Source organism: Tubulanus polymorphus, chromosome 11, assembly GCF_964204645.1.
Source record: "Tubulanus polymorphus chromosome 11, tnTubPoly1.2, whole genome shotgun sequence".
NCBI classification, from domain to species: Eukaryota; Metazoa; Nemertea; class Palaeonemertea; order Tubulaniformes; family Tubulanidae; genus Tubulanus; species Tubulanus polymorphus.
The window spans coordinates 9,220,757-9,352,068 of record NC_134035.1 but is presented as its reverse complement, the minus strand read 5'-3'; the positions used below and the strand labels follow the sequence as shown (position 1 = coordinate 9,352,068).

The 131,312-nt window shown below is 37.9% G+C and overlaps 7 protein-coding genes and 2 long non-coding RNA genes across 10 annotated transcripts; 7 read left to right on the top strand and 2 right to left on the bottom strand.

Moving 5' to 3' along the window:
• Window positions 1-1,630: 1,630 nt before the first annotated feature.
• Window positions 1,631-14,591, bottom strand: LOC141913038 (eukaryotic translation initiation factor 4 gamma 2-like). Its single transcript, XM_074804477.1, has 15 exons — window positions 14,425-14,591; window positions 13,563-13,776; window positions 13,234-13,300; window positions 13,061-13,153; window positions 12,570-12,739; window positions 11,831-12,158; window positions 11,086-11,190; window positions 10,225-10,613; window positions 9,477-9,655; window positions 8,872-9,004; window positions 8,236-8,494; window positions 7,351-7,555; window positions 6,459-6,570; window positions 5,917-6,135; window positions 1,631-5,398 (listed from the first exon to the last, which is right to left on the bottom strand). The coding sequence occupies exons 1-15, from the start codon at window positions 14,589-14,591 to the stop codon at window positions 5,321-5,323; spliced, it is 2,718 nt and encodes a 905-aa protein (XP_074660578.1). The 3' UTR covers window positions 1,631-5,320.
• A 2,939-nt stretch (window positions 14,592-17,530) lies between these two features.
• On the top strand, window positions 17,531-33,293 carry LOC141912643 (gelsolin-like protein 2). Its single transcript, XM_074803959.1, has 14 exons — window positions 17,531-17,618; window positions 18,771-18,992; window positions 19,787-19,852; window positions 24,981-25,061; window positions 26,216-26,301; window positions 26,773-26,847; window positions 26,942-27,016; window positions 27,543-27,670; window positions 28,281-28,389; window positions 28,752-28,958; window positions 29,164-29,276; window positions 29,516-29,594; window positions 29,688-29,783; window positions 30,605-33,293. Exons 3-14 carry the CDS (start codon window positions 19,846-19,848, stop codon window positions 30,695-30,697), a joined length of 1,149 nt encoding a protein of 382 aa, XP_074660060.1. The 5' UTR covers window positions 17,531-17,618; window positions 18,771-18,992; window positions 19,787-19,845; the 3' UTR covers window positions 30,698-33,293.
• Window positions 33,294-34,779: 1,486 nt separating this feature from the next.
• On the top strand, window positions 34,780-37,571 carry LOC141913037 (uncharacterized). Its single transcript, XM_074804476.1, has 5 exons — window positions 34,780-34,808; window positions 34,898-35,034; window positions 35,592-35,663; window positions 37,006-37,151; window positions 37,508-37,571. The coding sequence occupies exons 1-5, from the start codon at window positions 34,805-34,807 to the stop codon at window positions 37,569-37,571; spliced, it is 423 nt and encodes a 140-aa protein (XP_074660577.1). The 5' UTR covers window positions 34,780-34,804.
• A 505-nt stretch (window positions 37,572-38,076) lies between these two features.
• Window positions 38,077-40,656, top strand: LOC141913240 (uncharacterized). Its single transcript, XM_074804709.1, has 6 exons — window positions 38,077-38,146; window positions 38,273-38,321; window positions 38,537-38,685; window positions 39,151-39,443; window positions 39,947-40,033; window positions 40,444-40,656. Exons 1-6 carry the CDS (start codon window positions 38,131-38,133, stop codon window positions 40,636-40,638), a joined length of 789 nt encoding a protein of 262 aa, XP_074660810.1. The 5' UTR covers window positions 38,077-38,130; the 3' UTR covers window positions 40,639-40,656.
• Window positions 40,657-43,398: 2,742 nt separating this feature from the next.
• On the bottom strand, window positions 43,399-46,435 carry LOC141912772 (protein Hikeshi-like). The gene is made up of 4 exons (XM_074804159.1): window positions 46,334-46,435; window positions 45,056-45,185; window positions 44,866-44,970; window positions 43,399-44,423 (listed from the first exon to the last, which is right to left on the bottom strand). Exons 1-4 carry the CDS (start codon window positions 46,361-46,363, stop codon window positions 44,095-44,097), a joined length of 594 nt encoding a protein of 197 aa, XP_074660260.1. The 5' UTR covers window positions 46,364-46,435; the 3' UTR covers window positions 43,399-44,094.
• Window positions 46,436-58,164: 11,729 nt separating this feature from the next.
• On the top strand, window positions 58,165-59,809 carry LOC141913204 (uncharacterized). The gene is made up of 5 exons (XR_012620241.1): window positions 58,165-58,237; window positions 58,323-58,473; window positions 58,901-59,047; window positions 59,133-59,282; window positions 59,674-59,809. It is a non-coding gene; the product is annotated as an uncharacterized LOC141913204 (long non-coding RNA).
• A 7,900-nt stretch (window positions 59,810-67,709) lies between these two features.
• Window positions 67,710-69,557, top strand: LOC141912632 (nuclear protein 1-like). Its single transcript, XM_074803946.1, has 2 exons — window positions 67,710-68,055; window positions 68,664-69,557. Exon 1 carries the CDS (start codon window positions 67,773-67,775, stop codon window positions 68,052-68,054), a length of 282 nt encoding a protein of 93 aa, XP_074660047.1. The 5' UTR covers window positions 67,710-67,772; the 3' UTR covers window position 68,055; window positions 68,664-69,557.
• Window positions 69,558-70,619: 1,062 nt separating this feature from the next.
• LOC141912468 (uncharacterized) lies at window positions 70,620-108,720 on the top strand. Its single transcript, XM_074803687.1, has 25 exons — window positions 70,620-70,733; window positions 72,481-72,647; window positions 79,160-79,345; window positions 79,955-80,026; window positions 82,188-82,363; window positions 91,106-91,141; window positions 91,673-91,838; window positions 92,918-93,171; window positions 94,248-94,643; window positions 95,185-95,405; window positions 95,986-96,312; window positions 96,742-96,877; window positions 97,544-97,664; window positions 97,755-97,871; window positions 98,464-98,612; window positions 99,303-99,538; window positions 99,950-100,043; window positions 100,181-100,355; window positions 100,837-100,987; window positions 101,465-101,597; window positions 102,101-102,292; window positions 102,769-102,905; window positions 103,422-103,807; window positions 104,398-104,520; window positions 104,926-108,720. Exons 3-25 carry the CDS (start codon window positions 79,181-79,183, stop codon window positions 105,049-105,051), a joined length of 4,089 nt encoding a protein of 1,362 aa, XP_074659788.1. The 5' UTR covers window positions 70,620-70,733; window positions 72,481-72,647; window positions 79,160-79,180; the 3' UTR covers window positions 105,052-108,720.
• A 4,447-nt stretch (window positions 108,721-113,167) lies between these two features.
• Window positions 113,168-122,632, top strand: LOC141913096 (uncharacterized). 2 transcript variants are annotated; one of them, XR_012620221.1, is made up of 12 exons: window positions 113,168-113,604; window positions 114,795-115,195; window positions 115,281-115,422; window positions 115,506-115,660; window positions 116,076-116,237; window positions 116,858-117,131; window positions 117,216-117,472; window positions 117,578-117,756; window positions 117,843-117,987; window positions 118,093-118,232; window positions 118,319-118,471; window positions 118,577-122,632. It is a non-coding gene; the product is annotated as an uncharacterized LOC141913096 (long non-coding RNA). The 2 variants fall into 2 exon arrangements; XR_012620220.1 differs by having other exon boundaries at window positions 116,835-117,131.
• The last annotated feature ends 8,680 nt before the right edge of the window (window positions 122,633-131,312 follow it).

The window sequence follows — 131,312 nt, the reverse complement described above, 5'->3', positions numbered from 1 at the left end:
GTTTGTCATTGATACTGGTTTTATTCATTCACTATCAATTGTGACAAGTCCCTGTGAATTGAGCGTGACAATTAAGGATCCCGAGGCATGTCACCAGGGCCCGCTTTCAAAGAACAGAGTATCAAATTTACCCCTAGAGGTACATCCTTAACATGGATGACAACCACCACCAACGTAACGGCAAGAAACTGCGGACTGAGATTTCAAAACTTTACCAAGGATTATTTTGCTTTCACATGAAACTCAGCCCAGGGTTTTCATCAATTTTCATTTGGATCCATCACCACAGTCTCCAGCGGATATCGACAAATCCACTCTTAAAAAGACTAGGGGTCCAGGGACACCATGCCCACTTGGGAAGTGGTTCCAAATGCTCAACAATCTAACAATTTCAATATTCAACGCCCCCTGGTGACCATATACAAAAACCAATGACTTTGAAACTCACCACAATCATAGAAAATTGTCAGCAGCTACGATTTTGTAATTGATTGTGATAACAAAATATGCCTCGTTACCAATTTAATATGGAAATACTAAGTTATTCTACTATTCAACGCCCCCTGGTGACCATATTCAAAACCCAATGATCTCGAAACTCACCACAATCATAGAACATGTCACGAACTACAACTTTGCAATTGATCATGGTAACAAAATATGCCTAGGTACCAATATAATAAGGAAATACTAAGTTATTCTACTATTCAACGCCCCCTGGTGACCATAAAGAAAAACTAATGTCCTTAAAACTCACAACAATCATAGATGATGTCATGAGCTACAACTTTCCAATTGATTGTGGTTAAAAAATATGCATATGTACGAATATAATAAAGAAATGCGAAGATATTGTATTATTCAAAGCCCCCTGGTGGCCATATACGAAATCCAATTACCTTGAAACTCACCACAATCATAGAACACATTATGAGCTACAACTTTCTAATTGATTGTGGTAGCAAAATACGCTTAAGTATCAATATAATGTGGAAAAACTTTTTCCCACTTACGAATGAGTACTGGTGACACCAAGATGGCCGTCAATTGCGTCATAATTGGCTGATGAAAAATACCTGTCTCAGGTAAAAACATACCTTTCCAAAGAATACCCATCACAAATTGCAATGAGAAATGGCAAACCAGTAGGAAGCTACAGGACTCGGGATTCGGGCCAAAATTAACATTTTTGGGCACTGAAAAAGGTCATAGGACGGCCATCTTGAGTCTGCTCGACCTAATTTTTGTTATGCTGATGGGCCCTGGGGGGATTCACATATATCCGAAAGATCAAGCTAATTGATCAAAGTGTCTTCAAAATTTCCCTCAAAAAGTTCAAAAATGTGTAAAAAGTGCTGATTTTGGCGAACAACAATGGCTGCCAATCGGCCATCTTGATTCTGACACGGCTAGTTTTTGGGCTGAAGATAGGTCTAGGGTAGATACATGTGTAACCGAAAATATCAAGACGTTACCTTGAAGCGTCTTCAAAACTTCCCAAAATAACTGGATTCCGTCTACGGACGGACGACGGACGAAAAGTGAACGCAATAGCCCGCTGGGACTAAAGTCCCAAGTGGGCTAAAAAAAAAACAACCACTGCTCGTCATTTTTTTATTATTTACACCGTGAATAAATATTTATTTTATTTCTTTACCAGACAAATCTACACATGTACACGAAAAATGGACAAAACACAGACGTAAAAGAGACTCACAAAATAAAACATAGCCTTGTTGTACAAAAACCTTTCATAATTGTGGTTATGTTAAAAAACAATTTTTAATCAGCTTTATATTTTCATTTTTACGATTTTCGCGTCGCATTAATTAGGAAAACTACCACAAACCATTCACAAAAGGCAATGCGGAGTATGTTATCTTTATACAGGGTCCCTACAGATCAGTTATTCCTGGATATAATTTCATATTTGAAAAGGAAGTGTGTCGACTATCAATAACTGTAGACTCCTCCTAAATCAATATTGTTTATCTTAGTAAACCGGTGGTTTTGTGAGCAATTATTATCTTATTACTGGGTTTCTAATTCGGTAACCACCAGTTTGGATAAAGAATTGATACCGATTTAGGCATACTCTACTATACGTTACAAACATTTCTAATTGCCTATTTCTCAAAATTGAAGGAGTTTTAATGGAATTTCAGGCGTTTTGCTCTAATCAAAGGAGTTTCAAAGCACCTTTAAAAGCATTTTCGTTTAGAAGGAGTTTTTAAGGAATCAAGTTGAAGGGACCGTTGCGTAAGAATTGCGTTCTTCTTCGTAAGTCGAACCTGTCATAAGAGTTGCGTTACAATCTTGATTTTCATCGAAAATGCATGCATACAAAATATCATTAGAGGGAAACTGCTAGCCAAACAAGAATTATTCTAAATCTATATGTATATATTAATATATCATCACACCGTGAAAATGTAGTATACAAGATTGAAAAATTCTATGACTATCCCTACGTAAAAACTTCAAATATACCAGCGGAAAAAATGTTCATCTAGCAAAACCTACGATGAGTGTGTATATGATAATACGACATGCTATGTTTTCGAAGATAATATTCAACTTGCAATATGTTTATATTTTCAATGATTCAAAACGACGCGCACACGACACACGCAAAATACATAATATTCAAATTGTTACACAAGTGCATTATCATCATCATTCCATTCGATGTCGCGCGAGACTTGAAACCACGCCGCGCGTAAACATCCGACAAAATCAAAGGAGAGGTCTCGTTCGCATTTGATCCGCGTCGAATCATTCGAAGTTCCAAGCCACGCGACAAAATCGATGGTATTCAAACAGTCATACATACAAATGCGAATTATATCATACAGACCATGACAACAATATCTATAATACAACAGTGTTTTTCTGAATTACCGACATCTTTTCACCGCACATCATTTCTTACGAAGTTCATCTACCGTGAATTCACACAACTTGCATCTATTTTGTATATGCTTGAATTAAATATACACGGTTTCGGTAAGAAACGTCCAGGCCCAGTTATCCATACTCGCAGTTGAAAACTTAAAAAGAGTTACCTCATGTAAACAGCAGGACCGCCCCGCTGATGATTAAGTCTAGCAATAGCGCACTAAAATTGTTCTTACCAAAAACCTGACCTACGCGACCATTGCACAAGACATAGACTTTCGAAGTCGCCTCAGCTGTTCTTACTAGTAACGAAGATCTCCCCCGTTGAAAATTTCTACATGATTAGCGAATTATACAAATGCTTATTCATTCCGGCGACGGAAACTATAATTAAAACGTTAATTAAAATCTGTGTATTAGTTATTCGTAAGTTGTACATGTGCGACAACGTAAGCATGCATAGAGTTCGATGATTAACAAGCCGTGTATATAGGTTTCTTTTTTTCAGTTTTGCGAATCTGTACGAATATTTAAACAATTCTAACCGATAAATACACACAGCCTATCGATCGAACTTGCTCTTACGTAGTCTTCGACGAGAATAAAAAACTCATAAATCATTGAAGATCGATAGGAAATTTAAAATCAATAAGAGATTTCGCGATATTTTCAAAGCGCGTACCCTATAGAAAATATTCGCCGACAGAAAATACGGTCCTGAGAGATATGTTTCAGAGTAAAATAATTCAGAACGTTTCGTTCCTAGATTAAAAAGCCTTTCTCAATCATAGATAGATAGGTAGGTAGGTAGGTTTATGAAGCGAATTCTAATTTTCGATGCGATTGTTATAGCTACGTACAAAGAATGCGAATGACGTAAAAATACATCAAAATCTAGGCGTTTTACAAAACAACTATAAATTGAATAGAAGATTGAAATTATTTTTCTACCACCTAAAAAATCGCGCTTACCACGCCTAGATAAATGATTATGATACCTGGGGTATTTGTTATGTAACTCAGGGTTCATAGTAGAAAGGACGAGGCAAAATTAAGCACTTTAAGATAGCAAAATTAATGCACTTTGTAAGGCAAAAGTGACTTTTCTTATCATCTTAGACCGTAGCCCTTGGTGAAAAACAATTTGTGATACCAGGAGTAAGCACTTTGTAAGCACTTTTTGAAATTTTTGTGAAAGCTAAGCACTTTCTAAGGGCTTTATTATTTCTTTGTTTTTCTCCAAAAATAAGCGCTTATAAGCACTTCAGAGACCCCCCGTGAACCCTGTGTAATCCATCCACCTTGCGTTTTGATTGAGAAGCGGAATATTATACACGCCGGTCGTCGGGTCTGTTAATAACGACACCAGGAGTACGCGAGATCTTTGAACGATGATTGAAATGATGATATCTCAGTTTCTAAACCAAGCCTTTGAAAAAAACAAACACTTGAAGAGCACAGTACGCTCCTCACAATATGTCGCGCTGAACTCCGCTGTCATCCTGAACGAGCTTACGTGTTTTACTTTCCATAAATATAGCGAAGAAACGTTTTCGAGTTCATAAAATGCGAGTTATATTTATCTGTAACGCGCGATCTTGCGTGTAAACCAATCCGCGACGCGCGCGAAGCGAACAGCTTTTCGATCTTAAAGCGAATAACCGCGTCACAACACCATTTTCAACTCCTATTATCCCTCTTCCTTTTAAACGCAGGAATAAAGCTGAAACCGTACGCATCCGTCCTCCTCCGACAAAAAAATCCAAACTATATTTCCGCATTGTCTGCTTTAAACTCGCTTAACGTATTGCGCAATATGAGGAGAGACGTTCATTCAATTAAAAACACAACGCTACTACTCCTAAGATCTGCACGCGACGAGGAACTGAAATAAATATCCATCAATAGTTTTTGTTATCAATTTCGGCCGAGGATTTCTAATCCGTTTTCGGACGTTTTTCTTGTTGCTTTTTTTTTCTTTAATGTTTTTTAAACAGTCACAGTTTGTAAACAGGCGACCCGCGAAGCGCGAAGATCCGTACGACATTAAGATTAAGACGGCATAAACGTCAAATAATAACCCCGTTATCCGCATATCAACGGACCATCGCGAACCATCTTCGCGCAAAAGGCAAAAAAGTTTCTCGGGTGAATGTTTTCTTTTGAAAATGTACAAATCTCTTGTCGCGAGACGTCGACATTTTCGTTGCTTATTCTGTTTTTTTTTTCTCTGCTTTTTAAAGGTTGTATCAATAATCAGTAGTAGTTCACACTATCTATAACAAGTCCGGCGTTGATAAAACGAACACGAGTAAAAGTTACAATTGTTATCGCGCAATAGTTAGATATCTCTCACTGTCACAGAGTCAGTAAAAATGTAAAGTTGTTGATATTTTGTGGATTTTCATATCTTCGCGAAGTTTCACTCCTCTTCTTCCTCGTCATCAGAGTCTTCATCTTCCTCTTCAGCCTGTTCTAACCACATAAGCCACTGATTAACCTATAGAAGAAACAAATTGAAACCGTTACTTTTAAATACTGGAATCAATCTCCAGCCAGGAGCCATTCTTCCAATTTCCAATAGACAAGGCTTCGCCGGTGGTTTGGACACATTTATCATCAGCATCGGTAAAGTTTATCTTTTAAAGTGGTTTTGTGAGCTAATTCTTATCCTCATCACTCCTTAAGTCAGTTAAACCGTTAGTCTGCTGTACAACTACAAACTAGACGAACATTTCTAATGGCCTACGTTTGAAAATTGAAGGGGTTCTACAGTTTCTGACATTTTGCTCAAATCAAAGAAGTGTCAAGCACCTCTGTAATCTGTCTAGAAGGAGTTTTTAATGAATCAGGGAGTCGTAGGGACCCTGAAAACATTCAATCGTCATTTTTTAAGTCAAGTCCTTATATCAAGGAAACGTAGGGATGCACAAAACATTCTAAAACACACTTTCAAATCATTCAATCGTCATAAAGACTTCGCATGGATTTTTTCGAACGAATGTTGCTGCTGCCTACCTGGAATAACGCCTTTCCTTTCCCGGGGTAAACGTTGTTCACCTCTTCTTTCCACTTGAGGAACGCGTCTTCCTCGAGTACTTCCATATCGTACAGGTTCATGAACATACGCAGCAACAGGCCTTTAGGGAAACTATGATTGTAGGCGAGCACCTGAAGAGCGTAGAGCACCTCGATCTGCAGTCGAAGCTTATCGTGTACGAACTTCTGTACGACGACCTATTTGAAACAAATACTATATTTACTAAGACATCAACATTTTCAACTATGTGCCCACTCACAGGCAGCCATTTTGTGCCCATCTACAAATCCCCCGACTCTTCCCTGATTTTGTGATTACACCAAAAATTCCCTGAGTGAATCAGAGAAATTATTTTGTTTAAAATGTAACAATTCATTCGTTTCTTATTGAATCCCGTAATGATGAAGAAACATGCGGTCAATAACGTCATCCAAATTCCTCAGAGTTTTCAAGGCTTTTGGGTAAAATACGTCAAATTCCTTCCAGCGAGCTAGATGTCGACAATCCCGATTAAACTTACTTTGAATTTCGAAAGTAATTCTTTTTCTTGTTCTTGTATCAATTTCTCAGGAAGTACAGTTACATCGACTCCATCAGCCAACGTCGTCTCTTTAGTTATATACTTCAGTATTCTGAAAAACATTGAAACGTAATGACAATTTCACTCAAAAATATTTCTACTTCATCATAAAAGTCACAATTTGAGAGCTGATATATAGATCGGGGTAGAGATAGTTTGGGAATTGAAAGGAATTCATTAGAAATTTACTACAACACCAGTTTCATCTGATTCTTGGCTTAATAACAGTCATGAAAAGTGATTAAGACTGGTCTTATTTTGTTAGATTCACTTTTAGAACTAAGATAGTTTTAGGCTAGTTTTAAATATAAGCCATGACTACACAACTGGCCTAAAAATTATCGACTGAAAAAGAACTGAGAGGTCTAAGACTGGTTTTGAAAGCTAAGCCATACTTAATATATAACCTGGTCCATATTGGGTTATATTAAATTAGGCAGCCAAAAAAATCTAACCCCAATCAGTCGCTTGCCAGTTCGGGCTGAACCGGAACCGAAATTTCCAATAACCTACTTCGATTTAAACCAAAAATTCTGTAAATATGACCGACGATCGCACAACTATATCTGTACGTCAATGTCCGACATCAAAATCAAGCCCCCCTGTTTTTCGCTCCCAGCAGGTGCGGTGGGTTTGTAAGGGACACCACATCAAAACAAATCAAACGAAATCTACTATTCAAATAAATAACTGGGTCGAACCCTATTTTAAGATCAAACAGAATCCTACAAATGATTCCAGTAATCTCAACAGTTCTTGGTTGAAATTCTAAGTGATTCGAATGACAAAATCATTGGTTAAGAACTGATATTATTTAGTTTGCGTAACTTACGTAGTAGTGAGTACGTTAATGAACTCGGCTGATGTGTGCAGTTTAGCGTCGACGTTTTCTTTAATCCATTTGTAAAGATTCGTAGCGTTCGGATCTTTAACGATCTGTTTCCACAGGTCGTTCTTCACGCGTAACATCGGAAACATGAAACTGAGTTTACGATCCTCCAATATTTCCATCATGCGTTCATTGTTACGGTCGACCTCTGCAATAAAACGTAATCATTCTTTAACGATTCGACGAAAATATCTTCTAGCGTTAATCACTAAGTTGGAGGACTCGGATTAAAGATTAACTTGACATTTTTTCACATAACTTTTCCAAAATTTTTCGAAAAAGCAACATGTTTTCTTTACTGATTCTTCAAGCCTTTTTCATTTTTTCATAGATTCTTTTAAGCAGACATCCATTTTTTACAAATTCAGGTGCACATTTTTGAAATTTTCAAAGGAAATTGGTAATACGATTCTATAAGTCATTTTCATGTTTCATATAATGTTGGCATGTATGATCATCATAAGGTGAATTGAGTCAATCAGGCACAAGAAGGCGCAAGAATGAACCTGACCCCTGAATGATTTCATCGGCATATAATGTTTCACTCGACAAAATTGATTGCAATGAAACGAAATGCAAACCAAGTAATCATGTCTAGTTAAATTCATTAATGCAAGCCAAAGACTCGGGCACGGTTGAAAGATAGTGAAAGACGTTCAAGCTCTAGTGAGTTTCTAGTTAGGAAATAATGGTCTTCGCAATTGAAAACAGCAACTAAACTAACCAAAAACCATTAATGTTATGAAGGACAAGCAAGTTTTCCTCAAACTTTGGCCCCCAAGTCTACGGCGTAGAAATTCAAAAACCGAATGAAAATCTTTCACTTACCGGGAAGCATACTCTGCAAGTTGATCTTACTTTCAATGAACACATTATACAACCAATCTTTATCCTTCAGTTTGTGTATCTGCTGCAGACACAACATGAACAGCGGATAGTAGGCACCGTTCGACATCGGCTCGGCGAGATCGGCCAACTGTACGATGTCATCGGTGACGGCCAACGCCGCGAACTTAGCCACGAACGAACGCACGAGCGGCACGTCGATTTCCAGATCGGACATCTGATCCATCAAAGACGAGAACGCCTGGAACATAATGCAAATATTTCATGTTAATCAGATTTGAAACGAGGTGGTCACTTTTTATTTGACTCGCTTTTTCCCTGACTATTCCCTGACCTGTAGGCTATATTGTTTTCCCTGACTCGATCTGCTAAAGATCCGATCACTTAACACTATCAAATTCAAAGATATTGATGGAAATTGTTTGATTTTAAGATCTCGCAATCTAAATAAATTTCCCTGACTTCCCCCGATTGTTAGCCTTTTTTTCAAAATTCCTCGACTTTTTCAAAGTAAAGACAATCCCTGGTTTCCAGGTAAGTGAAATCAATCTTTTTTGAGACAGCAAGATATATATCCACTTACATAACGTACTTCATCCAACAACCGGTTTATCTTACCTCCATAAAATGCTCACAAGTGATCACGTTATCAGTTTTCATACCAGTAATCAGTTTGCTAACTGCCGATCGGTTCTCTTCAGTTTTATCCACTGATTTGATCATCAATAAAGCGACCATATCCGGATAAAATCTACAACAAACATTGAAAAGCGCATTTTGTAAAGCTGTGCATATAAATGACTAAAATAAAACATGAGAAATTAACTAATTGCAGTGTCCTAAACTTCCACAATTTCTTCTCTCAGTATTTTTGGACTTCATAAATACCGAGCCCAGTCTGAAGCTATTAGATTGGCTAAGTACTTAATACATACTAGTCTTAAACGTAAGCCTAGACTGTGTAGCTGGCTGCTGAAGATCAAGCAGAGCCAGTCTATCAAAAGTATGGCCGCTTTCTGCCCAATTACAAATTCTTTCGCATTACCCCGAGTTTCCCAGGTCAATGGCCACCCTACTCTGATCTCCCAGCAATTTTTAACTTCAGAAATACCGGGCCCAGTCTTAAGATGTCGGCATGGCTATAGGACTTGAAGACCCGTCTTAAATCAAAGCCTCGACTGCTTATGAACTATCTTATTTCTCAATTTCTAAATAACGCTTACTTCTTTGGAGCTTTCATATTTCTCATCGTAACGCAGGCGTCTTCGATACATTCCGTCTGCAAATATTCCGACAACAACTCGTCCATTTTAGCCAAACATTCCGCTTTCGTCAACGTCGGTTTCTTTTTGTCTTTGTTTTTCTCTGGTTGCGCCGGCTGATGTTTGATCGTGATTTGTGGCTAGAAAATATAAACGCGACTAACGTTTCACGCACAATATTCTCGAAAGCGACGAGTACCACATGAATCCTGATCATAATCGGGACTCAAGAGATCTTACACACAGATCAAGGAATCTATAATTCTCTGATATTTCCAGGATTTTTTTTCCGCTTGACCAAAATTTTCCCGATTAGGTTACGATATGCTCAGCAGGGTGCTTCTTCTCGAAAGGTTCCTTGAGCCACTTGTTACGCGCAAGAGCACCGCAAATTCCCTTAACTTTGGATATAGTTGAGACTAGTTCTATTCTTGATAAATATCATTGAGACAAACCCGCAATATCAAAATTAAAACAACTGTTATTGGTTGTTCTTTTCTTACATTCCCGGCGGGATCCTTCAACCCATCTGCGGAATTAACTCGATGTAAATATCTAATCCTCATTGATATCCCTAGTCTTTCCCTGATTTCAGAAAAAGTCGCAACTCCCTCATTTTCCAAGCATGCAAGTTAGAATACTGTCCAATGAAGACACTTTCCTACTAAAATGAAGAATTAATCAGAATTACATCTCTGAACAAAATTACCTTCTGCATCAGTGGCGTAGGCACGGGCATGTCGCTGTTAGCTTGAGATGGTAACGGCGCGCTTTGTAAATTATGCATCGGCGTCTTCGCCGACATCGGTAACATGCTCGGCGTGCCCGGTTTGAACATCGTGAAATTCTTCGCCGGTCGCAGGCTGATCTCTTCGTTGCTGTCGGTTTTCTGTTTCATGAATCGCGGCGGTAAACTGCGATTCTTCTGCTGTTGATTCTGTTGCTGTCCTCCCGCGCCGCCTCCTCCCCCGATCATGCCGCCTCCTCCGCCGTTTTGTCGCGAGTCGCTCTGTTGTTGCGATTGCGGACGACGGCTCTGATCGTTTCCGCCGTAGCCGTTCATTTCCGGTGAACGCTTGTTGTAGTTATTGTAAAATCCTATACGAATGTTGAACAACGAGATTAGAACGATATAAACATCATCAATCAGGGTCCCTACTGATCAGTCATTCCTGTATAGAAGCTTTCAAGGAGTTTAACTGGAGAAAATTTCAAAGGAATTATCTGCATCACTTTCATATTCCAATTATAGCCGACTCCTATATCCGTGGTATTGTAAGCAAATCTTTATCCATACACTACCTGACCTCGCTTTCTAATTTTGTAACCGCCTAATCGGATAAAAAAAATCCCGGTCCCAATTTCTAGGCAAAGTCTATTGTACAACTACAAACTACTAGACTAAAAATTCTCTAATTGCCAATGATATTCTCAAAATTGTACGAATTTCAGGCATTTCGCTCAAATGAAAAGCATTTTCCATTTTCTAAAAGGAGTATTTATTCTAAGAAATCAAGGAGTCGTAGGGATCCTATCGATGTACGGGTAAAAAATACGGTCAAAATCCTACCTTGGTTGTTCTGTTGGTTTCTCTGTCTGCCCATGTTTGATGAATACTGCGGCATGAAGCCATCCATGTGTATTACACCGGGTCCCGTTCCCATTCCAACTGTGCCTATAACACAAATCATCATTTTACATTTAACAACAGATATATTACAATCATATACGTAACACAGATCAAGATCTAAAAGACTTGTCAGTAATCTTCTAATCTTCAATGCCTTCATAATGTCTTTTTTCCTCATTAACTTAGGTTCCTTCCACACAACTAAACTTTTCCTGTAGTTCATTGACTCACTGGTCAGCATGGTTCCCACATATCCATGAATTAAAAATTCCCAAGTTTTTCCCAAGTATTTCATGGGTGATTTTTCAATTTTCCCAAATGTACATGAACAGATACCATCCTACTACAGTCAACATTTTACGGTGACTGGTGTGTACATTTGATTTTAAGGGAAATCGCTGAAGAAAGTTTCCTTAGGCAAATGCAATACGAGAAATGTAAATGAATTTCCCAAGTATTTCCCTGATTTGAGGAAAATTTTTCAAATTCCAAACATTTCCAAACTGGGAATTATCATTTTAAATTCCCAAGTTTTTCCCTATTTCCCTGTTCTGTGGGAACTATGTCAGTCCTACGAAGTTATGTGCCGTCAGTTTAGAACACTCATATTTCACATATAAACTTCTAACCCTTCGCACGCGCAAAACGTGATCATCACAAAGTCGGTAAAATACGAGACACTTACTCATCATCGAGGGTGTAACTCCTAACATATCGGAGATCATCGCCGATCTCGGCTGACTCAAATGCATCGATCCGCTACCGAACAAGTTCATGTTGTTATTCCTGATGGCGCCGGACGAACCCGCCGGGATGTAAACGCCGAAGTCTTTCACGGCGTCCTGGCGTATTTGGTGAATGGTCTTCGGTCCGTTGTCTGTCATCACTTTACGCGGCACCCAGCCGTTCTCGCGGAGATCGATCACGTCTTGCAACATGAAGTTTATACGCGACGGCAAATCTTTATTCTGCACGTATTGTTGTATACGCTTAAAGTACTGATTCATCCAAGACTGAAAAATAACAGCAGACAACAAACTGAATAATGAGAACAAACAGGGTCTCTAGATCTGTTATTCCTGAATACAATAAGTTTTCAAGGAGAAAATTTCAAATTTCTCCTAAGACTCCTGCTAAATTGGTTTTGCAGTGGTTTTGTAAAAAAATCTTTATCCTCGAAACTACCAAAACTCGGGTTCTAATCCCTGACTTTAGTAAAGAAAAGAAAATTCACCGACTTTTTCAGGTAGTGGCCATCCTGATAAGTTAACCTAATGGATTAAACGGCTCGATTTTTTAAGATCCATCAGTTACGGTTTTACGAAGCACCTTACCGAAATGATCCGGTCTAGGTCAATATTAATATTAAGATAACCAATAATTCAGGGACTTCGATTCATGCTGAAGATATTCCAGATATCTACCTTCGCCTTGTTGGTATCAAGGCGTCGCCCGACGGTTCGCATTATCTGACAGAGGCATTCCAAATCCTCGGCCATGTCACTGAGGGGGATGTTCTTTTTCTTCTCCAAAAGCTGTTTAATGCATTTATGTAAAATGCCTTCATGGAGCATTTCAAGTTTGCCAAGCTCGCCTGAACAACGACAGAAAAAACATATATAAAACTGTTCCTTAGTAATAATTGAATATCTAAGATTGTAATTAGTATAGTTAAGACTATTTCCAGTCTTATATCATAATGAATATATCACCCACAACATCAATTAAAACAACTTGTTTTTTCCTGTGTTTTAGGTGGAATCATTCCACTTATTTTCGAAAAAAAAAACTATGGAGATAGGTGGAAGGATTCCACCCGAGAAATGTGAGAAAAAACAATAAAAGTTGTTTAAATTGATAATGTGGTTTTCGCTCAATGGTTTTTGAAAGGTTATTGTTGAATAATAATAATTACCGATGAACTTGATGTTTCCAAGCATTTTACGCTTGGCAATGCTGTAAGTCTCCATTTGCTCAACGGTAAGAGGTCCATCTTGCTTGTCATACACTAAAATACGACAACACAATTAATATTCACACGGTTTACAGAACTGAATCGCGATCGCTTTCGGTATTGATATTTTTTACCTTCAGTGGCACGGGAGCGATTTTCAAACTCATCTTGACATTTGTTTAAAAGCAAACGCCGAAACGACTGTAAAAAAAAATAATGGAAATTCATGTCAATTAAGTCTTTAAGGACAAAATTACAAATGTCTGCATCACTTTCATATCCTAATTACAAAAGACTCTTCCTTAATCGGTTCTGATACTGTCTCGGTAAACCATAAATTTGGCGGTTAAGCAAAATTTCAAAAATTGAAGGAGTTTCAGGCACCTTTAAAAGGATTTCCATAGAATCAAGGATTGGTTGGGAAACTGTTCAACCATTAAACAGAAAATTCACAATTCATTACCGTTATTTTAGAATCGTCGGGTTCGAAGTTCGGAGCGTCGTCACATAGTCGTTGACACAGAGCTGCGTACAGGGAACTATATTTCGGTTCGTCGAGCGCCTTCTCAAAAATCAATAAAATAATCCCACGAAGGACGATCTCCGATTCGATGCCTACATTGAGCAGTTCAAGACTTAGCTTGTCAAACTTTTCCGGAGTGATCTTATTGAGGATGCTACGAGAAGAGAATTAAACGAAAATTAGATCGAAAAAGCATTGATTTATAATAAACATTATAAGAACCCGGTGTACGGCCGGGTTACAGAAACTGACCAAGGGGAAAGGCTCAAAAATTGATACCCAACCTAGAAAACTTGAACCCAGAGGGTCGCCCATTGACTATATTCAAATCATGATCAAGCTTACAATAACAAGAGCGATAGAAATGAACTATTACACATTTTGTTGCAATTTACCAAATGATCCGACCGAAACAAGGTATCATTTTCTAAGCCTAAATGCAAAAACAAGAGGGTCTATCTAATGATATTTAGTGCAGGCTCTACTGATTTGTGGAATATTTTAATTGAAATCTTATGAATATTTTAATCTACGTATTTTTAAAGGGCAAAAAGATCTAGAAGACCAAATTGCCCAAAAGGGCGGCGACTTAAACTGAATTTTGACATCCTGTATTTAAGGTTCCATCAAGTGCTTAAACTACTAGCTCGAGGAAACATTTTCGGACTTAAAATTATTTTTTTCGTTATCATTGTGGAATTTTTTACAGATTATCACCAAAACACGGATATAACGTTTTTATCAAAGGATAACAAAATGACGATGTTTAATCAAGAACGAAGACCAACTGACGCGTACTTACCCGCGAACTCTCCTAAATACAGAATCATGGCGTTCGTGATCATTATTAAAATACGAATCTTTTTTCACACTGCACGGTGGAATCCATCTTCGATTGTTTGAATCCGGCGGATTTGAGCTGGGAGCGCTGTAAAATCGGGGTGGTCTTTCTTCCCTGGAATATACCATATCGATAACTACCGGTTAACCAGGTGGCGACTACAACGTTCAGTCTCTATCTCTATCTCGAGTCGGTATCACACACAGACTGTAGCGGTTTGTTTGAAATGTCAGAAGTCGTGTTTAAACAGTGTTTGGTTGTCTGCACTAGCGACTCATAGTAATTATGCCAAACACTAATTAGCAGCAGAGCAGTTTAACTATCAACGCCTAGGCGAGATAGATGACAAACTACTCAACAAACTAATTTCTGACTCAGTAAGCCTGACCAATTAACCTAAGACACACCGGGAATCGGGTTACCTATGTAACAAGTAGCAGATGATTTCATTACAATGGATATAATAATTCCGACAGCCATAGGAAAATTGAACTGCTAGACATGAAACCTTAGATATTTGTCTATTTGGACGATATAGCCTAGAACTTCTAGGCCTACAGTGGCTGGTTTGACTTCACTCTTTTGACTTCACATCTAATTGAGTTATAGCGTATATTATATATATACTTACTACATCGCGTTCGATATTCTATGATTTAAAACTAAGAACTGTAAAACTGGGTACTTTGACTCAAAAACCCCGTGAAATTTGTCTATGAATTATGCCATTTCGCGATATTTGTCCAAATCCAATCAATTAACACAGTGAAATTACGTATGTAAAACATTGACGAAAACTGTTTGATATCTAACTACCACAACAAACTTCCCCGATTCTTAGTTTCTTCTAACAAAACCCCCTACTATTCCCTGATTTATTCAAACAAAAGAAAATCCCTCGACCTTCTGCCCTTATTTCCAGGTTTAGTAGCCACCCTGCTTGTCCATAGGCCTATATAGTTCCAAAACTCAACATTATCATCAACAACATGTTTGAAATCTTATCGACAATATCACAGTCGACGTTGATTAAGGCTGATGTAGAGATATATTTATAATACGCACCTTCCTCCCACACGTCGAGAAGTACCACCCTGTCCTCTCGTCCTGTCCAGTATTACGATCTACGTGGCAACCAGGCAAAGAAAAATGGAAAAAAGAAGAAACACCTGAAAATAATAAGATTTTTGATCATTTATAGCAGATGAAAACTATAAGTTGTCATGAACCAAGTATCCAACGCATCCACTTACTAAGGCCAATCAAATTGCTTAAAATCAATCTTTCAGTTAATTTAACCCCCCCCCCCCCAACCTCAAGATGCTTAAACCAACAGTTGGATGATTAAATAGCAGTTCTTCATATGCTGTAATTCTAAAGGGGCTACTTGCATAGTTAGGCCTGTGGCAGCTGAAGTAGCACTTTCCAATCCCTCTCAAAATACACAGATACTTTAACTGAATTTTGGTTTAATGTTTAATTTCTAGGCAGTTAATATTCTGGTGGCTGATTTTCAGGACATGGATGTTAAAATGGAAGGGGTTGCTGCCCGTCTAAAACCTGCTGGGGAGAACAATGAATACACATTTTTCGACATTCTGTACAAAGGGGACGGAGGATTTTCGTTAGGCCCTAAGAGGAAATAGTAAAAGACTCGTGTAGCTAGGTTGAACAGGTTGGTTGTATCTTTCACTGTTTTTACCTTGAGGAAAATATTCAACCACTTCTTTTTTTAATTCAACAATGCTCTCAATGCTGTTTGAGAGATACCATCCACAACCTGAAAACGCACAGAGAAAATATCCGGTCACATTTTCCAGGAATATCTAATGGGTCAGCCCAAATGATAAATAAATGGTCATTTTCAGCCCAGGCCTGTAGCTTATTTGATTTTGGGCAGTTCGTTTGCCTCAAAATGCGGACCTTTCTTTTAAATGTGCTCACAAAAAAGGTAATACCATTGTGTTGTGATTTTAATCTACATTTCTAAGTTTCTACTCTTGGATTCCAATGCCAGTCCTAAGTGCCTGTTCCCTTACTGGGTGGGAGTACATTGGACAAGCCTTAAATTTCTTTTCAGAATATCTGAAAATTCATTGGGATTTCTTCAATTTTGAAATGCAGACCATTTTCAGATTTTACGTTCATTGTAAGCTCCTTTTGATAGCCCTACAAAATAGAGGGCTGCTTCTTGAAAGATCAATAAATTACACAATCAATATGGACTGTCAGTGTCAGTACACTGCGTGACAAGAGAAGAACCAAATTTTCCCTGAATGAATTCACTTTCTCTTTAATCCGGCCCTTTAATCTTTTCACGATTCACTGTACAAACTCCCTGGAAGTGGAATTATTGTGAGCCTTTAAGAAGCATTTATTAAATTTACCAACATAGCTACTGTAAAAATAAAATGAAAATGGTATTTCTACAAACGTAGTAGTTATAAATTCCCCGAAAGCTGTTTAGCTAGAAATAATGAGTAGTGTTTATTGTTACGGAGTCATCGCCGCCTTGCCTGCCCTATGTCGTCATGAGATGAAACAAAACAACCAGATTTCGGCAGTCCATTTCGCCCGTTAAAATACCCTCAATTGTGCCAGTGTCACGTTTCAATCATTTGTATTCAACGGCCGAGTTGTTTAACTATCATTTTCCGATGGGAAAATTAGCGTCGACTGAGAAAATAAACGAAATTTGGACGTCAAAATCTCACAGTTCCTACCTGAATTTCTCTCTCTTCTCTGAATACCCACAAACCTCTTTCTATCTATCCCACAATCCTAGGCGAACAAAACATCACGCATGCGTATTCCATACTTTCCGGGTATGAATCCAATTCTTTAATAAGCGATTAGCAGCGGATTTAATACAATAAATCAAGGATGTTCGTATATACAGGATGGACAGTAATAAAACAATGAACAAATAAATTAATTAAGTTTTAAAATACGCGGCAACATCCTTAGACTGGTTACCGGTGCGACGGGCAACCAGTCTACAACATCCTGCTAATGGACTGGTTGCCTGTAAACTGGTTGCCTGTGCATAGACAATTCCCGAATGCAGGTGGCGCCATGGCGCAAAATTTGGACAGGCATGCAAGTAATTCGGAATGACAAACGGCCCATAGCCGCATGGGTCTCGTATCAGAATTGTAAGTTTACCACTCTGATACGAGCCCCAGTGGCATAGCCGGCCGCTTGTCCATGAATGCCGCAATTGTGATTGACATGAGTGGTGTTTCACCTGGCTCTGCTGTCTCCTCGCTCTCTCCTCAGTCTCAAAAACCCCGTCGATCCACTCTCCACGACTCTTCCAGCGCCCTGACTTGACTTAAAGAGTTAGTAGGCCTACTATTAGTGCCTACCCGACTAATTACGTACCCGGCCCTGCCTCTGCTGGTTCTATCTATCCGCGGGCAACGGTTGAAAATTTTGCATAAATGTGTATTACAATTAACAGACTTAAATTAGAATAGTAAGAAATGGTAGCTTTTTCAGCATGTTCAGTTTTAGATAGAGGCCTACGTATAATGTAAGATTCAAGAATAGGGGACCAGTGGTTAGGTTTAGGGTGAGGTTTAGTTCCCTAATCTTCATTTATTACTATATATATTACTATCATTGGACCCTATCATGATATATCATCATTATCAATTACTATTATTATTACTTATTTGATAACTATCATGATAGTTATCAAATAAGGGTATATCACTACATATATACTACTATTGCTATACTAATTACTACAGTCCCCTATTCTTGAATCGCACTGAATAAATAGGTCTGAGACAAAAGAAAGTGAATAACCTTTAGGCCTAGACCTTGGAACTAGCAATTGATGAAAATGTAAAAAGAAATTGATGAAGTTAGTACAATTCTGACGTCTGAGTGGCGGGCCCCTGACTTGGAAAACTCAAGGAATCAGAAAAATCTAGAAAAAAATCAGGGAGGGAATTTAACAAATTTTGCCAAAAAAAATCTGGGAAACTCAGGGAATTTGGATACCCAGCAACACGCCTAATATTTACTGTTTCTTTATCAATACGTGTTCCATGAAAAAAAAAAATTGTAACTTTTTTTAAACCATGAAATTTCGGCCCCGAAATTTCTCTGATTCACTCAGGAAATTTAGTGTTAAATCAGGGAAAACTGATCGAGGGTTTGGAGAAACTGTAGAAAAGTGGCCACCTTGAATTTCATGTCTACCAGCAGGCCTGAATCTAAAAACCTAATGGATGTGTTCAATACATATTAACCGCGTGTCGATGTAGGCTTGTATACATTAGGTCTATTGTTTGCAGTTATAGCTGAATATTGCCGACACTAGGCGTACGCGACAGACCTCTGTCTCTCACACAACTGTTGCCAATCGCACAACTCAATAGCGTTTACGGTCGTTCGCAGTGGTAGTGGATAGAACGTCAGTCAGTCGGGGTGTGATCAATAGAGACGTTGAGCTGTCGTCGCAATAAAGGACTTATCTACTGTTTAATACTGTCTCTGTGTGCTGGTGTCGTGAGCGGGTAAGTTAGTATTACAGACTAAGCTTCTTTTTTCTCTAATATGGACTGAGCTTCTACAATTTCCGATCTTACATACATTCGTACGCCAGACATACCGCTGCATCCAGACTTCTATATTCTACTTTGAGTGAGGTTCAATATACAGCCATACTGACTTAGCTACTCTATTGGACTACGGGCTGAGTGTCCCTATTCCACGTATTGCTACGTACACAAGGGCAGATTTAAGGGGTGGGTAGGATTGGTCCACCCCTTCAAAATTCGAGAATCTGCTCTTCAAAGTATCTGGAATTTTTTTTGCAATGAAAATTTTATAAAGACAAATGATAAATCTTAAAATTTGCTTCGCTTAATCAAGGACTCTAAAACGAATGGGTCCATGGTTTAATGGCCGGAAAAGTCATTTTTGTTCATCCATTTCCGCCAAAACCCCAGACAAACTGACTTAGCTTCTACATACAGATTTAGCAGACTTAGCTTCCTATTCTTCAAACAGACTTACAAACATAGCTACTTTACATACAGACTTCTACTGATCTAGCTTAGTACAGTAGACCTGGCCTAACTCTTGACAAACCGGGAGAGGTAAAAGCAGTCCGAGGTAAGCAAAGTCCGAGTTGAGGATAGGACAATACGTTAGAATAATGATTTCGTTTTTGTTTGAGTAGGCAAAGGTCTGAGTTATTGAAATTTGTGAATTATCACATGTACTATTGAATACACCCCACTGGAGGTGGTCATTCGCTACAAACTGTCGAAAGCATCTTCAAATGCGTCTCATTATTTATTTTCAGATAATTTAATATCGAAGACAATTTGAAAAACGATATCTCAAGACTCAAGTTGGATCATCATGTCCGGTAGGTTGCGTTTAAAGCTTGAAATTCTAAACCCCGAGGGGTGGGTGGGGGGTTTGGTCAGACTTTAAGTATATAGGCATATGAATATCCCAAGCATGTATACTTGTAACTTCAAACTTAACCAGGTCACTACGTATTGGGCTCGTCGAAGGTTTTCTGAGTGAATATATACATGAGAAGACCTGTCTGTATTGGTATAACCTGTTTCAATTCAATTGAACCGCTGGTTTAGTGTTCTTCAGTTTCCTCGCGGAACAATCGCAGAATATGCGCAATACTTGTATTTATACTTTCGAATCAGTCGGTAGTCCCAGGAATCTTATTTTCGATATTGTACGCGAGCATACGTCGGGGGTGTTTTCATATTAAATAAAGTAACTAGTCATATTTGTAGATCATATCGTTATCCGACCAAAAACTGAGTTCAAAAACTTTTAATCAGAACTTGCATTTCCAGTTTTTTTTTGTCTTCGCAATAATGCTGCCTTAAATAGCCTTCCTTTTATCGAATTCCCGCAATTTCACCGGGATGATTCCTTTGAATAGATTTAGAACGTATTTTGCAAATATGATTCGCAGAATCTTTTCAAGTTCTAAATGTGTGATTATATGCACAGTGTAAACAATAGCGTACATTGTTTAATTTGGCTTATAGTTTCCAGAAGAAACAACTAAGGCATTTTTCTGATGAAACAGGACGTCATAGGCTATTAGGGATCACTCATTTATTACGTACGCATTAGGGGAGGTGGAGGGGTCAGTGCAATAGCGTACTGTAATGCTTAATGTATATGAAAAAATGGCCGATTTTGCTTACAGAGGGGGAGGGGGGGTTGAAAAATTCAAATTTCATGCGTATGTAATAAATGAATGATTCCTTAGCGAGGTTCCATCCTCGGTGTTGGATAAAACATCCTAAAATATCTACTTTCCCACTGGATGAGCGTCAAATTGCGGGTTTTAAGTATCTATTTCTTGACGAAAAGGGCCGCTGTGGAAATGCAGAGGTCTGCTGGATCCCTGAGACCAACACCGAAATCCGCCCCTAGTTTAATGGTTTTTCAATGCAACAAACGATGACCCACAAATTAACTATAAAAATGAGTGTGTATCGGATTAATGAGTGTTTTGAATAATTAATAGTGAATATGAATCCAGTGATTGATGGATACATGGTTTACATTCTACCGTGTTTATCAGAGTTAGTGTATGAGTATGGAGAGGGACAGCTGTTTCATATGAACTGCGCCGCGTGCACGTCACATTCGACGATCGATTTCTGATACACGGCTCTGATTAAGCCATATGGAAAAAAAATTTCAAAAACCCTCATCCGTATTTATTTGGCTCGACTCAATTTGGACAATTCCGCAATATGCTTTGCCAATAATAATTCAGGCAATGAAATGAACTTGTACGAACAGCAGACGCAGAATTTGAAGTCGCGGACATTGACCACTCAATAGTAATAATAATGATAATATTGATAATTTATCTTTTCATTCCGTACTTATTAGAATTGATCAAGCGCTTTACACAAAAAATAAAAGCACAGAAATTACTTAGAATTGATTAAGATTTAAAAAATTGAGGTATTAATTTGATTAAAAACAAAAATACACCTTGAATATGAGTTTTACAATTCTATTTTTAAAAGCACCTGATATCTGGTTATTCCTAATACTTTTAGGGATAGAATTCCATAGATAAAGAGATGTGATTTCAAAAGCTTTACTTCCACCTAATTAGGGGTAACAGCTAGTATTCCTGACATAGTGTTTTCTGTAAGAATTCAGCGGGATACAGGGGTATCACCGTGAGGATACCCTTGGAGCTATCACAGTGAGGATACTCTTTGAGCTATCACAGTGAGGATACCCTTTGAGCTATCACAGTATGGATACCCTTTGAGCTATCACAGTATGGATAACCTTTGAGCTATCGCAGTGAGGATACCCTTTGAGCTATCACAGTGAGGATACTCTGAACTATCACAGTGAGGATACCCTTTAAGCTATCACAGAGAGGGTACCCTTTGAGCTATCACAGTGAGGATACTCTTTGAGCTATCACAGTGAGGATACCCTTTGAGCTATCACAGTGAGGATACCCTTTGAGCTATCACAGTATGGATACCCTTTGAGCTATCACAGTGAGGATACTCTTTGAGCTATCACAGTGAGGATACCCTTTGAGCTATCACAGTGAGGATACTCTTTGAGCTATCACAGTGAGGATACCCTTTGAGCTATCACAGTGAGGATACCCTTTGAGCTATCACAGTGAGGATACCCTTTGAGCTATCACAGTGAGGATACTCTTTGAGCTATCACAGTGAGGATACCCTTTGAGCTATCGCAGTGAGGATACCCTTTGAGCTATCACAGTGAGGATACTCTTTGAGCTATCGCAGTAAGGATACCCTTTGAGCTATCACAGTGAGGATACTCTTTGAGCTATCACAGTGAGGATACCCTTTGAGCTATCGCAGTGAGAATCGAATCCCTTGAGCTATTAAATAATTCTAAATGACGTGAAATCAACCCACCGATAAAAAGTAATGTACTCTTGCACGTTAGAAACGAAACTCGGGACCCATTAGCGAACGCGACGCTGTGATTGAAAAAGTACCGCGCGGCGAAAAACAAATTGTTGTCAGTTGCCATTAGTTACAGCTGCAGACGCTTCCTGTCGCGGTGGTATAAACAGTGGTAACACGTGGTAATGAAAGGAAGTCGCGCTAAGAGGGTGTGTTCTACACGTCGGGATTTGTAACGCCTTTAATCCCATCCATTTCGGTTCGATTTGCGCCGAGCTTCTATAGGATTTTCACTCTTCGCTATGTTTTAGTTGTTAACAACGAGGCGTTGACTTTTGTTACTCATACCCGTATTCAATATTCAGCCCACTTATCGGAATTTGCTATTGTCGCTGCTAGGTGTTAGGAAGCATATAGGCCTACACCCTACTACATACTAATGAGTTCAAAGAAGAAACCCACAGTTATAAACAGGGCGGCCACTTACTTGTAAATCGAGGAAAAGTCGAGGAATTTTCTTTTCTTTAAAACGTCGTGGAATTTTGTAAAAAAAAGCTTAGAAGCCAGGAAAACATGTCGAGATCACTAGATCAAGCGTAAAATCAGATGTTTCCATGTTTTTAGTATTTGACTGTGTTAATTGATCGATCGGATCCTTAGCAGAAAAAGTCAGGGAAAAGAACGTGCAATGAAAACATTGTCAGTGTAAAACCACGTCAAATCGGAAGTGCTTACCCTGATAATGAAAAACGTAAAGAGAGTACCGAGACATTTCGATTGTATGAGCCAGTTTCGAAATGGTTTTGAAAACTGCTCATGAAAATGAGTCGAACTCATAATTTTTCCTTAATGATTGTGCTTTCTCCAATTGAATTACCAGTTATAATTAGTCACTCGTTAATGAAAACCAAAAAAAAAAGTGAGTTTGCGTCGACATCTCTGAATCTGATTCATCCGCTGAAGTCTCTTTATTTTTTCAGAGCAATCAAAATTATTCAGTTATGTAATATCAGACCCGCCGGAGGGTCGGGGATCGGGTTATTTACCCGCCGGGAATTCGAAGTTCATCGCTAATGTTAAACTTCGATTTCGCGATACGCGTCGCTCGCCGAGATTAAACCCTCCACGGCGACGCCGATTAATAACGTTTATTGTTTTACAATTAGTGAACCTTATCGCCAGTGATACATCCCCCGGGGAGAATATTCATACGCAGCTATAACTGGGTAGCTATGCGGACTTCATCAAATATTAATACATTTATACGACATCTGATTAATCATATATTATATGTATGAGCTATGTTGTGTGGATCTATCTATTTGCCTTGTGTCAATACGATATTAGCGCTTGTATGTACGTACGCCTAACGATATATGAGGTTTTTCTGCGTTTTTTTTTCGAGGACTTCTTTTTTTACCCTTTTCGACGTTCCCATTGTTAAGAGTTTTGTTTCTTTTTCTCATTGAACGGCATCGAGCTATTCCCGGCGTCCCAGCGCCGCCGTCTTTGATCGGCGGCCTGACCCTCTCAGGATTATTACAAACCAAATACACTCGACGTACGCACGGTACGTAAGATCTGATCTGGATATCAAACAATTTTGACTCTGCCTTATTCAGGACTGCAAACAATAAAGCTTAGTTATGTGTGTACAGGACTGAACTCAGCGAGAAGTTTTCGCGAAATTCACATAGATTTTTTTAGGATTTCCCTGATTTTCAAACAGGGTCCTATGACTAAAACTTCTTTAAAAACTCCTTCTAAATGGAAAATGCGTTTAAATGTGTTAGAAACAAAATGCTCAAAACTCCTTTGAAACTGAAATTTTTGTCAAGTTTGTACTTTTTAAGTTTGACTACGCCCAAATTGGTTCAGCTGGGATTGGTTTTTACCATATTAGGCGCTTACCGAATAAGAAACCAAGTTTAGGTAGTTGTAAGGATGAAAATTTGCTCACAAAACCACTGAATTACTGGATTACCGAGATAAACAGTGCTGATTAAGGAGGAGTGTTTAGTCATTGAAAAATAGAAGTGATGCAGACGCTTGCTCGAAATTTGAAATTTTCTCTTTTAAAACTCATTGAAAATTCCTTATATCTAGGAATAACTGATTTTTTGGGACTGAATAATACGCTGTTCAAACGCTACCAAATTAAGGCGGTTCCTATATACGTAGGCCCATGTTGTTCACATCTGTGCGTTGACTGCGAAGTCAATTACCGGGGTAATTACCGGTACGTGAGCCTCCCCCTCCCTCACTCTATACCGGTATCATGATCAGAAAATTGGGCTAGGTTGTACTCGTCTCTCCTCCGAGACAGACCGGTTGCTATAGCGATAACAACTACACGGCAGGCAGCCGATAGACTCAATGACGAATTTTCATATTCAGAAAATAATACGAACGTGTATTCGTTTTTTGTTTGTCACAAAGGGTGGCCTCATTGAAAACACCACGTAACCGATAGCAATTAACCCGAAAATTTTGAGTTGAACTCTTCCCGTGAAGCCAGGCCCCAAGAGGCCAGGCGGAGAGGTGTACGCGATTATTGATTCATAATGTGTTCATCTTCTATCATTGCAGGATTAGTGAAAGCGAAGAAATATGACTGGAAAGATTCGAATATGGCATTGTTCGGATCGGACATCGATAAAGGCGTCAAAAGTAAGCCATTTCGTACCCATTACCCGTACATTAGAACCCATGCGCTGTGATTCAGTCGCGATCGATGAAATGATTAATGAGAAATCCCGGTTAAAACGTCGGTAGATTTTACGTACATTGATCCGATGGAACGTAGATACTATTCGGATTACATCGAATTATGGATTGATTTGATTCGAATTAAGCCGGGTTTCACTCTATAATCACCATTGATAAAATGCTATAGGCCTATCCGTGTTGAGAGAATCCCACAATAATGACGATAATATAAAGCATATATCAGTATTCCAAAAAAATACATTGAGAGGATGTATTTTTGGAATTCCTGAAGACGACTAGGGAGTCATTCATTTATTACGTACGCATTAGGGGAGGAAGGGGTTTAGTATATGAAGGGCAATTGGTTACTGTAACTAAAGAATGGTCGTTATTGCGTACAAGGGGGATGGAAAAAGATTTTATATGTACATGATGACTGAATGATCCTCTATTAGAATATAGTCGAAATGTTGGATAAACTATATGTATTACTAGCTCGAGAGCAAACATTTTCGGACCTTGATTTTTGTTATTATCGTCGAATTCTTTTAATATTCACTGTGTAATCAACTTCCCAAATCGGGTGAATTCTTTACTCCACTTTGCAATCAAACCTGAGTTATTTCCTATATCGCTACAAACATTTTGAAATGATGTTTGCCCCACCATCGGGGTCGCATTAAACCCGGCTAATCTATATGTACGGCATAGTTGTTATTATGTATTTCGTGGTGAAATTTCGCTTCAGGAATATTTGAAAATAGTTTGATTTTTTGTCTCGGCGTGTACGAGTTCCGGCATCATTAGCAGGGTACAGCTCGTTGTTTGTGACGGTTGTATAGTAGTGGCAGCTATTGTGAGAGTGTGTCACAAGAGAGACTTGAAAAACTCAATATTATAATCGATGTTCTCGCTCCCCTCTCCCGCCCGGTGTTGGATATATGATTCATATTCATACATATTTAACTAAAACTTTTACGACGATGTATTCCTGACTGATATATGATACGTATTATGTATGGTGATTATGCGTTTAAATTGCCGGTAATAGAAAGAAAAGTATTTTTTTAATGTATTCGTTTTTCACATATGTTTTCGACTTCTGAATTTTGTAGAGGAATCGGCGTTGACCGAAAAAGCATGGATTTCGGTAACCAATCTGTCAAAAGGTCAACAAGCCTTATTCGTCTGGAGAATTGAAGTAAGCTTTGTATATTCTAGTTATTCAGGGCCTTGTTCTTCTATTAAATTCGGTTCCATAGTTCCTGGCCCAATTCCGCAGTTGTTACATTGGTATACCAGGGGCCAATCCAAAAATTCCAAGGCCTGTAGTTGTAGGCCTTAACATGTATTTGGTATATTCTTCAATCCTTTAACCCTTTCAGTGCTGACTAATTAATACCCTATAGTGCTGAAGATAATCTAATAGTGTGTTGAATAACGGGAATACCACTATAGTGTGTCTACACCGTGGCGCGGTGTATCGTTAGTTACTAGTATTTCACTATGTTTGACAGGTGCTGCCATTTTTCAAGAGAGACAATTACTAATTACTAATTACTTCAATACACGGCAGTGCGGTGTACTAGCAAAATCCATCACTGATTTATACACCGCACTGCGGTGAAGATGCACTGAAAGGGTTAACAGGTGATTTCAATTCAATTTACAGAAATTCAAAGTTGTCCCTTGGACACTGGAAGATTACGGCTCATTCTTTAGCGGTGATTCGTACATCGTGTTTAGTGTAAGTACGAGGCAGATGGCGCTTGTCTTCTCACCGGTGTCGGTGTCATTTCGATATTAAATCTTAATGTTACGTGTGTCATTTTCATTCATAGCAAAGAAAAAACCCCGAAAACCCTGATGATATGCTGCAAGATGTTCATTTCTGGATAGGTCAGAAAAGTTCACAGGTAAATAACGTCTTGGAAAGTTTTGGAAAATGGGAATTTTTTTTCCAGGCCCCGGACAACCAATGGTCGTTTAGTTTTTTTCTCTATGGCTATGGAAAAGCTATGGAAAAGCTATGGAAAATCTGAAAATTATTTCAAAATAAAATTTTTCTTCTATTTTTAATTTTAGGCTATATGCCTAAATGCCTTGCTACACATTTGATAACAAATTTTGTGAAAACGTGTTGTCGATGGTATTGATAATTGGCGCTCATTTTCTTTGAATGGACCTACATTGCCTGGTCCGGGTTGGCAATTTGTAACTTGGGTTATGAGATGAACGTAACTTTTATTTCTCGCTTGATATATTCAACCAAATACATGGGGTCGGGGTCGGGGTCGAGCTCAAGCTCACCGCTGACACATGAACATTCTCACTAACCTCGGTTTGGCAAAAACAAGATTTAAACTTAAGACATCGAAACCAGATTGGGTTGTTAGTAGGATGAGTTAATATGGTAACCAACAATGAACTTAATTTAAACAGGATGAATACGGTACAGCTGCCTATAAAACAGTGGAATTAGACACATTACTGGACGATAAACCCGTTCAACACCGTGAAGTTCAAGGATATGAATCGAATCTATTCAAATCATACTTTGATTCAATCACGTGAGTAAGATTCCGCTCCCTCGATAGCTAGCTAGTAGTTTTAGTTCACAACTGTGGCACTGGTTTCAAACCTGTGGCACTTTTCTCACAACTGTGGCTCTGGCTACAAAATTATGGTACTGATCTCACAACTGTGGCACTAGCTTGAAACCTGTGGCACTGGTCTCACAACTGTGGCACTAGCTTGAAACCTGTGGCACTGATCTCACAACTGTGGCACTAGCTTGAAACCTGTGGCACTGGTCTCACAACTGTGGCACTAGCTTGAAACCTGTGTTACTGGTCTCACAACTGTGGCACTAGCTTGAAACCTGTGGCACTGGTCTCATTACTGTGGCACTAGCTTGAAACCTGTGGCACTGGTCTCACAACTGTGGCACTGGCTTAACAACTGTGATGCTCGCTCCACGACTGTGGTACTGGCTTATAAACTGATGCTGGCTACACAACTGTCTGTGACACTGGCTTCAAAACTGTGATGCTGGCTACACAACTGAGATGCTGGCTCCACGTGGCACTGGCCTCAAAACTGTGGCACTGGCTTAACAACTGGGCTGCTTGTTCATTTTTCATTGGTTATAAAAATTTTGTTTGATTTGATTGTTTGTAGGATAATGAAAGGTGGATGCGACAGCGGATTCCGTCATGTAACGCCAGAAAAATACAAAACGCGTTTGTTCCATTTCTCCGGTACCGGAAAAAAGATCACTGTGAAAGAGGTGAGAAACTACAGGGAACATTTCAAACACTGTTTAAAACGAAACGATCTGCAGCCAGAACCCACCCCTTCAGATTTTGGACATCGTGTCACCATTCGTCTAATTTTGGATGTTGTCTTAGTGGTCTTAAATCTTAAGACTGGTCTTAAGTTGTTAGATTGGCTATAGAACTAAGTTGGTCTTGGACTGGTCTTTAATCTTAAGATCGGTCTTTAGTTGTTAGATAAGCCTTAGAATTAAGATCTAAGATTGGTCTTGCATCTTAATCATGACTGTGCAACTGGCCCCAGGCTTTCCCCTGATTTCACTCAAATCTGTTCAACTTTACTCAATTCAACTGTATACTTGCGTCATTGTTTTAGGTTTCCCTGGATCAGAAGTCGTTAACGCCAAACGATGTATTCCTGTTGGATCAAGGTCTCACGATCATCCAATGGAACGGCAAAGCGTGCAACAAAGATGAAAAGTTCAAGGCCGTCCAGTATTTGCAAAAGCTGAAAAGCGGACGACACGGAAAGTGTTCATCCGAATGTCTGGATGACGGAGATGATGATGATTCTGATGAAGCTGTAAGTTTGAAGGGTCTTCTATAGATTTTACATTGATAATCCCTTCATCAGGTTCGCAGATTACGCTATTTGGGAATAGGTAGAGCGTATTGTGGCCAAAGCGATCACGCCAGAAGAGAACTCCAGAATCGGGAGAAACCAATTGAAACCTGCCTAAATCCATGTCGTACACACGAATGCATATTTCTCTTTTTGTCGTTTTCAGAAATCTTTCTATTCAGCGTTGAATGGTACTGGCGGGAATGATGACGACGATGATGATGACGACGATCAAACGGATCAAGTCGATGGCAGCAATGCCGAGAAAAAATTATTCAGGTCAGTTCATGTCTCGAAGATTTGTGGTGAAAAGAAAAATGTGAAAACCTCTCGGGATTTTTGAAAATGTGAAAAAAAGAAAAACTCAAAAATTGAAAATTACGCCATTCACTAACATTACATATGGCCCTGCTGTTGTCTTCATGTTCAGTGGTCTGATTACGGTGTATGAATGGTTTCGATAGCTTAGTAGTTACGTTTTTGAATATGCTTGTATTTCTGAAGATGCTTCGTTTCAGATTAAGTGATAAGAATGGACAAATGGAATTCGAGCACGTAACAAGCGGATCGGTCACTAAACGAGACTTCAAAAGTAATGTAAGTAAAAACCCACTACTCGCAATACAAATATGTTTGATATTCATCTACAAACATATAATACGTTGAGGAGGAATTTTTTCTTGATTCTAGGATGTGTTTATCTTCGACACTGGGTCCGAAGTTTTTGTTTGGGTCGGCAAAGGTGCATCTCCGGCTGAGAAGAAAAATGGATTGAGCTATGCTCATGTGAGTTTGATTTGTCTTTTTAGTCAGAGCTCATTGAGCTTAAGTTCATTAATAGGTCTCATTGCCCTGTAAAATTGTGCTGATTTACAACTATGGTGGAACACTTGTTATAACGACCTCGGATATGACGATTTATCAGTCGAGGCTTAAGTCCAAAAGTGGTCTTAAATCTTAAGACTGGTCTTAGGTTGTTAGATAAGCTATAGAGATGAGATGGTCTTAGACTAGTCTTAAGTCTAAGCCCTGACTAAGGAACCGGCCCCTGAAGTTTGTTGTAACGAGGTTCCACTGTACCCATGTAGACCTATGTGATTTTAAGAATTATCCGCATCCCACTTCTATTGACGCATACATAGGGATCATTCATTTATTACGTATGCATAAAATTTGAATTTTTCAACCCCCCCTCCCCTCTGTACGCAAAATCGGCCTTTTTTTCCTATACATTAAGCATTACAGTACGCAATTGCACTGACCCCTCCCCCCTCCCCTAATGCGTACGTAATAAATGAATGACCCCATACTATATGAATGTGTTGTGAATCTACAGAGCTGCCAACTGTTCCTGATTTTCAGTATTTGTTAGTATTCTTTAACGAGAAATACTGATTTGATTAGTTTGATATGTACAGAAATATGAAAGATGTTACTGAAGGTCTTACTGTTGATTAGAACATTTTCTTTCGTATTTCAATGAAATTTTACTGAAAAAATTTGTAACTGATAGCACAGATTCAGAGGTTGGCAGCCCTGAATCTGTTCATTCTGAGATTACAGAAATTCTGATATTCATCGATCGATTTTTCTCATATTCTTTCCAGTGGTATTTACAAAACAACTCGAACCCGTTCAAACCGGTTACAGTCGTGAACGAAGGACGCGAATCGTTGGAATTCAGAGAGAATTTATTCTAGCTTCATCCGTTTTCGATATCCACAGATATTCAACAATGAGTCATATATAGGAGTATATATATATATATATATATAAATACACTCGTGGGATTGTGTATGGTGCAGTGGGCGTGGCTTCGTTGACAAGTTTGAATGATTGATGTAAACGACTACTGTTTTTATCATGATGTCGTTTGAAAGTTGGTTTAGAAAAACCGACCGTAAAAAACTTTTTTTAGTATTACGCGATTAATCTGTCCATAATTTATACATTACATTCGTTACTGAATTTACTACGCTGAAATGTTGCATCAGAAATCAGTTCTTTTTCATCAATTCTGTAGTAGACTCCGGGTCTGTTCTGAGGTTTATTGAGTGGCACTTCTATTTCAAGAAAAAGGGCACTTTTCCACTGTGAAAAGTGGCACTTTCCTATTGAAAAAGGGCAGAACTTAAATTATGATTTTTGAATAACTGAATATATCATTTGAGAATGGATTACTTTTCATTTTCCCCCCAAAAAAAATTGTACCGAAATTTTTAAAAATCTCGACCTATTTTTTTTTACACCGACATTTTGAAGGGCTCTTGGAAATTTTAGGGGGGTCGTTCGCTACCCCCTTGGCACAGGCCTGGAGTCTGCCTTATTCGACTGAGGAAGGACCATTAAAATTTAACCGAGTAGATAATCACGGAAATTGAGTGTTTTCGAAGAAAGTGTTTTTGAAGTTCACTGACTTGAAAGTGGTTGACCAGTACTTAGACATCAGAAAGAATCTACAGTGTAGTAGTTCTAGTGGTCAGTATTGGGTGTGTGCAGTTTCTAAGGGAAATTTAGAAATAGAAAATTTGCTAACTAAACAATAATAGAAGAATTGCTTACAACATTGATGTAAAAAGTTTATGTAAAATCTATATTGTATAACATACACTATCTATATCCCTTATGATGCTATCTTGCTTCGTTACACTTTTTATTTTATACCGTGCATTTACATTATTACATTTACATCTGCCCTTGAGAAAAAAAAATTTCAAATTGATAAGGCTAAAAAAATGTTCACCTTGTTTCTCATTTCTGCTGGAGCTTAAAAGTTGATCCGGGCGGCCGCCTATACGTCATATTTAAATCATGATCAAGCTGATAATAACGGACCCGGCAGCTATAGAAATGATTACAAATTCAATTGCAGTTTACAAAATGACCTGGCAGATTCGGAGAAACAAGGTATCGTTTTATTTCAGTCTGAAATCGTTTTTTGATCGATGATAACGACTTCCACTTGACTAGCTTCCCATCATTTAAATCTCAATGTACATATATCGGTATTTACATCAATATATTATTATTTTGCTTATTTTGTTAGGTTTATGAAGTGTATTTATAGTAGATTATCAGTTATTACTTCCAACTATAGCCGTCCCTTCGCTGACTTCTTTTGATAGGGTCACAATGAATCCTCCAGGCCCGATTGGGCTTCGTCCTGCTGATATTAATGACGTTTTTCTCTGTGAAAAATGTTCATCAATTTTCATTCTCGAACGTAATACTTGTTATGTATACAAAGCATTGTATGTCTACTTGCCCGTCTGTACATGATTTGAATGGCTGGTATTTTAAGCCTTATTTTTTCAGTTTTGAAAAATGTGATGGTTGTGATAGTGTGCAGATGTATAGTCTGGGCTTACTGTAATATGTGTACTTATCTATGATCTGAGCTTGCTCACGCTCTTGAACAATCTATAATCGGTGGTTTGTGATGGATGATACAGTAGACATTTTATCACAAATTTAAGGGACCATTGTAACAACATCATTGAATTTGATTTTGACAATAACAGGACATTAACGTTCCTGTTTTTAAGTATATTCCAATCTATTGTATATGCATCTCCCTCAGACTGTGATCTCAAAAAAGCATTCATTCCTTCAAGCTTTCCGAATCTCTAAAATTATTCTTCATATTCATTCCTAGGCAGGCTCATATTTTATGTAATTGTTTAAGTATGTATATATAATGATTACTAAACAGGACCAGCAGGGGCGGATAAAGCCAGTTAATTAGAGTATATTCCTAAAAATTATTGCTCAATGATATGCTGGCGGTGAAGCTCATTGAAGGGAGGTTTGGGGTTCCTCCCCAAGAAAATTTGAAAAATGACTCAATATCCTTGTATTTAAAGGCATTCTGGACCTGTAAGATTAGGTACTTCTAGAAAGTATGTTATTCACATTTTCTGACTATATTCTGGAATGCGGTGGAATAGCTTGGATCCGCCCCTGGATCAGCGCCAGGTTAATTATATTATCTCATTTTAGACGTGTATTTTTGGTTGTATTTAGAATGATTGTTAGTGTTATCTTGAAAAGATCTTTACAGGGTTTCTATAGATGTTCTTAAGTCTTGTTATATCGTATCTTATTTTGAATCGAGATAATTGAATTTTAAATCGAAACATTCGTCACTAGAAGTGAAGATATTTCGCTGTTGAAATCATACAAGTATACATCATGTTACTGCTATCTATTTTGCGATTCCTATAATTAGAATGTATCGAGTATTATCATACGTTACATATACATTTCATTTCACATGCCCTACTCGAAATAAATTTATTAAATACATAAAATTTATGACTTATGATTCCTAGTATTAATTTTTTTCGCTTCAAAAGCCTAAACTGGGTGCAATTTCGCAATAACAGTTTTCTCCTTCTATATGAACGGATGAAACCTTCTGATTTTGAAAATACGTTTAAATGATTGAGATAAATTAATGCTTGATTATTTCAATCGAAATGTTGGATACTTTTATGTGATTGGAAAAATATGTTATTTGGAAGAGTCCGTTTCCCACTCATCCGAATCTAAGTGCAAAATCCGGGAATTAGGCGAAAAATGGGTAGCTCTGATTTAGATATGGATATGGATGCCCTGATTTAGATATACTCGGAGCTACCCATTATTGAATTAGACAATGTTTTGTGTGGAGCTGGAGGATATTTCGACATGAAATTTCGTAGATTTTCTCAATTTACTCGGAAAATATGACGAAATCATTCATTCTTGACGACAACAGTGATTCCAAAAATACGTAAATATTGTTCTTTATTGAAAGTAATTGATATTCGTTCAGAAAATACTGCAGTTTGAAGCCAATTTTATCAGTAATGAAGCGTGTGCAATCACCGTGACCGTCACCACACACACACGCTCTCCAGTCTTGTTGCTCTCTGCTGCTTGCTGGATGATGAATGGGCCTCTTATCTACAGAATAATCATGAACTAGTTCATCTGTTCCACACAAACTTGTCACAATTGACTGTGAATGAATAAAACCAGTATCAACATGACTAGGGAGAGGGGGTTCGGTAGTTCGAATGAACCCCCTATTTGAATTTTCAAACGTCGACACATGGTCTGCATTGCCATTTGCTGAATTACAATTTAATCATCAGTGGTGATTTCACTACATTACATTGAAAATGAAAACCTTCCGGCTACGCCTCTCTGTGTTCAATATGCATTAACGATGCACACACGTCACAGGACAGCGAGTGGGTCTCTCAATAAACGATCGGAAGGCCTCAGATTGCACCAGAATGTGCCTGCTTGCATGAAATTTTCAAAAATTTTCTGGGGTCCCATTCTATCCCTAAAAACAAATTCCCCAAAAAATATCCTGGGAATGATCAATGACCAACCCCAGTATCCCTGTAATGAAAAAACAAGGGTGGCAACTAATCGTCAATCTGAAAATGACCTCTCCACTTCAATTGCCTGTAATTAAAAACATTTTCCAAATCATTTGGATGAAATCAGCTCTAATACAAACTAGAAGACTTTCTGCTTCCGACGAGCCTATAACCATCACTCTACAACAAATATCTCACAACGATATCAGCGACCCAGTTGCTTCCTGAAATAGAGTTATGGAGATTTGAGCCGAAACCTGAGTTTCTGAGAAATAATTGGCCTGAATAAGTCTCTTTAATTTTGTATTCTAGAAGGTCATGGAAAAGTCTTCTAAAGAACCGAGTTCTTTAACAAATTCAGTCCGAGTTGTGCAGGAAAATGAAGACATATCGTTACGCAAGAAACGCAGAAAAAGGCAACTAAAGGAAAAAATGGGTAGGGCCTAATGTCACGAGTGTGTATTTCTCTTGATTTGTTTTCGGTATTCGAAATTGAAAACCAGTACCTTGTTCTATCGGATTCAGCTGATCGCGGTAAGACGATGAAAGCGATGAATCTCGACAAGAAAGGAGCAAAAAATGATTATTTAGATCGCAAAAGAATAAAATCTCGTAGAACAAAAACTCAGCGCAATAAAACATATGCGAGACGTGTGAGTCAGGTAATGAGAAAAGACGCCTTATTTTGTTCCTCTCCGATCGAAAAAAATTCATAAAATATTCTAATTTACTCAATTTTTTTCACCTGCGACCCTTCATTTCATCTGTATTTCTTCACATTTGACAATCAGTGTTCTCCATATGCTGGGATTTTAAAGGGTTTGGATTGCTAAAGTAGCAACGCTTTTGAACCCCTAAAAAATATACAAAATTCAAGCTTAATGTTGGTGTAACCTTCTATTTTCACATTAGCTCAATATATTTCAAAGCAATTATCAGCATTGATAGAATATTTACATTTATTCTGGTAGGGGCAGCAGATATTTTATAAGGGGTAGCTGATTTTCAGAGGGGTGAGTGCTAAAGTGAAAGGAGTAGCCGTTCCGCCAAAACCTGTTGTGGAGAACACTGCACAATGACCTCTAGATGTTGTGACTTAGTTGACTATAAATCTTGATCGTAAATACATATGTAAATAGTGGGGTTTTAATCTTATTATCATTTGAGTTTTTATCTATTCTGCTAAACTAAAACTGATATTTTATCCTCTCTATTTTAGAAGCCTGTCGATAGCGAGCTGAATAAGTCATCTGTGGATTTAATTCGAACTATTACGCATAGCAGAATAACTGTAAGCCACTTATATATTTATTGACTCTTTCTTTCCAACACTAAATATGTATTGTGTTAATCCAAATCTTGATCAAGATTATTCTGTCTCATACTGATATGGATTAGGATGATGCATTTCACAGGGTGGCCACAAAAAACCTGGAAAAAAAGGGAAACTCGGTCGAGCATTTTACAAATTTTACCAAAAACCTTGAAAACTCGGTGAACTCTGATAATGCTATTATTGACCACGTGTTTCTTTATCAGTTCGTGTTTCAATGAAAAATGAATGAATTGTAACATCTGAAACAAGAAATTCCTCTGATTTAGTCAGGGAATGTTCTGTTTAAAAGTCAGGGAAAACTCGGGGGATTCGTAATTGGGCGAAAAGTGGCTACCCTGTCATCATTCGAGATCTTGAATCGTTGAAAAAAACTCTTATTAAAATCTAGATACAGTCAAAGTGTTTTGAAACGCCATCATTGAAAAATATGGCAAATTTGCTGTTTTTAAGATTGGTGTTTTCATTGAATTTGAATGTATTTCGTTCTCAGAGGAATTTTGGCGTTACGTTAGAGATGCCATTAAAAACAATGGTGTTATAACAGATTTTGTCTGTTCTCTATTCTACCATTGACTCATTTGTCACTATTTATTTTAGAGAAGGTTAGGGCTATTTAAACATGGGAAAGCATCCGCAACAATCGTCAGAGGTATGAAAAGATTGTCGCTCAAAAGATTGAAACCGTTCAATTGCTGTTATTTGTCTAAATCCGCTATTTTGAAATCTAGATCCGTCAGTTTTGCCCATGAATGACAAACTGAAAGCTAAAGTCGACGCAGATCTGAAAAAAGTGTTGGACGTTCCCGAACGAAAACATAACATTCACGAAAGGTTCGCACAAAATCCTCTTGGAACCTCGAATGGAAAAAATCAGGAATTTCCGGACCGATGAAAATTTACTAGAAAGTTTGACAGGGTTGCCATTTACCTGCATATCAGAGAATTACCTTTTTAAAAAAGTTGGGGAATTTTGCACAAAAAAAAGCTATAAATCAGGGAAATTTGTTGAGATTGCGTTTTGATTGGATTGTTAGCAGATCGAGTTGGGGAAAACCCGACTTAAATGTTAAGGAAAATGTGGGTCAAACAAAAGTTGCCACCCTGTTTTGATCAATCTTGTACAAAATGTTTGTTTAAAAACAAACAAATTTCCCCTGAAGTTCGTTGTAATAAGGTCTCCCTATTTTCCGTGACGATAAATTGAACTGTTTAGTGTTTATGTCTTTCATCTTCTATCTAAATAGAGCGAGATTAGTTCTTGAAGCTGGACGATCTTCATCTGTATCTCTACCTGCAGATTCTCCTCGCGTGTCGTCCACATCTCCTCGTTTATCTACAAGTTTTCACCGTCAAACGAACGCTTCCCGCGGCGGACAGCGTCAAACAAGGTACCGATAGAGGGCACGGCTTTTGTAATTTACAGTGGAATTTCGTTAGTACGATGTCCGTGGGAAAATGAAAAATCATCGCACTAACCGGATCTCGTATTAACCATTTGATAAAAACAATTCTATAATTGCCTCAGCGATCACTCCGTAGAGAGCAATAGCATGTACGGTCAGCCACCACCGCACAATACCTCAGACAACTCATAACTAATATCGACAAGTCCAACTTTAAAAGATCGGGGAACTCGTTATGGGCCATCCTACTAAGAGTGTTTATTAACTATAGAAATGAATAGGAAATTGTAAAATTTTACCTCATATTATCGCGGGAATTTTCTGTAAACGTGATCGTGAAGTTTTATTCGATGACTTCTTAATTGAGCAAGTGTTTATTCTTGATTTGTCTTTTAGCCCGATGAATATGATGCAATCACCAGAAGTTGCTGATGATGAGGAGTCTTTACCATCGGTATGATCATTAAATTCAGACTATTGCTTTTATGGAGATTATTGAAACAATATCCCCTACAGAGACACCCAGTTTTATGAATTCAGTCCCTTGTAACAGGGTGGCCACTGACCTGGAAAACCTGGAAAACTAAGGGAATCAGAAAATTCTAGAAAAAAATCAGGGGAATTTGACAAATTTTACCAAAAATTAGGTAATTTGGATGATGCTATTGACCACGTGTTTCTTTATCGGTACGTGATTCAATGAAAAATAAATGAATTGTCACATTTTAAATCTAGAAATCTCTCTGATTCACGTGGGCGATTTTGTGTAAACGCATGCATAAATCAGGGAAAACTCAGGAGTTTGGTAAATGGCCGGAAAGTGACAGCACCCTGTACGAGTAACAGCTACATAGCTGTTTATTATTTGTTCCACAAGGTTCTAGTAATGAATCAGCTCCAATAAAAATTAATTCATAAACATTTCATTTCAAAACAACAACTTTGATTTATTTCAGTCACCGGCGCTGTCTGAGATTGCCTCTAGACTGGTATCTAAACTCCGGTGTAATAAGAAGAAAATGTTTCCTGGCGCTGGTAAACCGTCATTCCATCATCATCATCATTATCATCATCGTCATCGTCATCATCAGTTTTTAAGCGTCCTTTACTTTCTAAACTCCAATCCTATATTATATCGAAATACCTTTTCTCAAAATGTAGATTTGGCCACGGAAACGAAGAACTGCCTGTTACGAATTTACCGACAAAAGTAAGTTGAAAATAATCAAACTAATGGGATCAAGGGCGGATTCAAGGGCAGACTTTGTGACAGGAGCACAAAGAAGTGAAAAGGGTATATTTACTGAAAAAGGGCAAGTTAAGTATCTACGCAGCCAAAAGAAAAGGGCGATGGAAAATTACAAGAACTGGATTCGACGGTGGGGATCCAATTTTATGATCTTGAATGGAATTCTTTTTTCATAGTTCTCCGTACGTGCGCAAAGACGCCACGCCGCAGCCGGTGAAGACGAAAACGCCACCTACCGTCGGAAGTATGGTATCGTCGGCAACCGTGCGTCGATCTCTTAACAGAAATTACCCGGTCGCCAGCAGTCCGCAACAAACACAACCATGTATGTATTTTGAGACATACATAAAAAAACCGACAATATCGATGAACAATTAAAAATTTCTGTTTCACTGATATTTTGAATACTTAGGTTCGTTCTATCCGTCTTCAGAGATTTATTCAATTAAAATTTTGGATTTTTGACCCCAGGAATTTTTTCTAGGCGTATACTACAATACTGGGGGTAGAGCTTTGATATTGTACCCACAGATATTTTTTCTTGGTTTATGCCGAGATACTAGGGGGGTTGGGAGCTTTGATTTTGGACCCACAGGTATTTTTTCTTGGTTTATGTCGAGATACTGGGCTAGAGCTTCGATTTTGGACCCTCGGGTTTTTTTCTAGGTTCATAGTAGGATATTAGGAATAGACAGGATGAGCGCAGATTTTAGCCTGCCAGTTACATGTCAAAAGCCTCTTCAGTGGTCTGAGGGTTTCCAAGATATATTTACTTGTTTCTTTCTTATAGACGTGCCTGTTTTCCGTGAGCATGAACAATGTTTACCGATGATGAAACCGCGATCGTTGTTAGAATTTACAGATTTTCGTCATCAGGGAATCGCGTCGCATTCCGCTGCGCAGCCGGATAGTCAGCTGATGGACGCCAACGAATTGTTACAATTGAACGATCGTTTGAATACGGAATCTCGGCTTTCATCTCAACAGTCGTCGAATCACTTTTCACAACATTCGTCTACATCTTCAAAATATAGACTGTCCGCACAGGGGCGAAACTCCATCTCCAACCGATTTCCTATTCAAGTAAATACCTGGGTCGAGTTTCATACTGATGTGGGGACTGAAAAAATCACTTTGAACATTTTGAAATTTATCTGACATTACAATGGCTTATCATTGTTGCTATTGTGGTTTTCACCTGTTTTGATGATTCAACACCCCCTAGGGATCTGAGGGCAGGGGCGGATCTAGGAAAATTTGAAGACTAAGGTTCAAAAAAGAAAAGAAAGGGCATTATTCCGATGAAGCAGCCATGTCAAAAGCCACTCTGGGTGTCCTGCCCTTGGTTTTAAGATTAGTTTCACGAAATACATCCTAAAAGATGCAAATTCCGAGAAGATGCAGGTTTTAACTATCTCTGGCTTGGTGAAAAGGAAAACCTCAATGGAAAAGCAGGATCCAGACCCCCAAGACCACCCTGTAGTGGTAATTCCTCAACCTTTAAGTTTGGGTAACTTTTTTGGGACATTTATGGGGTATTTTGCCACAAGTGATAAAATGTGCACATATTTTTGTTTGTTTTGTAGACAGACATATTAATGGAATCGATGTATCCTCACGGACAGCTAGAAATACCGCCAGCTCATCAGATGAGTAACAGCGGTGATAATCAGGTACAAATACAGCAGCTTATCGGTCTTATCAAACCATCATTCATGGGTTCGACAGTTGGGTGTTAAATGATGCTTAACATCCTCACAGGGCGGCCACTTTCCACCAATTTACAAATTCCCAGAGTTTTCCATTATAAATTTTGATGAATCGCATATTGACTAAGAAACACCTGGTCGATAACATAATCCGAATTCCGAGTTTTCCCACAATTTGCCAAATTCCCTGAGTTTTCCTGGATTGTTTCTAATATCCTCAGTTTTCCAGGTCAGTGGCCGCCCTGCCTGAATAGGCTCGGAGATTCTTAAATCTTTCCAACATATTATGTGGAAAATGTTGAATTTATATAAAATTCGTGACAATTGTTTGGAATGATTGAAGTATTTAAAGCTGCGTTTCTTATGATTTTTAGAACGTTAGCTCGGCAATGGATATACTGGAATATCTGGACGACTGTTCGGCCTCGGCGACGACGACGACTCAAGAGTCTTCCGCGCATTCGCATTACAATCCGTTCGACAACTGGATTTACGGTGGACCTCATAAACCGACGTCTTCACTACCGGTAACTTCACCACCAAGAATGTACCCTTATCGGTTGTTTTAGCGATGTGAGAGAGATTGTAGTGGAAGTTTTATTTCAGAAGTTTTATTTTATTTGTTTATGCGATGTTAAAGCCTATCAATTTATTACGTGCAATATACTAATTTTATAAGTGGCACTTCCTAACTTAAAGGAACCATGAATCTGTTCTCAGGTTACTTAACTTCCTTTCCATCCATTTTCCTAACTTTAAGGGACCTGTTTGCAGAATTATTTTTTCTTCTAGGTCGGGATAATTTTCATTTTAACGAGGTTCCTCTCTACGAGTATATCTACAGTCAAATGTAAATTTTTTTTGTCATGTACTGCGGTACCCTTATTTTTTGTTGAAAGTTGTTGGTCGTTACCAAAATATATGTTATACGTGTTTTTATTTACAAATTAAAGTCTAAACAGTAGAATCATTATAAGATCTTCAATCGTCGTGGTATAAATCTTGTAAGTTCACTACAGTAGACACTGCCACGGAGCTGATAGCCTTGGATTATCCTATTCACTGGATGAGAAATTTTTAATTTTGCTCACCGCAATTCATGCGATAATCTTTCGTTGTTTCCAACCTTCCCGGAGTCGCTTGAATTATGAACGAGACACAATGGGATACTGGCAAGGCTACCGAGGATTTAGCGATAATCCGCCAGGATCTCTAGTGGCACTGTGTTACTTACTGTGTTTCAATTTCTTCTATATTTCAATTAAATTCAAGTCAACTTTTCTCATTAGTAAATCAAATTTCAGTGAAATCAATACCATACACTGAGTGAGAAAGGGAATCTTTTATCCATCCGATGACTCGTTTGATAATTTTCGGATTTGGAAGCCTAAAATCAAGTTCATCAACATCATCTTCACAGATGAAATGAAGGCCTGGTAAGGTCAAATTTCAAATTTGAAAATGAACTGACTTTCACTGTGAATAACCCGGTGTATTGTTGCGCCATCTGATGTTGCCGGTATCCCATATTTTCAATATATTAGGATGATCCATTTGAAATTCAAACCAAACAGGATATTTATGTTACAAAATGATTTCGTTTTGTAGAAAATTTATTTGAAAATAAGCAATTAGAATATGAAAATACGACCAACACAATTTATTTCACACTGGTTTAAGCTGTTCTTTCATTGAATACAAAGTTCGCATCAAACAGATCTATAGACAAAATAGAAAAGCTAGAAAGATTGATTTTGATAACTCTAATTATATGTAAAATCTTATTTCAATCATACGACATAGTTGGATTAGCAGGAAACTTCAGTATCAAACAAGCACATATTTTTTCCAATCGCAAAGCTGATCTCAAAAGTTTTTATAGAGCAAATATCTTACGGTAATGGTCGGTGAATTTTACAATTTCTTGCTAAGACTTTCGATTTCCCGAGTCCCCAACTCAGTGAAATATTTACAGTCCAATCAATCGAGCACAGGGTAGAGTCTCCTGTATATAATACTGGTGAAAGGTGTTGGAGTCCAACACTTGATGTAATTTTAACTGGTAAAATTCTACACATTCCTGGATATAAGTAGTTTTAAAAGGAGAACATTTCAAATTTTGAGGGCATCACTTTCATAGCCCAGGTAGAGTGGATTCCTCCTAAATCGGTACTGTTTTACTCTTTTTTTTCCTATTCACTACTTAATGAACTTTGTTTCTAATTCAGTAAGCATCTTATTTGTTCAAAAACAAATCCTGGTCCCAACTGTACCGATTTAGGGGTAGTCTACTCTATAACTACAAACTAGACAAAAATGTCTAATTGCCTATTTCTCAAAATTTAAGGAGTTTTGGCCACATTTAAAAGCATTTTCCATTGAGAAGGAGTTTTAAGGAATCGAGAAGTCGTATGAACCCTGTATTCTTGATTCATTGGCAGGCTGTAAACTTTACGAAGACACCCGAGATATAGATTGCTAACAAGGACAGCATTGACGTTGGGATTGGTTAAATTTTACCCATAAGAGGCTATAATAATGCGCTCATGCGAACCTAATTTGCTTATATAACAAACAATAGGTTTAATGAACACTTCAATACATATACCGGTTAACATATCATTTTAAGAAAACGAGTAATTCGCTATTATCTATAACATACATCGGTTTGAATTATCGCTCAATTAATACTATAATAGCTCATCAACTAAAATATACCTACACATATGTAGTAAATGCCTAATTACTGCTGCATCAATTAACCCTTTAAGTGCTATGAATTAATACCCTCTAATGCTTGAGATAATTTGAAATTTTTTTAAAAATTCCACCCTAGCGTGTTGAATAACGGGAATACCACTATAGTGCGTCAACACCGCGGCGCGGTGTATCGTTAGTTTCTAGTATTTCACTGTGTTGCTGCCATTTTTCAAGAGAGATAATTACTAATTACATCAATACACCACACCGCGGTGTACTAGCAAAATCCATCACTGATTTATACATCGCATTGCGGTGTAGACACACAGAAATGGTTAAAAGATCTCAGTACTGGTTCACAAATGAGCACACTAGAATTGCGATAATAATTTCAATAGTAATTTTCTATTCATATGAATTAACATTGATTCAAAAAATATCCGGAGACACACGGCATTTGGTAGACTCCGCCTTAATCCGTACAGATAGACACAGAAACCTGTCTGACAATTTCCTGTTAGCCAATTGGGAGTTTTCCCAAAAAATGTATGTCAAAAATTTTTTCGAAAAACTCCTAATTGGCTGATAACTTGGTTAAATCAGTTCTAGATCACAATATCCATGATAAAACCAGACTGAAAAAGGTGGTAGTAACCACCCGAAATATTTCTATAGTGGGATTTTACTCATTGATGTTCCTCATTTATGAGGTTTCCACAGTCGGGGTCCCTACAGATCAGTCATTCCTGGATATACAGGGTCCCTACAGATCAGTCATTCCTGGATATACAGGGTCCCTACAGATCAATCATTCCTGAATATACAGATTCCCTACAGATCAATCATTCCTGGATATAAGGAGTTTTAAAGGAGAAAATTTCAAGGAAGTGTCTGCATCACTTTCATACCCCAATTGACTACTCCTAAATCGGGACTGGGTTTATCTCGGTAAACCATTAATTTCATAGTTTGTAAGCAAATATTTATAATTTACACTACCTGAACTCTGTTTCTAATTTGGTAATTGCCTAATAGGGTAAAAACAAATCCTGGTCCCAACTGAATCAACACAGGGCTAGTTCATCATTGTACAACTACAAACAAGACAGATTTCTCAAATTTGAAGGAGTTTCAGGCACCTTTAAAAGCATTTTCTGTTTTGAAGGAGTTTTTAAGGAATGAAAGAGTTCTAGGGACCGCGACAGTATTTGGAGAGATGAATGAACATAATTTTATTTGCATTTCTCAAATTCTACCTGGTAAGGCGGAGTCCACTGTATCCGTAGAATCTGAATAAACAATCTTCTTTTTTCGCCCTTAAACGTTCAAGAGTTTCTCCAGAAATACGGATCCATTTGCAACTTTCGTTGAAATGTTTCGAACCATTTTTGCAATGTACTGAGCGGCACGTAAGTTTCGGTCGGTTGAGGGATCATCTGACTCTGAGTGACGGCGAACGACGTCGCGAAATTGACGAAGTTTTCGAGCATTTTTTGCGTGAATTCGACGAACGCGCTGACGTTCGAGACGGAAGCGTTCGCGACGGGAGTTTGTTGAGCGAGTTGGGCCAGCGGTTCAGCCGATATACCGATCTGTGCTATATGATGCTGCTCGATTCCCGTCGTAAACGGATTCACCGATACTCCACTGGCATCTAGAAAAAAATATTCAATTATTTTCATCGAACAAATATCAACATCTGTAGCTGAGGAGTTGACTTAAAATCCTTTCAGCGCTGACTCATTAATACCCTGAAGTGGTGGAGAATTCTAAAATTTTCAAAAATTCCACCTCAGTGTCTTGAATAATGGGCTGTAGTGTGTCTACACCGCAGTGCGGTGTATCATTAGTTACTTATATATTTTCACTATGTTTGACAGGTGCTGCAATCTTTTAATACACATAATGATGCAATGTACTAGGCACAATGCAATGTACTAGGAACAATGCAATGTACTATGAACGTCAACAACCAATTTATACACTGCACACTGTGTTGTAGACTGAAAGGGTTAATGAACAGTAGGCCTTACAGAAGACTCCATCAAATTTGGACATAGGGCCTAATTTCATTGTGAATGAGTTAAAACCGATACCTTTCTTTAAATTTGATATTCTAAAAATGGCACTTGGTTTTGTATTGGTAATATGTCCTAGTAGTTGCCAGGCAGGACCGGTCGGATTCGGCCAACTAAAATACACTGAAAATAAAAACAGATGTTCTGATTTTTCAAACGGGACCAAGAACTGAGATATTCCGGATTGATTTGACCTCGTTGAACCTACCTGCTCCACCAACATCATCAGGGAATGGCTGCGTGCCAGTCATAAATACAACTACATGATTAACATTATCGGCGTCAGGAATTGTAAATATAACTTGCGTCTCACTGACCCTCTGTAAATCAGTTGACACCTACGGTAAACATGAAATAATTGACAGTTTGAGTTAACAGTGGTTGTACATGGATGGACCAGTACAATGAGAGTCAATGGAAATCTAACATCAATGACCATGGACAGGTCATATAGGCAGGGTCAATGCATCTACGACTTATAAAAGTTTTACAAACCGTCACACAAGAAAGCTTTTTGATAGATCAAATGTTGCGATTATCTCTAACAAAGATGATTATGATGATGATGTTATTTTTCACGTTATTATCTGGATCACAGGGGCTAACTGAAGTTAGGGGGTGAATAGTAGCTTAGATCATTCAATATCCCAGGAAATATTCTTTCCATATACAGTTCCTAGGATATTGGAGGATCTAAGCTATTTTTTACCCTTTAGGTCAAAGTTAAACTACAAGCCCGTGTGATCTGGATCTGGATATGCTAAACTGACACTGAAAGTAACCAATTATGGTGTGGTTAGCAGGTCAGAGATGGTTGGCTGTAGACGCTCCTATCTCCGTAATGCTTAAATCTACCCGCAAATATCGGGACAGATGACGTCACAGCAATCCCGAAGAGGTATCGCGAATTTTCAAAAATCAATTTTGTTGCCAGTTAAAATCTTTAACAGAGCTAAAACGGTGTCAATGTTTCCAAAAAATCATCTACAATTGAAGTTGTGGGCGCTCCTTATATTTCAGAATTAAAATTGACACCTTGGGACGTACTTCGGCAATCTTCGGTAGTGTCCGGCTGTCCCGATAATTGCGGGTAGATTTAAGCATTACGGAGATAGGAGTGTTTCCAGCCTTTCTGTATAGTATAGTTAAACGATGGGCACGCGTTGCATCATGGGTAAATTTAGTCTGAACACCAGTCGTTGTTACGGTTCTGTTGTTTCAGGAACAACGGCTAGGTACTAGACTAGGCGGATTATCGAAGTCAGGGATAACATATCGCTGGTGAATTATCAAATATTTATCCATTATCAAAGCCCATATTAAAGTGCCCGTGAATTTACTCCCAACATGCCCAAGTTCCTCAAATTCCCCCCAAATTGAAGACTAATATTACATTAGTAGATATGTCAGTTGAAATATATTGCTAGAATATCGCATTATCTGATCTGACATTAAGAAATATCTGTAACACATTTGAAGAACTTACCAATCGACCGGCAACTAACACCCCAAACATTTTCAGCGTGCTTCAATCGGCAAACTTAGCAAATTTACGGCAAATGTTTATTTACTATTTACTAAATTTATTCTACGACCTTCAGACCACGTTTGACCTCACATGCCACAGTCAGAAACTCGCTTCCCAGGGGCGACAAATTTATCGTATAGACCTCAAACCCGGATTCTCCATAAATTAAGGTAATGAGTTGATGGAATTATAGGTTGAAAACAAAGTAGGGTTGAATAATGTATGAAAAATTGTGAAAGTTGAAAATTGGCTTCTCACTCGCATACCGCATTGGAATAGCGGCTGTCTACCGTCAGGTGCTGCTCCTAGGCATAACGTTGGCGGTAAACCAGTGAACTAAATTCATGCTCGCCTGCCAGGGTCGAAAACGAACGAGGGAGCGCGAGCGCAGGATAAAAAGCGCGCATGTCTGTCCCACTTTAAAAAATATTAATTATTTCAAAAAGTCTGGACTCCAGCGTTCAACGTTTATTTAATTCTGTATTTATTATTTGAGGACTGTAACCTTTTAAATCGAACTCGGTTTCATGCTTTCATTTCAGCAGGTTAAGACCCCAGACGAACGATCGACTGACGCTCGAAGAGCACGACCGGAGCCGTCTGACTGGAGCCGACCGCAACAGACTGAAAAAGACTAATGTCTATTTATTAATTGATGAGACCTGTTTTTCTGGGATATTTTGCTTACTTTTTGGGGTACATACCTCATTTATGTCTTAACAGAATGCCAAAAATCGCGGACAACAACTGAATATCCGATATATTTCCAGTTCTGTACCAATTAGATGGATTGGCAAAAAGACTCCTTAAGTCCAGTTGAATGAGAGAGAAAATCTTCCATTTTGTCAAATTTCTTGGATTTGAACATTGTTACCATGCCTACGCCACCCTGATTTAGTTGTTGAGACCCCACAAGAAAAATAACTTCATTTTGTAGGCATGGTGACAATGTAAAAATTCAAGAAATTTGACAAAATGGAGGATTTTCTCTCTCATTCAATTGGACTTAAGGAGTCTTTTTGCCAATCCATCTAATTGGTACAGATCTGGAAATATATCGGATATTCAGTTGTTGTCCGCGATTTTTGGCATTCTGTTAAGACATAAATGAGGTATGTACCCCAAAAAGTAAGCAAAATATCCAAGAAAAACAGGTCTCATCAATTAATAAATAGACATTAGGCGGCGCTAAATTCTAGAGTCGAGAATCAAGTAATTTATTCTATATGGCCTTAAAGTTCCTCGATAGGTTCGGCTGGCTACTGGCGCGTATTCAAGGTAAATCCATTCAACAATAGAGACACAATAGCGGTTTTTCAGAGTTGTTGATAGCATTCACATGCCCTATTGAATACGTCACCGGCTGACCACAGTGTAGTACAAGCATAGGCCATTCACCTCTGCACACTCACACTGTGAACATGCTGTTACCGTGGATTCTCCTCCTGGCGATTTTCGCTGCGCTCCCGCTCCTGCTCCTGTTCCTGCTTCCTGAGGAACGACGTCTTTATGTTTTATGTGTTACTGTTCGTCTCTGTGCTGTCCTGTACTGTTGTTCCGTTTTTATTAATCCGTTCTATTTTTCAGGGATTAACCCGTTTTATTTTTCAGGGCCGATTTCTCTGTCGAATTTCAACGTATGCTGTCTTCCTTTGAGTGTTAGTATTCATTGATTCCCTGTGGGTTGCTTCGGGCGGGATTAAGTCTTGTCTTCCTTTGAGTGCTAGTCCGGGCAATCCAGTTGCGCTGCCCTATTTTTGGCTTGGGCAATTTGATAGGTTTGTCAGTTACTGACGTCACCCAGCACACCCTGTCGGTAAATGGTGAAAGTAAGGCGTCGTCATCCTGGTTTTCGCGTTCTGTGTGAGGGCGTGTAGAGGGCAGTATATTCCTGGCTGGCTCATTGTCTGGTGTTCTGGGCATGTGACCAGCGACGGAGAGCTGAAAAGCTTTCGGACATTAGTTTTGTCCCGTACCAGGTTTTCATCGCTCTTCTCTTTTTTTTCATTTCAGGACTCCCAAGATGAAGAAGAAGATGCTGGAGGCGACTACAGAAGATGGCGAAAAAAGAACACTGAACTCAGCAATATTGAAAGTTAAGTTGATACATGTGTAAATTACGTTGTATGATACAGAAAGGATTGTGTAACTTCAGAATATCGTTCTTTTACTCATTTCAGGTTAATCCGGAAAGACCCATCTAAAATCTACCCACTAGAAGTGCCCACAAAAGACTCCACGTTGAATGAACCAAACTCCGAAAGACCTGAGCAGCCAAACCTGGCAGTCTCATCCTGCATGGCAACAGGAATGCATACTTACATGAAGCTAAGTTGATTTTTCATATCTGGGGTAGAATGCATAGGCACTGGTAAAGATACAGACGCTGGTCAAGCTCACCATCTCCGCACTACTTTATTGAAGCTCTATGGCCGGTATATTGTTAAAAGTAAATTGAAATATAGCTAGGGCAATGATTGCTTGAATATTTACAATATTAGACGAAATGATTGAGTGAGGTCCCTGGAATATTCTTTGGTCTGATAATTAAAGGTAGATTGGTCAGTTATTGATTAAAAGATTTTTTAAGTATGTACAATTAAGGTAAATTCAATATCTTATGTGAAATTTTCCGAATATACCGTAGATATGTCAGGCCTCATATGGCTTGTTTAACTGACAATCAAGATATAGATAGGACAATTTACTAAACCAATCGCTTAGATACTAGCAATCATTCAATATCTTATAATGTTTGACGAGAAATTCTTCAGGTGTAGATATTTTAGGGCCCCATTAGGCTGGCTTTACTAGTAAAGATATACATCAATTAAACTTTATCGTCGGTTAATAGATTTTTTTACAAATAATATATTGATACATATGTCATTTATAAACATTCGGGCACATTACACTATATATTATATGCTGCTTTACCCATTACATTAATGAATTCCTGGGGGAAAGATGTATAAAATATTGTCTAGGGCTCTATCGAGATCTGGTGTAATATATATGGGGAAAACTATGGACTGCGGGTCTTTTTAGAAACTGTGATTAGGTTTCAGCACTTTGATAAATCTAGAATAAAGAAATCTTTAATTAATCCAAATCATTCCCCACAGCCATACTCTGTGCCTTGTTTTGGGCTATGATTATTGTTTAACTGACAATCATCATATATATAGCTAGGAAAAATTGCTCATTAACCAATGGCTTAGATATCCACAATTAAGATGAATTTAATATTTCATGTAAGATCAAAAACTATTTATATGCTATGTATGAAATAATTTATATGTGATACAGGTCCATTATAAATATCATTAAACTGACAATTGAGATATCGCTGATATATGTATATTTGAGCATATCTATATAATAAGTGAATCAGTCTCATCGACTGATCAGTATTTATATCTCCAACTGCCGTACTAACGGCGACTGGTCATGCTCTTCAATATTGCCAAAATTTACCAAAACCTTACTGATTCAAATGATATCTAAAAGCCATAGGCCTACTGTGTGTCAAGTGACGCATAATAGATATAGTTTATTAACTGACAATTAGAATATAGCTTAGATGAATTACTCATTAACGTATTACTTAGATATCTACAATTAAGGTTAATTCAATTATGTGAATTTTTTTTTAATTCAAGTCCATTGACATTTAAAATGTAGCTGATACATGTGTATCTGAGCAAATTAATTATTTATCTGTATCTAAAGTGAACCTATTGTGTCGTCATACAGCTGTATAAGTTTTGATACATATTGCCAAATTCATTTAACGCAGATTTACTTCCGATTGAAGGGAGATAAAACTAATCTGTACATGCAAAAATTCATTCCTGAATTTGGAAGGGAGAATATTTCAGTTTCACTGTGTATGTCAGATTGAGAGCCTTAATCTGACAGGATATCCTTAACTTAGGTCTTATTCCTCTTGCTGATAGCTCTCTTTTACTAACCCCTCTCCTTCAAACTATATTCCAGCATCATGTCTTGCACCGCACCAGGGAGGTCCGGTCATAACAAGGTCTTTCGATCCTTATACACAGTGTACTGTAAAAGATATAAAAGAACTAAAGATTACAAAGCAATTCGGCTATAAGGGAATTTCTAATTTACCACTAAAAATGTGCTTTTATCTTAATTTCTGATGAATTCAAATAGTGATGAATTCACCACATCTGAAATTCTACTCGTGTAGATTTTCAGGCTCCATATAAATATTAATATTGTTGACTGAATTAAGATGTACGTAGCTAGTATGATGACTAATTAACGGATCGCTTAGATATGTATATAATTAGTTAAAATTAATTCAATATAATGAATTTAAGTGAAAATTATTTAGAAAATAGCGCAGTGGATGAGACAACTGTATCGTGCAATGTTGTCTGTGTCTAACTGGGCCACATGTGTGAGGGATCTGTTGAATCAGTAAGGTTTTGGGGAATTCTGGGTTCGTTAAGCTAGGTATCAAAAGCTCTGATGCAAAATTAGCAGTTGAAATAATGATGAATTCAAATTTATACCGGATCTGAAATTCTTCTCGTGTAGAAATTTCAAGCCCCAAATAAATTATCGTCCGAGACAATTTTAATTATAGCTAGGACATAATTGATTTATTAGGTATCTACGATAAGGATTAACTCAGCATCTTCATATAAGGTAAAAGTGCTCAAATCCAAACCATATGGGTTGATAAGACAACTGTATAATTAACTATTGGCTTAGGCCTATACCCTATACAGGGTGTATTTTAACTCTGTCTCGTGTGCGTTGGATTAATTAAATCATTAAGGCTTTGCAGAATTCTGGATTTGTCAAGGTGTGGGGATGATTCAAGGTTTCTTAAATCTGTAGAACCATGTTGCTTATAGGATCAGTGTGCTCAATGCTGGCAGCGCACTCACTCTAGTTAGTTATATTATCATAATTACAAGATCATTGTATATATTTTACGTGCAATATTTAGAATTACTGAAATTGATGAGAATACCATTCACTGGGCACAGATGTCACCATCTGTGGGTAGAAAACATATCTCTAAAAGTTTATTAATTGACGATAAAGTTAATTTGATAATATGAACATGGTTTAGCTGACAATTGAAATGTATATAGGGGGCAATATTACTAGCAAGTTTGCATTATATGATGGGCCTGGGTTTTAATAAAAGTCTACTGGCCGCTGGGTGTTTAGCACCCATGGAAGAAAATCATCAAGAATTTCTGAAGATAGAAGAGAAACTACAGTACAAAAAAAATTTGAACAGATTTATTATGCATTATTAAATTTGCTGTAACTCTGGTATTCCTCAAGATAGCTAGAGATGCTTTACCCGAATTGTTGTTAAACTATAATAATCAATATCAGATATCTAGAATGAATATAGATTAATTACTTGAATTGTTTAATAATTGACTATTATCAAAATCTACTTTCCGGTCCACATTGCTGATCTTATATATATATATATATATGCATGAATTGACATGTTAATCATGATCAGTGATATTCGAAAGGATTTTCTGCTCACAAGATTTTGCTCTTTTTTTCAGCTATACTATTCATCAACTAGTCATAAAATGTACAAAGTGATCTTCAACCTTGTAATATAGATATTCCAAATCTTGATGTATTAAAATAGGCAGTCAACTTAATTGACCCCAATCAGTCGCCTGCCGGTTCAGACTGGTTGGAAGATTAATTGAATGAACCGGAACCGGATTTCCAATTATGTGCTTGGTTTTAAAGAAGACAAAATTTATGTAAAATCGACCCCCCCCCCCCCCCCCCCCCCCCCGATCACACAACTATATCTGTACTTTGATTTCTGATTTTGAATATAAAACTAGACAAAATTTTTCAACCTTGTAAACTTTCGGACTATTTACATGAAAAAAAGACCCATGAAATGTAAAAAACTTAGACAAAATTATTCAACCTTGTAAACTTTCGGACTATTTACATGAAAAAATAACCAAATTTTGTAAAATATAGTTATTTCCAAAATCTCAATGTATTAAATTAGACAGAAAAAAAGTTATATGAAAAAAATATGTAAAATTAGACAACCAACATAGGAGACCCTCGCCGATAATGAACCCGGCAATCATAAAAGGTTACTTAATATAGATGGAATTATTGCGATAAATTCTAATTGAAAAAACTTGTCATAACAGGATAACTTCTTTTAATCATTGCAGCTAAATTTCAACTATATGAAAAACCCAGCTTGAGATCAACTACTCGTCCAAAATCGACCAACTGGAACAGTGCACAGCCAACTAGAATCAAATCATCAACCGATCAACTTACCCGTAGATGATCCACGCCAATAACGAACCCAGCAATCATAAAAGGTTACTTAATATAGATGGAATTATTGCGATAAATTCTCATTGAAAAAACTTGTCATTACAGGATAACTTCTTTTAATCATTGCAGTTAAATTTCAACTATATGAAAAACCCAGTTGATACATGTGCAAATTACGTTGTATGATACAGAAAGGATTGTGTAACTACAGAATATCGTTCTTTTACTCATTTCAGGTTAATCCGGAAAGACCCATCTAAAATCTACCCACTAGAAGTGCCCACAAAAGACTCCACGTTGAATGAACCAAACTCCGAAAGACCTGAGCAGCCAAACCTGGCAGTCTCATCCTGCATGGCAACAGGAATGCATACATACATAAAGCTAAGTTCATTTTTTGACGCCTTATAAAACGTTACCATTATGAAACCTAAACAATGTTAACCATTCAGCGTCATTTTACAAACGACAGCCGTAAATCGATGTGCAAAACGTCACAGGTCTATGTGTACACAAATAAGCTATCTGGCAAAATATTATTGACATAGATGTAGAATGGCTTCCTTTGATTATATAATGACCTATATTTGAACGTCGAAATGTTATATTGCATTGAATATCATAAGAAGATGTATTGTAATAGTAAAGGATGTATGATTATATCAGAAGGGGCAGGCATAAATAGAAATGATAAGTAAATCGGATTATTCGGTTAAAGGGCGGATGTATACACGATTTGGAAGTCTGATATAAAAGTCAGACCCTGACGTGGGCATGCCAGTGGAATGACGAACTATCTACGATGTGTGTAGGGCCGGCGTGAATTTCATCAGCGGCTACAAGCGGTCAATATGAAAATGTGTAAACATATAATTCCAATATTCAAACTTTTTTAGAAAATATGTTTGATATCAGGAGTATGCAGGTTTCGTGAGATTAGCAATTTATAATAGCATAGCTATCATATATGGTCCCGCGTCCTCTGATGGCATGTGTATTAGGTGACAACTCAATTCAATTCTTTATTGATCCTTATTACATTGAAATTTCGGGATAAAATTCCCAAATTCAATAAATACAAATTTTAAAATAAATTAATACAACATACATGACACACGGGTAATTCATACAGAACAACATAAGCATGTTATTTTAAATGACAATGTCTACTTCAACCCACCCAGACTCAAGACTCTAGGATATCGAGTGACAGCCAAACCCGTGGCCCGGGCCGGCTGGCTAGGCCACACGATATGCTCGAAGTCATGATGAAGCAGACATCAGAAGAGCTCGTTCTTCAACCATGGAGGCAATGAAGTTGCAGACCAGCTAAGAGGCATAAGTAAATGAAGTCGGTCGCAAGTTCGCGATCAATTATTGAGAATTTTCAATAAAAATATTTAAACCACTACTAGAGTCGAAGACCCGCTGTATCATCTACCCAATCGCCAAATCTCATTATTCCCCAAATTTCTTAAAACATCGATTTCAAATTTGCAATTCCACATGAGCTTAGCCCAGAAATTATACATTTTTTTCGCAGGCGTCAAATAATTTTCTAAAATTAATTTTCTTGTTCATATCCGGGGTAGAATGCATAGGCACTGGTGAGGATACAGACGCTGATCTCCGCACTACTTTATTGAAGCTCTATGGCCGGTATATTGTTAAAAGTTTATTGAAATATAGCTAGGGCAATGATTGCTTGAATATTTACAATATTAGACGAAATGATTGAGTGAGGTCCCTGGAATATTCTTTGGTCTGATAATTAAAGGTAGATTGGTCAGTTATTGATTAAAAGATTTTTTAAGTATGTACAGGTAATTTGTAAGGTAAATTCAATATCTTATGTGAAATTTTCCGAATATACCGTAGATATGTCAGGCCTCATATGGCTTGTTTAACTGACAATCAAGATATAGATAGGACAATTTACTAATTAACCAATCGCTTAGATACTAGCAATCATTCAGTATCTTATAATGTTTGACGAGAAATTCTTCAGGTGTAGATATTTTAGGGCCCCATTAGGCTGGCTTTACTAGTAAAGATATACATCAATTAAACTTTATCGTCGGTTAATAGATTTTTTTACAAATAATATATTGATACATATGTCATTTATAAACATTCGGGCACTTTACAGTATATATTATATGCTGCTTTACCCATTACATTAATGAATTTCTGGGGGAAAGATGTATAAAATATTGTCTAGGGCTCTATCGAGATCTGGTGTAATATATATGGGGAAAACTATGGACTGCGGGTCTTTTTAGAAACTGTGATTAGGTTTCAGCACTTTGATAAATCTAGAATAAAGAAATCTTTAATTAATCCAAATCATTCCCCACAGCAATACTCTGTGCCTTGTTTTGGGCTATGATTATTGTTTAACTGACAATCATCATATATATAGCTAGGAAAAATTGCTCATTAACCAATGGCTTAGATATCCACAATTAAGATGAATTTAATATTTCATGTAAGATCAAAAACTATTTATATGCTATGTATGAAATAATTTATATGTGATACAGGTCCATTATAAATATCATTAAACTGACAATTGAGATATCGCTGATATATGTATATTTGAGCATATCTATATAATAAGTGAATCAGTCTCATCGACTGATCAGTATTTATATTTCCAACTGCCGCACTTACGGCGACTGGTCGTGCTCTTCAATATTGCCAAAATTTACCAAAACCTTACTGATTCAAATGATATCTAAAAGCCATAGGCCTACTGTGTGTCAAGTGACGCATAATAGATATAGTTTATTAACTGACAATTAGAATATAGCTTAGATGAATTACATATTACTTAGATATCTACAATTAAGGTTAATTCAATTGTTATTTGAAATTATTTTTGATTCAAGTCCATTGACATTTAAAATGTAGCTGATACATGTGTATCTGAGCAAATTAATTATTTATCTGTATCTAAAGTGAACCTATTGTGTCGTCATACAGCTGTATAAGTTTTGATACGTATTGCCAAATTCATTTAACGCAGATTTACTTCTGATCGAAGGGAGATATAACAAATCTGTACATGCAAAAATTCATTCCTGAATTTGGAAGGGAGAATATTTCAGTTTCACTGTGTATGTCAGATTGAGAGCCTTAATCTGACAGGATATCCTTAACTTAGGTCTTATTCCTCTTGCTGATAGCTCTCTTTTACTAACCCCTCTCCTTCAAACTATATTCCAGCATCATGTCTTGCACCGCACCAGGGAGGTCCGGTCATAACAAGGTCTTTCGATCCTTATACACAGTGTACTGTAAAAGATATAAAAGAACTAAAGATTACAAAGCAATTCGGCTATAAGGGAATTTCTAATTTACCACTAAAAATGTGCTTTTATCTTAATTTCTGATGAATTCAAATAGTGATGAATTCACCACATCTGAAATTCTACTCGTGTAGATTTTCAGGCTCCATATAAATATTAATATTGTTGACTGAATTAAGATGTACGTAGCTAGTATGATGACTAATTAACGGATCGCTTAGATATGTATATAATTAGTTAAAATTAATTCAATATAATGAATTTAAGTGAAAATTATTTAGAAAATAGCGCAGTGGATGAGACAACTGTATCGTGCAATGTTGTCTGTGTCTAACTGGGCCACATGTGTGAGGGATCTGTTGAATCAGTAAGGTTTTGGGGAATTCTGGGTTCGTTAAGCTAGGTATCAAAAGCTCTGATGCAAAATTAGCAGTTGAAATAATGATGAATTCAAATTTATACCGGATCTGAAATTCTTCTCGTGTAGAAATTTCAAGCCCCAAATAAATTATCGTCCGAGACAATTTTAATTATAGCTAGGACATAATTGATTTATTAGGTATCTACGATAAAGATTAACTCAGCATCTTCATATAAGGTAAAAGTGCTCAAATCCAAACCATATGGGTTGATAAGACAACTGTATAATTAACTATTGGTTTAGGCCTATACCCTATACAGGGTGTGTTTTAACTCTGTCTCGTGTGCGTTGGATTAATTAAATCATTAAGGCTTTGCAGAATTCTGGATTTGTCAAGGTGTGGGGATGATTCAAGGTTTCTTAAATCTGTAGAACCATGTTGCTTATAGGATCAGTGTGCTCAATGCTGGCAGCGCACTCACTCTAGTTAGTTATATTATCATAATTACAAGATCATTGTATATATTTTACGTGCAATATTTAGAATTACTGAAATTTATGAGAATACGATTCACTGGGCACAGATGTCACCATCTGTGGGTAGAAAACATATCTCTAAAAGTTTATTAATTGACGATAAAGTTAATTTGATAATATGAACATGGTTAAGCTGACAATCGAAATGTATATAGGGGGCAATATTACTAGCAAGTTTGCATTATATGATGGGCCTGGGTTTTAATAAAAGTCTACTGGCCGCTGGGTGTTTAGCACCCATGGAAGAAAAACATCAAGAATTTCTGAAGATAGAAGAAGAGAAACTACAGTACAAAAAAAATTTGAACAGATTTATTATGCATTATTAAATTTGCTGTAACTCTGGTATTCCTCAAGATAGCTAGAGATGCTTTACCCGAATTGTTGTTAAACTATAATAATCAATATCAGATATCTAGAATGAATAGATTAATTACTTGAATTGTTTAATAATTGACTATTATCAAAATCTACTTTCCGGTCCACATTGCTGATCTTATATATATATATATATATGCATGAATTGACATGTTAATCATGATCAGTGATATTCGAAAGGATTTTCTGCTCACAAGATTTTGCTCTTTTTTCAGCTATACTATTCATCAACTAGTCATAAAATGTACAAAGTGATCTTCAACCTTGTGATATAGATATTCCAAATCTTGATGTATTAAAATAGGCAGTCAACTTAATTGACCCCAATCAGTCGCCTGCCGGTTCAGACTGGTTGGAAGATTAATTGAATGAACCGGAACCGGATTTTCCAATTATGTGCTTGGTTTTTAAGAAAACAAAATTTATGTAAAATCGACCCCGATCACACAACTATATCTGTACTTTGATTTCTGATTTTGAATATAAAAATAGACAAAATTTTTCAACCTTGTAAACTTTCGGACTATTTACATAAAAAAAGACCAGATATTGTAAAATATAGTTATTTCAAAAATCTCAATGTATTAAATTAGCAGAAAAAAAGTTAACCCCAATCAATCGCTTATGTGCTTCGACTATTCGAACGGTGAAAACGACCAAAAAAATTAAAGTTAGACGAAATTTTTAAACCTTGTAAACTTTCGGACTATTTACATGAAAAAAAAGACCCATGAAATGTAAAAAACTTAGACAAAATTATTCAACCTTGTAAATTTTCGGACTATTTACATGAAAAAATAACCAAATATTGTAAAATATAGTTATTTCCAAAATCTCAATGTATTAAATTAGGCAGAAAAAAAGTTATTTGAAAAAAATATGTAAAATTAGACAACCAACATAGGAGACCCTCGCCGATAATGAACCCGGCAATCATAAAAGGTAACTTAATATAGATGGAATTATTGCGATAAATTCTCATTGAAAAAACTTGTCATTACAGGATAACTTCTTTTAATCATTGCAGCTAAATTTCAACTATATAGAAAACCCAGCTTGAGATCAACTACTAGTCCAAAATCGACCAACTGGAACAGCGCACAGCCAACTAGAATAAAAATCATCAACCAATCAACTTAGATGATCCACGCCAATAACGAACCCAGCAATCATAAAAGGTAACTTAATATAGATGGAATTATTGCGATAAATTCTAATTGAATAAATTTGTCATTACCAGGCGCGGATCTAGGGAGAGGGGCCCGGGCCCCCTCCCTCCTTTAAGTGAAGATCGTTTTTTTGGACCGACCTCCCGCCACTCGCCTAATATTAACGCCTCGCTGTGTAGTATTTGTCATGAATTCTTGCCTCAGAATGCAGGAAATGGCGCCAAAACGGAGTTAAATTTCCAAAATTTTCTGGGGGTCCCCCCCACAGGGGCTTCGCGTCTGCGACGCAAAAGGTAGGAACGTCCCGCGCCTACTCCGCTCGGTGTCAATACAGTATCATCATAGCTACATTTATTACGCGCCCCCCCCCCCCCCCCCCTAAATTGGGCTCTAGATCTGCCCCTGATTACAGGATACCTTCTTTTATTCATTGCAGCTAAATTTCAACAATATGAAAAACCCAGCTTGAGATCAACTCATCCAAAATCGACCAACTGGAACAGCGCGCAGCCAACTAGAATCAAATCATCAACCAATCAACTCAGATGATCCACGCCGATAACGAACCCAGCAATCATAAAAGGTAACTTAATATAGACGGAATTATTGCGAAAAATTCTCATTGAAAAAACTTGTCATTACAGGATAACTTCTTTTAATCATTGCAGCTAAATTTCAACTATATGGAAAACCCAGCTTGAGATCAACTACTCGTCCAAAATCGACCAACTGGAACAGCGCACAGCCAGCTAGAATCAAATCATCAACCGATCAACTTAGATGATCCACGCCGATAACGAACCCAGCAATCATAAAAGGTTACTTAATATAGATGGAATTATTGCGATAAATTCTAATTGAATAAATTTGTCATTACCAGGCGCCCCCTCCCTCCTTTAAGTGAAGATCGTTTTTTTGGACCTACCTCCCGCCACTCGCCTAATATTAACGCCTGGCTGTGTAGTATTTGTCATGGATTCTTGCCTCAGAATGCAGGAAATGGCCCCAAAACGGAGTTAAATTTCCAAAATTTTCTGGGGGTCCCCCCCACAGGGGCTTTGCCTCTGTGACGCGAAAGGTAGGAACGTCCCGCGCCTACTCCGCTCGGTGTCAATACAGTATCATCATAGCTACATTTATTACGTGCCCCCCTAAATTGGGCTCTAGATCCGCCCCTGATTACAGGATACCTTCTTTTATTCATTGCAGCTAAATTTCAACTATATAGAAAACCCAGCTTGAGATCAACTCATCCAAAATCGACCAACTGGAACAGCGCGCAGCCAACTAGAATCAAATCATCAACCAATCAACTCAGATGATCCACGCCGATAACAAACCCAGCAATCATAAAAGGTTACTTAATATAGATGGAATTATTGCGATGAATTCTCATTGAAAAAACTTGTCATTACAGGATAACTTCTTTTAATCATTGCAGCTAAATTTCAACTATATGAAAAACCCAGCTTGAGATCAATTACTCGTCCAAAATCGACCAACTGGAACAGCGCACAGCCAACTAGAATCAAAATCATCAACCCAGCAATCATAAAAGGTAACTTAATATAGATGGAATTATTGCGATTAATTCTAAATGAAATTGATTTACGGTACATGGAATTTATTATTATTAATGGTATATGAAGAATTGTGTATATTGTAAGATATTGTATAATTACAGGATATCTTCTTTTATTCATTTCAGCTTAATCACATCTATAAGAAAATGCTCAGCCTAAGATGTACTGGTGAAAAATGTACTGATTAGAATAGCCAACAGAAGATTCCATCTTGAATTGAAATCATCAACTACCACAGAAGAACCATCTTGAATTCGACTGCATAGGCCTAGAAGTCCAGAGGAGAAATTTAGCCAGCAGCGGTTTATCGCCCAATGACGGATTTCTTCTACAATAGGTGGAGAAGAGACAACGCGTGTGTTACCAGTATATATAAACAATTATTCAGGAGCGGCAGAGACATGTAAATATATTGTGAACAGTTATTCAGTAGCAGCACAGACAATGCATATCTTATAAACACTTGTTCAGGAGCAGCACAGACAATGCGTATCTTATAAACACTTGTTCAGGAGCAGCACAGACAATGCATATCTTATAAACACTTATTCAGGAGCAGCAGCATAGAATATGTAAAGTATTGATTTATTTTGCGTATTACTTTTTTACAAACTAGTCTGATGGGTAACATGGGTTTACAAAAGTCACTGTCTATTTGAAGGAGCGGAATAAACTGAAGAAATAGTTTTAATGTTGATAATTGAAAATTGAAGTTAGATAATTAGGGCTCTGGGTCTGAGAAGGAACTATTCATATTTGAATAATTTGAATTCGGTTTGTAAACAGAGGAGTCATGTCCTTAAAGTTCCTTCTTGGAATCTCATAAAATTTACGCTCCATTAATTCATGGTATTGATCCCGTTCAGCGTCTGGGTTTGACTCGTAAGTCGGTTGAAATACTCCTAAACTGAGATATGAAACAGGATAGTTCAGATAGTCTTCATCCTTAGTTAAACATAGTTGAGAATGATTTGTAATAATGACATACTTCATTGGTCTTTATTCGATTAATCTTAGAAATAGTGATTCATTTTATATTTCCTGAGAGTGAAAATAAATTAATGATTTGCATAGCCTTAATGTTGAAAAGGGAGAGCGTAGTCAGTTAGACAGTTGCAACTTTTAAACGCAATAAAGGAAGTTGGTACGTTATTAGTCCTAAACTCGCCTAACAAGTTAATGGGTTTTGAATAAAGATGTTTTGAAAATGATTCCTTGGCCAAAAAGTGAAGGGCCGGGCCTTCAGTACAAACTGGCTACGCCCCTCGAATATCAACACGTATAGTTAAGGAAACCATATAATATTAGGCAGTGTTCTGTGTACAAATAATAAGTTAATATACCAAAGTGTCGATGTATTTTTGATGCCATAATTTTAAGGCCCATTAAAGCGATTTGACTAATGAGTAGAATATCTCGATTTTCACTGGAGTTTTAGCATTGTGCTTCCATGTAGGTGATCCTAGCTAGTTATATGAAACATATATCGTAGTACATTGTATCCACAGAGGTATGAGAGGTAATACTAGGAATAATGTAATATAAAGGAATAAATAATAATGGCCAGCAATGATTTTGATTGTTTTGATTTTGTTTATAGCTGTTTTAACTTCTTTCATCGTCATTCATATCATAAGGTTGAGTGGCTTTCAATGATCACTTTACTTCAAATCGGGATGTTTAATTAGGAAGTGATTATTTAGGTGCAGCAGTGAATTTGTAGCACTTTTTTAAGTGAGGCCATAATTTCACCGCTAAAAAATTCCTGATGATGTAAATAGTAATAAATAGTACAAAATACAGAGAACATAATTTTAAAAAATAGATAAAAACTACAAAATAAATTATATAAAAAAAAACAAATGAAATTATAAAGTAATGAAAAAATAAACAAAACAAACAAACAATTAGTTAATATAGGCCTTCATCATCAGGAATTTTTTGTAATCAACTCAATCTAATTATTAAAGGTTCTTCTTTCATAGTACAACCTTCTCCGTGTTTCCCAACCTCTTGAGATCTTTTCTGTTGTTGTTTTAAGCGTTCTATCGACTCAGTAATAATAAAAAAAACAAATAACCAAAAACCTTAACTAAACCAAACACACTAACAAATATCTGTTTCGATAGAATGCTTCAAATAACTGATGAAAGATCACCCGTCCTTTACCTATGTATCACACCCTGTCACTGCTGTTACTGTTAATTGTTTTAGGGATAATATCTGGGAGATACATTTTACTCTTTTTTAGAAAGAATGTTAAACAGCTATAAACGTGATTAGTTATCGATAGTAAAATTATTGTCATGTTTACCCTGAAATAGCGTTGTATTAAATGAGCGAACTGATAATGTTTGAAAATCTTTATTTAAGACAAGGTGCAGCGAAAATTCTAGTTGTCTAGTAAAAATGATGTTAACGCAAATGAAATTTAGAACGTTAAGTTAATTCTAAGCTTCCCAGGGTGACTTTGTCTCTAGTTTGAATGCTTGTTACACTGTTTTTAAAATACAGTTCATTTGTTAACAAGGAACTTGCATAATAATTCCTCGAGTACATATCTGTCATTTAGCAAGGTATGATTATTGTCATGAGAATAAAACGACACATACGTGTTCATTATTCATGGTGAAACTTATCAATTGTTTAGTTAAGTTTATAGCAACTACCAAACTGAGGTCCTATCAAATAAAGTGGAGCAGTACTTTTTATAAATGAGGATTTATGAACAGTGTTGATAAGTAAATTGTCCTGTTTTGATTGTCGGTTTTACAATGTCTATATAAAGTTTATTTATTTTTCATAACTCCTACATACAATGTTGGACAGGTTTTACGTGCACTATATGGTTATGGAGGATCCAGTACTAGCCAGCTGGCTGTGCTTAGAATTAAGGCACTAGACCATGTGCATGGTGCATATATGGGCCTGATTCAAATCTGCACAAGAAGCATTTCAGGGTCCGATCTAAGGAATGAAAGCCACTTGCCCGGGAGCAAGCATATCTGAAATTTCGCTTGCCCCTCCAAAAATACTTGCCCTTCACAGGCAGTCCGATTGGTGTTCGTTGTATTGAGTGGGAAAAAAGCTTTGTGACATAAAATTGCACTGGCCCGGGGGACAAGTGATAATGATAACCTACTTGCCCTGATGAGAATATACTTGTCCCGGGCAATCGGACAAGTGCTTAGATCGGACCCTGCATTTCAAATATCGAAAAAGTTATAATTGTAGATATCTCAGTGATCTGTTATTTGTAATTTACATGGATAGATGAAATATCTATACGATGATACTCAATATATCTTAATTAAAAAACCTTCAAAATTCTTTGCATTAAACGTAACAATGTGTAGAAAATAACGTTGATAATGTTTGAAAATCTTGGGCAAAGTTGGAAAAACTTTAATTATTTTGTTAAATAATGTTAATGAAAATGAAAATAAAGATTGATTAGCTTAATCTCAACTATCCAGAGTGAATCCGTAGGTTTTATCTCTGAGTTCACCCATTTGTAGAAATTACATGATACAAAATTTCAGTTTTCCTGTAAAAACAATGTTAATGAAATGAAACTAGAGATTGATTATTTGAGAGAGTGAAATTGTTTTATGTCCAGTTTAATGTTTACATTTTGGAGATATGTTATGCAGTTTTATGTATAAACAGAATATCCTAAATCTCTCTTACATTGTAATTAGTATAGTTGATATGATTGAATGCTTCATATTTCATGAAATAGCCAAGTGTCACTTATGCCCGGCGAGTGACTACATGAATTGTCAAATTAATAGTCTTAGACATTCAGACTAGTCCCAATTGTCGATGTTTAATGGATCGAAGTTAACAATTCTTTGTTCAATATTGTTATTTTCCTATTGATTCAAATTGTATCAGTTGCAGTGGAAATGTTTTTGGTAAATAAAACCTTGAAATACCTTCCATGATGTAGCATATGTGATATTAAAAGCTAGTAATTTTATATTTTGGATAATCCAGGGAGGTGGGATTATCACCTCCCTGGATAATCTAAGTCATTATAAGGCTAAAAATGATATCTTGTTTTTCCTGATCGGCCGGGTCATTTCATAGATAAATGAAATTTGTAATCAGTTCATTTCCATCTGCCGGGTCTGTTATGGTAAACTTGATCATGAAAAAGTAATGTAAGGCCTTATGTAGAAAGGCGGCCGGCTGGGTCAACTTTAAAGAGTAAAAATGTAAATCAGATTGATAACTTAAAATCTTACGCTTTCCAGAGTATTTGGCCAGGTTTATCTCTGGTTTTAGTGCGGGGAGCCATGGACCCTCACAGTTTAGAGTCCATGGTTGTGGGCCATAGACGTTTCTGTTTTAGATGGTCTATGGTTTGACCTACGAGCAGTTATCTATTAGATAATTGCTCGTTGGACCGTGGACGTATAAGCTCTAGTTTATTGTTTATATGTCCATGATTGGATTGTTTTTGAAATCAGTCCACGTGTTTGAGGAACTTAAGTTATAATTCCTCAAGCACAAACCTGGCATTTTGTATAATTGTTGTATGAGAGTAAATATAATTGGAGTCTCTTTTTGTTAGTTAATTAGCTTCTCTGAACTTAATTAGTTCACCAGTCAGTGGTTTTTTGTTATCTTGCAATCCACCTCTTTTTTCAACCCTATATTCCCACCAACATGGTGCGGAGACGAGTACGTCCGCAAAATATGATAATCGATTATATCAGGCAATACAGTTAAACACTTTAAACCGGACACACTGACACTTGTTGACCGGTTAGAAGCGAATGTTGCTGCCGAAGAGTAATTGCGAAATTTTTTTGATTGTCACTATAGCCATCAAGGGTGAATTTCCACTTCAATTCAGAATTTATTGCATCAAAACCGTCCAATACTGATAAAGCCGTCTGATACCAACCAAAAGCCGTCTAATACCGACCAAAAGTAAAATAGTACCGACCAAAATTGTAACAACCATTAAAAGTAAATCATGATACCGACCAAAAGTAACCAACCAAGTAAAATGAGAAGAAAATCGACCGACCAATGATGACTAAAACTCGCGGTTTTTAGCCTTGTTATTATTTGAAATCTTTCACTATTGAAAACTGTCTGGTAAGTTGACTATAATTGGTGGAGGGATCACTGGGCGAAGTAGAGACTACTAAATTTTAATAATTTTTGTTTGAATAATCAAGGCGAACTTTATCTTGTCAAATCAAATTCGATTTTCCTAATCATAATTTGCTAGTTCACGTGTAGCCCAAATAAGATAAAGCACAGATGAATTTGACGCCTGTTGATCCACAAACGGCTGACAAGATACTGTCCCACTTTTTAAAATATTAATTATTATGAATGAGTTTCAGGTTTCTCGTTCAGTTTTGATATTCATATCAGTTTTTCGAAACAAATTTGTGAGTCTACCATTCTTCAAATCGTATCAAATCACCCAGCCTCCGGGGATGATTTGATGATTCGAGCGGAAGCCGTGGTGGCCCCTTTGTATTGGCGTCCCGTGGACTGTATTAACATCTACAGACTCCGAATCAAAGATCGTATGAAAGAAAAGTGAGAATCGTGTCTACAAAAAGTGGCTGTAAAGCCTTTAATCAAGAGAATGGTTTCATTAAATAACGCATTTGAAACGAGCCCGCCACTATAAAAAATAGTGATCTGAACCGTCTAGTGCTGCCCCTATGTATAACGAAAGCGGAGAAAACGTGAACTAACATAATACTCGCTGGCCAGACACTTTTAACGGCCGGACTGAACGAACTGTTTACCGATTTGCAGGCCGGATTCCGAGAAAATTCTCAAACTCTTTCAAAACTGCTCTCAAACTCCTTAACTGGCAATTCTTCTTTAAATGAATTAGTTTTAAAAGAGTAAATTAGTATCAGGGTATTTCTAGTTAGGTTGGCGATGATATGATAGTAATTAATTGGTAAGCATGAATTGGTCAGTGATGGTCATGAATTCTCAATATCTATAGCGAATCCTTTCTAGTTTGACACCATAACGCGGTATATCGTTTTCAAATTCAAAGAGTTTGAATTGGTCAGTGGTGGTCAGTGATGGTCAGTTTATGAATTTGCAATGATTCTTCAGTAGTTTGAAAACAAACATGACTTGAAAAATTTCCGAAATTCGAAGTCAAGTGTTCAAGACTCGGGGATATCTCAATTGGTCAGTTTCTGACCATGATGGTGTCGCCATTGTGGTCTATAGCTCAAATGAAACACGTGGAACCGACGAAGAGGCCCAAAAGTGCAAGTCATTTCCTGAGTGATGTGATCCAAAAATGCCCTTATTGGAAAAGGCAGTCTCTCAATTGGACGAAACCAAATCGGACAGGACGATTAAAATTTGGGAAGGCCACAGGCAGTGGTCTTTCTACGAAGCCCACGCGGTGTGCGTATTATTATGAAATCTTTTTTTAAACCACCATGTACCACGAAGTAATAAGCATCGTTGTAAGCACTTGAAACAGCCATTAACCACTTGAAACTGTCAGATCAAACATCAGCATACCGCATCCCCGCAAAGAGGGGTAGTTCAGCAAACCGGAGATTTCATTGGCCTCTCTAGACTACCCCGCCGGTACGGGTAGCCGAGCAAACCGGAAAACTCATAATGCAGGATAAAAGACTTTGATGTACGTACAATCGACCCACTCTAAATTCGAGAAATTCTAAAATTTATGAAACAGCACCAAAACGCTACACTACTGGAATTGTTCTAGCCTGGGGCAGGGCGACTCCAGGGGCCGGGAACTGCTTCGGGATGCCGGGAATTTGAGAATGACCCTAGAAGTCAACTGACACCGGATGCCGGACCATTAACAATAATCAATGAAAATTCTGAACAGATTCAAATTGAGGTGCTTGAGTGAAGTAACGGCGGGCCCCTGCCGTGATATGAATTAATTTTCCTACTCTTATTTCTCAAGTTACCTAGTTTAGAGTATTGTTTCATGAATTACATAATTTTCTCGACTCGGGTCCGCCGCGGCCTCCCTGAACCGGGCCCTGTGCATGAAAAGTGGGATCTCTTTTTGCGCTGAGCTAATTGATAAGGCGCAGGCTGCAATCTCAGTGATATGATAACTTTGAGACCATTTATGCCGCGAAACGGGCTTTGTTTGCGTCAGTGGAATATACAATTTACGAATACCCCATTGGCGCCCAAAGCCAGCAAGTCGTAGTCGGCCCAGGGCATCTTGCGGTTCGCTCTGCAAAATTCTTGATCCTCATCTTTGTTACTGCGATATAAAAGTGGATCGGACTAGCTTCACAAGACTCTTAGATCGAAATAAAAAGGGTGTCATTAATGCCAAATTAATGTGTTCCCGCCTGGGTCTGCTCGACAATCCACTCCTAAAATATTGAACGCTACTGTTTCGAGAAAATTCGAGCTCGAATTCGCAGTAAATATTACACGTTCGATTGACACACAATTGCGACAGCTGTTTGCAATGACATGACGTGGAACACGTTGCCGTGTTTACTAAATCACCAGGGCAGGGTCTAAAAATAGCATTTGTCATTGCGTCAGAAATAAATTCAACCAATAGCGGGGCACTTTGATAAGTCATCGATAAATCCGATTGGCTGCCGATGACATCATGTTTGTTATTGCGTATATAAACACCAGCGCGGTAGCGTTTCATTTCGTCTGCAAACCTGAAACAGTTGAAGAGTCGCGTTCGCGGTTATAGTTCATTTTATGTCCGAGGAGAAACCTGTAGAAACTACGGTTACTGAAGTTACTAGTACACCAGAAACTTTAGAAGGCCAAGAAAAGAAAATGGAAGGCTACGACGAGTACGACCACTACACGTTCGACCACGACAAGCATATGTTCTCCGGTAAGAGCGGAAAAATGAGAAGCAAGAAGGAAGCGAGCCAAAACACGAACCATCCCGATACGTGCGGTCATACGCGTAAACTGGTCACAAAACTGCATAACATGGAACACAACAAGCATCCACACTTGGAAAAGAAATAAGGTAAGAGTTTTGGTAGGGCTATAACAGCGTAGATAATTAAATCTAACCTAAATTAACATAAGCATTTTTAGGTCTAGTTAATGAGTTCTATTCTCTATTTTACGAATATTGTCTTGTGTATATATTAAAGAGCTATAGCCTTTAGTAAACTGCCATTTCGCACATAAACAGTGTTATCGAATCTTCGATAACGTTTATCCATTGGAAAAACTAAAGCGTCGTTGACGTTGTATGCTGTATATGGTGACCTAGGTTTATGGAAGCGTGGTCGTTTTTGTGCTAAATCGCTGTTCCAAAACAACATATGTTTCTAACGCCCCCGGATCGTGTGTATGTGAAAGAGCTGCCCTGGAGATATTCTTATCACGAGGAATATATATATATATATGTGTGTGTACGATTATATGGCGTGATCGAAAACATCTGCGAGGTCGACACATATCTATATATCGATATGAATTATCGCTCCACATTTTGTCATCCACTGGGGACATCTGATATATAAAACCTACGCAATAAATACAAGCTGTAGTCTACGTTATACTGTTTTATATTACTAAATTTATTACAACACATTTTTATCGCCGCCGCTTCTTTTTATTTTGCAGATGGAAATGACGACCTGTTTCGACAGTCGACTTACTCTCTCGGAAACCAGACCTACGCGATGAATTTACGGCATTTGAGACTGCATTTACCAGAATAATGTGAATCCAACAATCAGATCATGAATCAGATCGTTTCTCCGTTGACAGAGTCACCGATTTTCTTCCCGCCAAAATGAACTCTGCGAGAGAAGCGTGGTATAGATTATGAATTTCCCGGGAGTCACCGGTTCCCATTTGATCCGGTGTCGACGGCGTGGAGTCGATTTCGGACACGTCTGGCGGAGGATGGGACGTAGATCGGGGGATCCCTAACCCCGATCTGCATCTCGCCCTCCGTAATCTGGGAATTCGCGTCCGGACGGTCGTTTATAGGGAGAGCGACCGGCAAAACGATCCAAACCCCGGGATCTTCTGTAAGAACTTGTTTTTGAAAGACCGCAAAGGCGAATTCTATTTCGTCATTACGCGCGAAGATTCCCCTGTCGATTTGAAACGTCTTAAAACCAATTTGAAAGCGCATCGTAACTTATCTTTCGCGACTACGACCGATTTACTAGAAATACTCAAATCAAACCCTGGCTGTGTTACACCGTTTTCGTTCATGTATCCGTCTGCGGCGGACGTTCGTCTGATCGTCGACCGGTCATTGATCGTTCAAGCATCGGAGAAACTACTTAACTTTCATCCGTTTCGACCACATCTCGCGACACTCATTTCGTACGAAGATCTAGTCATCTTTTTGCGCAATTTCAATAAAATTCCGGAATCAGTCGAAATAGAATAAACGAGTCTGCTCAATACATACACACACACAAGTGATACATATCGCTTTATTTTTGTGATATTGTTTTGTATTTACGTTAAATAAAAAAGAGTTGGAATTCTTTATATTTATTTCCTTTCCATAATAAAAAAAAAAGAAATTAAATGAGAATACAGTTGTTTTATTTAGCAAAATGGTCATTCAATGGATTCGTAAACGGGATCGGTTGAGGCTGGTCCAGAAGTCAACTATAATCGAAAAAACGATATGTGTGTGTACTTTCCAGGCGGCCGTCTTATGGTTTACGTGTACTGAAGGCATCATGTGTCGAATAACAAATATTCTCCATAATCAGCTAATTTCATGTTACCTCGGTATTAATCAATGGAAAATAGAAGAAAGCGAGTATCGCGCCTCTGATAGGAATAATGATTCACTCGCTTTTCCGGGCCGATTACTCCTACCATGCCCCGACGAGAAGATGCCGCCGACGCCACCAGGCAGGCGACGGTGCCCGGTCGACTCGCCTCTTGCCCGCGGGATTTGTAGCTTGAATATTCCGAATTTTAACTATAGTTTCCAACACACACCACCCACCTGGTAGTCCATGCCCGGTAATCAAGCCTCTTACTACTGGGGTGCCGAAACGACTCTCCTTAGCCACACCCGGCGGCGGCTGTGCTGATCCGCCGGCCGTGCCGCGTACATGATTTCCCACTCCGACGACCACAGGCGCTGTGAGGCAGTATTCGGGAAGTAAAAATGTAACACCTAGAATGAATATTTTTGGTCATTCAAAATGTATAGTTTGTTAAAAATTTAACTAAGAAGCGTTTTCAAAATAACGGAGGCCGTTGACGGCTCGTATCAGATTAGATTAATGTAAAAACGGTAATCTATTAATCCAATGTCTATAATGTATATAAAATGATAATATACTATATATACTATAGACATTGAAGTAATAGATTATTGTTTTTACATAAATCTGTACTGCTCTAATCGGTGAGCCCTCTGTGGTTGAAAATCCGCGCCTTCGGACATTAAAATTTCCCGGCCGATGCTGCTACCTTGCGACGATCGCGTGGACTATTACTACTGGCTGTTCGATAATAGGTTTCACCCCGCTGCAGATTACGGTTAGGGTTATTGAAGCGGAGGGATGACAAATCCAAACATCGGAACAGCCAACACAAACAAGATGGTGGACACTGGCTGTTTTGCGGTATTTCGATGATTTTCGGATATTATATTCGTGGATTATATGGCGATTGAACAGCGGCAAGTTGAATCACAATTTTAATCAGGTAGTGAAAATAGAGGTTTTTATTAGGGTGGCAATAGATATGTAAAATTGAAGCCCGTTCGTTAATTAGAAATTGATCAATTAGCCGTAAGAAATCACTTCCGGGTTGAGTCTTGTATTGTAGTAGTAAATTAAATAATGTTGAGTTAATCTAATAATAGTTCTGTGGATGCTCGATTCCCCGTAAATATCACTTGGATTTCTAAATACCAGCGAAATCTGAATCAGTTGTATGATTATGTTAGTCTACCTAAAACCCTATGGGGAAGCAGCTTGGCCAGCTCAGAGAATTTGGGTAAGGCAGGTAGTAAGTTCCACAATTTGGGGACACACACAGATTTAGCCTAAAGCAGTGTAGTCCCACCCCTAACCGTCCTGCATTTTGTAAAATTACATTTTCGCGGTCACATTCGCAATCAGGATCTTTTGGTTGAACAATCTTATTCAGTAGTTAAAGACTCATTCAATTTGCAGCATTATTAGAACAGTGCACATGCACACGCTGGTTGATTGCCAATTATTGGAACCAGTCTAGCCTACAATCACGCCTTTCACTTGGTTAAAATCTATTGTTGTGTTAACCTTACATCAGGGATAAAATGCGTCGGTTGAAGTCTTCGTAGTCGTAGGTTGTTGGGGTTCGGCCAATATTTGAATATTTCGAGTGTTGATATAGTAAAAATAAATAGGTCAAGATTCACTTGTCCTGTCGTAGTCCTAATATAGTCACACAACTTTCCATTATTATATCTTCGACTATTCTGTTATGACTAATTTAGATTACTTTAATGACATCAAATAGGCCTTACTATTAATCAATGTGTCCTGTAGTATACGCCTAACTATTATCTATTAGGCGTGTGTGGCTGTTACACTTGTATTCACACAATTCAGTTGATTAGCGGTGGATAATTCGGCTAATTTCATCCCCCCCCATAGCATTTAGGTTAGTCAGTGACACTTTGGAATTCGTTATAGAATGGAATATGAATCTATGGAATGTTGTCTTCAACTCTGACTTCTGTTTTATCAAGTACTACATGTCTTAAAGATAACATGATTTAGAGGTATTCTCGGTGATTTATATGCGCGTGGTGGTAGCCTATACCCTTCCCACTAGAAGGCCATCTGATATTAAACAGATTCTATTTCATACAATTCGGCCTCCTGATTGTGATTATTATTGTGGTGAAATAACAAGAACTACTTAAGGTTAGCGTAGTCCATTTTCATACTGTTATTTCAATGGAATTTCAGAATCATTTCTTTATAAGCCTATACCGTATATAGAGAAAAATATTTTATATGAAAAGAGTTGTCTGGATTCAGTTCCACAGTTGTGAATAAGTGTTAACTCTGAGTTAAAATGAGTTGATTTTCATTTGAGAAAAACATTTTGTATCTGAAAAGAGTGGATATTGCTGGATTCAGTTCCACAGGTATTAGAGTTAACTGTGCGTTGAAATGAGTTATTTTCAATTGAGAAAATTTTGTCTAAAAGAGTTGATATCCCTTGATTCAGTTCCACAGGAATTAGAGTTAACTCTTGAGTTGAAATGAGGGTATTTCCAATTGAGGAAAACATTTTGTTTCAAAATAGTTGATATTGCTGGATTCAGTGCCACGGGTACTAGATTAACTCCGAGTTGAAAGTACGTAGTGTATTTTCAAACCCGCATTCAGAAACTATAGAACTGGTTTCTGCTCATTCACTTTAATTAATTTCTTTGCGGTTGTTTTCGTTTCAGTGCGGTGTTGTTTCGTTTTCGACTTTTCTGCGGGACGTACATATTTAATACAATCGGTGGATATAAAATAAGCGGATTATTTCGTAACCGTAAAAACAATTGGATTATAACTACATCGTGTAAATTACCTCGTGTCGACGTGTACTGCAGGTTGATATTTTCTGGAGGTAAGGTATCAATACTGACAGTTTACGTCGCTAAATTTCATCTTTTATGTGTCTCCCGTGGTCCGGAATTGTCTATTGTTAATAATTAAGCTTTTCGCTTTTTGCTGTCATGGTAACGTGTAATTTCAGTGCAAAACGACTAAATGTCGTTTCTGAATCTAAGTACGGTTCCGTAAGGCGTCGTGAATTACGCATTAAAACCCTTTTCACGAATAACAACATTTCGAAATGTAATTATTTATCAAGAAAAATCAAATGTTAAAAGACGCAACATTTTGGACTATCTCTATAGATACCGCGGACTCAGTACGTTCGTTGGTTAAGGTTTAGAGTTGAAACTGTACTGGGCCCGGTTTCACGAAAAAATTTAAGCCTAAAACGGTTAAGTTTGAATTGTTGTCATCATTGGAAACATGAAGTAACCAATAGCAAATACACCAAAAATGTGAGTTTAACTTTTTCGTGAAACTGGACCCTGATCTTAACTAGGAGGTAACAGTAACTGACGCTTAACTGGACCTACGAGCAATTATCAAACGTTAGATAATTGCTCGTAGACTAGACACAGACATCTCTACAGTCCAAAGTGATGTTTGTCTTTTCAATTTCTTAAAGGTAAGTTGTAAAGTCATTTAGATGTGTATGACGCCTATATTGAGTTTTAGTCGTTCACGTGTTTAAGTGTACAGGTTATTCTAAGTTGAAGCAGTTTTCATGTTGTGTTAGGGAATGTGGGGAATTCTATTCGACGATTTGTGGAAAATTGTGGGAAGTTCTTTTCGCTTTGCTTTAATTGAATTAAATCAAACGAGTCTCAGGTTTATCGGGATCGAGTTGTCGGCCCATTAGGAGGGCATACCTACCTACCTACCTATATCTATATCTATCTATATATTTACGCCGTCAGTTGACAAGGTTCTGAATTCTAAAGCCGTGTTTAATGTTTTATAAATAATGCACCAATCATTTCGAAGCCTTGACACTTTTTGACTGTATATATAGTTCTACGCGGAATATCGCGCGGTGATTCAATAGTAAAAAAAACCGCGCGCGTTTGTTTAAGGATATCGCGTCTTGAATAGATCGCAAATAAACGGAATTTCTCGGGTGAATTTTTGTCACCGACAAAAATGTCACGTCGTATATCAGAAGAGCGTTTCGAGTATCGCGAATATAGGACAGGTTTATGAGTTAAAAGAATGGAGAATCTCGTCAATGAGTTCCACGCCTCGAGAACTCAGTATAGTACGGACAGCATTTGCACGCTTGCCTGATCCATGCTGTACTCCTATGTCTTATTATTACACACCGATTCAGTGGCCCTGTCCACTTTAGAAATGCCCTTTGAATTTCGAATCTGGTAGTTTACTTTCTAACGCCGATTAAGTGGCCTCGTCGCATGCAAGTCTCGTCAACTTAGAAAATAGAACCCATTAAACTTCAGATCCTGCCGTTTAACCTCTCTTTGGTTTTCTTGTTCTGTGTATTTACTTTCCAAAGTTTTTGTTATTTCGAAGATTTTGAGGGTCTCTTTATCAGGGTCCCTAGACGACTCCTTGAAACAGAAATTGCTTATGAAGGTGCTTGAAACTCCTTTAATTAGTGCAAAATGTCAGAAACTTCTTTAAAGCTCCTCTTCAATTTTGAGGAATAGGTGATTAGATACTTCAGAAGTTGTAAAGTAGACTACTCCTAAATCGGTAGTTGAAATCAGGATCTTTTTGTTACCCTATTAGGTGGTGACCAAATCAGAAACCCAATTTAGGTAGTGTCAAGAATAAAGATTTGCTTTCAAAACCGTGGAAATAATGGGTTTACTGGGATAAGCAGTACCGATTTAGGAGGAGTTAACAGTAATTGTAGACGCTTCCTTGAAATATAAAATTTGCTCCTTCAAAACTCCTCGAAGACTTATATCCAGGAATGACCGATCTATAGGGACCCTGGCTGTTTAAGTTGTTAGCGAAGCACGCCTGAGGAATAGAGATCCGTTTGTTTAAAACGTAGCGTCAGGAATGCGAGTATGGAATGTGGCCTCTCGTCAGATTAGATCATGTAGTCGTCATTGTTCTATAAAGATTGATTGTTCAAATACGCCGGTGATTCCGGAAACGATTCGGGAAACGATTCCGACGATTCGTGTAGTTAAACATTTCTAATTGATTTAACGATAAAATCGATTCATCGTCAATGACTATGATTTCCGGCTTTTATTTACCAGAGTTCTGATATCGGGGCCGGAAATATTTTCGTCAGCTGTGTCAGTGAAGTGGGTCCATAGCGCGATCACCGGATCTACCTTACCTATAATACTAGTCGATCATTTGTAATGATTCATGATTTGTTAACCGAGAATTATGAAATTTTAGACCCACCCTCCTTACGGGAGGACTATGACTCCTTACATGAGGACTATGATTTCTTAAATACTCTTTCTAAAAATGCTTTTGAAGTTGCTTGGAACTACTTTAATCTGACAGGTCAGAAACTAGAAAAACTCAATTTTGAGAAATAGGCCTTCAGAGGTTGCAGGCCCTACATTCGACTACGCCTAAATCGGTACAGTCGGTACCAGGATCTTTTTTCACCCAATTAGGCGGTTACCGAATTAGAAACTGAGCTTAGTAATGTCAAGAATATAGATAGGCTCATAAATCCACCAAATTATCGGTTTACTGAGATAAACAATACGATTTAGGAGGAGTCTATAGTAATCAGGATGTGAAAGTGACGCAGACACTTCCTCGAAATAAGAAATATTTTCTAAAACTCCTTAAAGGCTTATCAAGGAATGACCGATCTGTAGGGACCCTGTACTAGTTGATGGTTTGTTGTGATTCAAAATTTGAGCGCTGAGAGTTGTGACATTTTCGACACGCCCTCTTTAAATACTCGATGCCCGGATATAATTCATTAAGTATAACAGCAACCTGTGCGATCTATTTGCCTGACTCACCTCGGCTTACACATACAGCAGGCAGGCCGAGGTGTCGTCAGGGAGGCCGACAGTCTCACTTTCTCTTGCTGCGGCATAATTGAAGAAATTGTTAGCAGCGTCAGTCGAGTCGACAGTTGACTCTCCTCGTTGTAGTATTAGCATGAGGAATAGATTTATCACATCAATCACTTCTCTCGGGTATCGAACCAATAAAGAACATTTCTGCCTGAATCTGTGCATATATCAGATGTTTCGAGTTCATTCAGAGTTGTTGCATCAAAAACATTCTTTTCACCGCTACAGCAATAACATCCAGACCTCGGGAGGAGAGAGAGCGTCTAGAGGCGATTTCAATATCGTTTGTAGGGCAATCATGTTTATATACGATATTCGCAAGAAAGTTCTATTGAAGAGATACTAAAGTGGACTGATTTACAGGATCCAGCTCCACGGTACCGGCAAGGGTCGATCTAGGCAATTGGGAAGGCCGGGGTCCAGAAGAAAGGAAAAGCATTTTTAGATAAAGCAGCCATGTCATTGGCCGTGTGGGGTATGTCCGAGGGATTGGACGAGAAATGCATCCGAAAATATGCAATTTGCCAAAGAATGAATTTTCAGTTGGCAGATTTTAACAATTTTTGTATCGACCAAAAGGGCAACCACAGCGGAAAGGTCCTCCTCTCGGAGCCCTGAGACTTTACCCCTTAAATTCGTCCCTGAATACTGGAAGTAAGATTTTGATAGTCACCAATGAAACAAGTACCAGGGGTTCCAGGAATAAAATCTAAAAATTTTGGATCCATAATTGGTGGACTGGTTTTCGTTAGACGTGAGAGCAGTCTTTAGAAAGACTTCTTGGTTTCAACTTGAGAATATTCGTAGAGTAGCCGTGTTAACCAGGTTTAAAATAAGTTACGAGACGAGTAGTACTGTATAGGTTAACTATTTATTTGTCACACAAGCTTTCGCTTCTAATGAATAGAAGCTATTATTAATTATCACGTCACTTATCATTTATTTGTAATATTACTCTTCTCACTCAGTTCTCTGTAAATATTGTCAGTCTACCTATAAATACTGTTGTTTTTTTATTGACTATACTCATTCACCTGATAAAAGCTCGTGCGACAAATAAATAGTTAACTTCTACTTGGTTTCAACTTGTAAACCCGTATTCAGCATAATCGGATATTGAAAGGAAAATTTCCATTCTTGAGAAACAGCATGATTTTGTCGAATACAGAGGAATTTCCTACGCACGGGTTTTTATGCGTTAAACGTTTATCGAAAGTGTTTACTGGTCCTTAAGGGGCAGGGATCAGAGAGGAATTTCCGAGAATAAATATTTGCTAGAATTAATCGGCGTTAATACTTGAATTCACACCTGTATCGGCTCTTACTTTCATAAACGGAACCTGTTTGTGTAGTTCCGCATGAAGTAAGTTCTATGTCTCAAAATGCGACGTGTTTAGGAAAAGTATCACTCATTATTTTGGCCCCAACCCTTTCAGACATTCACCATTTTAGTCTGAAGTCTGAAATTGCCAGTTGGGACCATGGTCTTTTTGTAACCCTATTAGGCGCTGCAGTTACCGAATTAGAGTTTAGATAGTGTAAAAGGATAAAAATTTACTTATAAAACCATCGAAATAATTGTCTACCGAGATAAACAGTACTGATTCAGGAGAAGTCTGTCGTATTGGAATATGAAAGTGACGCGGACACTAAAAACTTGAAATTTTCTCCTTAAAACTCCTTATATCCAGCAACTACTGATCTGTGGGGACCCTGTCTGTATTATCGTGACAGTTTCATGAATGGTTAAGGAATTAGATGAATGTTTGCAAGGGAAGATGCAAGGCTATGTAGATTCGATACCTGATAATACCTACATATATAGACAGAGAGGAAGGCGATATACATGGTTTACAGTTGTTGAAATTTCAAACGACTCATTTGTTTCAAGCGATATATCATAATACAATAGAATGTCGTCGGCGGTGAGCACTATAAACGAACACATGTGTCGCATTCCCTGCGATCAATTATCATCATGAATTATATACAGAAAGACGAAACTCATATTCAGTCTTAATATGATTAATATCGATGGATATTTTCAGTACATTCAAACTCGTAATCGGTTTTTTACCCCGATGATTTGCGCGCGAAGATTTTACCTAATGCTGAGCTGTTAATTTGTGTCGATGTTCTTGACATTATAGATTAGATGATCCGAACTGTAAGAGCGCCGAAAGTCGAACAACCTCGTGTCCTCGTCGCATCTGAGAACTGTGGACAAATTGAAAATTTCTGCTTTTAACTTCATTTCCTTATTATGTCCTCTATTATTAAAAGATCTTTATATCACTAAATTTTGATTATTAAGTCACCATCGATAAGATAAGATAAGATAAGATAAGATATTTATTTCACTCCAACCATAAGAATGGTACGTGGAGGCAAGATTGAATACAAAATATGGAATATAAAAATTGACAAAACATGAACAGAATTATATACATATATACAAAACAAAATAGGAATTAACAAAATTTAATATCAAACTTTCAGTAATAAAACTATTTACAAACAAAGCAAGTACAGAGATTGAATTATATACAGCAAGATATATCACACGTATATACACAATTCACTGGAGGGATTTGTATAAACTTAAACCTAACATCGAGTAAGTCCTAAGCACGCCATCTGGTGGTGTCGCGTCCTAATTACGTTTACTTGACAAGAGAGAGTCTCATCATCGGCTATTTCAGACACGGATGTAAATCATCCTCAAGAGTTTCTGATCTCTCAGCCTTTATCTTGTTGTTGGCGACTAATTCATCATCGCTGACCAGCAGCGGCACCGGCAGCAGCAGGTCATTTAATTATCCGATCCTAAGACAGAACTGATTAATGACATCTCCGGCGGATTAACACATTCTATTGATACACTAGTACAAACGGCCAGTTTAGATCTCGATGCCAGGAAACAGTTTTGATACTACCTTGAATAAACAGCTTTCCAGGGAAATCCAGCGGAATCCAGTGTGATAGCGGCTTATGACTTACACGTGAACGATATGCTTATTTAGCAAAGCTATTTTCTGCCCTATTCTCGAAGAATGGTCGACGTCGGAAATCCGGAACAGAGCGAAGAAGTAACGAATGAACTATCAGTTTGGAATACCACAACTGGAACTGATTTATTACAAGGTGACGAGTAGTGACATGACAGTGAGACAAGCAACAATTAACGTATTAGACACAGACGAACTGAAGAAACAAAGAGCTATTATACGTAAACATTTAAACATTAAAGGAATATAGAATATAGATGAAATGTATACAACAATCATCGTGGACATTTAGTGTTGTTAAACTTACATGAAGACACGGTACAAAACTGTGTGTAGAGACTATTGTAATTCAATTATTGATAGAGTTGGTACTGGTCTATAGAAGACAGTCCTGTACGTTGATAGGCTTCTGAAGAGATGACGACCGGTGGTAAGGTCTGTTATTTGAATCTCAATAAGTGAATTGATGATGTGTGTATTGTGTTTTACAGATCGGGAGTCGTAGTCGTTAGATGAAAGCGATGCCCTCGGGTCAGTATGGTTTGTACGTAGACGACGACCGAGATTTAACCGCGGCGTATGATAATCCCGCTTTAGACGTTTCTTCGGTTAATGGCGCCGCCGCCAATACTTCAGTTAATTCCGCTGCCAGTATACTGCGTTCCGTGCACGAACAGGTAATCGTCGGCTGGTTCATTGAGACCTACGGGTCGTCGGTTTATAGATCGCTTTCAACTCTTTCCAGCGCTGAAAGATTAATACTCAAAAGAGCTGGAGATTTTTTGAAGAAAAGTTTGAAAAATTCCACCCCAGTTCGTTGTACAACAGGCATACTGCTATAGTGCAATACACCGCACTGTGGTGTATTGTTGATAACTAATATTTCGCCATATTTGACAGGTGTTGCCATCTTTCGATTTGAGATAATTACTAATTACACCAATACACCGTGATGCGGTGTATTGGCAGATTCCATCAATTCATACACTGCACCGCAGTGTAAATGCAATGATAGACTGGTCGAGTGGTTGAATAATTCACCATTCATTGAACTGTGACTCGGGTTGTGGCTGAGTTCCTCGATCGATGGTTCTAACCTAAGCCCTCTCTATAAATCTCAAACCTACTTATAAGCCAATAGTCTAAGTGGCACTTTAGGGATTAAAGAAGAATCAGTAAAACCATCAGAATCTCGTACTCGTAATATGAATCTCTTAATAAACCTTAAGCTGCGCGAGTCATTTTTTGTTCATTGATGACATGATTATTTCTCGTGTTTGATATAGGAAGCCCAATTCGAACAGTTGACAAGAGAGTTAGAACAGGAAAGACGCAGCGTCGCTAATCAACTAGAAAGGGTAAGTACGCCGATGATAAATTGATTTGACGGGACCTCCTCGTCCGTCTGTGTCTCTATGTTTTATATGTGTGAATTTGATCTCGTCGTGAGTCACTGTGAAGAAACTTCTGTCGCTTCTTCCTTCGTACGTCGTTAATGGAAAATTGATGGTTTTAAATCTCGAGAGTGAAATATATCGGTGGAAATCGATTGATCTCGTTCGCTGTTTACTCATAAAACAGTCACAGCGAAAAAAGCCAAAATCGTTAGATATGATTTACAACGTTCATACACTCAAACTCAGTGACGGATTTTCTGGTCATACAGTCAAAGTTGCTTTAGAACTTTCTGGTCATTCAGTCGAACTCGTTTTAGAACTTTCTGGTCATTCAGTCAAACTCGCTTTAGAATTTTCTGTTTATACAGCCAAACTTGCTTTAGAACTTTCTGGTCATACAGTCAAACTCAGTGACAAATTTTCTGGTCATACATTTAAAGTCGCTTTAAAACTTTCTAGTCATTCAGTCGAACTCGTTTTAGAACTTTCTGGTCATTCAGTCAAACTCGCTTTAGAACTTTCCGGTCATACATTCAAACTCGCTTTAGAACTTATCTGGTCGTACATTCAAAGTCGCTTTAGAACTTTCTGGTCATTCAGTCAAACTTGCTTTAGAACTTTCTGGTCATACAGTCAAAGTGGCCTTAGAACTTTCTGGTCATTCAGTCGAACTCCTTTTAGAACTTTCTGGTCATTCAATCGAACTCGTTTTAGAACTTTCTGGTCATTCAGTCAAATTCACTTTAGAACTTTCTAGTCGTTCAGTCCTCGCTTTGGCGTTTGAGGTCATTTTCTTTTTATCGTTGAAAATCCATTATTTACATTATCTAAACTGTCGTAACAGAAGCATTTAAAAATTTGATCTGGTAAAAGCTTTATCCGTAACGCATTTGACGAAAGCCGGTTCGAGCTAAATGAAGCTTAGTCTGTGTGTAATCGGGGTTCGTCGTAAATCTCCGATGTAGCATCTATAAAGCTGAAGTTGTCACTGATGAATATCGCGGAGATATGTTCGGCGTGTAAGATAACATCGAATCGGTATCCTGTTGCATGTTGACTCACACCGCGCCGTCCCTCGATTCCTTCGATTCATCTCGCGCAGTGGATATCGATTCCGATGCGATCTTTGTGCCGGGAATGATTTTTTTCTCCGCCGCTGCCGACGATGACGAGAGAATGCCGATAGATATAACGCGTAGCGTTATCGCGTGAATATTTGCTGGTAATATCTACGGTCAAATGTCATATCAACGGGTTTAATTCAATGATAACAAAACTCCGTCCTCCTAGATCGGGTCGTGTATTTGTATATCTGAGCTTTGAAAGCTGATACGCGGTATAAGATGTACACAAGTCGGGTCCATTCATTTCGAATTTTGGATCTTGTTGCTTTACCACACGATGTCTTTGAAACCCGAGAATATATTTTGCCCGATCTAACGTACAGACTAGCGAGAGTCACATCCGACCTTTTCAAATCCTGGATATTTGTTGAAATATCTTTCTTTCCTGAAGAGAATGTGCTGTAGCTATATAGCTTTAAGCCGGCTTGAGTGGTGGAGTCAACCTAAAGAGATTTTCAGACGCGTACGTGAAGTCTACGTAACTGGTGCCTCGAGGGTACTAGATTTTTTATTAGATCGGGATAGTTAAATTGAAATAAAACTTATCCCAACGGGACACTAGAAATTTCTGATTTCGCCATTAAAACATGTTTGATCGTATTCTTTGCCGCGTCTAGGGTGGTTATTTACTTTTTGAGTTGGAGGTTAATGAACTGAAGCAGCAGGTTCACAGTATCTTTGGCCACAACGAAATTGGTGGGTTTGGGCGGCCTCCTCCATGAAATATTTCGAAATTTTGAGGCCCGAAGCATATTCTCAGCCTTTGAAGTTTTCACCAGGGAAAACTCGATGCACTCCTTTGAAAATGGTGATGACTTTTGATGATTTTGAGTTGCGGTTTCCAGCTACAAATGACTGTGTGTGTTGGCCAACTGGGATCCCAAACTCTGATGTGCAAACTCTGATCTCCGCCTGTTACTTTCTATAATCGTAAATCGTATAATCAAGTGTTAGTTGTTGATGTATATATGTTTATTTTCTGTGTATTTGATATATAGTGTAAACTGGGAAGTGAAACGGCCAGTTTGAGCAGTATATCGTCGACGGATGATTCGTTTCGTTGGAGGGCCGGTGAATCGGGACAGTACACGTCGACGACGCAGGAATCGTCGCACGTAGAAGACGACAGCGACGCCGATTCGAAATCGGGATCGAACCTCGTAGATTCCTGTCTGTAAGTATTCGTTATTCGATTCTTTGATTCGCAAAAAAAGCAGCAGAATTGGTTTTATAGTCCGGGGGGCTTCCAGTTAGTTTAGACCTAAGTTCAAAAATAGTCCTAAAACTTAGGATTGGTGTTAAGTTGCTATAGATTGGTTAAAGAACCAAAATGAGCTCATACTGATATTAAGTTTTTACATTGGCTATAGAACCAAAATGAGCTTAGTCTGGTCCAGGGTTTGTTGCTCAAAAGTTATTCACTTCCGGTAGATATCTGAAATAGTGAAAATTGCAACAAACTGCAATTGTAGCGATGGTATTTATTAGGAGCCAGTTTAGTTAAAGATGAATACCATAGAAACAATTCAGTTTTAAACGCCAACTATCCACTGTTGAGCAACAGACTCCTGGATCCAGTTCCATGACCAGATACTGTCCATGAGCTCTTTTGTTTAGACTTTGAAATCCACTGTAAAACTGAACTGTGACTGAATTGACTGTAAAGAGTTGAATTCAGTCTATAAGTCTAAAGTCTGATAACCCTTGGACCGAATTCCACCGTTATCCGAACACCAACCTGTGGGAAAGGCGTTGAAAATTGTGGGATTAGCTTCGAAAATTACGGAGAAACGCTTTGAAAATCCGGCTGTTCTCGTGGGGCGTAAATTCCAGCGTCTGTGATATCGCCGTCTCTCGATCGACATGAAACGACATGAAAGAGTTTTAATGCTCGGTGTTCGTTACATCTCCTCGGAGGTTTCAGACCATCACATCAAACAGCGTCGCTGGCTGGCTGCTAGTATGATACCCGGCTGTATTTTTATTAGCAATCAGTTTATACACAGTTTCTCCTTCCAAGGTTCATCCCTTTGACCGTGAGTTGTTTACATCGCAGTTAAAGTATTCGATCATTTTTTTCGCCTGAAGAAGAGAAATGTATTTATTGTAATTCATATATTTCTCTAGTAATAAGAATATTATTCAGTATAGACTTCGCTCCACTGTGACCACCACGGAGGCCGAGACCGAGACCGAGACCTGTTGGATTCTTTTGGAGAGTTTGTGAAGAAATATCTCGAAGTCTGCTGTATATAAATATAAATTTTTTTTATGATTTTGGAAATCATAAGTGTCAATATATGATGTATGTTATAAAGTATGAGTTGTATTGTAACATGCCGTTATAACAACATTTCCTGAAGTATATTGCGCACTTTAATTGCTATTCCATGTCAATTAGGCGGCGCGGCGTGGTGCAGTGGTGCTCGGGTGTATATCTGAGATAAGTGATATCAATGAAATATTTAATGTTGTTTCCAACTCAGACTATATACATACGTGCAGTGCCTGAAAATATTGATATGTTTGGAAAAACTGCAGTCGGTCTCTGATTTTGCCAAACATCCGTAATTGTGTGGCTTAAGTCCAACGATCTGGGACCAGTTCCATAGTCATGATTTTGACTTTAGATTGGTCCAAGACCAATTTATTTCCATAGTCAATCTAACAACTCGAGACCAGTCTTAAGATTTGCGACCACTTTTGTACTTAAGTATTGACTATGGAGCCGGCTCCTGGGGCCAGTTGCACAGTCATGGCTTAGACTTAAGAGCAGTCATAGACCATCTTAGTTCTATTATAGCCAATCTAACAACTTCGACCAGTCTTAAGATTTCAGACCACTTTTGGACTTGAGCCTTGACTATGGAACCTTCCATAGTCAAGACTTAATAGTCCAAAAGGCTGACCTTAAGTTGTTAGATGGTCTAAGATGGTCTTAGGTCCATGCATGGATGTATTATTCATATGCCCATGATCTAAGCTATGACTATGGAACCAGAGGGCTGAAACATTGTGCAGCCCGGAGGGCCTTGAGAAGATGAATGTTATGTTCAATTGGGCCTTGAAGGTTCAAGGGGTTTATAGGTGTGCTTTTTTTCCAACATTTCTGATTTTACTAATTCCTATACCCCTTATATCCCCCACAATTGTAATACTATCAACAGAAATCGTCATCTTTTCTCGGAATTTTAACCTGATTTTCATCGATTCTCATGAATGTAGGTTTTAAATAATTGCGTCCGTTCCGTATAAAAATCAGTAAGTTTTTTTTTCACATTCTAATTAATAATCGACGATTAATTACAGCCGGCTATAGTTAATACACTATGCATGCTAACGCCGAATCCAGGTAAACTCAACCTACTAAACCTCTCTAAGCATGATACCGTACTTATTTACAGGAATTTTCTCGAATCTATTTTGATATTCTATGACTTCTTAGTGATCCTATCATATTGCAATTATCATCAGTCCCCATACGGAAAGGTGCATCGCGGCTTAAAGACTTTAGCCATTAGCTTTTCTCGTCCCCTTCACGTCTAATAAAAGATCTTCCCTGTGCGAATGCCTGCTTTGATGAAATTGCTAATCCAGGGTGGCCACTTGCCTGAAAAACCTGGAAAAATCATGGAAATCTTTGACAAACTTTACCAAAAACCTGGAAAAATCTGGGAATTTGGATAATGTTATTGACCACGTGTTCCTTTATATCGGTACGTGATTCAATGAAAAATGAATGAGTAGAATTTTAAACGTAGATGTCTCTGATTCGCTCAGATGATGGAATTTTTTGTAAACACATGGAAAATCAGGCAAAACGTGTTTGAAAATTGGCAGAAAGTGGTCACCCTGTAATTACTCATTTGATAGTCATGGAATATCAAAGTCAATATATTCTCATTAAATCAATCATTTTATTTTAAAGAGTGAATGCATGCATTTATACATATATATCCTTCGGCATGTTTGCATTTTGTCCGTGAATATTTTGTATCGATTGGTTGTGTATACTTCGGTTACGAGTGCTAGAAAATAACCAACTTCATTTGTATAATAAACTCATCGAGCATCTACCGGTTTTACTCCGTGTGAGTGTCTGTGTGAAGGGATGAGTTTTTTGCTTCTTGATGATTCGATATTCTACGGTATCGTATAAAACAACGCTAGACCGTTTCGGTTTATCAGAAAATTGATTTCGCGTTTAAGCCGCGCGAAGTGTAGTCCTTCGTCGGATTTGCTGGCGATGCTCGGCGTTGTTGGTCGATAGCTATAAATCGAAAACATCGCGATTCATCTTTGGTGTAAAAATACAGTTCATCAATTACTAGTGATGGGAATAAACGCGCTGCTGTCTATTTCCACCTCCCTCTCCCTATTGTGTTTCAGTAATGAAATGTCCTTGATAATATCGAATGGAACAAGCGGGGAATCAATTCACATCCGAGATAAAACATCATGCATTTATTTCAAGTTGCATATATTGATTGGAGAAATCGCACTATTTGTTCTGATAAGTTTCCAAGGGACGACGTTAGACCGAGTCCGAGTATTTTGAGTCGACCAATAAAGCGGAAAAAAAATCTTCAGTTTAAATTCTCGATTAAAAGACAGTTTGAAAAAACATTTTTAAGCATTCTTCAAAGCTACAGTGTTCATCATCAATCAGGCAGGTTTCGATTGGTCACTACTGATTCTGGAATACTGTAACCTGTAAACCTGATAGAAGCGACCGGTAGAGAGTTTATCCCAAGTTCCTATTAACCCTTTCAGTGCTGACTACGTAATTAATGCCCGAAAGCGCTAGAGATGATTTGAAAATTTCATAAAATAGTGTTGAATAAGGGGGAAACGACTTTAGTGCATCTGTCTACACCACAGTGCGGTGTATTGTTAGTTACTGATATTGTACTGCGTGACAGAACCTGCCATCTCTCAATATAGATAACAACTAATTGCTATTAACATCAATACACCACGATACAGTGTACTATCGAAGTCCATTGCCAATTTAAACACCGCACTGCAGTGTAGACGCATTGTTCAATGGAAACCTGCCTGAGTATAGTCAGAAGTCTAGTTTTTGTCATGGCCATCTACCGGGTGTTTAAGATCTGGTATTCTCATGGTTTCATCTCATGTGGTTTCATCTTTTTTACAATCCGCTTCTCGTTGCTTTTTCGCATGCCATAAATAAATCCGCTGCTCTCTCTCTCATTGTTTATAGTCGACTCGATAGACGACATCAACGACTCATAATGCAACCACGGTAATAGAAATAAAAAAACAACGAAACTGTCGTCGTCGTCGTCGTATAGATATATTTTCAGTGTTTCATTGTTTCGCAATAAATGATGGTCACCTGGAGAGACATTAACGCAAATTGCTTTATCCGAGCCACCGGTGTTTGTTACTCCGCTAAATTTAAGCCTAGCGCACGCGGCAAGAATTAGATATGAAGCAGACACGTTCTTCTCTGATTTGTTTCGCAATGTTGTTTGCGTAGCTCGTCAACAAGATTTTGGTTTTGCAAAACAAGAAACCATTTGGGAGGATGTCTAAGTTTATTTGGTATGTTTCTTATTTTGCTGCGTGCCATGGCAGACCTATTGAACATCAAACTAAACATCAAACACAAAATCTGTTTCTTATTTCGCTATGCCAACGCGGGCGTACTAAACATCAAACACAAAATCTGTTTCTTGTTTCGCTGTATGCCATGGCGGGCGTACTAAACATCGAACACAAAATCTGTTTCTTGTTTCGCTGTTTGCCATGGCGGGTGTACTAAACATCGAACACAAAATCTGTTTCTTGTTTTGCTGTATGCCATGGCGGGCGTACTAAACATCGAACACAAAATCTGTTTCTTGTTTTGCTGTATGCCATGGCGGGCGTACTAAACATCGAACACAAAATCTGTTTCTTGTTTCGCTGTATGCCATGGCAGGTGTACTAAACATCGAACACAAAATCTGTTTCTTGTTTTGCTGTATGCCATGGCGGGCGTACTAAACATCGAACACAAAATCTGTTTCTTGTTTTGCTGTATGCCATGGCGGGCGTACTAAACATCGAACACAAAATCTGTTTCTTGTTTTGCTGTATGCCATGGCGGGGGTACTAAACATTAAACACAAAATCTGTTTCTTGTTTTGCTGTATGCCATGGCGGGTGTATTAAACATCAAACCCAAAATCTGTTTCTTGTTTTGCCGATATGTTTGCCGCGCACGCTAGGTTTTAGTTGTAGTTTATACGGTACGCTCTCGAATGTAAACATATTCCGTACAGTGTCACATCTAGAATTACATACTCGAATGTCCCGGCGATGAGACACTGTATGTTTGATATTAGAGTCTCGTATAGCATCACAGAGCAATCCATAAAAATTCTCGCTCTTCGCTGGCGGAATGGAAAAAAGATTCAAATCGTTTGCGTTCGTCTCCAGGTGAAAAATGGATGTTAATCGCTTGATGTCAACTTTTAGTGTCAATGTAGACAGATGTTGCTACTAAGATGTTTAGTGTTTCGATGTTTCCCCATATGTAGATGAACTGAGATCATTTTTATGTTGATGGTCACCATGAAAATGATGTTAATGTCAGGTGAAAATAGATATAAATTGCGATGTCTACTTTCGATGTTACGATAAATGGATGTTTCTAGATGTTTAGCTGTTTCTCAATGTTTCTGTGTATGTAGATGAACCGAGATGTGCACTGACATCGTTTTTATGGTGACTGGTCTCGTCGTAAAAACGATGTCAGTTCATCCGCGTTCATTATCTCGACGTAACCTAATACGTCCGCGTCCACTACGTCTGCTCTGCTGAGGCTGCTGTTTATCGACTGAGGATGAGTTCAATGTCCTATCTGTTATACGCTCAAAATACGTATCGATTATATAGATTACTATTTACGGGGTCCCTATATGACTCCGCAATTCCTTCTAAACGGAAAATGCTTTTAAAGGTCTTTGAAACTCCTCTAATTTGAGCAAAAAAGCTCCTTTAAAACTCCTTCAATTTTGAGAAATTGGCAAATTTTTGTCTAGTTTGTAATTGTACAGTAAACTACTGGTATGCCTCAATCGATACAGTTGGGATTTGTTTTTACCCAATTAGGCGGTTACCGAGTTAGAAACGGAGTTTAGGTTGTGTATAGGATAAAAATTTGATTACGAAACCCCCAAATTAATGGTATTACTGAGATAAAACAGTACCAATTTAGGAGTCTACTGTAATTTAGATATGAAGACCGATCTGTAGGGACCCTGATTTATATTCTAGCGGAGGGTGACTGCGCGCGAAGGGATAAGAAGGTTAATTCACTTACACCACAGTTCGGCGGGGGGAGGGGAAGGTTGAGTTAGTTTAATGTGATCGTCGCGTCTGCTATACCTACTGATTTTACTATTCTCGCCACGTGCGGAGAAAATTGATCCGAACCGGGGTAATGTGTCTATACTAGTCGCGATACTGCCAAATGACCGTCGGTACCCATATATATAACAAACATGCACGAGACATTCATTCGGTGCACATATTTTTGCAGTTTTCCTGAAATCCTTTGAAAGCATGAATTTTCGGATATTTCCCCCCAAAAACCTAGAATAGCTTCCATTCTTTCCGGAAAATTTTGGCGCCGCCGAAATGGGATATTTAACAAGTGAAATATGCATTCTTCCACATTTCTAGATCCACCCCTTAAATCTGAAAGTGAATTATGAAATAGATTTTAATGAAATACTGAAATAATATATCTAATAACATAACATTTTTAGATCCACAGCTTAAATCTGAAAGCGAATTATGAAACAGTTTTTAATGAAATACTATAATTAATCTTTCTAGATTCACAGCTTAAATCTGAAAGTGAATTATGTAATAGTTAGTTGTGGAATACTATAATTATGCTATATTTGTCAACTTTACAATCAGTTAAGAGCATTAAACTAGTCAAAATTAGCTACAACTAAAAACCTTAATTGTCACTTTGTGTCACACATATGTGTTAATGTATAGCGCTGTAGTGTTGTAGTGTATTGTGATTTGAGTACTAGAGTAATAATGAGTCCATAATGATTATAATGTAACCTCATATCCACGGTAACCTCATATCCATGGTATATCGTACAATTAAAAGCTACGCCAGATGTCATTTGAAATTATCAGTCTCGGTGAAATGTTGTCCTATCAAGTGTATCCACCCTGTAGGCAATGCGATGACTAATGACAATGTTTCGACTGTAAACAGGGTTTATGGACCATTAGGAATACTAGTAGTGGTCATTGATCACTGTTCATTCAAAATACAATTTCAATTTTTTCGGATTTGTTCACTTTGCATTCAACGATATCTCCGAATGTTAACACAGAAAATGTTTTATGCATTTCTAATTCGATCTGAGTTCTTGTCTTATTGCTAGTTTGAAATTGTCAACAACGGAGCTAGCTCCAACTGTATTCAGCTCGTTGGTTATATACGGAAATGGAATGCGTAACTGGGCATCTCGTCCTACCCTAACAGGGACGGATCCAGATAGGATCACAAGGAGCACGGTCGTTATTTTTCCAAGCCCGTTATAAAATACAATTTTTCAGGGCACTTTTTCCATCCGCAACTGATAAGACAGCAGTCTACAGCGCAAGATTTACCTTATATTTTCTTTAATTACCCTTAAGTGCCTAGAAATTTTCAAAACCCTTGTTTGGGCTGCATGGGTTCTTAACTTGCCTTTTTTATCTTAAAATTGGGATTGACCCTGTTATTTATTTGATTGGTAGATTCCGTTTAATTTTTGCTTTTGATTTAATGTCCCTTATAAACCCACCACACCTGCCGGGATTGAAACAGCTTCCCCTATTTAACTCTACACCCTTTTCATTTCTTTGTGCTCCTGTCCCTGTATCCGCACTAGTCCGAGCGGTGTCTTATTTCGATGAACCGTTTCCGAAACCGCGGTAGACTTCACTAACAGATCGCTGTGGTTATGTTATACTTTAGAAGCTTTGACTCGTATATACGTAAAATGCAGATCTAAATCTATATATTCTTAGTTGATATATAAGTGTTTGAGTACAACGTCTTGAAGTATGGGTTCTTCGGCAAGCTTCGACATTCTATTTAACGCAAGCGCCTCTAGAGATGGTCTACATACGCTTCGTTTGTCGTTTGTTGTATATTTTCAATCGATATAATAATGTATTGTATCGCGGAGACATGCACGCATTACTAGGGTGGTTATTAATAAGCAATTAAACTCACGGCTATGTCTCTCGATCACCTATAAAAACGTGTACATTTAACATACGTATAAGAATAACTGAAGTAATTCATTTATAATTAATACGCGTTTATTAGAGTTGTATTAGAAGTTACCGCTTGATAGAATTGGAGTTTCAATCTCTACATCGCCCGGTTGCCCATTTACCGGGAAATCAGGGATAATTCAGGTAGTTTTCTTTTCGTTAAAAGATTCAGGGAATTTTGTAATAAGCTATAAGTCGGGGAAATTTGTTGAGATCGCGCTTAAAATCAAAAACAGATTCCCGTCTATCTTCTACTATTTGACTTAGTTAATCGTTCTGGAGATCAAGTTTGAGAAAACAATTCACATGTCAGGGAATAGTCCGGAAAAAGGCAAGTCAAATAATAGCGGTAATAATTACTATTAATCAAGTAATAGCAATGATTATTTGCTCCCTGGGTGGGGGGGGGGCATTTCACGAAACAATAAAGTATCAGTAACTCTATGTGATTTCTGTCAACAACCCTGTGGTCACCAATAATTTGGCTCGGTATATAGTAGCGTCGCAAACAAGTTGACCAAATTTATTTCGATTCCTGCTGATTCCCCGTTCAGCTGGAGTTTATTTGATGATGTTAATGTAATCGTTGATTGATATTTTACAGGCGAGTGCTTCAGGAGAGAGGGGTTATGAACATAGGGTAAGTACGGAGTAACGGCACTATTCATCTCTATGATGCCGGTAATGTTCAATCCCACAATATAAGATAATTTTAAAGTCTTTCGTTGAGCTAATAGTTTATTCAACAGTTCGACCTTATCTTAATAGTCATCTTCTGGTTGAGACGTTGAATAAACCATTAGCTCGCAGAAACTTTTCAAACTCTATGTTTTTTCATCTTGGGATTTTATATTATTGTTGCTACACAGACTCAGAGAAAACAAAAATATGAATTTAAACAACTTGCATTGGTTTATTTTCTTACATTCGAGTGAAACCCTTCCACGCATCTTCAGATGTGAAAATTATTTGAATTTCTTAAGAATTCGTTTTCAAATAAACTCTGAAGATGGGTGGAATGATTCCACCCAAAGCGTAAGTAAAAAAAAACAATAATAGTCGTTTAAATTGATATTGTGGGTTACTCTTAATGATATTCATCAAGACTTGTAATAGTCTGAACTATTTACAGACTCATGCTCATCTGTGTTGTTTAAACGTTGTGTTTCAGTGATGATCCTTTAGAACAGATACCCGAAGATATTCTACGCAGTCACAACCGTCCGCCTCCCGGGCTGGACAACTACCGCGGTCAGATACCGTCGCCACATTCACCGCAGTTATCCACGCACAGCAACGAGTCTCAGAGAATGATGCGCAGAGAGGAACGAAAAACGGTAAGTTCGGATTATTTCGCTGTTACAACGAGACTGGTTTTGCCTCTAATCCGTGTACACTGTAGATAATAGAAGAAATCCAACAATTCATTTATCAGATTATTATTATTCATTATATTATCATTGAATTAATAAATTCTATTGTATAAAAATTCGAATTTTCGAATGGGATTTCTTCGATTATTTAAGACTAGTTTTACGGAAATTCTCGCGAGAATTCAGAAAAATTCACAGTAATTTCGAAATTAATGAAAACCTGTGGTGATGACACTGAAAATTCATACGTGTTGGCCGGGGGTTACGTTAGTACTAAGAACCCAGCTCCATAGTTCTGCATCAAATTTGAATATAGAGTTTAAAAAATTTGAATATAGAGTTTAAAATTCCTATAAACTCATTTTCACTTAGTTAAAACCCTGTCAGTGCAGATGTTATTGGTACAATAATTAGTTTTTATCTATATTGAAAGATGGCAGCACCTGTTGAACTTCCTGAAATATTTGTACCGTTACTAATGATACACCGCGGCATACACTAAAGCGGTATGCCCGTTATTCGACAGTGGGGTTGGATTTTTCAAATCCTCTCTAGCTCTTTCGGGTAGTTCATTTGTCAGCACTGAAAACGTCAACTCTACAGTCATATTTTCACAATGTTCTCTCGAATTCGATTCAGGACCCAGTTCCGAGTTCACAGTTCTGGGGCCACTTGCTTAGAAAATGGTTAAAGATTACCGGCAGATAGATGTTGTAACAATTCAGTTTTGATTGTCACTTTTGTCAACTATCCGCTGGTTTACTCTAACCAACTTTCCAGCGTCTGCAGCCCCTGCGTTGAAATTCAACCTTTCGGAAATGAACTAAGAAGTTCTAACTCGAGTCACAACTGTAGTAGAACTGGATTTAATCACACAGTTGTGAGCTAAAACAGTTTTTAGTGACTCTTAAATTGACTCATTGAAAATGAAATCATTTGAGCTCCGGGTTAAGTCTTACTCACTACTGTGAAACTGGATCGCGAGTTCAGATCTATCCATTTATAAAGTGGTTGTAAATTTCGTTGCGTTTTTTTTTCCCCAGGTGACGACCGTTACAACCGTATCGAATCGTGATTCACCGGTCCACGGTTCGTACTCGCGCGAATACAGCTTTCAGTCGACTACCGATAGTCCGAACGGTCAGCGATCTCACAGTCCGAACGCCGGCTATTACGGATACCCGTCGGAGGCAGTACCCGGTTCGGCTAGCGACAGGTTTGAATACTTTGATCCCGCTGGTGGCACGTCTTTGCCTGCTGTGCAGCACCAGTATTTTGAATCTGATTTTGATCCTAGGTTAGCTTCTGTTTTTCTTTTTACGTTTACTTCAAATGAATGAAAGGTATAACTCTCAACTTCGTAAAAAGTTGAGACTGTTTCCAGTTTTGATGAATATCAATCATTAAGACAAAACCCATAATGTCTATTTAAACAACCATTGAGAGTTTAGTTTGAAAAATGTTATATTTAAAATAAACTCTGAGGATGGGTTCTGTGGAAGGATTATACACAAAACATAAGCAAACAAGCAATAACAGTTTAAATTGATATTGTGGGTTTTCTCTCAATTTGCTCAACCTTTTACGATGTGGTCACTGGATCATTTGATGCGATGCCTGGAACCAATTTTCATAAATTTGCTCAGTGATCGTTGCACCTGTCTGTACTTGTTTGCTCTGTTATCTTCAGTTTGTTTTTTTTGAAATGACACTAAATTTTGATAGAGTAGTTTTGAATTTTTGGTCTGAATTTGTGTTATGTATGTGCATGAAGTGGCCTATTGTTCAAATGCTGTTGAAAATAAAATCTGAAGCTATTTTGGTTCACACTGATTAACAATAACAGCCTTTGATCAACTAGAGGCACATTTGAGTTTTGATTGCTGTGTTTAGTTTGTAGCATTTTAGATTGAATTTATATTTATGTTACACGGTCCCTACAACTCCTTGATTCCTTAAAAACTCCTTTTAAATGGAAAATGCTTTTGAAGGCGCTTGAAACTTGAGAAAATTGTCAGAAACTCCTTTAAAACTCGTTCTGAAATAGGCAATTTGATACTTTGAAAGACATTAAACTACGCCCAAATCTGTAGAGTCAGTTTTTCAAGATTTGGTGAAGTTTTAAGACCGACACAAATCGTGAAAAACGCTAATTATGAATAGAGAGTGGCAACCAGTCTAGAAAATCTATTGTTTATCGCTAACAGTGAGTTCTCTGAACATAAGACTAGACACAAGATCATTAACGGTGCCTAGCAGAGGAGGAGTTCACTTTCCTGTTCATTTATAGTTTTTTGACCTCACTGACACAACCATACTATCCTGGTTCATAGATTGTGATGATGTATGAACTTGATTTCTGTTTTATTGTAGAGATTATGCGCCTCAACGCCCGACGAGTATCAGTCAGTACAGCGACCGTCCGCCGTCCAGCTTGAACCAGTACTCCGATCGACCGACCAGTTTATCGCAACAATACGCGGACCGACCCTCCAGTACGACGCAAAATAACTATAGTCTTCAACAACCCGACGATTACCCCTACCACCCGCGTAATAGTTACCAGGATTACCCGGACGATTACCGCAATTCACCGGTCGATACCGGTCGATTACGTGGCGGTAACTACGACGACTACCCGGATCGTTACCCGGATGACCAGACGTATCGGAAATATCCGGAGGATGACGGCGGCCAGTTCGCTCCGGCGCGGCCGCGACACGATGACAGTTACAGCAACCCGCCGAATGATAATGATTTTAATTATAGGTCAGTTCAATATCTCATTCAGTGCGTCTACACTGCAGTGTGGTGTATGAGTTGATGATGGACTTTGCTAGTACACCACACTGCAGTGTATTGATGTACATGCAATGGAATGTACTCTATTGGAAGATGGCAGCTCTTGTCAAACACATTTTATATAAGTAACTAACAGTACACCGCAGAGAGATGCACTTTAGCAGTGTTCCTGTTGTTTAATGCATTGGGATGAAATCTTTCAAAAACTTTCACATTATCTCCATCACTTAAGGGTATTAATAATACAATAATATCAATACATGGGTCAGTTGCGCAGTGGTGGCTTAAAATTTAAGACCAGTCTAAGCTCATTTTGTTTCTGCAGCCAATCTAACAATTTAAGATGAGTCTTAAGATTTAAGATCAGTTGTGGATTGAGACTTATTGAGACTTGTCACTTGAGACTTATGTCATGACTGTGCAACTGGGCCAAGAGGGACCATCAGATACTGATGAAAAAAAGAGTGAAAAAACCTCTGATTGTTGATATTTTCTATCTATTCGACAGGCATCCATTACCGGATCAACATAATCACAGTTTCTCGCACGAACCTCCGTACGCAGTCGTGAATAAATCGAAACCACCAGCGTTGAATAATTACTCGTCCGATTACCCGGATTACCAACCGGATCACAGCGACGGATTACGCAATATACCGGTACGCGATGACCGATACGGCGGTGTTCAGAGATCACCCTCCCCAATCGGCAGTGAGCGTTACGGCAACGGTAAGAATCATTGATTTACCAAAAAGTTCGAGTCCCACTTTCTAAATTTGACAGTTTTACAAAGTTGGTGATCCCGGGCCCCAGATGCGCTGTGGTGACTCAAAGTCCAAAAGCAGTCTTAAGTTGTTAGATTAGCTATAGAACTAAGTTGGTATTCCGGTGTTCAAGTGTATTCCTCAACAGTTTTAGAGGGGGTGGCCACCCCTTTCATTTTTACATCCATCGCCCTGAAAATCAGCCACCCCTTATAGAATATCTGCTGCCCCTACTAGAGTGGATGTCGATATTCTATCAATGCAGATAATTGCTTTGAAATATATTGAGCTGAATTGAAAAATCGAAGATTGCACCATAATTTAGCTTAACCTTGCTACTTTAGTAGCCACAATGTCTAAAGCCTACAGCATGACTGAGCAGCTTGCCTCTATCATCAAAAACTATCATCAAGGAATTTGTCTGGTGTGGTTCATGTTTTATTGTCAACTAATTTCATCGATGCTTGAAATCTCTCTGTTCCATTGTTTTTCTCAGTGACCTCACAAAACCTTATAGAATGATTTCTGAAATTTTACTTGTTTAGGTCCACAAGGTTATGGTCCGCAGGGCTATAACGACGTACCACGCGGCTACGATGACGCACCGCAGGGTTACGGCGACGGCCCACGGGGCTACGACGACGCTCCACGAGGCTACGACGACGCTCCACGGGGTTACGACGACGCCCCACGGGGCTACAATGACGCCCCGCGGGGCTACGATAACGGTCCTCACGGCTACGACGACGACGATGACCCTCGGTATGACCCTCGGTTAACATATCCCGATGACATTCCGCGAGAGGACGCGATGAACGTCAACGCGCCTCCACCAGTTCCACGATCTCCTTCCATCGACAGTGAAACTAAAGGTAAAACAATTCTTCGCGAAGTACTGCCAGATTCTGTGCATTATAACTGTTCATACATTTTGTATGAACTGAAACATGTTAGCTGCCAACTGGATGCCAAACCAGCACGTATTTGTGCTTCTTTTTCATGCTTAGACCATCCCTAGAGCATCCCTATGCATTTCTAACATTATCTCTTATACATCGGAGATTGATTAAACCTTTTCGCTGCATTATGATGAGCTGGGCTTTGATATTTTGACCCAAGGACCCCGCGCATCACAATTCAGCAAAAAGGTTAAGGAAAAGCCCATGTCACAGAAATATACATGTTTTGCATTTTGGATGAACTGGTTTATGTTTAAACCGCAAAGACTATAAGACTACAAAAGTTTCTCACTCGTCTCGATTTGTAATATTTTGATCGTAATTTGTTTAATGAATTTTCAGAACGTTTATGGCGCGATCCGAGTTTAGTAGAAGTGATCGAGTTTCTCAGTCATCCCAGTAACAACATCAAGGCGAACGCCGCCGCGTATTTACAACATCTCGTCTTCAATAATAACGACGTCAAAGCTAAAACTAGGTCAGTACCGTACTCGCATGCGAATTCACAGTTTTATGATATAACGGTTTTATTCAGACGGTTTCGAAATTTTGACTAAAAATGATATCTGTAATGATAATAATAATGTGTCTTATATAGCGCTAAATCCAGCAAAGCTGCTCTGAACTTTTCAGGTCTCAGAACTTTAATAATAATAATAATAATAATAAAATTTATATAGCGCGATAATTCCATGCGACAAAGCTAAGTTCAAATGCGCTCCTCCAGGGTAACATCAAGGTATGCATGGAATAGTTGAGTTTTGATCATGGATTTGAATTCATTTCCCCCTCCCTGTCTCTTCCTTGGGAGAAGCAACATCCGAGCAGCCGCTAGGCACTCAGGAATCAGGCCAGGTAGCCATTTACTCCTGGGCAGAGAGAGGCAATGACGATATGTGTCTTGCCCGAGCACGCTACAGTAAATATACGGGGTTGGAACCCATGACCTGCCTTCCCAGGGTCGAATACTCTGACCATTCGGCCACACCGCTCCACCTACCACCGACTACTGAATAAACTGTTTTATCATCAACTGTTAGTTTTACTCATCAATTTTATGAGTTACTTGAATTGATAATGTGGGTCTCTCATTATGATATGAGCGGGATTATTCAATGGTTTGTATTTGTTTATGTGTTTACAGGGGTCTTGGAGGAATACCGCCTCTAGTCGAACTGCTCGATAACGAAATACCTGAAGTTCATAAAAGCGCCTGCGGTGCTTTGAGAAATCTTTCGTACGGACGAGAAAATGATGATAACAAGGTACAAAAACACGCACAAAATATTGAGAATTTACTTGAAGATTGAATTTAAGATTAACTTAGGATAATTTTACTGATTCTCAAATTTCAGAGAGCGATTAAAAATGCGGATGGAATTCCGGCTTTGGTTCGATTATTACGTAAATCACCGGACAGTGACGTGCGTGAATTAGTAACGGCTAATCTATGGAATTTATCATCTTGTAAGGTATGAAAAATATCAGTTCGAAATTTCAAATATTCAACGGTTTCACGGCCATTGAGTTTGATAAATACTGATTGCATTTGCTCGATGTTGACTAAAATACAACGTGAAAGGAGTTCCCTAGATTCATACCCTTGATTTCTGATTTATTAGTTAGGGACCCAGTTCCATTTGAAGTTTGAGTTGAGGTTATCAATTTTCAAAATGTTCACCTTAACCCTTTTAGTGCTGGCTAATTAATACCCAATAGTGCTGAAGATAATTTGAAAATTCTGAAAAATTCCACCCTAGTGTGTTGAATAACGGGAATAGCACTATAGTGCGTCTACACCCTGGTGCGGTATATTGTTAGTTACTAATATTTCACTATGTTTGACAGGTGCTGCCATCTTTCGAGAGAGATAATTAGTAATTACTAATTAAATCAATACACCGCAGTGCGGTGTACTAGCAAAATCCATCACTGATTCGTACACCGCACTGCGGTGTAGACGCACTGAAAGGGTTAAGAGTAAAATCTTTACTCATAACTGATATAAATGAAACTGGTTCATGAATTGCGAATGATTCAAATGCTCGATTGTTTTTTCGATAGGACTTGAAAAAACCTATCATAGATGATGCTTTAACGGTGATTGTAAACAATGTGATAATACCTCATTCCGGCTGGAGCCCCGACGGGTCGACGTTACGACAAGATATGCAGTGGTCAACGGTGTTCAGAAATGCCAGTGGTACACTACGGTATGTTCTATTACCATTCTTCTCCGTCCGATTCCTTGATTTGGCCCAAATATTGACTGTTTGGATAATTGAATTTTTGGAACTAATATATTTTCAATCATCCAAACAGTGAATATTAGGGCCAAATGAATAAATTGTGATGTTTTTAACCCAGAAATTTCTCCGATTCACTCCGGGAATTCTGTGTTATTACATGGAAAAATCAGTGAAAACTCAGGGCCATTTTTATAGACTGGTATTTACTTTAACCCGGGAGCTAACTCATTTCTTTTTCAACAGGGTCAAAGGCAATACCAGTCTAAAAATCCAGCCCCAGGGGCCGGTTGCAGAGTCATGGCTTAGACTTAAGACCAGTCTAAGACCAACTGAGTCCAATAGCCAATCTAACAAATTTAAGACCACTTTTGGACTTAAGTCACGACTGTGCAACTGGCCTCAGGGTATTTGTAAATTGGGGAAAGTGGCCACCCTGTTAAAGGGTTATTCCATCCAGTTTTATAGACTGGTATTTACTTTAACCCGGGGGCTAACTCATTCCATTTTCAACAGGGTTAAAGGCAATACCAGTCTATACATCCAGCCCCAGGGTATTTTTCTAAATTGGCGAAAGTGGCCACCCTGTTAAAGGGTTAATTCCATTCTCCGATTCGCTCTCATCTCTTCATTGAATTTTGTTTTATACGATTGCAGTAACGTGAGCTCTGACGGTGACTACGCGCGAAAGAAGCTGCGAGAATGCGAAGGTTTACCCGACAGTTTAATGTTGATCATTCAACAGGCGATCGGTAAAAACGACATCGATAATAAATCGGTGGAGAATATCGTGTGTATATTGCGTAATCTATGCTACGGGTGTCAAGAAGTCGCCGATCCGGATTATTTCCGTAAACGTCAACCTCAACAAAAAACGCAACAGCCTAAAGAAGGTACGTTCGCGTTTATATCGGTCTGTAGTTTCAAAATGATACCTGATACATTCATGTTAATTTCTGTGTTTTTGGTTTAGTGCCTGGATCTTCCTGTTACTCTATTAGGTGGTTACCAAATTAAAAACAGAGTTTAGTGTGTAAAGGATGAAAATTTGCTTACAAAACCATCGAATTAATGGTTTACCGAGATAAACATTACCGATTCAGGATGAGCCTACTGTAATTGAGATCGGAAAGTGATGCAGATGCTTCCTTTTGAAATTTGAATTGTTCTCCTTTAAAATTACCTAAAAACTCCTTATATCCAGGAATGACTCATTTATAGGGACCCTGAAAATAGTTTTGATTCAATGAATTATGTAGATATTGTAAACGTTTTTCACGTTTCATTATGTTTCATTATTTCAGGAAAAAGTGGTTGTTTCGGTGGAAGCAAGAAGAAAAAAGAAAAAGATCCGGCCACGATAGACCACAGAAATAGGTCAGATAGTGGTTATCAAAGGTAGCACTTTTACGGGGAAGGGAATCTATGTATATATATATATATATATTATTGTCCGTGCGCCTTAATTAAGCTATGAAGGTCAATTAATTGAAAATAAACTAAGTTTGATCGGGACAATCTTCATTCATTTTCAGCGGTCGTCAATTCGACCCGAATCGGCCGCGCACCGAACCGATAAAGGGAATGGAATTGCTGTGGCAACCGAACGTAGTGTATATTTATCTTCCATTGTTGTCGGATTGTTCGAATCCGGAGACGTTAGAAGCGGCAGCTGGCGCCATACAGAACCTCTCGGCCGGCGACTGGACGGTAAGATATCTGGGGTCGGCTCCACAGGCGTGGTTTATGTTCTATAGCTAATCTAACAACTAAACCCTTTCAGTGTGTCTACACCACTGTGCGGTGTATAAACTGGTGATTGACTTTTGCTAGTGCATGCATCGCAGTGTATTGATGTTATTAGTAATTAATTTTTACCTCTATTGAAAGATGGAAGCACCTGTCAAACGTAGTGAAATATTAGTAACTAACGATACGCCGCGCTGAGGTGTAGATGCATTGAAACGGAATGCCCATTATTCAACACACTTGGATGAAATTTTGTTAAATTTTGAAATAATCTCGAGCACTTTTGGCCATTAATTAGTTAGCACTGAAAGGGTTAAGACCATTCTTAAGATTTAAAACCACTTCAAGTCATGACATCAATTGGTTCCAAGATTTCATCCAGTACGAGAATTAAGAACAGTTCTGAAAAGTAATGATCAATTTGTTTTTCAATTTTTTGCAGCCGTCCGTTGATATTCGAGCAGCCGTGCGTAAAGAGAAAGGATTACCGATTATCGTAGAACTGTTAACAATAGAAGCTGATCGCGTGGTGTGCGCAGCTGCTACTGCGTTACGTAATCTAGCTATTGACGAGCGTAATAAAGAACTTATCGGTGAGTGATCAATATCTCTTTGCATTTCTTATCAAATATTCTTTGAATCTGCAGTTTATATTTTTTACTCATTTCTGGAGCTTTATAATGGTGATACTTCAAAACCCGAAAAAATTATGAATTCTTGCACGGTCACTGCTTAGATTCAAGATCAGTCTATAACCAACCTAACGATTTAAGATCTTATGATATGAAAACATATTCTTGCAACTTGGTCTAGTTGCTTGAAGCTGATAAAAATTGATCAAACTCTGTGTGTCACTTCTGGCAGGTGTAGTTTGTTTTAAGGCCAAGCCCCATCTACCAAACAATAACAGGGTCAATCACTATTTAAGATTTTGAAAAAAAGCAATTCTTACATCGAAAATTAATAGGGGATTTCATTGAAAATGAGGTTTTATTGCGAACTAATGATAATCTTAAGTTTTGAGTCGTGTTCGTTATAACTGATATATGGTTCATAACTCTCTTCTAAAGGTAAATACGCGATGCGACAATTGGTTTCTAAACTACCGATTGGACAAGTAGAATACCCTCCATCCGACGATACGATAGCAGCCGTACTCGCTACCCTTTACGAGGTCGTGCGTAAAAACCCTGATTTCTGCCAGTAAGTATCGTAACTATAGTTAGAATAGAGTTAAAGAGATAATGAGGACATATTTCCGTAGCTGATCCTTCTTATTCACTGTTTCATGTATGCAATCTGCCAATCGGGAATGACGTAGTTTGTTCCTGGCATAGTGTACAAACTCTGCTTCATTCTCAATGCCCATTGGTCAATTTAAACAACGGCTGACTTTGTAATAGCTCTACTGCCGACTATGAGATACCGGTAACTTGTAGTTGTGCCTGGGCAGAAACACAGACCTGGAAAATTCAGGGAATCAGACAAATCGAGAAAAAAAATCTGAAAAACCTGGAAAATTCAGGAAATTCAGATTCATGCGAAAAAAGAGTGAACTTTAACATTTCAAACCTATAGTTTTCTGCGGCAGATTCATTCATGTTTATACAATTTTGTGTTATAACATGGAGAAATCAGGGAATTTAGAAATGGTTGGAAAGTGGCAGCTGCAAACATGCTAAGAAAATGAATTTGTTCTATTTCAGATCACTGTTGGAGGAGAATGGCGTACAGAAACTGGTGAATATAACGCGTTCGCGGAATAAATTCAACGCTAAAGTCGTGAAGTTCGCGTCGACGGTTTTGTTCGCGATGTGGCAGTTCAAAGCCTTGCATCCTGAATACAAACGACGAGGCTTCAAAGAACAACATTTCATCACGAAAACAATGGCTCCCAAGTACGTAACCGCTAATATTATATTATATTATATTATATTATATAAACCTGGAAAACTCTAGGAAATTAGAAAAATCTAGGAAAAATCGGGGAGTACTCAGGAGATTTGACTAACTTTACCTGATAATTTGGATAATGCTATTGACCATGTGTTTTTTATCAGTACACGATTCAATTAAAAATGAATGAATTGTAATATTTTTTACCAAGAAATTTCTCGACTTTACGCGGGGAATTTTCTGTTATAACATGGTAAAAATCGGGTAATTCGTAAATTGGTCGAAAGTGGCCACCTGAGATAAACCAGGTATCAAAGTAACCTCTAGAGGGTAAATCCTCAAATGGGTGGCAAAATGAGAAACTTGGTATGAACTGACAAATTTCAGGATGTTTAAAGGCATTATTTTGCGTGAAGAATTTCCCAAATATTTGCCTTACTGCTCAACAGTTCACATTCTTGTTTCATTTTCATGATAGAAATGCTCAAGGTAAACAGTTGGATGGTAACAGTACGTTGTTCCGACCGAAGCAAACTCAAGGAGGTGGTTCGAACGATTATAACACAAAAACGATGCAACCGATTCAACGCAACAAACAAGATCAGCAATCTTCGTGTAAGTGTTAAAAGAGTCTTTCAGTTTTACTGACCGGTTAGTGAGATACATTCGAATCTATCGCGTAGAGGCAAGTTGGTCGATTAGATTTGAAATTTGTAATCACTTTTGTCTTAATTCGGGATGAATATATGGAATTTTGGTAAGCCCTTCTGTCTAACTGGGCCTTGATTGGCTATTGATTAAGACTAAGCTTCATTCTAAGTCTCAAAAAAGCAACTGGCTCCATGGCCTGGAGACATCTTGGTTTATTGGTTTTCATAGACAGAAGCGACTGTCGCTTCTATAAGCATTCATTGCTTATAGAATAATGATTCATTAGGACAAAAATCTCACAATTATGAAGAAAAAAAATGTGAGTAGTTAATATGTCTCATAGAATTGAGTCTAGACGTCATTACTCTCTGATTCATGAATGAGAGTTTTTTCTTTGAAAATATTGCTTCGAACTCAAATTCCAGATAGTTTTGTTGGTGAAGGATTGATGTAATTGTTGTCGTTACGTTCACTTTTCAGTTCCGTCGAATTACAGCACGCTTCCTCCCGAGTATAACAACCACGTCGGCACGACGACGGTTCCTACGATTCGTCCGGAAGATCAATATAACGCAGATCCGTACAGTCGTCGTAATCCGCAATACGACGCCGGACGCGACGAGGTCGATCGCGGCGGCAACTATAACCTCGGACCCGGTGACCACTACGACCCCCGTCTGAACGAGAGTTTCGGACGCGACGACCCGTACGGACATACGACGACGAACGAACGACACAGTATTCTAATGGACGATCGTTTTGACCCGCGCGCTCAGCCGTACGCTCGCGATAACGGCGCCTACGAGGGGCATGACGATCGGTACCGAAACGAGCAACAACGCTACGATCCTTATAACGATAGACTGGTAAGTATAACACCGACTTTACAGTTTCAGGAGTTCATCGTCCCAGTGTTTCCATAGATTGCACAAAAAATTCACGATTTCCAAAAGCTCTAGTTATCATTCCACCTTCTGCGGAGCTGCCGTGTTTGGTTTGAATGCTGAGCAGCGACATCTATTGGATGACATGCAAACGAAATAATATCGAGGACATATGATTATATCCGAAATGCTTGGTTGATGCGTGTAATGACATGATCGACAAAAATGTTTAGATGACACTCAAAATCTTTAAGAGTTTTCTGTAAAGAATCTTTTAAAGAATCATTTTGGCATCTGTTATAATTGGTTTGCAATATTACCTCTCCCTGGTGCTCATCTCTGAATATGCACCACAAAAGACAAATTTTCCCTTAGTCAAAATATCCTTGAAATTCTTCCACCCTTCACTTAATAAGTTTAAAAGCATTTTGTGCATACCAGGTGAAATAAGATTTATTTGATTAATTTTGCCCCCCTTCGTAATACAGATTTAGAAAAAAATGGTGTCCCTCCTGCCATTGTGACTTTCAATGAATACATCGAATTCATGGAAGATACCTCATTTTTTTCAGGGTGAAGATATACAAATGAATGACATGCGTCCGTACGCCACATTTGAAGAAACTCGTCAACAAGCGCTCGACGAAGGCTATCGACCGCCAGGGGGCGTATCTGTCTATCCTAATCATGCTCCTGTAAGTGTGTAATTCATTTTGAGAAGCGGGGTGGCGCCACTGCTGACCTGGAAAACCAGGAAAACTCAGGGAATCATAAAGATCTAGAAAAAAAATCAGGGAAAACTCAGGAATTTGACAATTTTTATCAAAAACCTTGAAAATTGAGGGAATTTGGATTGAGGGAATGCTACTGACCGCATGGCCTTTACCAATATGTGATTCAATGAAAAATGAATGGATTAAAAAATTTTAAACCTAGAAATCCCTCTGAATCACACGGGGAATTTTGTGTCAATGAGAAAATTCAGGGAAAACTCTGGTGATTTTTAAGCGGTCAGAAAGTGGTGTCACCCGGAGAAATATATTTTTCAATTTCGAACAATGCTTAATTTTCTCATTGAACTTTTTGAAATTTCGTTGCAGGCCAGTTATCCTCAGTCCAATCCGAACGAACCGCTGTACGCGCGCGTGAACAAGAGTAAACGAAACCCGGATCGTATGATACTCGCGAACGGTCCCGAAGACGGTGGCGCCGACTCGTGGGTATGATCGCAAACGCCAACGTCGATTATAAATACATATATATATATACAAAGTAGTTCGTAATTCTACGCGGATCGCGAATAATAACAAGAAGGTATTCAGACTTCGTAGTTAGATACTGACCGCATATCTGTGCTCTCTGTGTATAGGATAAGTACATACGCGTAGTGTCGAGTTCGTATATATATAATTCGTAACGACGAAGTTTTGTAAATCGGGCCAAAAAAGAGTTTTTTTATTTACGATACGATTATTTTTCTCTCAAAAACCGAACGTACTGATAACGTACTTTTACGATACCGTAACTACTGCTGCCGCTGCTGCTTATGTGTAATTAGAACGTTCTGCTGTGTCGTTTTTCCTGACGACGCGGAATCGTTAACCAAACCTCGCAAGCGGAATCGTTCGGTCGAAAATGCGATGATATCTACTGCGACGAAGACGGTTATGAATTCGCGACTCGAAGCGACGAGCTTATGACGATAGCAAATGTGGATTTCTGTAAATCGTGTGCGTCGAATGTGTCCGTGCGTCATTGTTTTGTGATAGAAACTGAAGTTTTTTACCGTTTTCAGACGTAATCTGCAGCCCAACCCTTACTGATAGGTGTTTTCGGTCAGTAGATTGATTAGTGATTTGTAGGCGACGCGTGGACCTCTAATTTCAGAGTATACGGATTGACCTTCTAATTATACGTGAACGAAAATGAAATTATCGAGTGTTATTATGTTAACGATACTGTCGTGGGATATATCTGTGCTTATTGACGATGGACAAAGCGTATCTCAATTAAACCGTTGAGGTAGTGAATGTCGTCGTATTTGTGCTGATGCGTGCTGTAATTTTTGCGCGCGCGTTCTTTCGTATGAAATCATCGTATTCCGTTATGTAAATCTAAGCCAAGTCATTGCCATGCGTTTTTGATAAATACGATTGTAATATATTTCAAAGATGTAAACGCCGTTATAAGAATTGCACGAACCTGTGCTGATAGGCCGTCGGTCATTTATATTTCTATTGAATTATACGTGAAAGCCAGAGTCTGTGCGCGAGGATTTTTTTGTAAATGTTAGTGCGCAATATTGATGAGAACTGTTACGATTTTCTGGAATATTCCGAATTCTGGATCGAATTCTAGACGATAATGAATGATTGGAAATTTGAAATAAAATTCTCCTCCAGAAAAAAGTCATCCAGCAATGCCTTTTCTGGTGAACTATTCAATGAATCATAGGTTCGATTCTTCTTGCATATGTTGCGTACGGCAATACTTACACGATGAATTTGAAGGATTTGAACTCATGAATTTTTTAATGTAAAAGTGTAAGGCACACTATTATGATTGATTGTGATTAGTTTTGTGCCAGTTCGAAGCCGAATTATTGCTGATCTTGTTTTTAAACGTCCATTTTATTTGATTGTGTGTATGTTTTTTGGAGTCGAGCATCGGACCTCAAAACAGTTAATGGGTCATAGCTATGAGATGCCATTTCTGAAAAAATTACAGAGAATTTTGGCATCTTAATGGAAGTTATTCAATCATTTAGTTTTGAAAACATTTTAGAATTAAGAATAAGGAGATTGAAATTTTTTCAGAATAATAATCGCCCAATTGCACCGTTTTGAGTTAGATATGACTGTAGCGTCAAAATAATTGAAAATGAACTGATTTGGACTTTAAAATCTAAAAACTGTGGAATTTGGTTCTTCCTCTCATTCGAGGTTGTTAGGAATCCAAAATGCTCCGTTGAATATACATTGCAATTGGAATAAAAATCTTGGTGCTTACGCAATAATACATTAATTCTAGTTATTGTAGGTTACTTGTATATATATATATATATATATATATGAATCAGGTAGAAACGGAAAAATACGTTTTAATATTTAGAATTTTCGTAACTTATTATGTGTATTTATCGTTAGCGGTTTGAGTTTTGTTTTTTTTTTCTATTTTTAATACTCCAGTCTTTTTAAAAACTGTATCGTAGAAACTGCATTCGCGAATCGAATCAAAGACTTTTCTGATACCGACCGATCCTGGCTTGATGCGAGTACAGTGGAACCTCGTTATAACGACTTAGGATGTTAAAACCTATTGGTCATAACAAACCTAGAATTTCGTCCCAAAAATGAAGATTTTGATAATTGCTTATTAGACATAACGAAGTATCATTTACAATGAACACATTTTTGGTCTTCCGAGGTTTCGTTGTAATGAGGTTTCACTGTATCAATCTGGAGCCTGCACCCCTCAGTCATACTTAATTGTCATTCATCCAACTTGTAATCGTTCCTATCCAATTCCAACGAACATCAGACATTCTATCGGCACTTTCAAAAAGCGATCTTCTTCTTATTAGAATGGAATGGAATTAAAAGGGGTGTTCGAGCACTGCAGATTATTGATACTCACAGATTCATGCGTCTTTCAAATGTGACATGAATATTTTAAATCAATTCGAAAATAACAACTCTGATTCGATGCGTTGCGCGGTTTTCTATCGTTGAAAAGACCGGACGTTTTGTGGGTAACTCTTGAGAGAATTCAATGTAGATAGAGCTTTTTTATATTTACATACGGTAAAACAACCGATAATGTACAGAATCGTGTCCGACATTGAAAATTACGTTTTCGTTCCGCTAGACTCATTCATTTTCAGTAATAACCAAACGCTCTAAACAAGTTAGTTATACGTCGATTTCATTTATTCAACCGCGTTACGAGTTACTACTTAAACATATCATTGATTTGAATATCGTAAACATATCACATCGCACTAGTTTAACTGGTTCAAAGGATCATTTTTTCACGACGTGCAGAATAAGAATGAAGCGAATTGCTCAAAAACTGCGGATGAAATTCCTCTTTGTTTTACTATTTATTAGTTATATCGTTACATCATTCACCATCCGCCGTCTTGGAAAAATATTTTTGTCTTATTTTAATCGTAATTCTTTTTTTAAGTACGAGCAGGAACTTGTCGATGGTCGCGTATTTTTTACGGTTCTTTTAAGACAAAAGATAGGATTCGAAATTAATTTTTCGTGTCGAGGAAAATAGGAGTTTCGTCGATATTACTTTCGTCCGATTAATATTCGATCGTTTTGAATAATAATGTGATTCATTCTGAATTCCAGCCAGGTCCCATTGCTCCTCTGACAATTTGCGAGCATAACTTCTTCAATTTGAAACACGTTTGATTCATTAAATCGTACCACCATATTATAATTACAGTCAATACTATTCGAGGTCTTCAAGCAATGGGTCCGCATCTCTAACCTAGTAGTTGAGATCATTCTGTGCAATCTTTTTTACATTTTTTTCAGAACTTCCAATCATTTGGATCTATGTTCCTTATGCATCATCTCGCGGGCTTAGCCCTAGTCAATTTATCTTAATATATATTCGATCTAATATTTATTATTTAGGCTTCAGTTGCTTTATTTTGTACCGTACCTATTCTTGTTTCGCCGACAAAAATAAATGAAAAGTGTACAAACTAATTTGCATATTGATTTGCATATTAATTTAATATCGTAAGCATATCAATAGATTATACATTGTAAATACAGTTCACACACAGGTTTTATATGAAGAATCTATATATACTATGTATCTGAAATATATGATTGCTATTATCATCATTACGTATATAACCTTTTTCCTGGGAAGGATGATATACTATATAAAAAATAAAAAACAAATAGAATCATTTTGTGCCATTTATTCTTTGTTTTGGGTATTCCTTCTGTTCCCACTGCTAGGTAAACTCTGGGTTTATTTGCTTCTGGAGGTTCGATTTGTAGGCCCGTAGTCAGCCAGTCTTTGGGGGTTTGATTTTGATTGGGGGTGGACTATAAGTTGTGTATGTGTGTACATATAGTTTTAGTTCGGGGTCCTGGCAATGCTGCTGCAGGATTTTTTTTTTAAATTTGCCAAGGGGACTTCAGGCATATCGAGGGTGAAAACGAGAGAAAATGTCGATTCTTTTGCCTGCAATTTAAAGTAGACTTTTTTAAATCAACTGCAGTTGTTTTCTTCCACACACTATTCAATTTTGTTTTTTTTTCTAAATTGAGGATTCAAGAACGTTAGAGTGGCCGCCTTTTGATATTACAGGAAAAAATGGTTAATTCCAATTAGCAGATAGCATCATAGATTTATTGTTTATTGAGAAAAAAGATGGCAGTATAGTTTCATGATTTATTTTTGTAGTTTATGAGTAGTATTTTCTATAGTCTGGCCCCCCCCCCCCCGCCGCTCTAACTGTCAGATTTTGATCTTGAAATAGGGATTGTCCCTGTTATTTATTCGGCTGGTAAATTTAGTTTGATTTTTTTTATTGAGCGAAATGGGCCTTGATTTTGAAATCGGAAGTCGAAGTACAGATATAGTTGTGTGATCGGCGGTCGAGTTCACAGAATTTTTTGTTTGAATCGAGGTACATTATTGGGAAATTCGGTTCCGGTTCATTCAAACAATCTTCCATTCAGTCTGAACCGCAAGTTGTACCATGTTGACAGAGAATTTCAGATTTTTGGTACACTGCACTACTTAGTCAAAATCCGAGTAAATTATGGAAGCCCTGAGACGACATTGCCAGTTGCTAGTTGCCAGTTGCCAAATGCTTATTGTTTGCTAGCTTTCCTTGCTTGCTTGAGTACCTATTCTGTCTTCGAAAAGAAAGGCTCAAATAAATTTTTTCCCTTACCAATCTTATCCATAAACAAACATTTACATGAACACCATTAAAATATTTTAAAGAAAAAACAGATACTATCATTTTAAGACTGAAAGCAAGAAACGAAATTCTTAATATGGACTAGTTCCTAGATTTACATAATGACACCGTTTAATCCAGTATCAAAATTAAAGAAAGAAATTTGGGTTTTTCAAATTATGAGTGGTAAGCGCAATGAAGTTGTTGGCGGAATTTCCAGAGGGTCCATGCTGCAAGTAATCTAAAAAGCCTAATATGTCTCCACTCAATTGAATAAGAATTTTTATGAATTAAAATCTGTCTATTGATACTAAGAAACTCCATCGACAATCTCCTTGCCTTAAAGTCTGCTGAGGAAACCACCAATTAAGCATTCAAAACGCTAAGAAAGCCTGGGTATAGACAAATTCGAAAAGTCTGCATGCAAACCCAGATGAAATTTGGTCAACCTTCCGAACAATGACCAAACAACAGTCTAAGACGAAAGACCGCGTCATCAAAAATCTTAATAGTTAACAACCAGGGCCCATAGGGCTGACCGCACGTTAGTACGGGACTTAGTTTGTGTTACGAGCGTGAATTGACTCAATTGAACTGGCATATAGTAAATTCCCCGAGAACCACCGACGATCATTCGACTGTGACCATGTGAAATCTATAAGCACACAATCGCGTCAATGTATTACGACATGCTACTGCATGAAACATAATGTGATTCATATATACCTTCCACAGCCAAATCTCCAATAGTTTACCACAAATTCCAAACCAACCTCATTGGAGTATATATCTTTCAGGGTCGGTGTTGGTTTTTTAAAGAGAAATATTGAAACAGGCATACATTCAATATTATGGAAACTAATGTTCAAAACATGTTTTTTTTAAAATCAGATGTGTTTGCTTTTATCCATCGACGCTTCCTCAACGGATTTCTTCCCATGATTCTGATAAAATGGCCACCCGTCCTTGATGTAGACTTCAGGTGCTCATTTTATGGCACTGTTTGAGTTTTATATGAATCTTGACGTGAACAAATCTACGCAGTGTGATTTGAACTTCTAGACATTCTCTGAGATGCTATACTCTCTCATTCGACCACACTCTATTAAGTCTAGCAATTGAAATTCGGATATATTTGCCTAGATCTGCCCTCGTGGTGTAATTAGCTTCAAGCCCAAGCTACTTCAGGCATTTGATATCCTGCACTTTTGATATTTTCCTTTTCGATTTTGTTTATGTTGCGTCAAGGCTTTTGTAGTTGGATAATGTAAGCCTACACGGTCCAGGCCTACCTTCTTTGCTTACTTTTTTCATTACCGTACGGTAACGCAATTAACCAGGCCCTGAGAGGATAACCTAATTCTTTCTAACATTTATTACCCGAAGATTGTTTCGCTGCTATCTTTCAGTGGGCCAACGAGTTGTTGTTTGTGAAATCTGAATTTGAACATAATTTGTATTTTGAATTTTTAAACTATTAACTTTGACGTGGAGAAAAAATAGAACAATCTACTGTTCGGATAATTATCATTTAATTATCTAGCTCTACCCCTGAAAATGGATCCAATATGATTTATAGTCTTGGAATACCACAAGACACGAACGACGTAAACTAAGCAAGATAAGTAAACGGTAGGCCTCATGTACAAATACGGGTAGAGTATATTAATCGATTAGTTTATGTATTCGCCACAGTATTTAGGGGCAGCACTGGACGATTGAGATTTGACAGAGCTGTGGCATGCGAGCAGGAAATTTATCCGCGATCCTTTTATTCTACCCTCACAATTAGATATTAGTCAATAATCCTAGGTCTTAAATCTAATTTGTATTTAAAATAAACATTAAAACATCGATCAAAACGGGTTTTCAACTGACGTGAACTGAAAAATCAATTCCGTTCAATAAAATATCTACATTTATGTTTGCATTTGATACTGTAATACTGCGGAATTTCTCCACAATCGTTCAATCGAGTACTAGTCTTTGACACGATCAGATGGCGTTCTCTCGAGCTCTTCAGCTTTTGCTGTTTTTCCTGGCGATCTTGTGGCGCGGTGTTTTTCGGAGTGGTGGCGTGGCGCCGGTGGCGGTGGATGGAGTTATGTGTGCGGTGGATGGAGTTATGTGTGCGGTGGATGGAGTTATGTGTGCGGTGGATGGAGTTGTGTGCGTGGTGTGTGCAAGAGGAGTGAATGGTGTTTATATGTGTCGTATGAATGTGTGGTATATTTTATATCTTTATTTTTTTCATTATTTTTCTATATTATTTTTGTTTTTTCATTTTTTTTTCTTTCATTTCATTCGTCCCTCGCCCCCGCCCTCTCAATCTCAGGGTTTCAACTGGCAGCGGCAGAGTCTGAGTTCACTAATGTGGCCTCTTACCAGCTAGTGGCGGAGTGCTGGTGATGCGGATGTTACTACGGGGGACCTACGATCAGAATAAGATTGGAGCGGTAGCAATCTTCGACTGAGGGGGTTGTTGGATCTTTAGGTCCCCAGTTTGGTCCATTCTAGTCTGAATCTGCTGGTTCATTGCCTAAGGCTACCCATTGGCATCTTGCTGATGGGCTCCCCGTTCACCCAGTTTTTCTCTGTCATCTGGGTGTCGGTTGTCTTAGGTGGTGTGCTCAATTCTCAATTGGGTCCCCAGTTTGGTCCATTCTAGTCTGAATCAGCTGGTTTCTTCGCCTAAGGCTACCCATTGGCATCTTGCTGATTGGGCTCCCCGTTCACCCAGTTTTTCTCTCTCATCTGGGTGCCGGTTGTCTTTTGGTGTTGATGCTTGAAGATCGGATATCCCCCAAAGCCGAAGTTGTTTGTCGCTTCCCGTCTTACTCTGATTGCGGGTCCTCCGTAGTAACACAGTGTCATTGGCACCCCGCCACTAGCTGGGACGAGGCCACATTACAGAACTCTGACTCTGCCGCTGCCAGTTGGAACCCTGAGAACCGGACTTTGCTGTTATCAGCCAGAGGTTCTGTGCTGACTTCTTTCTCTCAGGTTAGATCAAATATGATGTAAAGCTGTTAAAACTATGTATTACCAGCGTCTATATGGTTGTACTTCGATTTAAGCCGTGAAACTGTGTAAATTTTATTTTTCATCCAAGGTTCTTTCCCCTTCCATCAAAATCTTTCCCAATTTTTCTTGTCGCAGCGGATGATATCGTCTATATTGTTTTCGTGAACTCTGTAATCTCGAGCATCTTTTGTGTACTTCAATTACATCCTAAACTCTGTATCTTCGATTTCTGATTCAGACCCCTCATCCTGGCCTTTCATCTTTTTCATCATCCACTATCAAAGTTGGATATAGTTGCAATTTTTGTCTTGTGGATTAATGATTATGTACTATTTAATTTCAGCTCATTTTAAGCAAACTTGGGGCAATAGTGGTATATCAGGGGTTGATTTTTACTAATTCCAAAATACAGGTGTTCTCAAAAAACACTTATCGTGTGGGGAAGAGGTATATGGTTTGGCTGTATATGTACCTAACCCAGACACGAACGGAGCTGGCATAAATCTGTGGCACGATAATAGTTAATACTATTAATGATAGGGATGGTTATGAGATAATTAAAGCTTTCTCAAACCACAGTGGTCAGGCTCTGTCTGACAAACATTTTGACTTAATATATAATATGCTCTCTTCATCTTGTCATTTCGCTAGCCAGAAGTCAAACTCCGATGGTGGGAAGTCTGGTGATACCAACATCCATAATCCGACTCTGGGACTGAGTCCGATGGCACCATTAGACGTTCCAAAAACATCATTACCTAGTCAACACGCGGGACAAACAACTTGGAGGATGAATAAGGATATAACTAAGGTGAATTATTCATTAAGGTACTACTTAGATATCTACAATTAAGGTAAATTCAATGATGTGAAATTATTTTGAATTCAAGTACATTGACATTAAAAATGTAGCTGATACATGTGTATCTGAGCACATTACTTATTTATCTGTATCTAAGTGAACCTATTGCGTCTTCATACAGCTGTATTAGTTTTGATACATATTGCCAAAATCATTTAACGCAGATTTACTTCCGATCGAAGGGAGATAAAACAAATCTGTGCACAAATATACATTCCTGGATTTGGAAGGGGGAATATTTCAATATCACTGTGTATGTCAGATTGAGAGCCTTATTCTGACAGGATATCCTGAACTTAGGTCTTATTCCTCTCGCTAATAGCTCTCTTTTACTAACCCCTCTCCTTCAAACTATATTCCAGCATCATGTCTTGCACCGCACCAGGGAGGTCCGGTCATAACAAGGTCTTTTGATCCTTATACACAGTGTACTGTAAAAGGGAAATAAAGATTATATTGCAATTCGGGTATAAGGGAATTTCTAATTTACCACTAAAAATGTGATTTTAACTTAAGTTCTGATGAATTCAAATAGTGATGAATTCACCACATCTGAAATTCTACTCATGTAGGTTTTCAGGCTCCATATAAATATTGTTCGACTGACAATTAATTGTGGCTAGTATGATTACTAATTAATGGATCGCTTAGATATCAGAAAATAAGTTAGAATTAATTCAATATAACGAATTTAAGTTTATCAAAAATAGCGCAGTGGATGAGACGACTGTATCGTGCAATGTTGTCTGCGTCTAACTGGGCCACATGTGTGTGGGATCTGTTGAATCAGTTAGGTTTTGGGGAATTCTGGGTTCGTTAAGCTAGTTATATTATCATAATCATAAGATCATTGTATATATTTTACCAGCAATATTTAAAATTACTGAAATGGATTAGAATACCATTCACTGGGCACAGATGTCTGTGGGAAGAATACATATCTCTTAAAAGTCTATTAATTGGCGATGAAGTTAATTTAATAATACAAACATAGTTTAGCTGGGAATCGAAATTTATATAGGGGCAATTTTACTAGCAGGTTTGCACTATATGATACTATTAATCAACTAGTCATAAAATGTACAAAATGATCTTCAGCCTTGTAATATAGATATTCCAATATCGATGTATCAAAATAGGCAGTCCCCAATCAGAGGCTTGCCGGTTCAGACTGGTTGGAAGATTAATTGAAGGCACCGGAACCGAATTTCCCGTTATGTGCTTGGATTTCAAGAAAAGAAAATTTATGTAAAATGGACCACCGATCACGCAACTATATCTGTACTTCGATTTCCGATTTTGAAAAAACTTTACACGGAGAAAGCAAAAGTAAAAAGTAAAACTTAGACAAAATTATCTTAACCTTGTAAACTTTCGGACTATTTACATGAAAAGAAAAGCAAAGAAATGTAAAATTAGACAAAATTCAAACATTGTAAACTTTCGGACTATTTACACAGAAAAAACAACAAAAGATATGTAAAATTAGACTACCAACTTAGGAGACCCTCGCCGATAATGAACCCGGCAATCATAAAAGGTAACTTAATATAGTTGAAATTATTGCGATAAATTCTAAATGAAATACTTTGTCATTACAGGATATCTTCTTTTAATCATTGCAGCTAAATTTCAACTATGAGAAAAACCCAGTTTGAGATTAACTACTTGTCCAAAATCGACCAACTGGAACAGCGCATAGCAAACTAGAATCAACCAACCAACTTAGATGATCCACGCCGATAACGAATCCAGCAATCATAAAAGGTAACTTAATATAGATGGAGTTATTTCGATTCATTCTCAATGAAATGTTTTGTGATTACATGATATCTTTGTTTACTCTTCAGCTGAATCCTATCTTCATCAAACTGCCCAGCTTGAGATCAACAACAAATCATAAATCTACCGATAAGAACAGCCCACACAACAATTCAAGCTTAAATCAAATGCATCAATGAACTTAGAACATTTTAACTGATACGGAACCCAGCAAACTTGAAATGTAAGTTTATATTTTATGGAAATGATAATGATGAATTCTAAATGAAATAATTTGTCATTACAGGCTATCTTCTTTTAATCATAGCAGCTAAATTGCAACTATAAGAAAAAACCCAGCTTGAGATCAACTACTTTTCCAAAATCGACCAACTGGAACAGCGCCATTTGCAAAATTTTTGTAGTCTCTCCTACTGTAAACAGAGGGCGCATGGGTCTGCTGGCATAGCCACTGACTAGAGATAGCCACTGTTGTCACAGTTGATACAGTACGATGTGACCCGGCTACAAAGTCAAACGAGCGCTTGAGGTCAACAACTCATCTAAAATCTACCGATTAGAGAACAGCGCACAGAAGGGGCCTGAATTCTGAATGAAATATCTGTATTTACAGGATATCTTTGTTTACTCATTTTCAGCTAAATCCTATCTATATGAAACTGCCGCTCATGAGATCAACAACTCGTTTAAAATCTGCCGATTAGAGAACAGCACACTGAAGGGGCCATTTGAATTGATCTCAACATCAACCAACCAACTTAGGAGATCCTCGCCGATAGCGAACAAAGCAATAATAAAAGGTAAGTTGATATACATGAAATTATCTTATATAATGATACTGAATTGTTGCACCGACTGCTCCATCGTTACTGGATGTATTGCCCTGAAAATTTGCCCGGCGGTAGATCTCGACGTCTTTTATCGCTTGGGCATGGTTTCCATTCAAAATTATTCACTTTCCAAATTTTTGTAGTCTCTCCTACTGTTCACAGAGGGTGCATGGGTCTGCTGGCATAGCCACTGACTAGAGACAGCCACTGTTGTCACTGTTGATACAGTACGAGCTACTGTTGCCTTTGTGACCCAGCTGCCGGGTCATGAAATTCATACATTATGAAATGATCATATCGGTACTTTACATATTTGTTTCTATCTATAGTTCTGTAACCTTGGGCCTCCATGGGAAGAAGCTCAAGTGAGTCCTGAGATCCCGTATGGTCTCTATATGGGCACAGCTGATCACACCACATAAATGAGGCCACTTTGAAATGCCCAAATACTCAATCAACATGCAACGAAATAATAAGTGGGAAGTTCTTCATTTAGAAATCACCCGTGGTTTCCACGGGCTTTCCACTAGTTACGATTAATTCTGAATGAAATATTTGTATTTTCAGGATATCTTTGTTAACTGTTTAAGCTTTATCCTATCTATATGAACCAGCCGCGCTTGAGATCAACAACTCGTTTGAAATCTGCCGATTAGAGAACAGCGCAAAGAAGAGGCATTTAATTACCAAAATCTATGCACCGGTCCACATTGCTGATCTGATATATATCCGGTCCGTCATTAATCTTGAACAGTGATGAACGAATGCTACTACTACAACAAATAATTAGGCAGTTGGGGTTCGAAACTAATGTCCTAACACACCGAGTATCCAAGCCAATACCGAACCTAGCAATCGTTAAAGGTAAGTTGATATACATGAAATTATTACGATTAATTCTGAATGAAATATTTGTATTTACAGGATATCTTTGTTTACTCGTTTCAGCTAAATAATATCTATATGAAACTGCCGCGCTTGAGGTCAACAACTCGTTTAAAATCTGCCGATTAGAGAACAGACTTAGACAATCCTAGCCGACACTAAACCCAGTTATCACAAATCACATCTATAAGAAAAAGCCCATACTAAGATCAACTAACCATCTAGAATCTACTGATTAAAACAGTCGACAGAAGAATGCAACTTGAACTTAGAACCAACCTAGAACTCCTAGTCAACACTAAACCCAGTTATCTTGAAAGGTAAATTGATTTACATGGAATTTATTATGATTAATGCTATATGAAAAATAGTGTATATTGTAAGATATTGTATAATTACAGGATATCTTCTTTTATTCATTTCAGCTAAATTACATCTATAAGATAATGCTCAGCCAAAGTTTAACTAGTCAAACATGTACTGATTCGAATAGCCAACAGAATATTCCAACTTGAATTGAAATCACCAACTACCACAGAACGAATTTAACTCATGAACCGACTTAGACGATCCTAGCCGATACTTAACGCAGCAATCTTGAAAGGTATGTTGATTCACATGGAATCTATTATCATTAATGCTATATGAAATATTGTGTGAATACAGGATATCTCCTTTTGTGCATTTCAGCTAAATCACATCTATAAGGAAAAGCCCATACTAAGATCAACTAACCATCTAGAATCTACTGATTAGAACAGACAACAGAAGAATGCACCTTGAATTTTACTAACTTAGAACTCCTAGCCGACACGAAACCCAGTTATCTTAAAAGGTAAATTGATTTACATGGAATTTAGTATGATTAAAGCTATATGAAGAATTGTGTGTATTGTAAGATATTGTCTAATTACAGGATATCTTCTTTTATTCATTTCAGCTAAATCACATCTATAAGAAAATGCCTAAGATTTAACTAGTCAAAAATCTACTGATTCGAATAGCCAACAGAATATTCCAACTTGAATTGAAATCATCAACTACCACAGAACGAATTTAACTCATGAACCGACTTGAAAGGTAAGTTGATTCACATGGAATCCATTTTCATTAATGCTGTATGAAATATTGTGTGATTACAGGATATCTCCTTTTGTGCATTTCAGCTACATCACATCTATAAGAAAAAGTCCATACTAAGATCAACTAACCATCTCGAATCTACTGATTAGAACAGACAACAGAAGAATGCACCTTGAATTTTACTAATCAACTAACTTAGAACTCCTAGCCGACACTAAATCCAGTTATCTTGAAAGGTAAGTTGATTTACATGGAATTTATTATGATTAATGCTATATGAAAAATTGTGTATATTGTAAGATATTGTATAGTTACAGGATATCTTCTTTTATTAATTTCAGCTAAATCACATCTATAAGAAGAAGCTCAGCCTGAGATCAACTCGTTATCTAGAATCTACTGATTAAAACTGCCAACAGAAGATTCTAACTTGAATTGAAATCATCAACTACCACAGAAGAGTCCAACTTGAATTCAACTGCGTAGGCCTAGAAGTCCAGATGAGAAATTCAGCCAGCAGCGGTTTATCGCCCAATGACAGATTTCTTCTACAGGTGGAGCAGAGACAATGCGTGTGTTATATAAAAACAATTAATCAGGAGCAGCAGAGACAATGTATATATATTGTGAACATTTATTCAGGAGCAGCACAGACAATGCGTATCTTATAAACACTTGTTCAGGAGCAGCAACGTCAGTAGAATATGTAAAGTATTGATTTATTTTGTGTATTACCTTTTTACAAACCAGTCTGATGTGTAACATGGGTTTCAAAATGCGTCTTAAAATGCACTGTCTTTTTGAAGAGGCGGAAATAAAGAAATAGTTTTAATGTTGATTAATGAAAATTGAGGTTCGATAATTAGGGCTCTGGGCCTGAGAAGGAACTATTCATATTTGAATATTTCAATAAAATGGCATCCTAATTCTTTCATATTGATTAGGCAAACTGTTTTCGATTTGTAAACAGATGTGTCATGTCCTTTGTAATGTGACAGAAAGTTCCTTCTTGGAGTCTCATGAAATCTACGCTCCATTAATTCATGGTATTGATCGCATTCAGCGTTACGGTTCGACGGAGGTCCGTTGAAATACACCTAAACTGAGATATGATATCAACAGGATAGTTCAGATAATCTTCATACTTAGTTAAACATAGCTTTGCATGATTTGTAATAATGACATAATTTGGTCTCTTAGAAACAGTGATTCATTTTATATTTCCTGAGAGTGAAAATGATTTGCATAGCCTGAATGTTCAAAAGGGAGAGGGTAGTCAGTTAAACGGTTGAAACTTTTAAACGCAATAAAGGAAGTTGATACCTGATTAGTTAAACTCGCCCAGCAAGTTTATGGGCTTTGAATAAAGATGTTTTGAAAATGATTCCTTGGCCAAAAAGTGGGCCTTCAGTATAGACTGGCTACGCCCTTGAATATCATCACGTAGTTAAGAAAAACATAGACTATAATGTTCGGCAGTGTTCTGTGTACAAATACTAAGTTTATATACCAAAGTGTTGTATTTGTTGATGCCATATTTTTTTTCCAATGCCCATAAAAGCGATTTGACTAATGAGTAGAATATCTCGATTTTCACAGGGTTTTAGCATTGAGCTTCCATGTAGATGATCATAGCTAGGTATATGAAAACTTGTATCTTAGTACATTGTATCCACAGAGGTATAAGAGAGGTATAGCTAGGAATAATGTGATATAAAGGAATAAATGATAATGGCCAGCAATAATTTTGATCGTTTTAATTCTGTTTATAGCTGTTTTAACTTCTCTCATCATCATCCATATCATAAGGTTGAGTTGCTTTCAATGATCGCTTAACTCCAAATCGGGGTTTTTAATGATAAACGATTATTTAGGAGCAGCAGTGAATTTGTAGCACTTTTTTAAAGTGAGCCCATATTTCCACCGGTAAGACATTCCTGATGATGTCAATAGTAAAAAATAGTACAAAATACAAAATACATAGAACATAATTAAAGAAGTAAATAAATAAAAAAACAATGAATAAAAAATACATAACAAAATAAATATTTAAAAAAAAAACAAATAAAATCATAAGTAATAATAAAAATAAACAAAAACGAACAAACAATTAGTTAACTTCTATAATTATAATCATCATCAGGAATTTTTTTAATTAACTTAACCTAATCATTAAAGGTTCTTCTTCACATGGAACAACCTTCTCTAGAGTTTCCCAACCTCTTATGATCATTTCTATTGTTGTTTTAAGCATTCTATCGGACAGTTAGTAATAAACAAAACAAATAACCATAAACCTTAATTAAACCAAACATACTAAAAAAATAACTGATTTGATAGAATGCTTCAAATAACTGATGAAAGATCACCTGCCCTTTTACCTATAGCACACCCTGTCACTGCTGTTACTGTTGATTGTTTTAGGGATAATATCTGGGAGATTTTACATTTTACTCTTTTTTAGAAAGAATGTTAAACAGCTTTAAACGTGATTAGTTATCGATAGTAAAATTATTGTCATGTTTTCAAATAACTTTGTATTAAATGTATTAGATGAGCGAACTGATAATGTTTGAAAATCATAAGTTAAGACGAGGGACAGCGGAAGCAGGACTTTGTAGGTTTTGTCTCTTGTTTAAATGCTTTTATGTCGAACTGTCGAACTATTAAAATACAGTCCATTTGTTAACAAGGAACTTACATGATAATTCCACGAGTACGTAAATACCTGTCATTTAGCAAGGTTTTGTCATGAGAATAAAACGACACATACGTGTTCATTATTCATCTTAAAATTTTTCGACTGTTTAGTTAGGTTTATAGCAACCATCAAACTGAGGTCCTATCGAATGAAGAGGAGCATTCTTTTCTATAAATGAGGAAATATGAACAGTGTTGATTAGTAAATTGTCCTAGCTATGTTTTGATAGCTATATTGTCAGTTTTACAATATATGGGGCCCGATTCAAATCTGCGCGTGATGCATTTCCGATCGCGAAAAAGTTATCGAAATCAGCTTAATTGTAGATATCTCAGTGATCTGTTATTTGTAATTTACATGGATAGATGAAATATCTATACGATGATACTCAATATATCTTAATTGAAAACACCTTCAAAATACTTTGCATTAAACATAACAATGTTGAGAAAATAACATTGATAATGTTTGAAAACCTCAGGCAAGGTTGGCAAAACTCTAGCTATCTTACTTAAAACTCTAGTTATCTTGTAAAATAATGTTTATGGACATGAAAAAATTAAGATTGATTAGTTAATCTCAAGCTTTCCAGTTTGAATCTGTAGGTATTATTAGTTTTAATGCTTTTATGTTGAACTGTTTTTCGAATACAGTTCACTCATGTGTTAACGAGTAACTTACAATTCCTAAAATACAAAGCAAAGTTTGCGAAATTTCGGTTTTCTTTTAAGAATAATGTTTAATGAAATGAAATTAGAGATTGATTATTTGAGAGAGCGAATTTGTGGATTTATGGAGTTTTAATGTTTATATGTTGGAGATATGTTATGTAGTTCTTTGATGATTGATGATACATAAACAGAGTATTCTAAATATATCTTACATTGTCATATTGAAGAGTTGATATGGTAAAATGCTTCATATTTCATGAAATAGCCAAATGTCACTTATGCCTGGTGACTTCATGAATTGTCAAATTAATAGTCTTAGACATTCAGACTGGTCCCAATTGTGTTTTATGGATCAAAGTTTACAATTCGTTGTTATTTTATTATTATCCTATTGATTCAAATTTTCTGAATCAGTTGTTGTCGAAATGTTTTTGGTGAATAAAAACCTTGAAAAACCTTGCAGTAGCAATTGTGATGTTAAAGGCTAGTGCGGTAATCTTATTTTTTGGATAGCTCATCATAAGGCTAAAAATTATACCTTGTTTTTCCTGATCGGCCAGCTGTCATTTTGTAAATAACAATGATATTTGTAATCAGTTAATCTCTATAACTGCCGAATCTGTTATGGTTAGCTTGATCATGATTTTAAAGTAACACCTATAAGGTAGATAGGCGGCTGGCCGGGTCAACTTTTAAGAGTAAAAATGTAAATCAGATTGATTCAACATTAAATCTTATGCTTTCCAGGGTAATTGGCCAGGTTTACCTCTGGTTTTAGTGCGGGGAGCCATGGACTCTTACAGTTTAGAGCCCATGGTTGTGGCCCATAGACATTTCCGTTTTAGAGTCTATGGTTGGACCATGGTTGTATAAACTCTAGTTTATAGTTTATGCGTCCATGGTTGGACTGTTTTTGAAATACAGTCCACGTGTTTGAGGAACGTACGTTATAATTCCTCGAGCACATACCTGGCATTTTGTATAATTGTTGTATGATAATAAATATGTTTGTTTGAAATTCTTTATTTTATTTGTTTAGTTAATTAGCTATTCTGAACTTTGTTAGTTGACCAGTCAGTGGTTTTATTGCAATCCACCTCTTTTTTCAACCCAATATTTCCACCAGCATTGTCCGGAGACGAGGATGTGCGGAAAACATGATGATGCGATTATATCAATGGCAATACAGCTTAAACCGGACGCACTGACACTAGTTGACCGGTTAGAAGCAAGTATTTAGCTGCCGAAGAGTATTGTGAAATCAGCAATCTTTTTGATTGTCACTATAGCCATCCGTTGACCAAACAGGCTTTAAAATACTTTGGAGAAAAACAGATACTATCATTTTAAGACTGAAAACAAAGAACGAAATTCTTAATATGGACTCCTGGATTTACATGATGATGTACCGTTTAATCCAGTATCATAATTAAAGAAAGAAATTTGGGTTTTTTCAAATTATGAGTGGTAAGCGTAATGAAGTTGTTGGCAAAATTTCCAGAGGATCCACGCTGCTGCAAGTAATCTAAAAAGCCTAATATGTCTCCACTCAATTGAATAAGATTTTTTATGAATTTAAATCTGTCTATTGCCGGGGTTTTATTATTCGATCATGCACTCAATCCACTCGCGTCGGATCTGGGACCGCAAAGACGTGGGACTCAGGAATTCGATATCGTTGAGCTGGGTACAGAGGCGCGTATTCAACCTGGCAGTGGAACATTTGATAAACTCATATGGACGTATAAACTACTTTACGTCCATGATAGTCTATAGTACCTAGCCGTCGTTCCACAAACAAAAAACGGTTGTAGGGAATCCGAAACGAATATACCTAAACTGTGTTTTCGTCCAATTCCACGATCAGCAGAAAGGTGTCCTTTCGTGCTGGTCGACCAGTTGATACCGTGCGTATGTTTTAGAGAGACTATTTAAGAGGCGTGCTCTACTATCGGAAGCGATCCTTTGTCGAACGTCTCTTAAAATCCGAATCCAGACGAGGAAAATACTAACTAGTATATTTTCGATGACCTGTCGTGAATATTATTTATTGATGTATGTCAAAGCTCGCGACTCGCAGGTCGGCCTTTTCGTTATAGTATCCGGAGCTCACGACTCGCAGGTCGGCCCTGTTCTGATCTGATCTGAACTGAACTGGACTGGACTTTCTGAACTATCTCAAAAATGTTGATTAGGTATTTATAAGTGATGACTAGAGTTGACAACTTACTCTAACCCTTCACCTTACCCTAAACCCTCTAGACCCTAACCCTTACCCTCTTGACCCGCTGGACCTTGCCCTCTGGACCCTTAAAATGCCGTTATATTGTTTTGTATATTAGCTATGTACTGTACCAAACACTGAGCAATTCTCTATCAACATGGTACATTTTGCGTCTGAACCGGCAAGTGACTGATTGGGTTCAATGTTTTTTGCTCTCTAATTCCATCGAAACTCGACTGGTTGGGGTGAATTTTCTTGGCTGCCTAATTTCATACATCGAGATTTTGGAAATAGCTACATTACAAGGCTGAATCATCATTTTGTCGAATACAGATACGAATATTTTGTCGATAACCGTCAAGTGCTGCCGCTATATATTCTATAAGCGTTGAATATATGAACTAACTAGATTGGGCATATTCCTTCTGCGGCAAGCGAGTAATTAATTTCCTTACTCGCGTGCTAGAGTAGGAATATCGATCTGCGTGTGATTTCTTCCGTAACATGCTGCTGCTCTACAAACCATTAGCGGTGAAAGTGTGAACTATCATATTACTCGCATGCCACCGCGGTTTTCAATCAGCTCCAGATTTTAACCGTCCAATGTTGCCGCTGTGAACATGTGGACGCACAACTTGGAAGCACAACTATTGACCAGAAGAAATTATTTTACTTTAAGTGGCCCGGTTACTGAAGCGGGGATTAACCGTGGTGTCCAAGATTCGAATCCGTGACGAGGGTCCCGAGTGATCCGCTTGGGCATAAAACAGGCCGGACCGGGCGATCCTAGGTTGGAACCCAGCTTCAACCTTTAAAAACAATAGAAAACCTACACTGTTAAATATATCTAATAAACGAAAAAGAGTATATAACATGGGTAAATGATTTTATCAAATCACGAGCTTTCGCTACTATAGTGCATGTAAATTACAGCTTGAGTTTTAATTACTCGGTGAAAAATGCGGCTTTGTCAACGAATTCACCCAGTGCTTGCTTCTGTGTGAGGCCATATATATCAGGCGACGGCAGGCTGCAATGTCCAACCTACGAGCAATTATCTAAATAATTGCTCGTTCAAATAGTTAAATAGTTCAGATAATTGCTCGTAGGTCCAACAAGGCAGTGGGAATACAAGGCGAGACATTCTCGCGTTCGTCTCCAAATGATATCGATAACCTCGATGAAGTTTTGAATTTGTTTTGTTTTGTTTCAGTTTCGCAATTCGAATTCACGAATATGCGCCGACGATCGTGAACATGATAATGATCGCGAGTGAAACTAAAGAAAGACGGTATCATTTCATTTAAAAAAATTAACTTACGATTCAAAAGAAAGTAATTCATACCCATCCCTCAGTGAGGTAAAACCTTAACTAGCGACAATACAATTCTATTCTACATCCTTGCGTGGATTCTGTCGGAAATTGTTTGAAATTACGATGTATTTTCCCTGTTGAATAATGTTAATTTGCGGAGTTAGTTCAATTCTGAAAATTTTACATGCATGCTCTCCATTTTACGGAGCCCCGGAGGGGACACGACGTGTGAAAAATATTTTCTTTTCGTGGGAATGATTGAAATATTTTTCGTTCGAATATAATATGTATATGTGTTTTTGTGCGCTCTAAAGATTTGTTTTTTCGCGTTGATTATTTGTAGGTCGAAAGAAAATATCGATATGTCGCGAATCAGCCGCCATAGATCTTCGACTGGTATGGTCCCGTTTTACATAGACGCCGATCTTTTGTATGAAAATTACATTTTATTGAACCATTCCCCGATCGAGCGCATAAATCGTCTTCAAAGAAGCATTTTTGGAATATCGCCCTACTATCCTGGAGCTGATTTTTAGAAGGAATGGATCCCTGATTACTCAACGACTCGTACGTATGACATGTGACCAGTCGTATAATGAAGTCGGCCGCTGACTCGGACAAGTTGTCGTAAATTGATATAATCCGTGGACGGATCGTTACGAGGGCGGATCAACATTTGATCAGATCAGCCACACTCGCTCCCGCGCTATCATCTCACCTGGGACGTTACGTTAGCACTAGTGGCCGATGTTGACATTAATTGCATAACGAATTCAGTAAATGTGGTGTAAATCTGTTCTCCTGATTAGATCGAGCAATCGTACTCGCGGGTATCGCTTGTAATTGGTTGCCGTACTGCCCTCTCCCGCGGGATGTGTTAACAAGCCGAACATTGGCGCTACTGTGAATATTAGCCGGGTCCGAGTAGAATATATCAGTTGTGTTTTTAGGGTAGAATTCTTGCGGCCACTTTTTAACTCCGTTCGTCTCTGAACTCGAGAAGATGTGCGCGGATTTCGATGTATTTTGCCGCGCGGGTATTGGCGTAAAGCCCAAAGCACGCGAAGCTGGGAAACACGTAATCAGGAAACAGAAACATGTTTCCGAGCGTTTCCGCGAGTCGTTGGCGTTGGGCTTTACGAGAAACGGAAAACACTGTTTCGGGAACAACGTTTCCGAGATCAAATATATTTGTTCCAGTGTTTCCCTGTTTCCTGGCGTTGTGTGCATTGGGCTTCCGTTTCGGGAAAAATGTTTCCGAGATCAAGCACGTTTGATTCCGTGTTTCCGTATTTTTTCCTGCGTCGCGACGCTCGCGTTGCGGGCTTGACCCGGCGGTTGTTTTCCGCGAGCGGTTTGCCGCCGCAAATTCCGGCTGCAAATGCATTCAAGCCCCGATTAAACAAGAGAAGTAATCACGTTACCGACCAGCAGGACGGCTAGTCGCGCGCTGATAAGTAACAGCGTTATCGGTAATCGGGGACGTATTATCGTCTTTACTCTCCGGAGAGGCGGTCGACTGTCTTTTTGTTACGCGGTTGTCTTCGCCAAACGGTAATTACATCGCAAACAAATGTTCGACGACGCTCGTCGAGGATAACGCGTTTAATACAGTGACGAGTAGAATATACCTGAACATCGCACGCTACCGAAATAGAGCTAATCTGACCCGGGGGTCAGTCGCGTTATTGTCGATCCGTCACGTAGAATGCCATTTTAATCAAATCAAGCCCGCAAATACGGAAGCGATTCCTTTTTATACCGTCATACATGGATCCAGTTCCTCAGTAACCGCGATCCAGTGCGCCTTGCCTAATTATGTTGCTTTAACCGCCTCGAAGAGAAAGACGGAGGCGTTATGGTCTGAATACCGCGAAATTAATCAAACTTCGTCTTTTGAAAGCCGTATACGTATCCGCGTATTTTCACACGTAGTTCCGCAGCGAGATTTCCATCGTGATTATCTATGGGAGAAGTTTTCAGTCGAGCCGGTTATATCGCTTAGTGTTAGTTCGACTTTTAATGGAATTAGATTAAGACAACACGTCCGTATAATGATTTGTTGCCGAAGCTTTGTCAACATCTTCTAGAGAAATCAGCGCTCCGAAGCAACGCTTAATGAATTGGAAATTGAAATTGCACTCAGAATATAGAGAAGCGCTTTGGACTGTGTCTCAATTTAACAGCGATCAATGCCATAAATTCGCTTTGATATCCGCATAAAAAGCAATTATAGCATCTCGGTGTCAAGATGCCTTGACTTCATAGCACATCAATTATTATGCGTGCGCCTAGATTCGTTAGTTCCAAGCGGTGTCGCTGCAGTTGTTTTCGTAATGAGAAAACTAACTTGATGGTTTAATTGAGGCCTTAAAAAATAACACATATTGCTTGATATTGTCGTCAATGCAACTTATTTTGAAATCGAGCAACCTACTGCTGGTCACGCCATCTAACGGGATAGCTAGTTTTGCGGGTACCCCATTGAATTGAATTGACCGGCAACCAATCTAGCCCCGATATATCGATGACGTAGTGCACATCCTCTCAAAAATAATCATCAAAATTTATTAAAACGAAATGAGAGTTATGAAATGTATTAAATTTCAAAATAAATGCCAAAATTCGCAATTGTAATTATTATTTTGAAACGCCAATTTTGATGACGTAGTGCACCTCGACTCAGACAGTGCACCTCGACTCCTTATACAACGCATACTAGGTATCAATGTATATAAACATTATTGCAACGGTTTTTACGGCGTCACGAAATCTTGATATTAGATATTCTAGCTGCGCGCACATACACAAAACCAAGCATAGAAGTTTCAAAATACGAAGTAAAACGTGAACGACGTTTCGTTCTGTCACTGGAGACTATCGTCAGGTGTGGAAACGTTGCACTCGGCGTTTCACATTTTAATTCACTTAAATTTAATTTCTTCTACTACGCAGTAGAACGGGATGAATCAACGGAACCACGGCTGAAAACAGTTTCAAACGTCGATAAGAACATAATGTCATAATTTCCCCACGTTGCTGCAGTCCCGCTAGTTATTACGCTTATCTCACTCGCGTTTTCCAATTCATATTTTATTACGGTGAATAAAAAGCTGATAGGAGCGATTTAAACTCGAACTCGCCATCGGATATTGAATCGGAGACGAAATTTTCTCCGCGATCATCGAAGCGAATTGATAACTCAAAAATGCCCGTGTACCGATTAGTCTGGAGACGGCAGCGCAGACGTATTGACCTCTCGTTCATTTCTTTAACCCACGCGTTCACAAAAAAAACATCTTCATTTTTAAGGAGTTAATGAATTTACAAGTCGATAAGTAAAGCCCGTCATCGTACAGTCGCAACTTTCAAAATCCTAGGAGTTAAGTTGTCAGTTTTTGAATGATGAAATACATTTGGTAAATACCTAATGTCTGGTGTTTCTAGTTCGTTTTCATATCTCGAAAGTCGAAGTCTGAAAGATTCGGGGCCCGGAAGATAGAAAAAAGGACGAAATGGTGATATAATTTTTCATTAACTTATTTATTTGTTTATTTGCTTCAGACCATGAAAGTCCAAATGAAATAGTTCATAGAAAATGCATCATATATAGTATAGTACTACTACTAGGATAGAAGGGGTTTATTATAAACTATTACAAGATAGAAGGGGTTTATAATACAAATTTCATTACACAGAACTGCATCTAAATTAATGAATCGCTCACCTTCATCAGACTCGAAAGCAACCGATTTGACGGTTAGAATAGTACGCGTTGTTTCATCGATTAGAGTGAATTTCAAAGCATTGAAACGAATAAAAACAAGAAAATGGCCTTTAACCATAAATTATTCAGCACACATTAATTGATCTTCGTTGTTTGAGGATTATAATGACTTTTATTCAACTGAGAAACGCCTATGATGAATAATATATCGACTTCCACTTTCTATATAAAAAAGGTTAAACGTTTTACGCGTTGATAACTTTTTCGGGGGAAACTTCATCGATTTTAAGTTAGCCGAAGAGGTTGATATTCTAGAATCAGTATAGAATCAGTATCAGTCGCCTGATTCATTCATTCCATCGCCCGAAGGCACAACATCTCCATATAACAGAGTTAAAACCTTCAATAGGATTACAATCGAAATATCACGATCTATAATTTCGTTTTCAATCTAATAATAATCGAACTGTTTGTGTTTGATTGCGCGCTCTAAAAATGTCATATCACACATTTGAACTCGTAATTTTTGCTTACGCGTTCAGTTTATTCTAAAACGGCTCAACTCAGAACGAACCCACACAATAAGTAACACATACATATTATATACATACGCATACACGTATTTCGACATTTTCACGTCATTTTCATCTAATTCTAATTAACGATTATTAATCCGCGAAATAACGAGAGAGCGAATACGTGTGTGGCTAATATTCTGCGATGAATTCTGTAATAATTCCGAATCCGATTTGTTCTTCTTAGCTTCTTATACACGACGCGACAGGTCTCTAACATAGAATTCTGCCCGATTCAATCGCACTTCATAATCCTCACTATTTAATATTCTACATTTATTGATAATTTTTCACGGCTGAAATCACCTCGCAGCTGGGTTTTCATCAATCGTTTCTATTCAAAAAAGCTGTTATCAACAGTAAACACGGCGGAAACTTCTTTGTTTCAGCGCCCAAAATATCTTTTCAATTTCGCTACACCGCTGTACTCCAGGGACGTCGCTCTCTTGTGGTATTTCTCTTGGGGTATTTCTCGCTCTTTTGGTATTTCACTGTAACGTTTTCATGATGTTCATTCATTACATATCAATCCTATTATTTCTACTGTACGAAAATGGTGTAAGTATCGTTGAATTCACGCGAAGATAGTTTGCATTTTCATTCAGCTGACATAAACGATACCTTTTGTCAAGGACGCCACTGACTGGAATGGACGAGAAAACCCCGATAACTATTCATAATTGATGTTCTCATACTATAAGAGATGAATCGTGCGCAGGCTCTCGACGAAGCCGCACTGCGCTTCACGCGGCAGGCCTTGTTGTTACAAAATGCAGAATACGAACACGCAACGACCGACATTTAGGATTCCACGATATTCAAAGCCTCATCAATTTTGCGTATATATGTTCAGAATAAACAACCTCCCTAGTTAAACAAAAGATCCCATCGGCAGAATATAAACACTCTGACGTGGAGAAAAAGATAAACAAGAAAACTAACTTGAATGTTTATTGATGCCTTGGGAAATGGTAATACACTGCTCTATATTGTCTACAATAGATAATATGATATGAGTTACATATTACAATGGATCAATCACTGTTATTTTGGATTTGAATATATCGATGATTGAATTGAATTGACCGGCAACTAGTCTAGAGCCCGATGTTTTGATGACGTAGCGCACATCCTCCCAAAGATAATTATCAAAATGTATCAACAATAGAAATAGAGTAATGATATGAAAAATGGTCAGTTACAAAATTGACGATCTTAGGTATTTTTTTTGAAACGTCGATATTGATGACGTAGTGCACATCGACTCACACAGAGTTCCTTGAATAACGCATGCTTGGTATCAATGCATAAAAACATTATTGTAACGGTTTTTACGGCGTCAAAAATATCTATACCCACTACGTATATACAAATCTAAAGAAATAAAAACGCGTCCAGTCTTTTGGTTTGTTATTTCGATTTTTCATGAATGATTCAATAAACACTTATTCTTTGATCTGAATATTTAAATTAGTGGGTTTTAATATTTTTTTTAAATACCGTGGATGTACAATATACTGTATAAACTGTAGCCGATGTCTATAAAACAGTACGCGCTGTGTTTCAGGTTCACAGAACAGAACTTCGCTTGTATTTTGTTTCGCAATTACGTGAAAACGGTATCTAAAAATCCGGTTAAATCGAAAACTGAATAATTGACTGGCGTTCAAACGGCCGTGTCAGTTACTTCAAGAAATATGTCATTTCGAACTGTCAAACGTACGAAACTCGAATGAAATCCGCTTTAAAAGATGAGTTAAGCGTCAACACACGCGAATGAATGCCGTCTGAAATATTCATCAGTTTCAGTCAGTAGAAGTTACGTTTGATCGACCCGGAACCTGCTTTCACGTGTGATCGAACA

Bases quoted from the DNA above. Each gene is read 5' to 3' on its own strand.
- LOC141913037 (XM_074804476.1), top strand. The intron at 35,035-35,591 runs GTAATGAGAAAA...TCTCTATTTTAG, and splicing joins ATGCGAGACGTGTGAGTCAG to AAGCCTGTCGATAGCGAGCT. The intron at 37,152-37,507 runs GTCCGTGGGAAA...TTTGTCTTTTAG, and splicing joins TGGAATTTCGTTAGTACGAT to CCCGATGAATATGATGCAAT.
- LOC141912468 (XM_074803687.1), top strand. From the start codon at position 79,181: ATGAAAGCGATGCCCTCGGGTCAGTATGGTTTGTACGTAGACGACGAC. The intron at 96,878-97,543 runs GTCAGTACCGTA...ATGTGTTTACAG, and splicing joins GACGTCAAAGCTAAAACTAG to GGGTCTTGGAGGAATACCGC. The intron at 98,613-99,302 runs GTATGTTCTATT...ATACGATTGCAG, and splicing joins AATGCCAGTGGTACACTACG to TAACGTGAGCTCTGACGGTG.
- LOC141912772 (XM_074804159.1), bottom strand. From the start codon at position 46,363: ATGTTTGGGGTGTTAGTTGCCGGTCGATTG. The intron at 44,971-45,055 runs GTAGGTTCAACG...TTTTATTTTCAG, and splicing joins TGATGATGTTGGTGGAGCAG to TGTATTTTAGTTGGCCGAAT. The intron at 44,424-44,865 runs GTATCGGTTTTA...ATTTTTTTCTAG, and splicing joins AATATCAAATTTAAAGAAAG to ATGCCAGTGGAGTATCGGTG.
- LOC141913240 (XM_074804709.1), top strand. The intron at 38,686-39,150 runs GTATGTATTTTG...TCTTTCTTATAG, and splicing joins TCCGCAACAAACACAACCAT to ACGTGCCTGTTTTCCGTGAG. The intron at 40,034-40,443 runs GTACAAATACAG...TATGATTTTTAG, and splicing joins GTAACAGCGGTGATAATCAG to AACGTTAGCTCGGCAATGGA.
- LOC141912632 (XM_074803946.1), top strand. From the start codon at position 67,773: ATGTCCGAGGAGAAACCTGTAGAAACTACGGTTACTGAAGTTACTAGT.
- LOC141912643 (XM_074803959.1), top strand. The intron at 25,062-26,215 runs GTAAGCCATTTC...TGAATTTTGTAG, and splicing joins CATCGATAAAGGCGTCAAAA to AGGAATCGGCGTTGACCGAA. The intron at 27,017-27,542 runs GTAAATAACGTC...TAATTTAAACAG, and splicing joins TAGGTCAGAAAAGTTCACAG to GATGAATACGGTACAGCTGC.
- LOC141913038 (XM_074804477.1), bottom strand. From the start codon at position 14,591: ATGGTATATTCCAGGGAAGAAAGACCACCCCGATTTTACAGCGCTCCC. The intron at 13,154-13,233 runs GTAAAAAATATC...GTCGTATTTTAG, and splicing joins TCGCTCCCGTGCCACTGAAG to TGTATGACAAGCAAGATGGA. The intron at 12,740-13,060 runs GTAATTATTATT...GTCGTTGTTCAG, and splicing joins TGGAAACATCAAGTTCATCG to GCGAGCTTGGCAAACTTGAA.